Raw genomic sequence first — 144,179 nt, 5'->3', positions numbered from 1 at the left:
AACAGCAAGGAACAATATTTGAAGTTATGGGTGATAAAATCCCACGAATTTGCATCAAATATACTTAGTTACCCCCCCCACACTTAAATCAAACATTGTCCTCAATGTTTTAAGCATAGATTCACGCAAAACATAAGTAAACACACAAAAAGCACTTAAACATACTAAACATGGCAGAATGTAACTAACAAAGAGAAGAGTTTAGGGACGCAAATCTGGTTATGGAGTGTAAATTCCATCTTCTTCTTGGTGATTGCATTGAGGCTTGATCGTGAGTTTTTCCACATGCTAATCTTGAACTGGGCTGGAGGATTCTGACACATGGCAGGCAAGCACGAGGTGATGACCTGTTTCTTTGTTCAATCTTTCCAATTCGTATTGAAGAGGGTAGATCGGAAGACTGACTCCAAGTGCCGGCTGATTGCTCTTTTCACTTTGTCATGCGAGTAATAACAAAGACAAAGGAAAAGACAGGGAAAGAGCATGATATGAGATACCTTTGCTTTCGCTCTTGATGATATGAGATACTTTTTCTTTTGAAGAAGCAGCGAATGAATCAGCACATATATTTGTTGCGCATGTCTCCACATACTTCGATCCACCGTTTCCTCTTGCCTCATCTGTACTCCAGGCATCTGGTATCTTCTTTGGGTGATACATCAATGGTTGAATATATTTTCTCAAGGGAAGAAGAAAACTGAGCATGTTTGAGAGGGTTGGTTGCAGCTACATTCTCGACCGAGAAGGAAAGTCATGCGTTTTTGGGTGTATGCCTTGCCATGAATGTTGATGTATATAGGAATTGTAATGGCAAGTGGCAGTGCGGATGCGAAAATGACCTCCACGCGTCTTCAGCTTTGTCAGAGAGCTTTTGACAAAGTTGCACGCGTTTTCTGAAAAGCCGGGATTTCGGCTTTGTTACCCACGCTTGTCGGCAAAAGTGTGTAGCTGCTTTCTTGGCCTCTACGCGTCTTCAACTTTGTCAGAAATCTTTTGACAAAGTTGAACGCTTTATCTGAAAAGCCGGGATTGCGTCTGAAGAGCTGGCGAACTTTACGCAGGAAAATCCGGCTTTGAAGAGTGGTGTCTCTTCAATTCTGAATCGGTGATTGTGTCGCCTCTCCTTTTATAGAGGTGATCGATCACCTCTAACATGCACACCTTGAAGATTGCCCATTCGTGAAAATCGTCTCCGGCCCGTTGAGATTTTACTCCATCCAACCCTTCTCTTTTAACTTCTTGAAAAATGGCTAACTCATCTAACCCGTCTAATATTTGCTTAGATTTGAGTCTCAACAGTGATCCGGTTGCGCCGCGCCAGGGTCAGGTATGGTGCCCATCTTTCTTATCTTCTAATGGCCCTCTTACAGGTGAAGACTCTGTGATGACGGATGCAACAACATCTACGATAGTAGCTCGGAACCTCCTCACTCCTAAAGATTGTCAGCTGCTTTCAGGACGGTCTGATGAGTTGGCCGTTCAAGAGTCCCTAGCTCTCAGTGTTCAGTGCGCGGGCTCTGTGTCCAACATGGGCCAACGCCTACTTGCTCGTTCCCTTCAGGTTGAATCATTGATGGCAGAGGTGGAAAATCTCAAGCAAGAGATCAGACAGCTTAAGCACGAGAATAGAAGTTTGCACGTGCTTGCAAATAATTATTCGATAGGCATGAAGAGGAAGCTTGATGAGATGCAAGAATCTTAAGGTCGAATTCAAAATGACCGTCAAAGGCTTGCGTCTTTTTCTAGAGGCACCTTTTTCCTGCGTCATCTAGCGTTCCACCAAGGATTGGGGCCTCGAATGATCTATCTTCGGTGCCTCCCGCTCCTATGCCTCCTGCTCCGATGCCTCCCGCTCCTAGAGTGTTGCCACGTAGTTGGGCTTCACGTACACAACCTTTGTGAAGGCTCCATCTTTCTCTTTCTTTGTTTTTTTTTATTTTTATTTTTATTTTTTTTTATGAACATGCTTTGTTTTATTCAGTGTATTGGGTTGCCTCCCAAGTAACGCTTTCTTTTACGTCTTGCAGCCGGACGAAGAACCCAATCACTCCAGGATATGTTCACGAATCGGATGAGAACTCCGAGTCATAAACTAGTACGCTCAAAATCGTCGTCAAAGTCTAAAATATGTTCGTGAACCGGATTAGAACTCCGAGTCATAAACAAGTACCTAGAACAAGAAACAAAATAACATAAGAATCTGATCTAATAAGAAAACGAAAATAAAACAATCCAAGGGATTAGCAAAGTTTGCTAATCCCCGGCAACGGCGCCAAAATTTGATGCGAGAATTTATACGCACACAAATTAAACCCTATTTTTATCAATTGTAGTAAGTATGTAAGTAGGGATCGTTCTTAACTGAGGATTAGGAGGGATTGCAAATCACTTGGAAACTGACTCAAAAATGTAAAATAAAGTTTAAAACACTAAACTAGACTCAAAGAATGCGAAACTAAACGCTTAAAACACTAAAACAAACCAAAAGACTCAAACATCACCCAAAACACTCAAAACTGCCTTAAAAACACTTTCTGGGCAGTTTTGAGCACCTTGGTGAATTTGGACGAATTTGTGCAACAAATTGAATCAAAACACTTATAAACACAAACTAAGACACTTTCTAACTAATTTGGACAATAAAGTAAAGGGGGATTGGTTTTGGATGAATTTGAAAACAAAACAAACTTTTTGAATTAGAATAGATTGTAAAACGAATTTGATGGAATAGAATGGATGAGATGGCTAGCTAAGGGGTTCATCTCCACACATGTTACACTTGCATATAAAACGATTTCCAATTGCTTTTCAATAAACCATGATGCTCAACACCCCAAGTTAACCGTGATGCACTAATTAACTCTCAAATTTTCCTTATGTTATTGAATTGGATGATGCATGCAACAATTCAAATCATTCTCCAATGGTTCTCAACATGAATCCATAGAAGAGATACAATGAGAGATCACTGTGCTCTATGAAAATTATAAGTGTTGACGAGGCAATTGTAACTATGAATGCATGATACTCTTGCCAAGAATTCATTTAACGCGATTGTTTATAAGCAACCTCCACTACTTGTGAATATAAGTTCATAACTATTAGGTGAAACTCACTTATATTCTAGCGTCATATTCATGCATGAAAATTAAGCGTGCACTCTCAATAAACATACATAAATAAGTTATCAATCAAACAGTTAAACAAATTGAATTCACAACTTATGAAACGTAATTAGAAGTAATCAAATCATATTGCAAGCATAAACATATATTTCGAATCCCCCCCTAGCCAAGGGGGGGTTTAGTTCCTCATACGTACAAAACAAAGAGAATTGAAATTAAACATTGAAATCAAAGGAAAAGAAACACCTAAACATTCTAACAACTCAAACTTGAATTGTATGAACGTTTAGGCCCTCTTCTTTTCCTCTTTGTTGCTGCACAAGGTCTAAAGAATGGTTGTGTGATGGTGTGAAGTGTTTATGAATTTCTGGAATGGTGGAAATGGGCACGGCCAAAGGGGGATGTTTTTGATGGTGTTTGGATTAGTAGGGAATGGTGCCTCAAGGCACGGCACCAAGGGTTCTTTTTGGTGAATTTCTGAATATGGAAGAGTGAATGAGAATCCCCCATTTTGTGGCTGCAATGAATGCTTATTTATAGGTAGATGAATGATTAAAAGAGGGAACATGACAGCTAGGTTGAATGATTAAAGGGGTGTTGCTAGGTTGGAAATGCATGTGGAATTGCAAGGAGGAAAGCTGGAAATGTAGATGGGAGTGCACGGCATGGGTAGGAAAGATGGCAGGTTGTGTATGTGAGTGATTAGGGTGAATGTGCATGTGCTTTGACAGCTAGGTTGGTTATGCATGTGGAATGTGGCTGGAATTGATGGAGTAATGCACGGCAAAGGGGATTGTTGGGTGATGGGTGCATGTGTTGGCTCAATTATATTGTTGGGAAAGCATGTGGATTAGGTGGAATGTAGGGGGTATAATGCACGACACAAAGGAGTGGAATGACAGCTAGGTTATGATGATGAATGCATGTGGAATGGCTGGAATGAAGGTGGGTTATGCACGGCAATGATGGAGAAAGAATGTGTGGATGCATGGTTGTGTTGGTGATGAATGTGAACTCTTTGTTCTTCATTTTCATTTCTTCATCCCTTTATTTATTCCTAGCCTCCTTTGGTCTTCAATTTCGTCCATCTACTTGGCTTTAAGCATATGCAATCCATTTAATGCCCCAAACTACTCCAAAATGCACTTTCTTGCTCCTTTAGCCCTTTGGACCTACAAACACACGAAAATAGCTTAAAGTACTAAAATTACTAAGTACTAGCAACATAAATGCAAGAAAACAAGCAAACTAAGGCGCATAAATATGCTCCTATCACCTTTACCTTACGGTAGATCAAATGTGAGCTAATGCTTCTAGTGTTCATTTGGAAAGCTAGTTCACTATGGTCAATCTTTTGCTTTTCCCGGGCAATGCCTGTCACTTGGCTGTTTGCTTTGCTTTACCCTCACTTCCATTTTCTTGGTGGAGTATGATCTTGCTATATCTTTCTTTCCGAATGGCTAATTATTCCCTCAGTTAATTGGCATAGGGCTTGTGTTTTGTCTTAGTTTTGTTTCTCAGCTTGCTTTGGCTTTGAACTCTAATGTTAAACTTAGCATGACGTTTAAGATATTTTCTCTTGGAATAACATTGGTACTTACTTTCCATGTGTGGGGATTTGTTGAGTAAAATCTTGTCAGGCTTTGAGATATAGGCTTGAGCATCTACTTGTTTCCTGGGCAAGGATGGCTGATTTCGACACCTTGTGTTATGCTGGTGAGTTTCCTTAGGGAAGGTGAGAACACTTAAGCCAATTTCCCTAGGGAAACAGAGCATGGAATGAAGGCTTAATTTGCTTCGTATTGATTTGCATTGATAGGCTTAACATTGATTTGCATCGATAGGCTTAGCATTGATTTGCATTAATAGACTTGGCATCGATTTGCATCAATAGGCTTAGCATTGCCTTGCATCGGTAGGCTTTAGCATTGATTTGCATCCATAGGCTTAACATTGACTTGCATCGATAGGCTTTAGCATTGGTTTACATCGATAGACTTAGCATTGATTTGCATCCATAGCCTTAACATTGACTTGCATCAGTAGGCTTTAGCATTGATTTGCATCGAGAGGCTTAGCATTGATTTGCATCAATAGGCTTTAGCATTGATTTGCATCGATAGACCTTAGCATTGATTTGCATTGATGGGCTTTAGCATTGACTTGCATCGATAGGCTTATCATTGATTTGCATTGATAGACTTTAGCATTAACTTGCATCGATAGGCTTAACTTTGATTTGCATTGATAGGCTTAGTGTAGCATTGATTTGCATCGATAGGCTTAGCATAGCATTGATTTGCATCGATAGGCTTTGGCATATTGCATAAGTATAGCTTTTGGAAAAGCTTTAGTTGCTTCCCTCAATGGTTTTGCATGACGTGTTGGCTTGGCATATTGCATGAGTATAAATTTTTGAAAAGCTTTAGTTACTTGACTCAATGGTTTTACATGGTGTGTTGGCTTGACATATTGCATAAACATTGAACCATTGAGCAGCTTGCTTTGCATTGATAGGCTTTGGCATATTGCATAAGTATAACTTTTGAAAAAGCTTTAGTTGCTTGACTCAATGGTTTTGCATGGCGTGTTGGGTTGGCATGTTGCATGAGCATGAAACCATTGAGTAGCTTGCATAGCATTGATAGGCTTGACATGTTGCATAAGTATAGCTTTAGGAAAAAACTTAAGTTACTTGACTCAATGGTTTTGCATAGCATGTTGGCTTGGCATATTGAATAAGCATTGAAAGATTGAGCAGCTTGCATGGTATTGATAGGCTTGGCTTGTTGCATAAGTATAGCTTTAAGAAAAGCTTAAGTTGCTTGACTCAATGGTTTTGCATGGCGTGTTGGCTTGGCATGTTGCATAAGCATTAAACCATTGAGCAACTTGCATGACATTGATAGGCTTGGCGTGGGCTTTTATTATATCCTTGGCATGATTACTGCTATAGCTTGTTTAGAAGAAATCCTTCTAGTTACCCTTGCCAATGTAAAGAAACGAATGTACCAAAGATTTTGACAAAATGCTCATTCATTTCATTAAAATTTGGGGTACATCAATCGTTGCATGGCTTTACAAGGCCTCATAGAATAAGCAAAATGATCATTGCATAGAAGGAGTTTGTTCTTCTAAAATAGGTATGAGCATTTTAGCAGTAATATGGCTTTAGCCACTTTGCATTAACAAGTTCCATTAGCATACCTTCCTTGACAGAAGTCAAGTAGTAGTAAGCACTTCGATAGGCTTTCTTGACCACAAAGATCTTTCCCAGTGTGGGGCGAACTTTGAAGGTTCAGAGATTTACCTCATTATGTGCTCGGTTGTCATGAAGACGAGATCTCGTTCTTTAAAGTTACGTGGTTTGACTGTACGGTTGTAGGCTTTGGTAACCTATTGGTGATATATGGCTGTTTCCACTATTCTTTCCTTGAGTGACTCAAGATCTCTCCACCTCCATTTTGCACAGGCTGTGGTACTTCTTGGAGATGTGCAGTAGACCCATAGAACATCTAAGAGCTGCATGTTTCAGCCCCTTAGAGTAATTGTGCACAGTATTGCTTAGGATCCTTAATAGTGCCCTACTTGTGGCTTTGGCTTGACCTTTTTCCTAGGGTAGTACAACATAAAGTGGCAGTGCTTCATCCTGCAACATTGAGTATGATACCTACCTGTTTCTTTTCCTTGATGAAGTTGGGTACTGCAGCTCCAGTTGCTTTCCTGAGAGGAATTTATTTCACCCACTTTGTGAAGTACTCAATGGTTACTAGGATCTATATGTGGCCTTTGAAAGCTAGATTGATTGTTCCCATAAAATCAAGTCCCCAAGTATGAAATAGCCATGGGGTGCACATGTCTTATAGTAGCGTTAGAGGCTTGTGGAATAAGTTTCTATGGACTTGGCATGCATGACATCTCTTGACCATGTTGTGCGTGTCTTCCCTCATGGTTGGCCAATAGTATCCTAGACTCAGCAGATGCTTGTGTAGCTTCTTCTTTCCTTTGTGCTCGTTGCATTCTCCAGCATGTACTTCTTATTGGCATTGCTTGACAGTGTTTCTTTGATGAAGAAGGTTAGGTATAGAGAACTCCAGTCATTCGTGATGGAAATTGCAATTGCCTCTCTAGGGAAAGCATTTTGCTGCATTTTGGACATTTGACTTAGATGCATGTAGTTGTTGTTTCATCTCTAACCAGTAATATCATTTCCTTTATAGTCGACAATAGAGACATACTACTTAGTTGACTCCGCATGTGGCTTCATGGATTTCATGTAACCACCTTTGTGCTTCTTTTGGTCTGAGGCATCGAGTTAGCACCTATCCGGGTAGACGCTTGTAAAGTGTCCCAGCAACATTGATGTGCTCCTTAAGGTATTTGATGTTGAGCTTTCCACTTAGCTTAAAAAGTTCTATTTTGACAGTGCCCTTCAGTCGTCATCATTTGACACTTCTTCCGAGAAGGTTGCATCAATGGCTAGAGCCTCCCTTCTGATCACAATAATGTTGGGTTGTTCTTCAATGAAGGTAAGCTTGAAGCTAAGTGTGGCTAAGGCATCGACATATCTATTGGTTGTGATGGGAATGTGCTCCAACACCACATGTTTGAAGCTTACTATGATTTTCCAAGCCATAATATAGTATAGTGCCAAGGTTATTTCTACACTGCGAAGTGATGCGAACTAAGTAAGCACACAAATTAAAACCCTCTTGTGACAATTGTAGTATATAAATAAGTAGGGATCGTTCTTAACCGGGGATTAGGAGGGATTGCAAAACCACTTGGAAACTGACTCAAAAACGTAAAACAAACGTTAAAACACTAAACTAAACTCAATGAATGCAAACTAAACAATAAAAACACTAAAACAAATCAAAAGACTCAAAGAATACAAAACACTTATAAACACAAACTAAGACACTTTCTAACTAAATTAGACACTAAGGTAAAGGGGGATTGAGATTTTGACGAAAATAAATTAAATGCACAATTTGTAATTTAAAGGCAGAATTTAAATATGAATGTGATGAAAATATGGATGAATGCTAGCTAGAAGGTTCTTCTCCACACATGTCACACTTGCATACACTTTGATTTTCAGTTGATCTTTCGATGAATTATGGAACTCGACACTCCAAGTTAATTAGGTCCACTTAAATTAACCTTCAAATTTCCCTAGAATCATTGAATTGGATGAATATGCATCGCAAACAAATTATTCCTAACAAGTTCTTTATATGAACAGCATGATAAAGATACAAGTTAGAATCATTACGTTCTTTGGAAATTATAAGCATCGACAAGGCATTTGTAACTATGAAAAGCATGATACTCTTGCCAGGAATTCAATTAACGCGATTGTTTATAAGCAACCTCCACTACTTGTGAATAAAAGTTCATAACTATTAGGTGAAACTCACTTATATTCTAGCGTCAAATTTATGCATGAACATTAAGCGTGCACTCTCAATAAACATACACAAACAAGTTATCAATCAAATAGTTAAATGAATTGAATCCAACATTCATGAAATTCCAACCAAATATAATCAATTCATATTGCAAGCATAAACATGGTTTCGAATCACCCCCTAGCTAACTAGGGGGATTTAGCCTCTCATGTTCGCAACAAGAAAAATAAAATTGAATTTAAACATAAAGAACAAAGGATGGATTACACCTAGAACGCCCAACGAATCCACTTGAATTTCTGCGCGTCTAAGTCCTCTTTCCTCTTCTCCTTGCTGCGGCAGATTGGGTTTTTTGATGATTTTGGGTGAATTTCTGGGTTATAGATAGGTTTTATGGTGGTTTAATGGCTCGGCAATGGGTGTGGATGGTGTAGGAAGGCTTGTAAGGTAGCTGCAATGGGGGGAATGGCTGCGGCAATCTGGGAAAAGTGTGGAAGTGGCTGGGGCTGGATTAGAAAAATGGGATATGGCACGGCAATAGGTTAAAACAATGTGAATGTGGCTGATCAATATGGGGAAAAGCTGGAATTGGTTTTTATCCAATGCACGGCAGAGAAAAATAAATTATATGGTGCTGCGGCTGTTATGGAATGGTGTTGAATGTGTGACTGCGGACAGGTTTTTTTTTGGGGAAGTCACGGCTTGGAAAGCATGGGAGAAAAAAATGGGATGGTTGCGGCTTATGGAATAAAATATATTAGGGTGTGAATGATGGATTCAAAGTTGCGGCTGTTGGAGAATATATGGAATTAGGGTCCGAATTAGGTTATGGAATCCACGGGTTATGGCAAGGAAATGTGTATGACGGCTTAATAAAAAAAATGGAGAAAAAGGATTGAATGAATAATCGGCTAAGAAGAATAAAATATGAAAAATGGTGGCTGAATATTATATATGGCTTAATGTGTATTAGGGTTGTAAATGGATGCACGGTTTTATGGGAGAATTTAGGGAAGTTGGCTTGCGGCTTAGGGGGGGAAGAATTAGGGTGAATATTAGGTGCGGCTAGGTTGTAAAAAATGTGTAGGGTTTCAGAAAACTAACCCTAGCTTATTTAAAATTAAATCAAAGGCTTACGAAAATAGGAAATTAAAACATAAATATAAAGGTGCGGCTAGGAAGGGAAATAGGGCTAGGGCCTTGGTTTTGTGTCCTAAAGTGCATACGAGGCCTATAAAGTGGCTAGAAAATATGGACGTTTAGAATTAGGAAAGGTTACCAAAACGGGAAACTTAGGGTCAACTTTCCTAAAATAGGAAGCCTTGTTTGAGTAGGATTCTTCGTTTTGGTAAGAATTCATCGTTGGCGTAGGAATTCGTCGTTTCTTCAAGTCTTCAACTCATTCATTCCTCTTTCGCTCCAAAAGACTCCAATTTGCATCTTCTTGCACACTTTGACCTTATAATCTGAAAATACACAAAATTGGCCTTAAACACTAAAACAACTAAGTAAACACAACATAAATGCACGAGAACAAGCTAATTAAGTCGCATGAATATGCTCCTATCACGAAGCTTCGCTAGACCTGGCTCATGACCAAATTTGAGTCCCCTACGACTCGTATCTTCCTTACACCCATTTCCTTGGCTGTGGAAAAGCCCATGATGAAAGCTTCATACTCGGCTACGTTGTTTTTGCATAGAAAGCTTAGCTTGAATGATAGGGCAGTAGCTTGGCCCCCTGGATTGACAAGTACAACGCTAGCTCTTCCCTTTGTAGCTGTGGAAGAATATCAAAATGCATAACCCATGGCTCTTCTTCTATAGCAGTGGTAGCTATCTCTGGCAGCTCACCAATGACTTCCTTAGAAATAGTGGCATTCTTTTTTTTTTTTTAGAAACAATGCTAGCATGTCTATCACAACTTGGCCTTTGATAGCTTTATGGGTCAAACACATATAATATCGAATTTGGAAAGTTGGAGCAACCAAAGAGCCAAACGGTCATATAGTATGGTCTAGTGAGTAAGTACCTTGTGGGGTCAGATTTTACCGTTAAGTGCATCTTGTAGGCTAGGAAATAGTGGCACAGCTATTACGATGCGCAGACAAGAGTTAAGCAAAGACGTTCCATCTTCTCCTTTAGCAAGTTGACCAATTCTTTCTTTTCTTTGACAATTAAGTAAACACTAATATACATCAATTTTTGGCACAGAGGAATCATCACTTAGGTTTACCTCTTCAAGCTTTTCTGCCATTGCAATGGATCCATCTTGCATGTATTTTGGCACATGCATGATCTTCTGCAGGGATCCGTCCTTGGCAGTAGGTGCAGGCGTTTGGGAACTTCACTTGCTTGGTGTGCAATGTCTCCATACTCGAGGCTTTCCCACACAATATGGTAAGACCATTGAACCCGTCACAAACAGTAAACTATGGTATCAACCAAGGCTCGCCTGGTGAATGCGTTGTTGATTTGTCCTTTCAAGTATAGTGGTTTTTGATGATCAAGGAAAACCAGTTCCGTGCCTTCGTAAAAAAAAAATGATGGCATTGTTGTTCTCAAGGAAAGCCTTCTGCGGCTGGACAACGTAGCTTTGAGGGCTATAGTCCTTGGAAACATGCATGAGAGCTTCAGCATCAGCAGTATTTACTTCTGGGCAATATATAAGCTAGTCGAATAAGGATTTAAACTTTAGGTTTTCCTGGAGAACTTGCGCTGCAGTAAGCCCTTGCCCTTGGGAATGGTAACGCTTAACTGTATTGGCTTCCATGTCGGGAAGGTTGTGCAAAGTCACAACCATCATTTATTGGTTGAACAGTTACCTTTCTTGGGTTCTCGAGCTGTATCCTTTCGACATCTTGATAGTGAAGACCTAGTTATGGTGGGTTGGGGAGATATCTATGATGTCTTTACTCCCCTTTTCCCATCCTTCAGCTTGGGATCATGGCATGTCACAGCTTTGTGGCTTTGAGTATTTGCACCAAAAAGTCTCTTCCATGCTTTTGAAAGGTTCCCAAATGGCTTCTGGTGGCTGGGGATTTTTGATCCATGGGTGGTCAAGGTTCGAAAAGACGCTAGTCGGGTGGCGGGCGGTGGGCTTAACACCTAGGCAGGGGCCTAGCGCCTAGGTAAGGGCCTAGGCGGATTTAAGTAAATTTATTATATTTTGTGTAAATAAGTGTGTTTATACTTAAAATATATATATACACACTACAAAATAGAATGGCATATATATATATATATTATGAAGTATTAGAACATAATGAAAATATGAGGAACAAATATATAATGTGTGTTCATTTAAGTATTCAACAAGTCTCTTATAATATATTGAAAAATAATAATATGCAAAATGAAATTTATCTATTGTCTGTCTATGTGAGTCACAACCTAGATGGGTGCCTATACGGATCTGGACGGGTGCCTAGGTGGGTCTGGACGGGTGCCTCAGCAGATCTAGGTGCCCTTTCTTAATTTTGAAACGCCTAGGCATTAATTGGGATGGTGGCAAGTCGCCTAACGCGTAGGCGGAGCCTAGGTAGAGCTAGGTGGAGATTTTTAAAACAGTACAGGTGTTAGGCTTCGTCATCTCTGAAGCATATGATGACAGTTGCCATCCTTTTCTCCCGATGCTTTGGTAGAAGGTCAGTGTCTATGGCTTACGTCTTGCATGGTAGCTCTAGCGTTCCTTTATGGATTTTTGCATGGAGATTTTTTCGCAAAGTTTGGCATACAATAGAGGGATGTCCTACATACTGATGGTAGCTATAGTACCTAAGGTCTTTTCTATCTTCCTTGGATGGGGTTTTGTACGGCCGGGGTAGCTTCATGGCTCCATCTTCGAGCATGGTATCAAGGATGACTTGGAACTCTTTGTCACTGCATGTCAGTGGAAGATAGGTTTCCCTATCGCTCTCTCTTTCTTTCCTTTTTTATGGGTTATAGTCATATCTGTCATCCACAACTAGGGTATGATAAGCTTCATTCTTATCAAATTTCCAAGATCTCCCCGTGGAAGGCTTGATGGACAAGCTAGTCTTCCTCATTGCCTCCAAAAGCCTTGAGAACTGGTTGATACCAATGTACTCCAAGTACACCTTGTAGTCAGCTACAATGTTGCTGATGCAAATCTCCATAAGAGTTTCCTCGTCCTTCTCGTCATAGCAGTCAAAGGCGAGGTCCCGGAAACATTTGACAAAAGTCCCCATGCTTTTGGTGTGTATTATTGAGTTGAGTTGTTGTGACTCTTTCCTTATGCTAAAAATATTTGTTACAGAACTTGCCTGCCAACTTTTCCTAGGCCTGGATGGAACCTAGTGCGAGGGTGGTGCACCAAGTATAGGCATGGTTAGTTAGGCTTTTCAAGAACTCCCTGAGAAGAAGGTTACAATCATCGACATGAGGACCCAAAACATCAATGAAATGGCTTATATATTCCTTAAGGCTACCTTTCTCCTATTGAAGAGAATAACGTTAAAAGTCTCGTATCCCTTAGGATATGGCATGTAGAGAACGCTGGTTGGATATGGTGGCTTAGGAACATATTTCTAGTCTTCCGACCTTTCATGCAACTTCTTTTCTAGTATGGCAATAACATCTTCTTGAGTGACAAAGGGGGACATCTTTTCAGAACCCAGCCTGTAGCTGCAATTGAATCTTCCTGGGAAGTCTTCCCTTGGGCGTGTAGTCTTTGTCACTAGCTTTCTTGGTTGGCTTTGGGGTTGACTTTTTCAACTTATTCACAGATGCAGCAATTTGCTTTTTGGGGTTCACCTAAAGCAAGAAAGGTTGCGATGATGTCTGGTACGACATATTCGTCTAGGTTTTCTTAACTTTCCTGGTGATAGCCTTCACCTTGAGACTCATTGAGTCGGGAAGCAGCCTCACCTGCGTTTGAGGCGTTGCCACTCCTGGTAGTGTATCTTCTGGATCTGGAAGTCATTGAATGAAGATTGCGACTTGTCCCCAACAGAGTCGCCAATTTATGTTGAGGGACTTTTAGGTCGAAGCGGACTTGGGCTTTAAGAACATCCTTTTATTTTCCTTGGTGCGGATTTGTGACAAGTCCCAAGATATCTTGAAAGAGATAGCTTGTCTTAGAAAATACCCCGGTAACATCAACGGCTAGAAGATAGCATGATTGATCAAGATAATGACTTGCTCAAGTAAAGTGTCGTGTAGGAGCTAGAAGATTATCAGTTACATAAAAGAGAAGGGATTTACATGGTTGCATGACATTCTGGGATACCTGATTTGGGCTTTCCTAGGATGACAGCAAGGCTTCTAATGGTTATGATCTTTAATGGAATGATGTAGGATTACTAAAGTTGCATGAATGGTGATGTTTGAGGCTTAGAGTATGCTTTTAGACTAAATGGAACTCTCTAGGCTTATTTCCTGGGAGGTTTTCTCTTCCTACGTTTCTTTTCTATCTTTCTGTGTATTCATTTATGTGTTCTAACTTTTTCTGTTAGTCTGAATCCCTCTCTGTAATGGCTTCTCCCTCTTGATGTAACTGAAGGGTTCTCCTCTGTGCTTCAAAGGAATCTCCCTTTGTGGCTTGGTCTTCCCCTTCTTTCTCGCTAGGCCTCCTATTATTCCGTTTTTAGTATAAGATAGTTGCACTGTTGAAACCTGCAGTTTGCTTATTCTTGAGATACGATTTTCCTATGGTGGCCTTCCACAGACGCTAATTCTGGTAGGGCACCTCACGACTTTCGTGCATTGGTTATTTATGTAGGCTGGGAAGGGAAAGTCAACATTAAATGCCTGACTTGCTGGGCTTAACATACATTTAATGCAAGAATCGAGTGTAGTTGTAACTAAGGGAGTTGGCTTGCTAGGGAAATGGGTAAACTAGGCTAATTTTCTCTCAATGATGTCTGCGTGAAAACAAAGAGTATGGGTTTGGATCTTTGGGCCCCCAAGCAACCCAAAGTCTTCCATAACCCTGATTCCATGTAGGCCCAATAATCTTCCATAACCATCCACACCACAATTCACTTGGCAAACCCCAAATATGTGACTTGAGCTTAGCATGAATAGTGGCTAAGGAAGCATGGCGTGATGAATAGGCATGAGCATGGCGTGAATATCCGACTTAATCACCGTGGCATAGCATGTTTGTAAATATATTCCTCGTCAATCCGGTGCCTTGACAAGTGTTTGGGCTTGAATGTAGGCTTGCATGACAACTGGGCCTTGAGACTTGGTTGGATTGGTGTATGATATTTTTGGGCCCCAACAGTGACTTATGAGCACTTTTAAGATTTTCTATAAAACACAAATGGAAATACTTTTGTTTGTGAGAAAATGATATCAAAAAATGATTTTTGAACAAATAGTATTATCTATACTAAGGGGATGAGGGAGCGGACTAAGTTTCACAATGGGTTAGCAATAATGTGGTGTTGAAAACTTCCCTAGTTTAAGTGTGATTGTGTAAATCCTAGATTAGATTTGATTCTAGCTATCCTTTCCTATTACAACTTGTATTCCTTGGGGATGAAGGAATTTCTTCTCTCGCTTTTACTACTATAAATAAAGGTACTATGTGGGAGGGATAACACACATATTCCCCTACAATTCTACAAACACATCTCTCTTAATCCCTCTACCCTTGCCGCTGGCCCTCCTTAACCTTGTCAGATAAAATAGGCTACAACACGTTATCAACACGCTCCTACCACTACACTTAGGAATTTGACAAGGAGATTTTTTGCATTGAACCTTTAGTTATCATTTCCTATTACAACTTGTATTCCTTGGGGATGAAGGAATTTCTTCTCTCTTTTTTACTACTGTAAATAAAGGCACTATGTATGAGGGATAACACACATTCCTCTACAATTCTGCAAACACATCTCTCTTAATCCCTTTACCCTTGCCACCGGCCCCTTTTAACCTTGTCAGATAAAATAAGCTACAACACGTTATTAGCATGCTCCTACCACTACGCTTAGGAATTTGACAAGGAGATTTTCTGCATCGAACCAGTTTATCCATATCATCACGCAATTAGGTTCTTTCAAAACAACGGTTTTTATCTCGATATTTTTGTAGCCCTAATAGCATGAACATTCACCATAATGCATGATCTAACTTTACATTTTTCGAATTTTAGATTTTACATAAATTGTGTATGCATTATATTCATAATTGTTGAATTATGTAAATTTGATATTTGCCATGAATTGCATCAAATTATGTATGCATTAAAATTATTGAATTGCATATGCATCAAATTGAATTATATATGAATTGAATTGAAAAAAAAAATTGAAATTGGGAAACAATGGGGTTCTTTGAACCCCCGACCTTGCACCGTGCAAGTTGCCAGCACCAGGCCAGCAAGCTACAACGACCTGGTAAGCCAAGCCCAATATCGAAACCTAGGGCGCAAGAACCGAAAACGGTGCGTTTAAAGCACATTGTCCCAACCCACGGCCTGAAGCCTAGGTCCTCCTCGTCGATTTTTTCGACGAAACACGACTGGCAGTAGTGTAAATTGGACAAAACACATCGTTTTCACCAAAAATTTCTCTAAATTCCAAAAAAAAATTCATGGGTTTTTCATTCGAATTCAGTTGAATTCCTTCGGTTCCCCCTCCCCTGACGTTGAGATTTCATCTCTGCCGACAAATGCTTGGTTCTTTAACGAACCATAGCTTGCATTGACCATGGAAACGTCGCCTAAAGCGACGCCGTCGACTGAATCCGGCGGATCCCCACACTTAGCGCTGCTGGGGTAGCCTAGAAATCACACCCGAGCCCTTACGAGCCTCGATTTCCTTTCGGTCAATTCGCACAGCACCCACAACTTTGGGCCTTGCTTGTGCCGTTGGTTTTTTGATCCACATCACCAGGCTTTTGGGCTTTGGTGAAGATTTGGCCCACAGACGCAGTCGAGCCTACTAGGCTCCTACAGTCTCCCATGTGTCACATCATAGGTGAGCCGTGCCCTTTACAAACCGTCCTTTTATTTTTTTTTTTCAGGCTTGCGCATCCAGCCTAATTACCTTTGATGTAAAGGCCTGCATGCTTGCTTAACCCAAGACCAAACCCAGCCCATTCTTGGGCCTGGGATGCACGACACACATTTTAGTAAGCCGCCCGTGGGCTTAGGCCTTCTTTTAGGCCCCGAATTTATTTGCCTAATTATTTTAGGTCCAATGGGTTTTATATTTTTCACCCGTACTTTAAATTTGGCCCGAAGTCCAACTAATTAATTCAATTATAATTGTAGACCTGAAGTTCTATTTGCATATATTCTTGTTGCATATTTTTGTGTATATATTTGTGTTTGCTTGCAGGAGCATATGAACCTAAAGTTCATAATTATTTCGAAACCTGAAGTTTCTTAAAAACATGCCTTGTTTGAAACCTGAAGTTTTCATTTAAAAACATCACCCATGAAAACCGGAAGTTTTTTCATGCAAAATTAAACCAATACATGTTTATTAGAACCTGTATGTTCTACTCCTATGTGAATTGATTGATTTTTTCTCCATTACACTAACCACATCTTGTCCATCTATTTTGTTATAGGAACATGTCGAATTTGAACAAACTCGACTTCACTGCTTTGGAGGTCTCTGGAAAGAACTACCTCAAGTGGGTCCAAGATGTAAAGCTCCACCTCACTGCAAAGAACTTGCATCGCGCCATTAAAGAAGACACGGACAACCCTGTTGGTGAAACTGAAAAATCCACTTTTATGATCTTCATCCAAAGACATATCCATGATGCCTTGCAAACTGAATACCTTGCTAAGGAGGATCCACATGCACTATGGGTTGCTTTTGCTAATCATTTTGACCACCAAAAGGACATATTCTTGCCTGAAGCAAGACATGGCTGGCAGCATTTGCGCTTCCAAGACTTTAAGTCTGTGAATGAATATAATTTTAAAGTTTGTCAAATTCAATCACTTCTCAAGTTTTGTAAGGAAACTTTGACCAAGAGGATCTCCTAGAGAAGACCTATTCGACCTTCTTTGCTTCTAATATTATCTTGCAACAACAATATAGAGCTTAGAAGTTCACTAAGTTCTCGAATTTGATCTCTATTCTACTTTTCGCTGAAAAGCAGAACCAGCTGTTGATGAAGAATCATCAAGCTCGACCTATTGGGGCGACTGTTGTGCCTGAAGCACATTACAGTATAATCAACACCCAAAACGCCAAAAGAGACATGGTAAGGGCGGCCAGAAGCCACCCCACGAAGGTTAACAGAGTCAAGGCCTATCCAATGGAGGAAACAAAGCCCATAAACGCTCAAACCTCACTCCCAAGGCCCTGAACTTCAAGAATAAGGGCAAAGCACCTGAAACCATGGATGCAGACATATGATATCGTTGTTGTGCAAATGACCATTGGTCCCATGTTTGCCGAGCACCCTAAACGGTTGTAGTTGAATATCATTCTTATAGTAAAAAGTTTGAATCAAACTTCGTGCAAGTGGACGAACCGGAGACTACAAAGATGCAAGTTTCTGACTTTCAAGAAGATACCACCCTTAAGGAAGATTAGAATCTTAGACATAAACAATTTTAGTTAGTTTAAATTGCACAATGGGGCCTAACCCTACCTTTGTTTTTGGTTGATTTTTGAACAATTTTCCTTTATGTTTTGATTATTTATTGGTGATTTGTTTTTGGATATTAAGTTTTAATTAATTACCATTCTTGAATAAATGAAATTATTTTGAATTGATATTTGTTTTCAGAACTTTTATGCATATGACCAATTGCTAAGGCACTCTATTCTCCATGTTCCGGAAAAACGTTTTTAAGTTTCAAGGATATTATAGATAACAATTACCATGCTGAAACCCACGTAGAAAATAGAGTTAAATTTCTATTCATAACTTCCTACGAATATGGCCAGAAGCGTATTCTAGAGAAAATGGAGCGTATCCCGAGTGGTCTGTATGCTATGATCATATGCCCCATAGAATGCCACTCCGTGGCCAGCCCTACTACTGGGACCGCACATGAAATTACACTTTGGCATAATTGTTTGGGACATCTTGGACGAATAGCGTTGTATTGAATCCTCAAATCATCACACGGGCATCCATTAACCCAAAGCTAAGGTTCGATCCAAGGAATAACATGTCAAACATGTTCTATAGGAAAGCTTATTACTAAACCTTCTTATGACAAGACTTGTTCGAATCCTCCCATTTTTCTACAACGGATTCACAGGGAAATTTATGGACCGATTCACCCTCCATGCAGACCATTTATATACTTTATGGTTTTGGTTAATGCTTCCACATGTTGGTCACACGTGTGCTTATTGTCCACAAGGAACGATGCATTCTCCAAACTGTTGGCTCAGGTTATCAAGCTCAAGCCTCATCACCCTGATTATCCGATCAAGTCTATTCGATTAGATAATGCTGGAGAATTCACATCTAAAACTTTTGATGACTATTGCATGTCAGTTAGGGTTGAAGTTGAACATCGTGTACCTCATGTTCACACTCAAAACAGTCTGGCAAAGGCTTTCATTTAGCACTTACAAATGATTGTTGGATCATTAATCATACATACCAAGCTCCAAATCATTACTTGGGGCCATGCAATATTGCATGCAGCAAAGTTGGTTCGCCTGAGGCCTATTACAACACAACCATTTAATGCCCTTCAGTTGGTTACCGAATATGAACCTGACATATTACATTTGGGCGCTTTTGGTTGTGCAGGATATGTGATGATTTCACCGCCCTTACGTACAAAAATAGGGCCTCAGCAAAGGATTGGAATCTATGTCGGATATGATTCTTCTTCGATTATTTATTACTTAGAACATTTGACAGGCGATCTGTTTAATACTCATTTCGCGAATTGTCACATCTATAAGACAATCTTCCCGTCATTAGGGGGAAGATAAGAACGTCAACGTTTCTGAAGAATGATGCAAATTATCGTGGACAACTCCCACTTTGTCTTATTTAGATCCACGCACAGCTCAGTCTAAAACTAAAGTGCAGCGCATATTAGATCTCCAAAGCATAGCTCATAGCATGCCAAATACTTTCACCGATCTAGCGCGAGTGACAAGATCACATATTATAGCTGCAAATAGGCCTGCAAAGATGGATGTACCAAATGTACGAAAGACTTCTCTCCTAGAGGCCCGAGACGATAATCTTGGTGATCCACATACATTAATAGCTAGCCAATCATTTACCCCTACACAAAGTGTGGCAGACCCCTTAGTTCAAAGGATTCACACCCTCAGAATAGGAAATCCACGGCACAAGGTCCCGAACAGCTTACCGTTAATCTGACTATCGCTTACTCATTTTATCCAACTCATGAGGAAATTTTAGATTATGGAAACGTCCTTGAAGAGTTGAATCCTCCTCCCAAGAGTCGTGAGATTTCAGTCTATTATGATAGCTTAGATGATGTGTGGTGTAGAAATGAGATGATCGTTGACGATGCATTAGCATATGCAGTAGCTACTGAGATCATGTTGAGCGATGACATTGAACCGCGTTCTGTTGATGAATGCTGACATAGAACTGATTGGTTAAACTGGAAACAAGCAATCTAAGTTGAACTTGATTCGCTTGCGAAACGTAAGCTATTTGGACCTGTAGCTTCTACTCCTCCATATGTGAAGTTCATTGGCTACAAGTGGGTTTTCATTCGAAAGCATAATGAGAAGAATGAAATTATGCATTACAAAGCTCGTCTTGTTGCACAAGGTTTCTCACAACGCCCTGTGATTGACTATGACGAAACTTATTCATCCGTTATAGATATGATTACTTTTCGCTACCTTATCAGTTTGGTAGTTTTCGAAAAACTGAGTATGCAGCTGATGGACGTAGTAACCATGTATCTTTATGGGGATCTTGATACGAAAATTTATATGAAAGTTCCCGAAGGACTTACATTGACTGGTTCAAATATTTCCAAATCCCAAAACACGTTCTTAATTCGGTTGAGACATTCACTCTACGGTTTGAAACAATCTGGAAGAGTGTGGTATAACTGTTTGAGTGGTATAACTATGCCCTTGTGTGTTCGTTAAGAAGTCACACTCCGGATTCGCAATTGTTGTAGTATATGTCGATGACGCGAATCTCATCGAAACTCTTGGAGAGCTCGCAAGAACTGCCGCACACCTGAAGTCAGAATTTGAGATGAAAGATCTAGCTAAGATTCGATATTGTCTCGGTCTTGAGATAGAGCACTGTTCGGATGGAATCCTAGTACATCAATCGAACTACACCCAGAAGGTGTTGCGCCGCTTTAATGAGGATAAAGCCAAGCCTTCGAGTACTCTTATGGTCGTTCGATCGCTAGATGCGAAACGAGATCCCTTCCATCCAAAGGAGGATGATGAAGAGATTTTGGAGCCTGAAGTTCCTTATGTAAGTGCGATAGGCGCTTTATTGTACTTAGGACTAGACCCGACATCTCTTTTGCTGTTAATCTTTTGGCAAGATACAGTAATGCACCTAAACATAGACACCGGACTAGCATGAAAGATATTTTCTGTTACCTTAAGGGTACTATGGATTTGGGCTTGTTCTATCCTTACAGATCCTCGAGTGATGTTGCACACTCTGCTTCTCGAGTCGATTCTCGCCTTGTTGGTTATACCGACACAGGATAGTTGTCTGATTCATACAAGGCGCATTCTCAAACGGGTTATGTCTTTACCGTTGGAAGCACCACAATCTCTTGAATGACAACTAAATAGACCTTAATTGCCACTTCGTCTAACCATGCTGAAATTCTCAGCTTACATGAAGCAACTTGGGAATGCTTTTGGTTGAGAGCAGTAGTAGGCTAATTCGAAGCTCCTGCAATCTTTACCCCGCCATAGATGTCCTTACAATAATCTTTGAAGACAGCAACATGCATCAAATAGCTCAAGAGGGGTTATATCAAAGGAGACAACACCAAGCATATTGCGCCGAAGTTCTTTTCACATCAACAACAAGTGCATCAGAAAATTGAAGTCACGCAAATCCATTCACACGACAATCTAGCCGACCTCTTCACCAAATCACTGCTGAAGATGACGTTTCAAAAGCTTGTTCATGGAATTGGTATGCGTAAACTTTCTGAGTTGTAACATTGCTGTTTCTCTTTAGAATTGTGTCAAACTCAAGGGGACTATCCTGAAGAATACTTGCTCGATCTTAATGTACTCTTTTTCCCTATGATTAGGAGCATTTTTCCAATGGGTTTTTGCTACCTAACTAGGTTTTAATGAGGCACCCACCTTGGAATGGTCATATCCCTGATGACGTCCTGTAGAAGTTTCTTTTGACTTTACATTTCTCACACATTTTTCCTTAGACTATGGATTTTGTCCCTTCTCGGGTTTTTGCCATAGCCTACCTTATTGAGAATAAGCGTTGTTCCTTAGAATCAGTGCTGACGAGTCAACTTCCTCAACTTCTACATGATGCTAAATCTACCTTGAGTATTTACATGCTCAACGGGGGGTGTTGTAAACTTTCCTAGTTTAAGTGTGATTGTGTAAATCCTGTATTAGATTTGAGTCTAGTTATCATTTTCTATTACAACTTGTATTCCGTGGGGATGAATGATTTTCTTCTCTCCTTTTTACTACTATAAATAAAGGCACTATGTAGGAGGGATAACATACAAGTTCCCCTACAATTCTACAAACACATCTCTCTCAATCTCTCTACCCTTGTCGCCGCCCTCCCTTAACCTTGTCAAATAAAATAGTCTACAACAGTTCAAATTCGCTTTTGACGAGAATTAATTGTACGACCGTTCACTTACAAATGAAGAGAAATACCATTAAATCGTAATTCGTAGTTGCGAAAACGATTTTAGCCTTCCCCATGTAGCCCAAAAAAGCCATAAATTTAGTTGGTGGATCGGATGATTTACTTCTAACACGGGATCCGGTGCATTATATCCTTTTGCCTCATAAATTGTCTCGTCCGTATAAGATTCAATACTCACTCAGTTCTCGTCTCCTTCAATGCAAGCATTCAATAGGAGCGCGAGTGCTTGCCATCAAGCAATCAAAGTGCTGATTTTCTTACCCAGCATTTAAGACAACTAATGTTTGCACCATTTTTTTCTCAAGGATGATAAATTTTTTGTCCCATTACAAATCTCGCGCGAGACAATATTGTGTAATCGAGCAAAATCTATCCAAATCAATCGTCGGACCAAAAAAAAAAAAAATTGTGTAATCCAGCAAAGATTAAATTTTTATAGGTACTCGGAATACTAGTTACGTTGCGTACCATTCTACGTGTTATAATAAGGTTGAACAACATAAATCATTTGTTTAACTTCTAAGGAAATTAAGGAAAAATAAATTCACAAGTTATAATTTGAGAGTAATAATAATGTCATGTGACAGGATTTCAGATACATCAAAAAATTACTCACAAGTTAAATGTGTGTATGGGGCTCACATTTCACTCTAAAACTAAGTGGTGATAGAGGATGACACAACTCATTATTAGCTGAACTTTCTAATGTGGAACATTTTCTTCACACACACCTCTCGTGTGATGACATTCACGCTAGAACATGTATAATACATATTAACTAACTTGGAATATATGTGATTATTGAGTTTCACACGTAAACTAACATACTCTAACACCATAAAAAAATTTATATTCTATCATCAAACAAATTGCCAATATGATTAAGTGTCTAAACCTGTAATATGCCCTTACAAGATATTATCCGATGTGGGGGATTATCTTGCATCTTCACAACATCTAGATATCAAGCTAATTACGATATATATCGTCTCTTCATCCATTTGAGTAAAATCCATTTTTTTTTTAATCAAATAAAACTAAATATCCTTAAATACATGCCAGTTAAGAACTTTTTCACTTTACTCAGCAAATACTCTAAATATATTCCAAAAGAAATCTGAATCGTAAGCAGCTGTTTACCACATTAATTGAAAGAGTAGAACTCTTTCATGACAGCATGGGTTCTCAAACTCCTTCAGTTACTAATCTAAAATAGAGAGATGGAGTAAGCTTAGCCTCACAAAAAAAATTCTGAATCTTTTTTAAAACATTCCTTTTTATGAAAACGGTATTTGGATGTGTAGCCCCTCCTTCACCTTTTTATTTTTTTATTTTTTATTTTTTATTTTCTTAACAAACGATATTATTTATACTAAGGGATATGGAGTAGGCTTAACCTCACAATGGGTTAACAATAATGTAGTTCAAATTCGTTTCTGACGAGAATCGAATCTAAGACCTTTCGCTTACAAATGAAGAAGAATACTACTAGAAAAATGAAAAAAAAGTGCGGGAATGCCAAACAAGGACTTCCAGAAGGTCACTTTTAAACTCAGATATTCACTTTATTACTGGTTGGACGGTACATACAACAACAAATATTAGTAAGAAAAGTATATTAAGGACTCCACATTATATGAAAAGAAATTGTGAATCTAATGTCGTTTTTTACTTTTGTTCCAGTCTAATCTAGTTTGGAGTGTGATATTCACATACATTTTTTTGTTTCTCACACATTCATTTTTAATTTTTCTCATTTAATCTTCTTCAATTCATTCGATCTGAAGACTAAAAATTAAGAAAATATATGAGAAGTAAAAAGAGATACGAAGACAATACATCTCATCTCGTTTCTCCTATAACCAATTGTATCCAATTTGACCTTTGCAACATTATTGCCTGAAAAAGTATTTTATTTTCAATGGAAATATACTTTACCTATTGTGCAATCCAACTTTTGTTGTTTATTATATAAGTAACATTAAAAAATGAAAGAGTCAAAACGCATGATTGTGAGTAATGAATGAATGTTCTTCATCAACAGAACTCTAAAAGCGTTGCATAGCCCACGTCGGCTTGATTGTTGGTCGAGTAGTTTGACGCTCACAATTTCATGCATGTGTTTTTTTAAATAAGATAGTGCTAGTGAGATTAAAATTTTTAAATCAAATTTACAAATCAAATAATATGGTTGTTGATTATTGAATTATTACTTAAATGTTGATTAATGTACTTATTTTCTATTAGTGACACATCAATTAGTTTGCAAATTTAGTTTAAATTTTTTATCTTTCTAGCATTACTTTAAAAAAAAAAATATATATATATATATATATGTACTTAGGCTTGATTTTTAATTTATAAGTGTTGGAAAATTAAGGTCTTATTGCTATATTAATCATATATAAAATTCATAAATTATCATCTAAGTGCATATACAATTTAAAGCATGCACATGATCAACCAAATGTTAAATGAATGTGACATAATGAATTGGAAAAATTTGAAATCAGTTGAGCCAAATGTTAGACATTCAATTTTTAAAACAAGTTTACTTTCCACTACGGTGCTCATGGTTGATCAACGTTTGTCTCCCAAGATTGTAATAATAGCACTTCAACTCACATGACTCCAATAAACCACGATTTTGTTGAAAACTCTCTCATATAGGCTCAATAACTCTCTCATATGGACTTAACGACTCTGTATTATTATGTGAATAATAAAAAAGTGATTCATGACTACAAGAGGATTTGCCTATTTACAGAAGTATATGCCTCTTTTGAAAATATGTGACTATTCTTGAGAGTCAAAAGTTGCAACTCTTCATTTAAATTTCATGTCTAAAGAGACATTTGCACCAAAATGCACCACTTCTAATTTTCATTCAATTAATAAATTTAACATAATAGTACTAAAATTAAAATTTTAAAGCCAAAAAGCACCACTTCTAATTTTCATACTATATGCAGTAATGGTTTTATAGTGCAGTTGTCTCAAGAGGGGGCGTTGGGGGTGTGCAAAAGGTGCAATGGCACATGGCCCCGAATTTTTTAGAGGCCCCAAAAAAAATTTACCCTCCTATATATTACATATGTATAAATTTCTAACAAAAAAGCTTTAAACTGAAAAGAAAAATTATCATCATATGATTTAATCTATATTACAATTGATAAGTAGTAAAGCTTATATTTAATATATTAATTTTCTACTTTCCTCTAGCCATAAAAACTTGTGTATTACTTTCACCCACCAATACAAACGTATTTTCGTATCTCCCTTTCAGTTATGCTCTATTTTTTCATAGATGAACCCTAAATCATGATTTTATGTTGGAGATTAGAACATCTCCAATGGAGACGTCAAATTCAAAATATCAAATTTCAATTTGATGGCTGACTTGGCAATTTGACATATTGTCTATATTTTTTTCACCCGATATGCCAAAATTTATTACTTCATTTATGTTTTTTTTTTAAACAAAAATAATAAAAGTTGGGTTGTTGTTGGTTTAAAAATAATAAGAGCGAGATGCTAATTTCAATTAATTTTAAATATTGTTTGTTGAGCTTTGTATGAATATATTGTCCAATTTTTTTTTTTAAATAAGAAGAGCCTTTTTATTAAATTCGCACAAGACCCCCAAAATGTCAGAGACAACCTTGGTTGTGTCTAGCTTCGAACCCGCCTAAGGTGAAACTTAATGTGGATGGCTCTCGGCTCAACACTTTTGGAAGTATAGGTTTTGGAGGAGAATTACGAGATAATAGTGGTGATTGGCTTCGTGGGTTTTCGGTCAACTTGGGCAAATGGCCAGGTGGTTGTTGCTGAAATTTGGGGGCTTTATTTTGATCTATAGTTTGCAATAACCAAAAGTATTTCAAGCCTTTGTGTGAAGATAGACTCGGTTATAGTAGTTAATTTAATTAATACTGTAACTAATATCAGCTCTTATCCTTTTGTCAATATTATTGATAAATGCAGACAATTTATGATACACATAGCAAATTGTGTGTTGATTTATATCAACGGAAAAAAAACGTTGTGGCGGACGGTCTTGCTAATTGAAGTTATAATATGAATTTTGAATAGCACTATTTTGAAAATTCATCTGAACGGATTGGAACATATGTATATGATTGTATAATTAGAGTCTCTAGGACTTGAACTGTTTGTGATAATTTATTAAGTTAGTTTTGTGGTTATCTACCCCCTTATGTTAAAAAAATAAAATAAAATAAAAAAATCAACCGTAAGTTGGGTATTCCTTGTTAATTTGAGTACAGGATCCAACATAAAAATAGCAATGCTATAGTGCATGAAATCTTCTTCCATCTTGCAACATGCATGTGCTTCAAAAACTAAGAGTGGTGATATTCCCACCCCGATGTTTTATTTCCCCACCCACCATTTAATGAAAATGTTAATAACATATTTATTCTTTTATAAAAAGACTCTTAAACCCCTATTTAATTCATTACAAAAATTTTGAAAAAACAAAAAATAATTTAAAATAATAAATAAATAATGGTGGGTGGGTTTGATATCTTTAGTGGAAAGAGGTTGGGAAAAATTTGGGTTAGAATCAATGGAAAAGTTGGAGGAAGGAATGAGCGTGTGCTAGATGAAGGCGAAAAACTTCAATGGAGAAAAAAGAGAATTGGGTGTGAGATTTGCGGTTTTGACAAAAAAGGAGGAAGAATAGTGTTTTGGGGGTCCGAGGTCTCTGCAGGGCGGTAATAGATGTGAAGGAGATGATGACACACCCCGACTGAAATCAAGGCATGTTGGCCGTCACGTGAGGGTGATGTAACCATGTGCACAGTGCGGAAGCTAAGAATAATAATAAAAGTACGAATAAATAAAAACCAAACTACACACAGAGTAGTTAACAAACATGTGCAAGCGTAAGTGTTAAAAACAATATTCAGAGCACAAAAAACCTAGTGCAGTCCAGAGGAACAAACACTAACTAAACACACCCAGAGGTGGTCCTACACTAGTGATAATCCGTCAGATATGCCATGGATTCCTCGTAAGCCACCAAAAAAAGCAATCCAAATAGAACCTGGAGGGGTGCAAAACAAAAAGTGTGAGTGGGCAAAACAAAGCTTTTCAAAATCATTTCATTTTTAAAAGTTCTAACTCCTCGCCGTAAAACCTGTATAGTTTCCCAGAAAATAGAATATACACATATATCGAAAACATGCTCAGAAATATGCCATGTCGAATGGCTCCACATAAAATGTAAGTAACCCAGGTAATGTCAAACAATGCAAATAAAATGTCAGCCGGAGTCACCTAACGTGACTTGTACGGCTGAATTTAGAGCTCAAATCCCCAACTCACTACCTATACTTGTACACAAGTCAGAACCACCTAAAGTGATATGTAGGACAGGACTAGGTGTAAATAAATACACTCAAGTGCTACAATCACATGAAGACTGGGCGAATAATTGCGGGTCACCTTGGAGTTGGAACCACCTATGGTAGTCTGTACGACAGGACTGTGCACCTAACTCCTTAGAGGTCTGCCCGTCCGGCGTCCGTACCTCGCATTTTGTAATTAAGGCGGCACCTCGGTTGGATCCAAGATGAGCGTGTGGTGCGGGAGGTGAACATCACGTGAAGGACTGTGCCCTACTCTAGACGGGAGCATTAACACCGGGGGTGCATGTTATGAGCTTTCTATGCATCTCACATAGCCACTAATTCGTAATCATAAACCATAAACTTACATGGCACTTACCTGTGTAGCTGCAGCACCAAACATACATATATATGCAACCATTAATGCATAACTAAATAGACAAACACTATGCATGGCATTTAAAACATATAAGTATTCCATATCATTTTTTGGGAAAAACCACAAGTATATAGGTATATACGGAAAACCAAAAGCCCACTCACTGGTATGTGGAAGGGTCGCAACCCCTTTGTCTCGAGTGACTGCGCTCGTCCTTGGGATAGGTCTCACTTATATGCGAAACAACTATAAAAACGTTAATTTAAAGCACATAACCAAAACTAGGTAATAGCTTCGCATACAAAGCTCAAATGAGGTGTGTGAATACACCAACGTGATCTACTCAACCTCACGAACATCCCCATATTTTTAAAATAATTTTCTGACGTCACACGTGCCCCCCACATGCTGGCCAAGGTACGTGTAACAACGTTAGGGAATATTCTGTCCAACAGCAAGCATATTCCGTTAAAACTAACCTGACGTTGTTAAGAATATTCCATTAACTTAACGGAATATTCCCTTGTCTTCTCCGGTGAGTCTCACCGGAGCCGCCGCCATCTGTGTCACGGGAAACTGGGAAAATTTTCAAAACTTCATATCTTCTTCATTTCTCAACCAAATTCCATGAGATTGGTACCAAAATGAAGCTTACAACAAGTAGAACAAAACCTTACCACTTTGAAGCCCAAAAACCAACGAAATCTTGACAGAAAAACCCACGATATTCCAGCCAACCTGCAACTCACTGAAACTGGGCTTCTCGACATCCAAATCCTTCCAACTTTCTTCCTCGAGCTTCGTGAGGACCTCCTAAAGCTCCCTGTGATCCTCAAAACTCCTAAAAACGTCACGATCACGTGTGCATGAATAGTGCACAAAATCGGGATTCTCTGGTTCTCGGGTTTTCGAGGGTTTCACGTCCAACAAATGGTTTGGATGAGTTCCTGAGCTTGCTAAGAGTCCAAAACCCACCTTCAAACCTTCGATCCGTGAGTGGAAGATTGAAGTTGAAGTTCGTCCATACACCTTGTAAAGGAAATGGAAGAAGTCCGAGAGAGAAGAAAGAGAGAAAGGTCATGGAAGTGTGGTATGGGTGTGGGTGTGTGTGTCCTGTAGAGTCAACCCCCAAAAACAACAAAACAACACCCCACAACACTAGTTAACTTCCAAGGGCATTTTAGTCTTTTCGCACCTACAGTACAAATAATCCAGGACGGGCTGTCACATGATGAATGTCTAGGTCTTAGGTCTTGCATTTTTTTTCATTTTTTCTATTTTCATTTATTTATTTAAAGATATATTAGAGTTATTTAAAAAAAAAATTATGGTTATTTTGGGAATAATGGTGGGTGTGGAAATAACATTTTACTTTCTTAATTTTTTATGGTGGGTGAGATTATTATGTGGGTGGGAAAATAGGACAATGTGGTTGGTCTAGTAGCACTCACAACTAAAGAGAAACATCTCTAAAGGAGATATCAAATTTTAATCATCAAAATGATAGTTGATAGCTTATGTGGCAATTTGACATTTTGTACAATATTTTGCTCCACCCGATATGTTAAATAATAATATCATTTAATAAACTTTTTATCTTTTTGTGGAGTTCAATGATTAAGGCAATCATTCAAATATTTCAAAAACATAACAACATTTATTCTATATTATATTAATCTATTAAAATATTATTTAATAAATTTGACATCTGTTGCCAAATTTAACATCAAAAGACTTTGCCTTCAAATGATTCAGCGCTACCTAAGAAATTGAAGGCTTGGTTGGAGAGAGTTTGCAACATTTTTTACTGTTGTATGCCTACATGATAATTTTGACATCTCCTTTAAAAATGCTCTAAAATTCTTTTCATTTGGCGGTTAAATTCCTTTCTTTTAATAAAATGCCAAATTGTACAGCTATACGCTCCCCTTGCATGCAATTTTAAATTTCATAAAATCTGCTACAAGACACAGGATAATGTGAACAGCATAAAGAAATTCAAATGACAGCATGAAAACAATAATATTTCTTAAAATAATGTAGATGGGAGCGATCGTATTACTTTAATTACATAATCACCTTTTTGGTATAGCAAAAGATCCATCTTACTTTTTTAACACGGCTTGAGATAAGTCAAGGTGTGAATTGAAGTGTACACTTTCATGAAAATTGCCGGAGATATCACATTTTTGTATCACTTTGGTATATTATTTTATATAATAAGTGATATATACATGTTATATCAATTAATGATTTTATCTCATTAAACGTTGGTTGTATGCATCACTTATCATATAAGATGATATACTACTTAGTATAAAAATGTGATATCTTTAGCATTCCTCTAATTATATACATACTAAAAAATGGTCATATAGTGTTAATATTAATGTATAGTAATTTTTAATTAAATAGTGTCATTTTAGTGGTTTATTAAAATGCCTTGTTTGTCTTTTTTTTTTTATAACTAAAATTGGATGTCTTGCTTATTTTGGATTTGACTAATTTTTTAAAGGATAATTTTTCAACAATGAATTTATTAAAATCAAACTCAAATCATGCTCGCAAAGTGTATTTCAAATAGCGTAATTTCACTATAACACCCTAGGTTTTCATCTAATGATTTAAAATATGCATGTAAAATACTTGACATGAAAGCTGGAACATTCTTGTGTTATGTTATATTGTTTGGTGTATATTTTCGCGTCACATTCAACTTTCAAACAAGTAAAAATTGAGGCAATAGTCATCGTTTAGTTATAATAATTCGATATCAAATTCAATATTCACGAAAGTCGAACATATCATATTGACTACTATTTTTTATAATTGTGAATTAGGGATGGACAAAATCGATACTCGTTTATCGCAAAGTACCTATTAAGCAAGAGATTTCCAAGTAAATTGGTTAGAAATATTCATTCTTACCCTCAAAGTCCAGAGTTTGATTCTCTAATTCTACTAATAGTCCTTGTACAATAATAAAAATTAAACAATTTTTTTTAACAAACGATATTATTTAACTAAGAGGGTGGGGGAGTGGACTAAACCTGACAATGAGTTAGCAATAATGTGGTTCAAATTCTTTTTTGGCAATAATCAAACCTAAGACTTCTCAAACACAAATAAAGAGAAATACCATATATCTTTTGTTATATCTAATTATCAAATTCAGTAAATCAAACGTAAACCAACGATCATAATTAAACAAGAGTGAAAAATGAGAAAGCACGCATTTATCATTTCTCATGATTTAATACGGTAAGTTATTTCCAAGTGACTTGCCTCCAAATTAACAGAGTCATTTTCCAGATATCATATCGTAGGCAAAACATAAAATAAGGACCGTCGATATCTTGGACCCCACGATCTACTTTATACAAAAAGCCGATGGAAATTTTTTTGTTGATTTTTATTTTTGTTATTAAATTCGAAGGATATGTACAAAAAGCCGATGGCAATGCTATTAAATTCAAATGTACTTACTTCTGCAGTTACTTAAAGGATATGCACTCCCCGGTCAAAGTTGATAGCTTTCTTCCCCCCAAAACCCCAAAACCCCAAAACCTTCTTTCTTTGAACAGAACAGGGAATATTTATTCTCGAGATTTTTTTTTTAACAAATAATATTATTTCTATTAAATAATAAAACATTCATTATCAACTAAAACTTTATGAAATTACTAGTTTAACAATCTAATTAAAATAGAACATGAATAAGAAATATGGGGCAGAAATGTAATTTCACACAACTAAATTTTGTTGTATTTTTTTTTTCAAAACCTCACATACATGTAATCCTAACATATCTCTAATTAAATAATAAAAAAATAAAAAAAAATAAAAACTTCTCACTCCCACATTCTTTTTCAATCTCTTCCTTCTATTTCAAAAACAAAATAAAAAATTTTCTCACACACTTTGTGTGTGCCTATATGCTAGTTTATAGTAAGAGAAGATGATTGGTTTAGCTTCACAATGAACTAATAATAATGTGGTTCAAATTCGTTTTGACGAGAATCGAATGTGGTACTAAGTGGTGAGATTATTATTTTAATTTAACCATTTTGTTCTCATTCTCTTCAAACATTTAAATATTCTCTTAAAATAAGGAAGTTTTAACGAAAAGTTCACGGTACTGTTCACTTTAACGAAAAATCACATTTTTACACTAAAAAGTCAATCATGGTACTATTCACTTTACTTTTTATTTTGTCCTTATGATTAAAATTGAAAGTTTTCAAGTATTTTTCATTAGTTTTCTTTTAAAATAAAGCTAACAAATGTATCCTTTCCATAACTTTAATTTAAGATTATTTTTAGCTACGACTCATGAAACTCAAATTTTATTTTACTTTGTCTTTTGTAATAAAAAGTTATTGTTTTACACTTTGAAATTCAAAATTTGGTCCACTTTACTATGTTTCTGTTTCTTATGTTAAATTCGCTCAATTTTGATCATATTTTGTCACCTAAAACTCAAAAGTTGTCATTTTAATTCTGTTAATTTTGTTCAAAAATTGTCAAATATATTGATATGGATTAAAAATACATATATGAAGAAAAATAAGCTATTATATTATTATTTTTACCTATTCACGTCAACAATTTTAATAGCTATTTGACAAAAGATACGAAAATATAGTAGAGCAAAAAAAAAAAAATTTAAGTTTCAAAAAAAAAAAATTGTGACTTTAGAAATAAGTGGTACAGTTTAATATATTTATTACTCTACTATCAATTATACAATTGTACCTCCTGCACCCTGGTGTAAAAAAAAAAAAAAAAAAAATGATGCCCCTGGCCCCTGCCATGTACTCAGAAGTAGGCCAGCCAAGTAAAAAGCACCACCGCTTCCAATTCAAAAACCAGAAACCCAAAAACCAAACCCCAAAAAAATAAAAACCCAAATTTGTTCTGCAGAATAATTTCAGTTTCAATCACAAAAGCTTCAATCTTTACTCTACCCAGCTGGGTAGTTTCCAAAATTATCAAAAACCCATCTCAGAACTCCCAAGAACTGACATGATTTGATCCAAAAAGTGAAAACAGCAGATGGGTTTTCTTTCAAAACCTGTTTCCAATCTCTCCCTCTATCTGCTTCTGTTCTTCCTCTTCAGTTTTGAGCTCATCGCAGCTGCTGAATCTGCCACTGACATCACCTCCTTGGTCTACAAGGGCTGTGCAAAGCAGACATTTTCAGATCCAACAGGGGTCTACTCCCAAGCCCTCTCAGCCCTCTTTGGGTCCCTGGTGCAGCAGTCCTCCAAGGCCAAGTTCTTCAAGACCAACGCAGGCAGTGGCCAAACCACCATCTCAGGGCTCTTCCAATGCAGAGGTGACCTCAGCAACTCTGACTGCTACACCTGCGTGAGCAAATTACCCCAGATGTCTGACAACCTCTGTGGGAAAACCATTGCTGCTAGGGTTCAGCTCATTGGATGCTACATGCTCTATGAAATCTCTGGTTTTGCACAAATTTCAGGCATGGAAATGCTGTACAAAACCTGTGGGGGCACAAATGTGGCAGGGTCGGGGTTTGACGAAAGGAGGGACACTGCCTTCAGTGTTTTGGAGAATGGGGTTGTGAGTGGCCATGGATTTTACACCACAAACTATCAGCAGGTTTATGTTTTGGGGCAGTGCCAGGGCGATGTGGGCGACTCAGATTGTGGGGAGTGTATGAAGAGTGCGGTGCAGAGAGCTCAGGTTGAATGTGGGAGTGCAATTTCTGGCCAAATCTATCTACACAAGTGCTTTCTTAGCTATAGTTATTATCCTAATGGGGTTCCCAGGAGATCATCCTCTTCTTCCTCATCATCCTCCTCATCTTCGTCAGGTAAAACGCTAGTAACATTCTGAAATTTCGGATTTTGGGGCTAAATTTGCTTTCTTTTTTTTACAAACTTGTCCAATTTCTTATTAAGTTGTCACAAAGAGCGGCTTCTTTTGTTTTTGTTTGACAAGACGATGTTCTAAACTACTCTAATTTTGGAACTCGATGCAATGAAATAGCTTTTGCTTAAGTTGGATAACTTTGATTTAGTGTTTCCATCTCCAAGAATGGTTTGATTTCTGTATGTGTAATTTATTGGTATTTAATCTGATTTTTTGGAATGTGGTTGATTGATCTTAGGGTCAGGGAATACAGGGAAGACAGTGGCTATAATTTTAGGAGGAGCAGCAGGAGTTGGATTTCTAGTCATATTTTTGTTGTTTGCCAGAAATTTGTTGAAGAAGCATGATGGTATGTAATGTATATTACACATCCAAGAACATGGAGATATGCGTCTTCTTTCTGCTTTTTTATTTTTTTCAAATCTTAAAACTTTCTGATTCCAAATTCTAACCTGCCATTGTTGGATTATGTTATTCTGTGCAGATTACTGATAGAGAGGGACATATGGGTTCTCAGGATTGCAAGCTTGTTTCAAGGTGGAGATACTTAAGGAACATTTTTTTTGTTAATTTTTATCCTTTTTTTTTTTTTTTTTTTTTTTTTTTTGGTTAAATCTTATTTCTACTTTCAATAGAACAAAATAGGGTTTTGTGGTGGATGGATTTGTCAAACACAAAGTGAGGAAGGAGGATTAATGTGAGAATGATCCTTTTTTTGTTGGAAAAAAGAAGACAATACTTTGGTATCTTATACACCATAAAATTTGGCCATTAAATATTTTGATTAAAACTTAGTAATTAAGAGTTGACGATTAAAAATTTAAGATACATAAGATATACTTGGAGCACGATAAAAATTTCGAGAATGACAAATCACAGAAGAAAGAGACAATGGGGGAGTAACAGATTTTGGATTCTTGCTTTATTTATTGTTTTTCACATGTTTGTTTGTCCCTGATGGGTCATGTGGGTATGTTCGTCTCTTTATTCACACTTCTCCAGCAGCCCAATCTTCACAACTTTTATGCTTTTTAGAAAAGTATGCTACTTGCATCTTCTCTCTCTATCTTTTAGGTCCCTCACAGAGTACAGAGGATTTATTTATTTATTTTCTCAAAATTGTTTAAATTAGAGGTTTATTTTTTTTTTTTACTTTATTTTTTTTTTTTAAATTAGAGATGTTAAAATCACATGTATGTAAACTTTAAACAAAAAAATATGTATATATTTTTTGAAATTAAGTTATTGCCTTTAACTTTTTGTTACGTTATAAAACTAAATAGTATTTTCATCCTTATTTGGTTGACAAATAAGATTATATTAATATGTAGTTTAGATTTGAATTTCATTTTTCATGTTTGTTCGAATCTGTAATGACATACAACACACACGCAAAACAGACTACTTACAAATTTCCTTTTTCATGTTTGTTTTAAGGGAGCTGCTAGACCCATCTTACAATCTTCTTTCCCCACCCCACTCAAAAGGTAAAAAATAAAAACACCATTTTCCCAGATATTCCTAAACTATCCCTTACAAAGAAAATTAGCCACCACTACACATCCACCCACTCAACGGCAAGCAACTCCCTTCTAGTCGTTAGCCAACTCTGTCTCTAATTTAATCAAGACTACAAGGATGAGCAACATCCTCGGTCGACCTTGTAGTCGCTCTCTGCAATTACAACTCAAGTAGAGGACTAATCGTAGAAGAAGGGTATCAAAACCACGTCAATTAGATGAACTGAGCATAGTTCCACATGGATTGTTGAAACTATAAATGGGTATGAGAGAAAAAAAAAGAAAAAGAGTAAGGTTTCTTAAGGTAATTGTAATGGGCCTATGGTGTTTGATGAAGATTTTGAATGGATGGGAAGGAATTGACATAAGAGATGAGGAAAACGGTGGTTTCAACTTGGTTGGTGCTGTGTGCAGTGGTTTCAACTTGTTGGGCTCATGTTTTTGTTCCTTCTATTTTCAGAATTTAATACAAAAACAAAAGAATAAAATAGTTAAAGATAGCCTTATAAGTCATTTTGCAAAAGGTTAGAGTTGTCATTAAAAGTATCATTAAAAAGTGGGTGGAGAAATAGTGTTGGTGGGTGGGTATATCATCTCCTTTGTTTTAAATGGGAGAATTTTAACGCAAAATACAGTGGGGCCGACGATAAGTCTTATCCACTATTTTTTTTATGGAAAATAAAATTAATTAAAGAGAGAAATTTCTAGTACAACCATTTCCAGTACAATCAAATAGAAAAATATTTCTAGCAATAGTGAGTAATGACCTATTCCAACTATAAGTGTCATGTATCGAGTGGCCAACACAAGTAATGACGTTGGCAAGAAAATTCGCCTCGCAAAAGACATGCGACCACGAGATAAAAGAAAAGGAACTGGCAAGAGTTTGATGTCGTCAATGGTTGTCCTCAACCGCCAAGGTGTACTATATTTGTTCAAAATGACATCAATGATAAGCTTGGAATCTCCTTCAACACACACCTCCTTAAAATCTTTGATCTTTGCAAATCTCAAAGCATTACGAAGAACAAGAGCTTCAATAACAGAAACTTATGCTTTCTCCAAGATTACGGGTGCCAGCCACAATAAGTGAACCGTTAGCATCTCTAATGACAAAACCAGCAGCAGCCTTAGGACCCACCACCTAGCCATCAAGATTAATTTTGAGTTTAGGTGCATGAGGTGGCCTCCACTTGATAGTTTGAGATGAATCATGAACATGAGTTACATTCCAGGTTCGAAATGATCTTAAGTTTTTATTGGCAAGGTAATATTGTTTGCCAACTGTAGCAGAAACGATAGGGACCCTAGCAGGATGGGCCTTGCAATCACGGAAAACAAGATTATTTATATCATTCCACACTTGCCAACATGTTGGAAGAGCCTTACTAGATCGAAAAGTTCAATTCATCATTCGCACTTAGCTGGGATAGCCAAGAAATCACATCTGAAATCTTTGATCCTCAATTTGCAACCAGGTGGCCGATATAACAGAGAACTCGCCATTAGCAGTAGGACCTCATATAACTTCATCCCGCCTTCCCTGCAACAGTAGTGAGATACTACAATTTTTTCTTGCAATGTCAATATCCAAACAGCTCATTAATAAGGTTTTGTTCCAACCATTGTTCTCAATAACATCACTAACCCTCATATTCCATCAAGCCTCAATCTACGTGATTCAAGTAAGAGATAAAATAGAGGGAAAGCAAAACCCAAATTATGGATCCAAAACTGAATTGTCATTTCCCACTATCCATCTCATACCTTTTAGAAGAACATCTCTATAACTCAGCACATCCTTCCAAGCCAGAGAGTGGTGTTGCTTTATTTTCGCAGTAAATAGGTTTTCATGTGTTAAATGCTTTTGTTTTACAATTTGAACCAACTAATTTATCTGTATCGGTGATAATCTTCCATGCTAGCTTTGCCAAGGAGGGATTATTAAAGTGCTCAGCTCTACATATCCTAAGGCCCCACATTGACTTAGGAGGCCAATTTAGTTTCTTTACCCCCAAGAAAAGTTCTACATTCCTTGTTCACCGCATCGGTTATGTTATTAGGCATTTAAAACAAGCCATGACATGATTAGATATTTCAAATAAGTTGGACTTAATTAGGGTTAGTCTAACAGTTCATGAGAGGGTATTTACCTTCCAACCTGCAAGCTTCAATTTAATTTTGAGAATAAGCTTTTTGGCGTTAATGGGGTCATTCCAAAAATTTATATTATGGATTCTTAAAAACTTATCGATAGTTGTTTTATGCTGAATTTGCATGATATGAACAATATCATTTCTCAAATTGTTAGTAGCATTACTAGAAAAATAAAGAGATGATTCAGAGGCTGAGGAAAACTTATTGAGAGTATCCATGATGCTCCTAGCTGCCTTATATGAAGTTTTGCTAAAATTAGACAATCATCTACAAAAACAAGATTAGAAATTCTAAACCCAAAGGGGGAAGAGAGAATACCAAGCTGATTTTTAGCATTACTAGCTAGCAGATTGAGTTGTCTAATCATTGGTTCCACACATATAATAAAAATGTAAGGGGACAAAGGATCATCCTGTCTAATTCTACATCACTGATAAAAATAACCATTAGCTTCACCATTAGCAAGTCCTGCAAAAGAGGAAGAAGTGATGCACTCCTAATCAGATTGATCCATCTAGAGTGAAAACCAAACTTCCTAACCGACCAGATTGAGTTGTCTTATCATATGCTTTTTCAAGGTCCAATTTCATTTCCATGGAGCCTAACCAACCTTTTTTATTCTTAAAACTAGTGAAAAGTTCATGAGCAATAAGGATATTATAATGAATTGATTTTCCTGTGGCAAAAGCCCCTTGGTTTTTAGAAATGCACTGCTCAAGAAGAGGTTTCAACCTCATAGTAATAATTTTAGTGATAATTCTCGCATTGCATAAACTAATAGGACTATAATGGTTAACAGTCTCAGAGTTATCTACTTTAGGGATTGAAACAATATTGATATGATTAATCAATTTAAGACTAGAACAATCTTCAAAAAAATCTTGAACCAGTTTAAAAACAGAATGTTTAACAGTGTTCCAACAATTTTGATAAAAAAAAAAAAAAAAATGGCATGCAAACCATCTGGACCAGGAGCTTAAGGCTGCCAATGCTATTCACAGCCGTCCAAACCTCATGTTCAGATACTTCCTTTAACAAATCATTATTTTTTGAATCAGTGTCACAAGGGATTAATGGTATCAAGAAAACTATTTACCTCACTAAGATTGAGAGTATGGGAGGAGGAAAATCTCAATTTAAAATCTTGGACAAAAACCTCCTCCATACCCTCACCTCTATTCCACCAAATAACATTTGCATCTCCTACTCTTTGGATTTCACTTATTTTCCTTCTAATCCAATTGGCTCTAGCCTTTTGGGCCATATAGTTTCTTCATCCCTTAGATTTTGAATAAGTTGTTCTGATATATTCTTTTCCGCCCCAAGAAGTCGAGGGTCAGGGTTATCAACCGTTGTTTTAGGTTGAATATCAACGAGAAAATCCTATAAGTCTCTTATTTTCAAAGTATTCTAAATTGGTCATTAGGGCTGCCATCAAACTGACAAACCCAAGCCCTTTTAACCATCTCTTGAAATTCAGGGTGTTGGAGCCACATAGCCTCAAACTTAAACAAAAATAGAGAAATTATGCAAATTAAATTCATGAAATAAATTCAACCACGTAGTATTTGCTAGGGCTCCATCCAACCTTTGAAAGATAATTGTTTGATCCTTACGACAATTAGACCAGGTATACGAGACAGCAGAAACATGTAAACAAACTAACTTAGCTTAAAATGTCATTTTTTATTTACATTGAAGGTTCTTGAATTCTAAACTGACTAAGCTTAAAATGCCATCTTTCTAAAGAGAACATTGCACAAGTACTATAGGAACTTTTGGGATGTGCTTAAATACCACCCAAAAAATGAAAATCTTGGTCATTTACCACCTTAACTATTATGTAATTTATGTTAACGATTGCGACGCTTATTAAGGGTCAGAGGGGGCACATGCCCTCTCAAGTTTGTGGATTAATTAGGAAGTAGTACATTTAAATCGTAGTCGTCTTAATACAACGTGGAATTGGACTACGGATAATAATACACCTACAAACCCCACCGCAAAGCTTATTACTCGCTTCTCATTTAAAACCACCAGGAGACATATAAACACAATAAGATTTAGTTGCAGAGTTGTTTATGGCAACTCATGATGACGAAGAAGAAACAAGGAAAAAATCTATATGTTTTAAAGGCAAAGCCACCGTTTTGAAAAGAAAAAAAAAAAAAAAGAGTTTAAAGTTAATCAATTTTTTTTAAATAATAAAAAGACCATTAATCCACCCTACTCCTATACGTTTTATAAATTTGACCTATCAGTTCTATAAATATATGATTTATTTCTTTGTTCACTAGAACAATCTTAACTTAAAGCTACAAGTTAAATATGACACAAAAGGTGGGGATGTACGCTAAACACACAATGTGTGTGGGTTTACCAAGTGTTCGACAAAATGCCTCATTTAAAAAATAAAATAAAAACCTGACGCTATGCGTGATTTTTTGTGACACGACAAGGACTTATAATCGCCACTGCTTAGTTGTGCCCGTAAGTGTGAATGTACTATTTTGTCAAAATCTGAAAAAAATTCATGTAAAAGCCGAAAAACATATCACGTGCAACGCATAAGATATTTTTGCTCTTCAAGACACATTTAGAGTAAGAAAAGTTGTAGTGAACAAAATTTTTACGCCAAGTTATCTGGGGGTCATGAAGTGAAGAGCGAATTGAGATTCTCTCCGGATCTCTGTATTCAGAACTGATGGATCCGGAAATCTAGACCACTCAATTCAAATCGTTTTGCCCCTATTAGCCCATTCCACTAAGCCGTTTCACAAAAAACCAAGCCCTTGAACGATCTGGATCTCTATTTCTCTGAATGGTCCAGATTCTTCGGACACAAAAGTTTGATGAGGATCTCAACTAGTGGAGACTAACTCGTATGGCACAAATTCACTGTCACAATGACGTCTCGTGCTAATAATACAAAGATATGTGGAAAAAATAATACCAATACATATTTTTGTATCATTAGTATGGGACGACATGTGATGATGTACATGTGGCATGCAAATTCTTGTAGTGAAGGGGCGCTTAAAGCATTGTCTCGTAGAAAAAGGAAGTGTTCTACCTCCGTAGCTATATATAAACCATAAAAAATACTGGTTTTTCTCTTTGGATCACACATGAAAGCATCGCAATCCTAGAAATCTACCATTGACCCTTGGTAGACACTCATAAAAAATACATATGTTATTGATTTTGGACAAGCAATGAGAGGGCCGAAAAGGAGAAAAATCCAAAGACCCACATGACATGGTACTAAAATTCGCAGAAGATTGCGATCAAGGGTGACGTTTACATGTGAAGATACTTTAGTGAGGAAGGATCCTTTCCGGATTTACTTTGTGAGATTCTAAGGATTCCCACATCCTAGTCGTTTATATTGTGCGGTCAGTTTTCGTCAGGTACTATTTATGTTTAATTTTAAATAAAAAAAAGCTAAATGATTTCTGATCACACGATGTACGATGAATGATTAAGATGTGAGGATCTCTAAGATCCTCACAATTTGAATCCATATGAGATCCAAATCCCTTTGGTGAAGGCAAAAGGGCCGCAACGAGAAGGAGGATTAGATTTCAGATGGGAAATCTTGGATGCATGACTTGTCTTGTTTTGGATTTCAGATGTTAATAGTAATAGTACGGTATGGTAAAAGCTTGGCTAGTGGGATTGTGGGAGTGACCATGAAAAAACGGGTGGTAATTTTCGACACGACACAGAAACAAAACTTTGAATTCAAAATGAAGTTAATAGATAAAGCTAGGTCAACACGAATAATGAACAAGTCGAGTCTATATCAAGAAAAATAACTCGACTTTAATGTACAAAATTAAAGTGATTGGACTTGCATTTCACAAAGAAAGTGATTTATCCTTGATTTTCTTGATAAGACATTATATGAAAACCTTACTGAATTATGTCAACCTTTTCTTTCTTTGTTTTGTGAAAAGAAGCTTAGTACACTCCTCATAAAATAAAAGCTACTTGATCATGATTTTAACAAGGTGAGTCTGTGTAATGTCATCTAAAACGATGAATTAACCATATTGATGGTTAGGAATTAATCCCGACTCAATTGCCATGATCCTATATGAAAGTTTGCACCTAAATTTGCATGACTAGTGACTAAAGATTATGAATATGATAAAACAAATGAATTAAACTCTAAACAAGTAGCTGTTTCGCTTAATTTTCTGCTTAAATACTTATTTAGTTTTAGGTCAAATACTCAACACACGGCGTTCACATATGTAGGTCAAATGGGAGGCTTCTAGGTGGGTGGTGACTGGTTAAGATGAATTTCTATCCCCTAATATATCATTGATATTATGATCACCAACAAACTATATAAACATGTTATAGATACATTATCCACATAATCTCCTTTCACGTAAGAGTTTTGAATAGATACGAAGGTCGTGGCGGGGCGGGGCGGGGGGGGGGGGGGTGCGCTTTTTAGGAGTGCAAGTGCTCTCAAGTGTTTGATATGATACCTACTAGGCATATTTTGACAAACCAATTCTATCGAGATTACTCATCAGATTGCTTCGGTTTATGTTGATATATGTTGACATTTGTGCAACATGTTTTTGCTGACGACAACAAATCCATCAAGTATTGTAGAAATGTCTCAATGAATCGTGTTCTATTTCTATCTAGAAAACTTACACCTTTAACACAAAGGCCACCCAAAATTCAAATCCTAAATTAGTCACTGCCTAAATGTGCACAAGCACTCAAGAAAATAGAAGGCAAAAAGAGGAAAAAACAAAAGCCAATAATCTGTGGACACTCAAAGTCACACTCCATGCTGTCAGATAGGTCATGAAGTATATAATGATGGGAAGAGATCCGGTCTAGATCTCTCCCATCAAAGGCCCAGGATCAAGTGATCCAGGCCTTTGAAATTTGATCCAACGGCTACAATTATTATAACTTTAAGATGGCCCCCTGTTTGTAGTTGTTGGATCAAATTTCAACATCCGAATCACTTGATTCTGGGCCTTTGATGGGAGAGATTCGGATCGGATCTCTTCCCTATAATGACAGGTCAGACATAGGTGATGGGTCCCTCGTTTAACCATCCTCCTCCCCTTCATCCCTTCAATATTACGAAAACAATTTTAGAACTTGCAGGAGTGTAAAATGGGAAGTTTAATTAGGGTTAATGAGTTTGTCCAGGACTTAGGAAAGCAAGCAAAGTTACCAAACTCTGAAACATGTAATTATTCATTTATCTACACCTTAGAGTACTTCTGTAGAGATTGATTTTACTTGGTAATTCTTATGTTTAAAGCACATATATTTCGTGCTTGCTTCACTAGAAAGCATAAAAAAGTGCTTCTACAATCTCAATACACAATTTAAGTTATTGCTTTTCAAACTTTCTAAAACACTCCTAAAACCCTATATCATAAGACAGAGCTTCCTATATATGAAGAAGTAAGTGAAAAGATTACGAATTTGATAAGGTTTTGATACAAAAGTACCAGATAAAAGTATCACGACTTAACATGCAACAAAATAGGAGAGGTTAATTATTTTAATATTCCTTTACCCTTGCTATATTTTTGGTCCCCCTCTAAACTCTTTCATGGTGAATATTTTAGCTGCCAGTTCCGTTACTGTAATGTGTTATAGGCTGCTTAAACCTTCGTCGTCGTTCTGATATACACGACGGAGCTTGCACCTTGAACCCTTAATCCTCGATTCCTCGGTGGTCTCTTCCCATTGAAGCCTACGACACCCAACTATTTCAACCACGAAGATGATGTCGCAGACTACCTTCTATTTCCAAATGAAAAGAATCTTGGAGTACCACATTATCAAGGTTGGCACTTCTCTGCACGTTGAGAACTGAAATGTAGGCACATAAAGCATACTGGTTCTTGCACCAGCTACCATAGTCTTTACACTTTTAGAGGAAGATGAGTAACACTAACTAAAGAGCTTCATGTGTTTCCTCAACAGACAATCCCCGCATTCAAAACTCTTATACTTGATGGAAGTTTTGGCAGTAATTGAAGCTTGCCATAATTAATCAATTGAGAAAGTTGACAGATGCTTTCCAATATGCTCAGAAAACTGTTTCCATTTAAATCTAAATGCTGCAGTGAGCATAAGCAGCCAAGATCATCAGGTATTGCAGACAAATTGCAATCACTTAGATTTAATTTCCCCCAAAGAGCATACTGATGGAAACAAGCAACAACTGAAAAGCAAGCACCGCTAATCAGGCTACTCATACTGTGACTTCGGGCAAGATTAAGCCGTCTCCCAACATCAGTTGTGGCTATGCATCATTGTTTAGGTCACCCTTCTTTTGAATATCTTAGGCATTTATTTCCTTCTTTATGTCGTTCATATGATGAGACTTGTTTTAAGTGTGAAACATGTGTATTAGCCAAAAGCCATTGTACTGTTTTTCCCTTAAGTGATAATAAGGCTATTCAGCCATTTGATTTGGTACATTCCGATGTATGGGGTCCTGCTAAGATTACTTCAAATGGGTTTCGTTGGTTTATCACATTTTTTATGATTGCACACATTTAACTTGGGTCTTTCTGATGAAGCATAGAAGTGATATGACATCTATTGTACAAGAATTTACTGCAATGGTATCTAGCTACTCAGTTTTAGACCAAAGTCAAAGTGCTCCGGTCTGATAACGGAAAGAAATATGTGAATACTACCCTGAGCTTTTTCTTTCATGAAGAATGTATTATTCATCAGACAACTACTCCACTTACAAACCAACAAAATGGTACGTTTGAGTGGAAAAATTGTCATTTACTTGAAGTTGCTAGTGTTTTGCTCTTGGGAATGTTGGTTCCTAGTTACCTTTTGGGGACATGCAGTTTTAGCTGTGTGTTATTTGACCAACCGGACTCCCAGCCAAGTCCATGATTTCCGTACTCCTTTCGAAGTTTTACAAGAACACATCTCACCAGTTTCCTCCAAACTTCCTCTTAAGGTGTTTGGATGCGTTTTATATGTATATATTTATTCCCATCGATAGAGTAAGCTTGATCCATGTGCTTTTCAATGTGTGTTCATTGGTAAGCTTGATCCATGTGCTTTTCAATGTGTGTTCATTGGTTACTCGAATACCCAAAAAGGTTACAAGTGTTATCATCCTCCTACTCAAAAGATTTATGTTTCCATGGATGTCACGTTCTATAAAGAGGTCCCGTATTTTGCCTCATCTTCTCTTGTCTTTCCACTTCAGAGGAAGAGGGTGAGTGAAGTGTTAAGTCAAAGAGAAAAAGAGAGTACAGTAAATTATAGTGATATTGTGAGTTTGCTCAAGCCGACTGGTCCCTGTTCTTCCACTGACCAGTCGCCATATACCAGTGAAGAAGTAACATGCTCTGATAATGAAATTGTGCCTGACAATGTTGACGGAGACGTAAGCAGTAGTATTCCACCACCCCCTCCCCTCTGCCTTACAATTATCTCAATCAACTCGTGAAGAAGAAAGTGAAGCAAATGAGGTAGTTTATACTAATTTTCTTATATCTACTTATGAGTTGCCCCCACGAGTTAATCATGGCAAACTTAAAGTACAATATTCTCCTGATATACATGCAGAGTCCAAATATCTCATTAGTAATCATGTGTCAACTCATCATCTTTCTCACATTAGTCATATGTATATCAATCACTACTATATTTGTATCGACTAAGTTATAGGATGCCTTATCTGACACTAAATGGGTGGAAGCCATGGACATTGAGATGAAGGCTTTGAACAAGAATTCCACCTAGAATTTGGTGCCCTTGCAAAGTGGAAGGAAAACGGTTGGTATCGATGGGTGTTTACCTTAAAGCATAAAGCACATGGTTCAATCGATCGTTACAAAGCCCGATTAGTAGCAAAGGGTTATACACAAACACATGGAGTGGACTACCAAAAGACCATTGCTCCAATTGCTAAGCTTAATATGGTTCGTGTCCTTTTATCTCTTGATGCTAACTGGATTGGCCCTTATGGTAGTTTGATGTTAAAAATACTTTTTGCATGGTGATCTCAAAGAAGAAGTGTATATATATTTACCCATTGGTACTTCTATTGGTTCTCATAAGGGTGTTATGTGCAAGTTACGAACATCTTTGTATGGTTTGAAGCAATCTCCTAAAGCATGGTATGGGAGGTTTACTGTGTCCATGAGAAAATTTGGTTACATCAAAGTCGCTTGGATCATACCTTATTTTTGAAATGCCAGAAAGGTAAAGTGACGACATTGATCATATATGTTGATGATATGATAGTGGCAGGTGATGGTCATGAAGAGATTAGTTCTTTACAGAAATTCATTGCTTTTGAGTTTAAGATGAAAGAGTTGGAAAGTTGTATTTTCTGGGGATTGAAGTTGCTCGATCCAACCATGGTATATGTCTCTCACAACGAAAGTATGTTTTGGACCTGTTAGCCGAAACTGTTATGGCGGACTATAAACATGTTGACACTTCTATGTACCAAAATAATAAATTGGGATTAGATTCTGATTAGGTTCCTAAATGAGCGTTATCAGTGACTAGTAGGATGATTAATCTATTTATCTCATACGCGTACAAATATAGCCCATGTTGTAAGTGCTGTGAGTTGGTTTATGCATTTGCCTAATGAGACTCATATGGATGTTGTTGTCCGTATTCTCAGGTATCTTAAATTGACTCCTGGTAGAGGTTTAATGTTTGCCAAGAATGGTCGTTTGAATGTTGAAGGATACATAGATGCAGATTGTGCTACTCTTGAACTGGGCAGCAGGCTTCCTTTGGCCTCCCCCGAAGGTCTGAGCTTCCTCCTCTTATCTGTTTCTTTGTTCAATCTCTCCAATTCGTATTGAAGAGGGTTAGAGGATAGCTCAACAAAGCTAGGTAAGCAACCAGGGAATAGAGTCCAGATAGACTCCAAGTGCCGGCTGATTGCTTCTTTCACTTTGCCATGCAAGTAATATCAAGGACAAAGGAAAAGACAGGGAAAGAGCATGATATGAGATACCTTTGCTTTTGCCCTTGATGATATGAGATACCTTTGCTTTCGAAGAGGCAGCGAATGAATCCACATGCTTCGATCCACCGTTTCCTCTTCCTCATTCGTACTGCAGGCATTTGGTATCTTCTTTGGGGGATACATCCATGTTTGAAAGTGCGTTCTCAAGAGAAGGAGAAAACTGAACATGTTTGAGAGGGTTGGTTGCAGCTTACATTTTCGGCCGAGAAGGAAAGTTATGCGTTTGTGGGTGTATGCCTTGCCATGTTGGTTGATGTATATAGGAATTGTAATGGCAAATGGCAGTGCGGATGCGGCAATGTCCTCCACGCGTCTTCTGAAAAGCTGGGAGCTTTTGACAAAGTGGCACGCGTCTTCTGAAAAGCCGGGAGCTTTTGACAAAGTTGCACTCGCTTTCTGGAAAGCCGGGAGCTTTCGGCTTTGTCACCCACGTTTGTCGGCTAAAGTGTGCAGCTGATTTCTCGCTTTCCACGCGTCTTCTGAAAAGCTGGGAGCTTTTGATAGGAGCATATTTAGGCGACTTACTTAGCTTGTTTTCGTGCATCTATGTTGTTAATTCATAGTTATTTTAGTCATTTATGCTTCTTTTGTGTGTTTTCAGGTTCTAAGGGCTTAGGGAGCAAGAAAGTGCATTTTGAGGCTATTTGGGGCACTTTTGGGCATGGATTGGATAGCTTAATCATGGAGCAAAGAGGATGGACGAAATTGAAGCCTTGTATACTCTTTGGGGACTTCAAACAAAGGGCCTAGCCCAATCAAACAAATCCTTTGAGCCATGGAAAACCTCTAGCCCAATCAAACATATTATGCCATGCAAACCAACCTATTTTAGGCCCATTCTATGTACTTAAACCCTAGCCCTTTAAACTAGCCTTATTATCACTTACATTCACTTATCACTCACCACATATCATTCATTCATCTCCTTATCATAACCATACACTCATCTACTTATCATAACCATACACCTATCACAACAACAACCTAGCACATGCACTCCCATTCTTTAACCCAATTCCTTTCCAACATCTCACATGCATTTCCACCTTCCTACTTCATCATTTCATCACATTCTCCCTCTTTAATTCCACATGCATTCACTTCATCATTACACCACCATTCATTCTTTATTCCACATACACTCATCATCACACAACCTAGCTAACCCTACATGCATTATTTATTAACTCTTCATCATGCATAAACATTTTAAATCATAAAAAAAACCAACCAAAACCGTGCATTACTACCATCACTTTCCAACATTTCTCATTTCATTATTCATTCACTTTGCATTCATTCAAGTCTTCCACATGCACTTATTCTTTCATCATTGCACCACCAATTCAACACATGCATTCACATATCAACAACATCACCCTTGTGCCATGTTTCCCCCTTTGTTCCCACCCATCACATGCATTTCCACCTTGGTCATGCTTTCCCATTTCATTATTCATTCACTTTGCATTCATTCAATTCCACCCCACATGCACCCTTTATTCTTTCATCATTCACAACACAACACAAACACCTTAAACAAATAGCCATATACATCTCCACTCCTCCTATAAATACCCTTGCATTCATTCATTCACATATCATCTCATTCACAACACAACACACCACAAACACTTCCTTAGCCTTGAATTTCTCTCCCTTAGAATCCAAAAACCATTCTTCCATTTCCACCACTCCTCATCCATTTCCATAATTCCCCAATCCCCCCAACCAACCTATCCTTAAACCTTGTGCTACAACAACGAGGAAGAGAAGAGTGCCTAAACGTTCATACAATTCAAGTTTTGAGTTGTTGGAATGTTTAGGTGTTTCTTTGATTTCAAAGTTTCACTTTAATTCTCTTTGTTTTGTACGTATGAGAAATGGAAGAAAAGAGTGCTTAAACGTTCATACAATTCAAAGTTTTGAGTTGTTGGAATGTTTAGGTGTTTCTTTGATTTCAAAGTTATGAGGAACTAAACCCCCTTTAGCTATGGGGTAATTCGAAACTATGTTTATGTTTGTAATATGATTTGATTACTTTTAATTACGTTTCATAAGTTGTGAATTCAATTTGTTTAACTGTTTGATTGATAACCTATTTATGTATGTTTATTAAGAATGAACGCTTAATTTTCATGCATGAATTTGACGCTAGAATATAAGTGAGTTTCACGTAATAGTTATGAACTTATATTCACAAGTAGTGGAGGTTGCTTATAAACAATCGTGTTAAACATATTCTTGGCATAAGTTTCATGCAATCATAGTAGCGAATGCCTCGTCAACACTTATAGTTTTCATGATGCTTAATGATTCTTGCTTGTATCTCTATTATGCAATTCATGTAGGGAACTTGTGAGGAATGCTTTGGATTGTCGTATGCAATCATCCAATTCATTAACTTAAGGAAAACTTGACGGTTAATTTAAGCGGACCTAATTAACCCGGGGCGTTGAGAATTCATGGTTTATTGAAAAGCAATTAGACATCGTTTTGTATGCAAGTATAACATATGTGGAGATGAACCCCTTAGCTAGCTTCCCATCCATTCATTTCCGTCAAATCCATATTTACAATTTGTTTTGTTTCCAAGTTTCCATTTTTAGTTTAAAGTCGTCCAAATCCAATTCCCCCCTATTTCGTTGAAGTCTTAGTCTTAATCTTTCTTATTTTTAGTTTTGCTTTCTTCGAGCATTAAATAGTGTTTTATATTGTGTTTTTATGTCAATTTAGAAGGTTTTAGCAAGCCCTCCTAATCCCCGGTCTAGAACGATTCCTCACTTATCCATCATACTACAATTGTCAAAAAGAGGGTTTAATTTGTGCGCGTATAATTCTCGCATCAGCTTTTGACAAATTTGCACACGCTTTCTGAAAAGCGTGGATTGCGTCTGAAGAACTGGCGATCTTTACGCCAGAAAATCCGGTTTTTTGAAGAGCGGTGTCTCTTCAATGCTGAATTGGTGATTGTGTCGCCTATCCTTTAATAGAGGCGATCGATCACCTCTATCTGCACACTTTGAAGACTTCCCAAAAATCATCTTCGGCTCGTCGAGATTTTTCCTCCATCCAACCCTTTTCTTTTTAACTTCTTGAACAATGGCTAGCTCATCCAACCCATCGAACATTTGCTTAGATTTGAGTCTAAGCACTGACCCGGTCGCGCCTCGTCAGGGTAAGGTATGGTGCCCATATTTCTTATCTTCTCATGGCCCTCTTACAGATGAGGACTCTGTGATGACGGATCCCACAACGGCTACGATAGTGGCTCGGAACCTCCTCACTCCCAAAGACAGTCAGCTGCTTTCAGGACGGTCCGATGAGTTGGCCGTTCAAGAATCCCTGGCTCTGAGTGTTCAGTGTGCTGGCTCTGTGTCCAACATGGGCCAACGCCTTCTTGCTCGCTCCCGTCAGGTTGAATCCTTGATGGCAGAGGTGGAGAGTCTTAAACAGGAGATCAAACAACTTAAGTACGAGAACCGAAGTTTGCACGTGCTTGCCAACAATTATTCAACAGGCATGAAGAGGAAGCTTGATGAGCTTAATGACCGTCAACGATTTGCAGCTTTCTTCCAGAGGCACCTCTTTCCTGGGTCATCCAGCGTTCCACCAAGGTTTGGGGCCTTGAATGATCTATCTTCGGTGCCTCCTGCTCCTATGCCTCCTGCTCCGATGCCTCCTGCTCCGATGCCTCTTGCTCCAATGCCTCCTGCTCCGATGCCTCTTGCTCCAATGCCTCCTGCTCCGATGCCTCTTGCTCCGAGAGTGTTGCCACGTAGTGGGGCCTCACGTACACAACCTTTGTAAAGGCTCCATCTTTCTGCCATGTTTAGACACAATTGTAATTTATCGAAAAAAAATCAATGAACAAGCAAAAGTTTTATTTACTGTATTGGGTTGCCTCCCAAGTAGCGCTTGCTTTAACGTCGTACAGCCGGACGAAGAACCCAATCACTCCAGGATATGTTCACGAATCGGATAAGAACTCCGAGTCATGAACTAGTACCTAAAACAAGAAACAAAACAAATTTAAGAATCTGGAAAAATAAAAACAAACGAAAATAAAACAATCCAAGGGATTAGCAAAGTTGCTAATCCCCGGCAACGGCGCCAAAATTTGATGTGAGAATTATACGCGCACAAATTAAACCCTCTTTTTGACAATTGTAGTATGGATGTAAGTAGGGATCGTTCTGGACCGGGGATTAGGAGGGATTGTTAACCACTTGGATTTGACTTCAAAAACGTAAAAACAATATAAAACACTAAACTAGACTCAAAGAATGTGAAACTAAACGTTAAAACACTAAGACAAAACAAAAGACTCAAAATGCTTTAAAAACAGAAACTAAAATGATTTCTAACTAAATTGAACAATAAAGTAAAGGGGGATTGAGTTTTGGACGGAATTAAACTAAATGAACAAATTGCAATTAAAACATAATGTAAATATGAAATTAATGAAATGGAATGAATGGATGCTAGCCAAGGGGTTTATCTCCACACATGTTACACTTGCATAATAAAAAGATTTCTAATTGCATTTCAATAAACCATGAATTCTCAACGCCCCGGGTTAATTAGGTCCGCTTAAATTAACTGTCAAGTTTTCCTTAAGTTAATGAATTGGATGATTGCATACGACAATCCAAAGCATTCCTCACAAGTTCCCTACATGAATTGCATAATAGAGATACAAGCAAGAATCATTAAGCATCATGAAAACTATAAGTGTTGACGAGGCATTCGTTACTATGATTGCAAGAAACTTATGCCAAGAATATGTTTAACACGATTGTTTATAAGCAACCTCCACTACTTGTGAATATAAGTTCATAACTATTACGTGAAACTCACTTATATTCTAGCGTCAAATTCATGCATGAAAATTAAGCGTTCATTCTTAATAAACATACATAAATAGGTTATCAATTAAACAGTTAAACAAATTGAATTCACAACTTATGAAACGTAATTAAAAGTAATCAAATCATATTACAAACATAAACATAGTTTCGAATCACCCCCTAGCTAAAGGGGGTTTATTTCCTCATACGTACAAAACAAAGAGAATTGAAATCAAACATTGAAATCAAAGAAACGCCTAAACATTCCAACAACTCAATCTTGAATTGTATGAACATTTAGGTCTTCTTATCTTCCTCTTTATTGTAGCATAAGGTCTAGGGATAGTTGGTTGGGGGGATGGAAGTGTTGGGAAATTATGGAAATGGATGAGGAGTGGTGGAAATGGAAGATGGTTTTTGGATTCTAAGGGAGACTCACGGCTAAGGAAGGTGGATGTGTTTGTGGTGTTGTGTTGTGTTGTGAATGAGATGATTTTTGAATGAATGAATGCAAGGGTATTTATAGGAGGAGTGGAGATGTATATGGCTATTTGTTTAAGGTGTTTATGGCTACAATGATGAAGAATTGCATGTGGAAATAAAAGGGAAAATGTGGTGAAATGATGAAGTAGGAAGGTGGAAATGCATGTGAGATGTTGGAAAGGAAATGGGAATATGAGTAGGCCATGGCATGGGAGTTGTTTTGTTGGTGTAAATGTGCCATGGTTGCAATGATGAAGAATAAAGGGTGCATGTGGGGTGGAATTGAATGAATGCAAAGTGAATGAATAATGAAATGAGTTAAAGAGGGAGAATGTGGTGAAATGATGAAGTAGGAAGGTGGAAATGCATGTGACTTGTTTGTGGAATAAAGAATGAATGGTGGAATGATGAAGTGAATGCATGTGGAATTAAAGAGGGAGAATGTGATGAAATGATGAAGTAGGAAGGTGGAAATGCATGTGAGATGTTGGAAAGGAATTGGGTTAAAGAATGGGAGTGCATGTGCAAGGTTGTTGTTGTGATAAGTGATAAGTGATAGGTGTATGGTTATGATAAGGAGATGAATGAATGATATGTTAAGTGATAAATGAATGATATGTGGTAATGATAAGTGATGATAGGTGGTTTTGATAAGTGATAAGTGAATGGAAGTGAATGACATGATAAGTGAATGATATGTTAAGTGATAAATGAATGATATGTGGTGAGTGATAAGTGAATGGAAGTGATAATAAGGCTAGTTTAAAAGGCTAGGGTTTAAGTACATAGAATGGGTCTAAAATAGGTTGGTTTGCATGGCATAATATGTTTGATTGGGCTAGAGGTTTTCCATGGCTCAAAGGATTTGTTTGATTGGGCTAGGCCCTTTGTTTGATGTCCCCAAAGAGTATACAAGGCTTCAATTTCGTCCATCCTCTTTACTCCATGATTAAGCTATCCAATCCATGCCCAAAAGTGCCCCAAATAGCCTCAAAATGCACTTTCTTGCTCCCTAAGCCCTTAGAACCTGAAAACACACAAAAGAAGCATAAAGGACTAAAATAACTATGAATTACCAACATAGATGCACGAAAACAAGCTAAGTAAGTCGCCTAAATATGCTTCTATCACAAGTGCTCTCAAGTGTTTGATATGATACCTACTAGGCATATTTTGACAAACCAATTCTATCGAGATTACTCATCAGATTGCTTCGGTTTATGTTGATATATGTTGACATTTGTGCAACATGTTTTCGCTGACCACAACAAATCCATCAAGTATTGTAGAAATGTCTCAATGAATCGTGTTCTATTTCTATCTAGAAAACTTACACCTTTAACACAAAGGCCACCCAAAATTCAAATCCTAAATTAGTCACTGCCTAAATGTGCACAAGCACTCAAGAAAATAGAAGGCAAAAAGAGGAAAAAACAAAAGCCAATAATCTGTGGACACTCAAAGTCACACTCCATGCTGTCAGATAGGTCATGAAGTATATAATGATGTGAAGAGATCCGGTCTAGATCTCTCCCATCAAAGGCCCAGGATCAAGTGATCCAGGCCTTTGAAATTTGATCCAACGGCTACAATTATTATAACTTTAAGACGGCCCCCTGTTTGTAGTTGTTGGATCAAGTTTCAACATCCGAATCACTTGATTCTGGGCCTTTGATGGGAGAGATTCGGATCGGATCTCTTCCCTATAATGACAGGTCAGACATAGGTGATGGGTCCCTCGTTTAACCATCCTCCTCCCCTTCATCCCTTCAATATTACGAAAACAATTTTAGAACTTGCAGGAGTGTAAAATGGGAAGTTTAATTAGGGTTAATGAGTTTGTCCAGGACTTAGGAAAGCAAGCAAAGTTACCAAACTCTGAAACATGTAATTATTCATTTATCTACACCTTACAGTACTTCTGTAGAGATTGATTTTACTTGGTAATTCTTATGTTTTAAGCACATATATTTCGTGCTTGCTTCACTAGAAAGCATAAAAAAGTGCTTCTACAATCTCAATACACAATTTAAGTTATTGCTTTTCAAACTTTCTAAAACACTCCTAAAACCCTATATCATAAGACAGAGCTTCTTATATATGAAGAAGTAAGTGAAAAGATTACGAATTTGATAAGGTTTTGATACAAAAGTACCAGATAAAAGTATCACGACTTAACATGCAACAAAATAGGAGAGGTTAATTATTTTAATATTCCTTTACCCTTGCTATATTTTTGGTCCCCCTCTAAACTCTTTCATGGTGAATATTTTAGCTGCCAGTTCCGTTACTGTAATGTGTTATAGGCTGCTTAAACCTTCGTCGTCGTTCTGATATACACGACGGAGCTTGCACCTTGAACCCTTAATCCTCGATTCCTCGGTGGTCTCTTCCCATTGAAGCCTACGACACCCAACTATTTCAACCACGAAGATGATGTCGCAGACTACCTTCTATTTCCAAATGAAAAGAATCTTTGAGTACCACATTATCAGGGTTGGCACTTCTCTGCACGTTGAGAACTGAAATGTAGGCACATAAAGCATACTGGTTCTTGCACCAGCTACCATAGTCTTTACACTTTTAGAGGAAGATGAGTAACACTAACTAAAGAGCTTCATGTGTTTCCTCAACAGACAATCCCCGCATTCAAAACTCTTATACTTGATGGAAGTTTTGGCAGTAATTGAAGCTTGCCATAATTAATCAATTGAGAAAGTTGACAGATGCTTTCCAATATGCTCAGAAAACTGTTTCCATTTAAATCTAAATGCTGCAGTGAGCATAAGCAGCCAAGATCATCAGGTATTGCAGACAAATTGCAATCACTTAGATTTAATTTCCCCCAAAGAGCATACTGATGGAAACAAGCAACAACTGAAAAGCAAGCACCGCTAATCAGGCTACTCATACTGTGACTTCGGGCAAGATTAAGCCGTCTCCCAACATCAGTTGTGGCTATGCATCATTGTTTAGGTCACCCTTCTTTTGAATATCTTAGGCATTTATTTCCTTCTTTATGTCGTTCATATGATGAGACTTGTTTTAAGTGTGAAACATGTGTATTAGCCAAAAGCCATTGTACTGTTTTTCCCTTAAGTGATAATAAGGCTATTCAGCCATTTGATTTGGTACATTCCGATGTATGGGGTCCTGCTAAGATTACTTCAAATGGGTTTCGTTGGTTTATCACATTTTTGATGATTGCACACATTTAACTTGGGTCTTTCTGATGAAGCATAGAAGTGATATGACATCTATTGTACAAGAATTTACTGCAATGGTATCTAGCTACTCAGTTTTAGACCAAAGTCAAAGTGCTCCGGTCTGATAACGGAAAGAAATATGTGAATACTACCCTGAGCTTTTTCTTTCATGAAGAATGTATTATTCATCAGACAACTACTCCACTTACAAACCAACAAAATGGTACGTTTGAGTGGAAAAATTGTCATTTACTTGAAGTTGCTAGTGTTTTGCTCTTGGGAATGTTGGTTCCTAGTTACCTTTTGGGGACATGCAGTTTTAGCTGTGTGTTATTTGACCAACCGGACTCCCAGCCAAGTCCATGATTTCCGTACTCCTTTCGAAGTTTTACAAGAACACATCTCACCAGTTTCCTCCAAACTTCCTCTTAAGGTGTTTGGATGCGTTTTATATGTATATATTTATTCCCATCGATAGAGTAAGCTTGATCCATGTGCTTTTCAATGTGTGTTCATTGGTTACTCGAATACCCAAAAAGGTTACAAGTGTTATCATTCTCCTACTCAAAAGATTTATGTTTCCATGGATGTCACGTTCTATAAAGAGGTCCCGTATTTTGCCTCATCTTCTCTTGTCTTTCCACTTCAGAGGAAGAGGGTGAGTGAAGTGTTAAGTCAAAGAGAAAAAGAGAGTACAGTAAATTATAGTGATATTGTGAGTTTGCTCAAGCCGACTGGTCCCTGTTCTTGCACTGACCAGTCGCCATATACCAGTGAAGAAGTAACATGCTCTGATAATGAAATTGTGCCTGACAATGTTGACGGAGACGTAAGCAGTAGTATTCCACCACCCCCTCCCCTCTGCCTTACAATTATCTCAATCAACTCGTGAAGAAGAAAGTGAAGCAAATGAGGTAGTTTATACTAATTTTCTTATATCTACTTATGAGTTGCCCCCACGAGTTAATCATGGCAAACTTAAAGTACAATATTCTCCTGATATACATGCAGAGTCCAAATATCTCATTAGTAATCATGTGTCAACTCATCATCTTTCTCACATTAGTCATATGTATATCAATCACTACTATATTTGTATCGACTAGGTTATAGGATGCCTTATCTGACACTAAATGGGTGGAAGCCATGGACATTGAGATGAAGGCTTTGAACAAGAATTCCACCTAGAATTTGGTGCCCTTGCAAAGTGGAAGGAAAACGGTTGGTATCGATGGGTGTTTACCTTAAAGCATAAAGCACATGGTTCAATCGATCGTTACAAAGCCCGATTAGTAGCAAAGGGTTATACACAAACACATGGAGTGGACTACCAAAAGACCATTGCTCCAATTGCTAAGCTTAATATGGTTCGTGTCCTTTTATCTCTTGATGCTAACTGGATTGGCCCTTATGGTAGTTTGATGTTAAAAATACTTTTTGCATGGTGATCTCAAAGAAGAAGTGTATATATATTTACCCATTGGTACTTCTATTGGTTCTCATAAGGGTGTTATGTGCAAGTTACGAACATCTTTGTATGGTTTGAAGCAATCTCCTAAAGCATGGTATGGGAGGTTTACTGTGTCCATGAGAAAATTTGGTTACATCAAAGTCGCTTGGATCATACCTTATTTTTGAAATGCCAGAAAGGTAAAGTGACGACATTGATCATATATGTTGATGATATGATAGTGGCAGGTGATGGTCATGAAGAGATTAGTTCTTTACAGAAATTCATTGCTTTTGAGTTTAAGATGAAAGAGTTGGAAAGTTGTATTTTCTGGGGATTGAAGTTGCTCGATCCAACCATGGTATATGTCTCTCACAACGAAAGTATGTTTTGGACCTGTTAGCCGAAACTGTTATGGCGGACTATAAACATGTTGACACTTCTATGTACCAAAATAATAAATTGGGATTAGATTCTGATTAGGTTCCTAAATGAGCGTTATCAGTGACTAGTAGGATGATTAATCTATTTATCTCATACGCGTACAAATATAGCCCATGTTGTAAGTGTTGTGATTTGGTTTATGCATTTGCCTAATGAGACTCATATGGATGTTGTTGTCCGTATTCTCAGGTATCTTAAATTGACTCCTGGTAGAGGTTTAATGTTTGCCAAGAATGGTCGTTTGAATGTTGAAGGATACATAGATGCAGATTGTGCTGGTTCGGTGACAGATCAACGCTCTACTTTTGGCTACTTTACTTATGTTGGTGGTGATCTCGTCACTTGAAAAAGTAAAAAAAAAAAAGGTTGTTGCTCAATCGAGTGCGAAGGCTGAATTCCGTGGAATGGTGCTTAAGCTATGGGAGTTACTTTGGTTATGTAAATTATTGAATGGAATGGGATTCAAATCCAAGAAAGCCATGGGTTTACACTGTGATAATGAATCTGCAATTGAAATTGCTCACAATCATGTACAACATAACTGTACAAAACATGTGGAGGTTGATAAGTTGAATGCTAGAGTTATTGCTTTTCCTTTTGTATCGTCTAAAGAATAGTTAGCCAACGTGTTACTACAACTGCCTTTATTAGTGCTTTCTCCAACTCATTCAACCAATTGGGCATGCAAGATATCTTTGCTCTAACTTGAGGGAGAGTGTAGCGATTGTTCTACTTAGCGATAGTGATTTTATTTGATTAGCATGATATTAGGGATTGGATTTGTTTCTTTGTATAGTTGATTTACTTGTATTTGACTCTTTGTAAACCTATATATACATTCAATTCCAAGAGGAATAATACACAATATTTGCCCATATACAATTTGACTTAAACATTGTCATACTCAAACTTTGTAATATCAATCCTTAAACATACATGTTTAGTTGGTGCCATGGGACGGGTTGGTCAACTGGAAGAGGCAGAAAGTGGTGCACTCACAGTCTAACAATGCTGTAAGGATATTGAAGAACCAGGAAAGCCAATAAGGATTGTGAAGAATTTGAGGATCTGCAGGGATTGCCATAAGGTCCTCAAGTGAGACTATCGTGAGGGATTTAAACAGATACAATAGATTTGTAAATGGTAGTTGTACTTATGGTGATATATGGTAGCTTGGTTAGGCATTTTATATAACTATTTGAACATGAAACACAGATCATGATGTCTAAACTGTTTCCTTTAACTTCTTCATCTTTTCTGTTACAATCACGATTACTGTGCATCATTGTCAATTTTCATACCCAAAAATCTAATTATACTGGAAAAGTAAATCATGATAATTCAACTTGAGAAAATTACCATTCATAAACTACAATTTAACAACAACAAAAGAAATGGAGGAGGCAAGGGAACCAACGGAGAAGCGCAAAAGCCTTCGTGAGTGGTGAACCAAGGCAAAAGTTAAGAGGGAGGGGGAGGGTTACCAAGGATGCTGGCCTACTGCAACTCCAACTCGTTCAACTGCTGCTCCTGATCCATGACTATGATGAGTGGGACCCCCAAAATCAGGAACGTCGTTCCCAAGAACCACACCGTCTTCCCCGTGCTCTACACCAGCTTCTTCGTCACTGACGACACTTCAATCGCCACGCACTTCATCTATTGCATGATTCCCAATTGCGATACCCTTAACAGCATGCCCTACTATTGGCCATTGTTTCAGAGCTACATTCGTTTTCCCTGTGAAAGAACCTAAACAGAAAGGGGCGCTGCAAAAAGGAAATGAATGAGGAAAAAACTAAAACATTCTGATTTCATTGATATCTCCCCCAAATGGTGGAAGTTGATTCATATATAACCCTAATGCAAGAGTGTACACGATTGGAACACATCATCACTCACAGACCGTTGGATGAAACGAACAACGTACAATTCAAAATACTATATCACCCTAAGGATAAACATCTTACTACTATTAAACCAGAGTCCTAACAACCCTCCCCTCTAAGAAACAGCTTATCCTCAAGCGTGGAAGTCTGGGAAGCGTTCGAGGATAGAGTCAGCGTCTTCCCAGGTAGCATTATGGTCGGGTAGGCCCACCCATTTAATCAGCTAACGAGTGATGGCGCAGTTTCCCCATTTGAACATCCTTTACTGCAGTATGGTTTCTGGCATCTAGACTATCAGTTCAGTATCAGTCAGGGGTGGGAGAATGGTGGAGGGAACCACATGAGAGCCCAACTTGGGTTTAAGGAAAGAGACATGGAAAGTTAGGTGGATGCGAGAGGTGGGAGGCAAGTCCAAAAGGTAGGCAACTTTTCCCACACGAGCAAGGATTTTGTACAGCCCATAGAAACAGGGTGCCAATTTAGGGCAGTTAGTGTGGTTGACAAAGGATCGGCGTTAACGTTGTAACCGTAAGAAAACCCAATCTCTTACCTGGAATTCACGTTCTGAGTGCTTCTTGTTGGCGAAGTGACGCATGCATTCTTGAGCAAGGTGGAGATTCTCATGCAGCTGGTAGAGTAAGGCATCACGATCACGGAGAGTAGTGTCGACCAAGTGAACTGGAGAGGAGCCAGGTAAGTACGACGTGACTCGTGGTGGGGGATAAGCATAGATAACTTCGAATGGGGACATCTTAATGGCCGAATGGAAGGTGGAGTTATACCACCATTCAGCCCATGACAGCCAATTAACCCATAACGTGGGTTTGTCGCCTACAAAACTGTGCAGATCATGTTCGAGTGTGCGGTTTAAGACTTATGTTTACCCATCAAATTGAGGGTGGTAAGTCGAGCTGCGGTAGAGTTTAAAACCTTGGATTTTGAAGAACGAGTCCCAAAATTGACTGATAAAAATAGGGTCTCGATCACTATGGCAGGTATGTCATGAAAGCAGAATATCTCTCGGATAAAAATGTAAACAACTTTGGCAGCAGAATATAGGTGTTTAATGGGTATGAAATGGCCATACTTGGAGAGATGGTCGACAACAACCAGGATGTTGTTACAACCATGAGTGGAAGGAGGGCCCTCTATAAAGTACATTGCAATGTCTGTCCAAATTTGAATAAGGATTGGAAGTGGCTATAGTAAGCCTGAAGGTTGGAGAGTTTTATAGTTCGTGCGTTGACAAATGTCACAAGCAGCCATAAATGTCTTGACCTCTTTTTTTAAGTCGAGCAAATTGAAATTGTGAAGAACACGTTTATATGTGCGAAGGTACCTGGAGTGGCCTGCGGTAGGAGAAGAATGAAACTCTGCCAAAATTTGAGGACGCCAAGGAGATGATGAGGCCATGAAGATTCCCTCCTTATAGTACAAGAGATATTCTCGAAGAGAAAAGTGAGAACGGGTAGGTTGATTGTTTTCTAAGGCGTGGACAATCTGTGCAGCCTCTAGGTTCGTTGAGTATTTGGCCTGAATATCAGAGATACTGTCAAAAATCGGCTGGGAGAGGCCTATGAGTGCCAACCTTTCATGTTGCCTAGACAATGCATCTGTTGTGGTATTCGTTGCCCCCGGCCGATACTCCAGCATATAACTGTAGCCCAACAACTTTAAAAGCCATTTCTGTTGAGTAGAGGTTGTGAAGCGTTGGTTGAGGAAGTGTTTCAACGTTTGGTGGTCGGTAAGAATCTTGAAGGAGTTCCCAAAAAGGTAGGGATGCCATTTCTGGACAGTGAAGACAATGGCGAGCATTTCTTTCTCATAAACGGACAGAGCCTTATGTTTGTCAAATAACGACTTGCTCAGGAAAGCAATGAGATGCTAGTCCTGGGAAAACAAAACTCCGATGTCAGCGTCAGAGGCATCGCACTTCACTGTAAAGGGCCTGGAAAAATCCGGAAGTGCTAATACGGGGGTGGAGGAGAAAGCCTATTTAAGAGCCACAAAAGCCTGAGCTGTTGCCGGAGTCCAAATAAAGTTATCGTTTCTCAGGAGATAAGTGAGAAGGCGAGCGAGAAGGCCGAAGTGACGCACAAATTTCTATTAGCAGCCGGCCAGACCTAAGAATCCACGTAAGGCTTTAAGAGTGCGGGGTGGAGGCCATTCCATGATGCAGTGCACCTTCTGAGAATCCACGGCCATACCTTCGGCCGAAATTATGTGACAAGGTAGGCCACCGTGGGTTAGCCAAATGAGCATTTAGACTGCTTGACTCTCAGATCATGTGCTCTTAGAACATCAAAAACAGAGGTTAAATAATGCAAATGAGTAGGTAAGTCCAGGCTAAAGATGAGGATATCATCGACAAAAACCAAGACAAACTTACGTAGAAATGGCTTGAAGATGGAGTTCATAAGTGCTTGAAACGTTGAAGGCGCATTACACCGGCCAAAGGGCATGACCACAAATTCAAAATGTATGTCATAGGTGCGGAAAGTCGTCTTTGGGATATCATGTTCATACATACGGATTTGGTAAAACCCGGACCGAAGATCTAATTTAGAAAAGATCTTAGCCACCCTGAGTTCGTCAAGTAGCTTGTCGATGATGGGGATTGGGAATGGAAATTTGACAGTCACTTGATTCGTAATCCACACAAAAGCACCAATTTGAGTCGGCTTTATGAACCAAGAGTGCGGGAGAAGATAAGAGACTTGAACTGGGGCAAATTAGGCTGGCGGCATGCATTTCATCCACCTGTGTTTCCATTTTTATTTTTTGAACATAGGTGTAGTGGTAAGGTCGAACCTTTACTGGGGGAATGCCTGGCAGCAAGGTGATTCGGTGGTCAAAGTCCCGGTGAGGATGGAGGCCCATTGGAGCAACAAAAAGGTCTAAATAGCTACCCAAAAGGGAGACGATCGGGGGCAGTATAGGGTGGACCACCGTAAGTGGTGCAGAAGGGCTCAAAAGAGAGGCTAGGAAGGAGTCAATGTTAGGCCTGAAAGATGTGGACAGTGATAAAGGCAGAGAGGAAGGAGAATCTGAGGAGTGGAGTCCTACCAAATGATAATTGTGGCCCTTAATTTGGAATTCCATGACTTTGTGCTTGAAATGCCACCCAATGAAACCCAACGTTTCTAACCATTCAGCCTTGAGAACCAAATCGCAGCCCCGTACTGAAAGAAAGAGAATATAAGAAGAAAAGGTATAGTCATGTAGGGTCATTATGAAGTTGTAATTGATGCCTTAGGTATAACAGATACCACTATTAGCGACAGCCACCGGTTCCACCGAAGAATGATCAATGCGCAGGCCAAGACGCAACATGATCGAGGGGTCGAAAAATTTCAGGTTCGTGCTGGAATCCATAAAAACTTAGATAGGCAGTGTGGCACTGAAGCCCATAAGTCGCATGGCACACCCTTAAGTACGTTTAGACGAAACCAGGGTGTTGAGAGTGATGGGGACAGTCTCATCCAATAAGGTCTCATCAGGCGCGGGTGAAAGGTCATCAAGGGTTGAATCCGAGGCAACTTCGGAGACTGCTGCTGTATCCAACAACAATAAATGGTAGGTCAAGACACTGGCCTAGAGAACGGTGCTCATGAGCTTCGGTCGGAGATAGGCAGAGCAGGGGTCAAGGTGGTGAGGTGGAAGGTGGTTTGTTGGGTGGAGCGGCCACCGTCGAAGATGCTGCCAGGAATGCCGAAGAAGGGCGAATAGAGAATAGGCAGAAAGAGGTATGACGCCGTTATTGCTTATTGTTGTAGATGCGGGCAAGTTCGATGGCGTGGGCCAAAGAACGAGGGCCCTGGGCTAAGACATCATCTTGTAACTCCACCTTGAGCCCACTAAGGAAAACGCCCAGAAGCTGTGCACCGGTCCATTATTGGGCTTGGCAAGGCAAACGAATGAAGTCATTCACATAGGCCTCTAAAGAGCCTTTTTAGGCTACATGAGAGAAAGACATATTGAAGTCGAGTTAGTCACCCAGCCCAAAGCGTTGTAAGAGGCATTCCGTGAAAGTGGCCTAAAGAGCTGACCCAAATGCAGTTTGTACCACTTGAACTATAAAGCCGCATCACTAGTGAAATTAAGGCCCACCACCGTGACTCGGTTGTGGGGTTTGACCCCATGGTTGTCTATGTACTACTCGGCCAATGCTAACCAGCTGTATGGGTTGTTACTGGAGAAACGGAAAAGTTCAATTTTCATGAATTTGGGACTAGTGGAAGGGGACGGCGGAGCAGGAAAGATGGGGTGGTGTTGGTGGTGGGGAAAGGTAGGGGGAGGGGATGGCGAAGAGCGGTAGTAGCTGTGGAGAAGTGTGGAGAGGCCTGGGGGTAACCGGTCACCGGGGAAAGTGCGTAAGGGATGTTGGGTGATTTGGGGTAGGGAAAACCCCATGTATGAGGTGGGGCAAAAGCAGGAGGGTGGGTTAGGGGGGTAGATGTAGAGCCAATCGAAATATGAAGATAACCAATTGGGATCTGGGATACCTGAGTAGGTGGGGGTGGTGGTGGGCAGGAGGACCGAAGCTCCTCCATGAGATGGGATTGGCCAAGGATGCCTGAATATCCGTCATGTGGGATTGGGAAGGTCTCCTGACGGGTGGCCAACAAGGACACAGAGTCATGGAACTCGTTGAGTTGCTCAAGAATTTGGTGTTGCTGATACTCGAGTTCGAGATCGACCTCCGTGACGTCGACGGCTACCACGGAGGCTTTGCTCTTGCCCATGGAAAGAACACACCTGGATGTTGATACCAGATGATAGAACCTAAACAGAAAGGGGTGCTACAAAGAGGAAAGGAAGAAGGAAAAAACTAAAACATTCTGATTTCATTCATATCTCCCTCAAATGGTGGAAATTGATTCATATACAACCTTAATGCAAGAGTGTACACAATTGGAACACATCATCACTCACAGATCATCGGATGAAACCAACAACATACAATTCAAAAGACCATATCACCCTAAGGATAAACATCTTACTACTATTAAACCAGAGTCCTAACACCCTGTGAAGCCATTCTTCTGATCTCGAGTTTTGTGTTCGTGAGAGAGAATTGAAAGGGGTTTAGGTTTTAGGGTTTTGGAATGACGGATCAATTTTTACTGGCCTTTATCGGATATATATGGAGTTTGTCAATAATAATTGGCCAAGATCGGCCCATTTCAATTTTATGATTTTGTGATGTTTTTATTTTTTCAAATGAGATTTTGTTAAATTAGATGTTAGATCAGTCACCGACGGGGTTTAAACCCACGTCATCATGTAAAGGCTCAATACCTTTCTACCACTGTGGTAAAAGGCCACTTGCGACTTTGAGATGTTTTGATTTTGGTTTAGTTAACAACTATCTGGTCAAGACTGTTTATGTAGAAAGCAGTATGTCGCATTATAAATATGTAGGAAATTGTATTTAAAATTCTCATGCCTCTTGAAAAAGCACTTGAAACTGTTTATTAAAGCACATTCAAAAACTGTTTATACAGCCACTTACTATGGTCTAGTGATTCTTCTTCACTTATACGCGAGAGGTCTTAGGTTTGATTCTCGCCAAAAGCAAAGGTAAAGGCGAAGTTGAACCATATTATTATGACAAGCCTATTGTGAGACTTAACTCATTCCCCACCCTTACCGTGTGTTCAAAAAAAAAAAAAAATTACATGCTTCCTATGGGCCAGGACAAAAACACCACCCCCTATCCCATCACCCTTGATTTGTTATGCTAATCTCCATTTTTATACGGACCAAGACACAAAAACACCCCGCCACCCCCTCAAAAACACCCCACACACCACCATCCCCATCTCACATGTTCCTAATCCGACTTCCCCACACAAGACCCTCTCCCTTCAAAGTCATCCCCAATAGGCTTGCGTATAACCCAAGAAATCGTTTAGCCATTTTTGAAGTTCATACACAATATTTACAGAGTGGGGTGCAAACTCAAATTCTGCATATTTTCTCTTCGTCAAGGCATTTTTGAATCCGTACATTGAATCTGGTGAGTTATCCCATGTTTAACACCAGCCAAGGCCAAAGTAACGACAAACTGATGAATTTAATCCGGAGGTAAAACTGTGAAGAAACTTAGATAGGTATAAACTTGTCATGAAATTAATCAACAAGTATAAAACCTCTCTTTATATATTCAAAACAGGAGAATGGTAAGTTGAGTACATTTTCCAATTCAAATGATTTGGATATCAGAGCCTCCATGATCACATCCCTGTTGCAATCCCCACCCGTTACCACAAAACCTCTGCACACGACCAGAGAAGAATTGCACACCCACGGAACTGAAACTGTAAAACCCAAACCAGAATCTTTCCCTCCCACTACCACGTCCTTGTATGCCTGGCAAACCCTCGAGACGTACTTTCCCATTGGCAAAGTTTGCTGCAAAACGGATGGTGCAGAACCGTCAGGGTTCAAGATATCAGAATCTGAATGAAGGTTCACGACAACTGTGCCATGATCTGGGTGAAGCCGGCTGCTGAGGGCTTTTAGAAATGGGGAATGTGGATCCCATAACTTGCGTGGGAATATGTCTTCCCCATCATAAGCATCAACGAAGACCATATCATACTGGATGGTGGTGTTGAGAATGAAATCCTCGGCATCGGATTCATGGAGGAACAGCCTCTCGTGGATGCCTTTCCACATAACGGTATCCATGGTATTGGGTGACACGGCACGCTTGCCTGATGGAGTCATAATTGAGAAAGCCGGAAATCCCATGGCTCGAACTGAGGCTGAGATGACGAGAGGGTCGATTTCAACTACATCAACAATAGCACCTGAAAAGAAGCAGAACATTCTAGGTTAGGTTCAATACCCAATTATTCAGCTCAGGACTTCTGATAGGATGGCCGAAAACAGATTGGATTCGGAGATCACCAAGAATCAGTATTTACAAAGCAATTTACCAAAAAGGCACATCCTTCATTCCTTCAATTTCCCACAACCATTCACACTGCCATTAACAGAGAACTAGCAATGCAACCTACCTTGAATTTTACTAGCCAAAAACAACGGTAAGCTTCCGCCACCCTGACCAATGCACAATATACGAATATTTTCGGTCCCAGTCACCGCGTTCATGAGATTGTAATTACAAGATGCTATAGTGGTCAACCCAGCTGCTAACATGCTCTTAAGATCTGAAAAAGCAGAATCCATCACACAACAGCTTTAATCTTTTAGAAAAATGAAAGTAACCAAATGTAATGCAATCACTAGTCATACACTCAGAAACACTAGATATAGAAGTTCAATCACCAAACACCATGATTCAAATTTGATTCAACAGTATGCAAATGCTAATTAGAAATTCAATTGGGTATTAATTAAATTAAAACAAAACCCACATCAAATTTGATAAAATCTGTAATTAAATGTTAGATAGAAATTGAATTGGGAAAAAGGCTTTTGCTTACAAGGAACAGCCAAGCAATGAGGCTGCTGCATAAGGGCGATCGATTCCGGTTCCGATCGCCGATAGGCAGCCAAAACCTTAACGGTGCTCTGGCGGGTGTCGTCGTTAAAGCGGAGAGCGCGCCATTGATATCCGAGCACTCTGAATCTCTCGTTGTTCTGACGGCACTCCTGTATCTCTTCGTACCTTTGCTGCAGCCATCTCTCTGTCGACGCCCAATGGAGCACGCTGGGTTTTGAGGAAGGATAGGCGATGACTGAGACAACGCCATTGCCTTTGTCGGATGTGGAGCGGAGGACGGTGTGGCCTTCGGATTCTTCCCCCCACCACTCCGAGGCGTAGGACCAGTCGCCTTCGTCCTCGATACGACGTCGTACTGCGGTTGAGAGCTTCCGGAGGTTCAGTCCCGAGCTCAATCCAGCTCTGCGCCACATGGCCGTACCCCGCAGGAAGTGAAAAACCCTAACCGGGCCTTTTCCTGGTTTTCTAACGACTCGGGGGTTTTAGAGTAGTTTTCTTTTTTTCTTTTTTTTTTAGAAATTCATCACTTTTGTTAATTATTTTGTTTTTTGTTTTTTTTTTTTTTTTTGCAAGTGAGCTTTTACAAATTTATCACCAAATAAAATTTCAGTTTTCATTTTTTTAAAAATGAAAACAAAAAGCTAAAATCAAAATGATGATCAAACGTCATCTAAATTTAAAAAAAAAAAATTGATATAAATGTACCATATGTAATCCCATGTGAGTTTTTTTTTATGATTATTTTATTTTGTGATGGATGTTGCGTTGTCACTCTTCTTTTGAATTTTGGTGACAAACTTTCTTATTGAGGCATCATCCATTTGATTTTGTAAACTTATTTTTAATTTCAGGTTTTGATAATTATATATGTCTACTGTTTGGGAATTTTCCCGAGGATGATTGAAAATATGGAGCTTTTATATATAGAGACAAAAAATTTCACTATATTTCAATAAACTATACTAGTTTTTAAATATATCAATGAGAGACAAAAAATAATAATAATAATAATAATAAAAAGTAGCTAAAACCCAGTCCAAAAACATGAAAACAATGTTTTAAAATATCAATCATACCCCTAAAGCTTTAGGGCTGTTAATAGAACTCAACCCTCATAACCCCAACAAAATTAATATATGATATAAGCTCAACCCATCATCGACTATTTCAACTCCAACAAAATTAATATGTACATATAGTTTTGAAACTATATGTAGAATCAGTTTGTATTATTTATTACTAGAATCGGTTTAACTCATCATCGACCATTTTTACAGAATTAGTTCAACCCGTTTTCGACCTTTTTGCAAAATCAGTTCAATCAATCTTTGACCATTTTTGCAAAATCAGTTCAACTCCTCATCGACCATTTTTGTTAAATCAGTTCAACCTGTCTGTGACTATTTTTGCAGAATCAGTTCAATCAGTCATCGGTCATTTTTGTAGAATCAGTTCAACCCGTTCTCGATCATTTTTGTAGAATCAGTTCAATCAGTCCTCGATCATTTTTGCAGAATCAGTTCAACCCGTTATCCACCATTTTTGCAGAATCAATTCAACCCATCATTGACTATTTTTGCAGAATCATTTCAATCAATCCTCGATCATTTTTTGTAGAATCAATTCAATCTATTCTCGACCATTTTTGCAGAATCAATTCAATCAGTCATTGCCTATTTTTGCAGACTCAATTCAACCCATTCTCGACCATTTTTGGAATCTAAGTAATAATGCCAATTAGCAGAGTCCTGATGCTTCCTTGTACATCTTTGATTTTTCAATTATTATAATTTCAATCAGAGCAATAAACATGCTCAAGTTTATCTAGTGGATGGACCTGGATTGTCTGCCCTCCCCATTCCGTACCGTTCTCATCCCCTCCAATTTTTATGATCACGGTTAAGCTACGTCAACATTTTATGTTGATTTTTTTTATATATAGAAATAATAAGACAAAAAGCAATGTGAATATAAAATGTTGACGTGGCTTAACCGTGACCACAGAAATAGGATGAGATGGGAAGGGTAGACAATCCAGGTCCCTAGTGGATATGTGTTTTGGTACACGTTTGTCATGGTCGTCTAGATTCTGGATATGGAGGCTAAAGTTTATCTAGTGGAATGATGCTTGCATAATTAGTGCTTAGTTAAGTTTACTTTGTTGCCTGGTTGGTCCTTGGATAAGTTGGTCTTTGTTTTTAGTACTAGCTTGGTTCGTTTTATTTCTAGGCATCTTGATTTGATATTCATTGTACTCAATCTATGCACGTGTTGGCAATTATTAAGTATTATCGATTTTCTTTCACAATATGCATATTAAGGGCTTAACAAACTACACTGGTAAGCTAAAACTTTTAAACAATGCAAGATTCATCATATTTTTCATAAAATATATCTCATTTCATTACACAAAACTCAGATTCACAATACTTACACGCAATTAAAGAATTTGATTCAAAACTGATATTTGACTAGAGTCACCATTCAATAAGAAAACCTCCAACTGGACATGAGGAGAGGCCGGTGACGAACATTTTGGTAACGTTGGCACACTGAAATGCTTGAAGCCTTGGTTGGCTCCCATATGTCAAATATGCGTGACATTGCCACGAATATGATTAGAAATTAAATGTGGGTTTGATCTTAATCACTTGATTCACTTCAAGTACCATCTCATTATTGTAAATATATAAACTATTAAAAAAAGCGTGGATGTCAGACAAAAGGAGATATAGGTCTTGGTAAAAATGGTTAATACCTCCCTCAACAATTCCTTTTCGAAAGTAAGGGGTGAGGGATGCGTTCTCTCTCTCTCTCTCTAGAACCTTCCTTTCCGGCCTTCAGGAAAGGAAAAAAAAATCCTTCTAGCCGCCGCTCCTTACTCCGGTTTGGAGTTGGAGGCAGCTTAACACTCCCACCTCTAACATTCCTTCCCTCTTTCTCTCCCTTCTCCATTCTCTGCATATTCCCTTTCTCCCCATCTTTCCCCCTCCTTCCTTCTTTCCCATCCATCTACACTTTTTGCATCTTCTCTCTTCCCCTTCATTTCTTTCATCATTCCACTTAAAAAGTTTTTTAATTTCTACACTTTTTCTTTTTTGGTCTTTGTTTTGGCTTCCTTGAGCTTTGTTCTTTGAACTTTGTCTCAATTCCCATGAGCTGGTCTCAAATCTGGACCTTCATGGCCCTCTCTTGCTCCAATGCTATTGTACGTCACCCATACTCTACTACCAGCCTCTGCTACTTGGCTCGTGTGCTTCTTCTTGGGTGTTGGGTGGTTGTTAAAGTATTTTTAGCACTATTGGGTAGGATTATGGGAGCGCTAACTGCACGGGTGGCTCGCTCACCCCCATTTGTCGTTGATCATGTTGTTCCATTGGTCTGTTCTCTTGGTAGTGGTGGTGACCTTGCGATGGAGGCGCATCTGGTGATTGCTAGTTTCCATTCCAGTCTTAGGATTTTTTATTGTTGTTCAATTGGCCACTTTTGGGCCTATGTATTTTCTTATTTACAGTTGGGCTTGTATTTAAAAGGCGGGCTGTCTTTTGGGCTGCCTTTTCTTTATACTTGCTTTTTTTATTTAATGGAAGCATTATAGTTTGATTAAAAAAAAAAAAAATCCAATTCCTTTTCGAGGGGCATGAATAGCCAAAACACAAGCACAGTTTCACTCTTCATGGGTTCATGATATCTCAACAATTACCCAATTTGTTTTTTGAATGACAGTTGGTTTATCTACATATTGATTTCTATGTTTTTAAATTTTAAAAGAAAGGGTTATTAGATATAAAGGGTATTTTTGTAACTTACACTCCATAAAAAAAAGTCCATGAGGTCATCTTCTACATGTATTAATTTTTGGGGGTAAATTACACAAAACTACCTCAATTATTGGTCTCACAACACTTTCATACCTAATCTTTTTAAAATGTTGTGCCAATGTCATATCTCTGTCAGTTTTTCTGTTAAGTGTTGACGTGGCTACATGCGGGATCCACTCACTAATTCAACTGGATTTAAAAATTATTAAATATATTTTTAATAATTAAAAATTAAAAAAATAATTTTTTTATTAAATCTCTCTCTCTCTCTCCCCTCCTTGTCTCTCTCTCTTCTCCCCCATCTTCATCTTCATCCCCTACCTGCAACCTAGAAAAAAAAAATTAAAAAAAAAAAAAAGCCCAAACTTCCCCGACCCCTTCCCCTCATCCTCTCCTCTCTTCTCCCCCATCTTCATCTTCTTCCCAGTTTATCTTCTCCCCGCACCCACCCTATTCCCTCCTCTACACACCCCACTCCTTAAATCCACACCCATTCCCCCCATTTTTCCACCCGCAGAATCGCCCTTCGTAGGGGTAGACGGGATCTAAGTTTGTTTTTTTTGGGTTGCAGGTTAGGCTCAAGTGGGGGGAGAAGAGGGGGTGGGGAAGGGGGGAAGACAAATTGGTGACATTGTCATTTTAAAAAGATAAGGTATGAAAGTTTCATAAGACCAATAGATGAGGTAGTTTTGTGTAATTTACCCTAATTTTTGTCTCTCCTTGAAATGTTTAAAAAGTGTTGTCTCGACATACAATTAAGTATTAAAAGTATACTTTATGTGTAATTTTTCCTTGAAAATAACCTTGTATTGGGCGGAACAAATTTTAGATTACAAAGGAATACACAATGATGGAATTTTAATATCTTGTATATGTCAATTTTCTTCTTAATAGAAAAGTGAAATTTAAATATAGAGTTTAAATTATCTAAAGTCATTAATATATAAATAAGAGGATAACAGCTAAGAAATGTGCTAGTGGTGGTGGTCGTGACGACAGTTATGACTTGACTCAACTTAACCTACTTGATTCAATGGTGGTGACTTGACTTGACTCAGCTTAACCTACTTGATTAAGTGGTGATGACTTGAGTCAACTTGACCTTTTACAAACTATTCCACCAAAAAACAATATTTCCCTTTAAATGAAAGCAGCTATATTGATCATCTTCTCCTTTGGAATAGTTATTTCTTTGAAGAGTTGCTCTATAACTAAAACTCAATTAAGAAAATTTTCTCTGTATTCACCAACCTCAAAAAGAGGATTCCCAAGATCAAGCTGACGAGTTTGGCTTAAGGAAAATCCTCCAACGCATTCACCATCAATAAAAGACTGGGTTTGCAACCACCATAGAAGATCTTTGGTGTGCCACAAATAACATTCCTCTCACAATCAGTCTTCAAGAGAGGTTTGTACCTCCCATGATTGATTTTTATTAGAACAAGGAAAATTCCTACTCTGATACCAATTAACTTAGTACAGATTGGAATAGAACCGAAATGTCGTTTGATTATTTCTAAATTGATGCATTACATTGGGAGCCAAATGGCGTAAATAAAATTAAACACAGCCTTAGAAAGGCTCAAGGGTCTTTGGAAATAAAAACGACATAAATTTGGATAGAAATTGAAAAGTCTGAAATTTGTTACAAACTTTATTTTGTGGTTTATGAAGTCTGAACGACCTTAGATGGTTAAAATTCGTCATACATCATAGCAAAGTAGCGAGTTTAAATATGGACATCACACTCTTTTTGAAAAAGTGTCATGGACCCAATTCTCTAAATTTCCGATGTGGCCTTGTGTGTTCCTTGAGTCTATTTCTCAAGTAACCCAAAAATCTCAACAAAATATTTTTCTTCCTTTTAACGCTATATTTAATATTGAAGTGGAGTTTTTTTTCAACTCATGCATCCTTTTTTGTCAATTATTAAGCGCTTACTATTCTTTGCAGTAATTCACACCATTCTTGTCTTACATCAAAATCACTTGTTGATTTTGAGAGAAAGTGGAAGGTTACTACATTTGAGGCATTTTTTTGGCTTATACAGTCGGACAGTCAGAGAAATCTTTCATGTCCTTTCTTTCGCGCTAGGGGTGGGGGTGGGGGTGGGGATAGAAGGGGTGAGAGAGAAGGGGTGATTTTGTCTTTTTGTCTAGAGCAACTAAGCCACAACGTTAAAATTTCTAAAATTTCGTAAGGATGACATTTGCGAATTTGTACGAAGGCACGTCGCTCAGTCACTTGTTGCTAGACGTTTGCAATGGCACATCGAATAACGCATTCAAGAACTATTATTTCTCTTTAATTGAGCTAAGGTTATTGGAAAATGTTAGGGATATCACATTTATGTACCATATAATATGATAAGTGATTGTACATGTCATGTTAGTTAAACAATTTTTCTCATTTAATCTTGTTTATATGCATTATTTGCCTCATTATGTGACACACAAATGACAAAAGTAGCACAAAAATGCGGTCTCACTACCTTTATTCTTTATTAAAACAAAAGGCCAATTACACAGTTAAAGTAAATAACTTGCTTATATGTTCATATAAGGTCATTCTCTTTATTGATGTGGAACTCATTCTCAATACACTCTATCATATGTGTTGAATTTTAAGCCAAATACATGAACAACACAAACAAAATGACGTGAAGCATATGTGACCGTTTAACTTTATAACAACCTCTGGCTCTGGTAATATAAAAAAAAAAATTGAAGTTCCGCTCCAGCACTAATTAGCAATATAACGAGTAAAGGAAGGAAGGAATAGAATCCAAGTCGCATTGTGGCATTGCCCCACCTCTGATTGCCGTCCTTGCTACCGACGCCACGCGTCCATCTTTTTCCTCCATCACAAAATAACGAAAATCGAAACCCCAAAAGAAAAATGTGAGATAAAAAAAAGGCTGAGATTCAAACGCCCGCACGTCTGCTTCCTCACGGTAACAATCACACAATGTTTACATTGAAAGACAAAGTTACACAGAAGCTCTCACGTCTCTTTGCCGATGCACCCAACTCGCCGTCTTCTTCTTCTCTTCCTTCCCCACTCGACGACAACGATCATCCTCCTGAGGTAATTTCCTGATCCAATTTTTTATCTTTTTCGTTTTTGTTTATGTGTTTCGTTGGATTGAATGATTGAGCTTGATGGGTGTGCTTGAATTGTTGATGTGATCCTTGTTGTTCAAGAATTTTGAGATCTGGGTTTCTTAGATAACGTAATTTCGGAGTTGGGTTTTTTGGGTAAATTGGTTCTGCTTATAGTTCAGAACTTGAGATCTCACGAAGCGAATTATATTGATACAATTCAAATTTAACTGCCAAAACAACAGAGTTGGAATCATTCAGTTATTGCAGTTATTCTGATGGTAATCTGCCCAGAAACTTGGGGAGCTGAGTTTTATGGCCTTTTTGTCTTTGTTTTTACCATGAAGTTATTCAATTGCGGCTTACTCGGGCAGAAGTTTAGCTCCATTTTATAAGTTTGTGCCCTTGTTGGTCCGAAAAGTTTATCTTGACCGTGCATGCTTAAATTTACAGTTTTGTTCAGTTGATTTCTTCTTTCATTGTGTATCGTGATTTATCACATTAGGTCTTTCAATGTGTAGGCCAGGCTGTATTCTACAGGGGGTAAATATTTGCCTTCATACTTTTCCTGTCCATCGGTAGGCTTTGGTGGATCCACTTCAAACAAGCATCAATCAACAATTGTTAGTAGCGGCAACTTTGAATCCCAAGATGAATCCGTTCATAGATATGTAGAATGTCGTTCCCCACCAGGTGAGAACAAGGAAACAGAAAACAATTGTGAAAACGATGATGACCGTGCTTCTGGAGGGAGCACCAGTGGTTCTGAGGTATTTGAAGAAGCAGCTGACCAGCAGAGTCTACAGAAGCAACTACCACTTCTCATGGATGACTCGGTCTTTATTTCCTCAGACCTGCATGAATTCTTACTGTCGTCACTTCCTAATATAGTGAAAGGGTGCCAATGGGTTTTGCTGTATAGGTAAGCTTCTTGAGGAGTATTCCCTGCATTAGAAGTACTCTGCTATTGTTGCATTTGGATTTCGATTCAGTATCAATTCTTTTGAATGAAGGGCAGTACGGCGAAACATGGTATATCACTGCGCACACTTATCCGCAAAAGCTCTGAGCTTTCTGGTCCTTGTTTGCTGGTATGTTAATGAATCTGCCAATGACGTTTGAAAATTGATGAATTGATTTGTTTGTAGTTATGTGAAGATAATGTGGACTGTCTTTAAAATTCTAGATTGCTGGAGATAGGCAAGGTGCTGTATTTGGTGGACTTCTAGAGGGGCCCTTGAAACCCACGTCAAAGAGAAAATATCAAGTAAACATGCTTTTACCTTAATCAACATATGTTTTCTTTTTGTTTTTTTTATTGATGTTAATGAATATTGGGAAGTTCTCTTGACTGTGGTTATGTAAATATCTGAACTTTCTCTTTCTTTATCAGTCCAATATAAGCACATTCTTATGCCTGCCTTTTGGTTATAGGGAACAAACCAAACATTTGTTTTCACGACCATATATGGAGAACCAAGGCTGTTTAGGCCAACAGGTAAGCATTTTCTCCTATTTATTTGTGGATGCATGTTTCCTTTTGGTGGATCTGGCAGTCGAATATGGGTGATGTGTAATTTGGGTATAGAGAAGAGATAACTGGTGATGGGCATGCCAAGAACACTGAACACTTGCGTATGTTGCGGAGCTTAAGATAGAGATGCTAAATGATACCTCAGTGGATGACCTTGCTGCGTTGCGTGTCAATTCATCCTTCATATGGACTGGCTCTTTAACATATTTTCTCACAACATATAAAATTGGTACCTTAAATTTGAATGGTAATCGAACAATATGTAACTAAACAGCCTTGTTGATGATTGAAAAGCCATAGATAGATTTTCCAAATTTTGTTTTACCTTTTTTCCAATAAGAGAGAAAAAGCCAACGCTGATCCCGGTCTAATTTGTCTACATAGGAGCCAACCGGTATTATTACATGTGTTTGAATGACTTGCTAGCTCTTGGGGGAGGTGGTAACTATGCTCTATGCCTAGATGGAGATTTGTAAGTTACTCTTACAATGTTATGCTTTGAACATTTTCCCCCTAGTCCAATGGGAAAGTGCTTGCAGATTCTTGTCATAATTGTATACTTTTGTTTGAAAAAGGTTAAGCGGAACAAGCGGATCATGTGAAACATTTGGGAACTTATGCTTGGCGCATAACGGAGAATTTGAGTTGAAGAATGTTGAGGTAATCTATTTGAGCAACCCCTTGGGCTTCAAGCTTGACTGCATACTTGCGTATATTCCTTACTTGACTGCGTACTCACGTATGTTTCGTTCATATATGCAGCTTTGGGGTTTTACACACGTGTCACGGTACCTTACATGATACAAGACGAAGACGATGTTATGCATTTGTATCTGTTGGTGATCACATTCTTTATTCTTGTTATAGTTTGCACCATTCAACACAGGAGAGGTTTGATTAACGTGGGATGAAATACTTTTGGAAAGCTATTAGATTTGAAGCTGTAATTTATGGGGTTTAAATTCAATTTGTGCAACAATCAATGTCTTAAAGATCTAATTTTCCCTTAATTATGTAGTTGTAGGCATGTACTTATTGTTTCAGTAGTGAAATACAACACTAAGAACAGTTCTACATTTGATCTTTGGGAGGTTTTTACTCGTGGTAGGAGAGAGCAACAATGTGTGGAGAATTAGATCATTGGTTCTTGGACTTTTAGGCACTGTTCTGAAAATCTCCGTCTAGCTCGAGGCCTAGGTACTATGGAGCTAATTACTGCCTCGATTAATCTATAAGCATTTGAAAAATAAGAAGGGGTCCGTTTAGGTCGCTACTTTTACTTAGATAGAAAATAGATAACTATCATCATTATGTATCCCACTAAAAACTTCAGTTATAATGTATCTCACTGCAATTATATATCTTTTATAGTTAAGTAGACATTTATTTATAATTTACATAATAAATATAATTATAAAAAAAAAAAAAAAAACCACCTAGAACCCTCCTAGATGCTAGGGCCTTGCCCGCCGCCCAATTAACTCCTTTTAAAACCTTGCTTTTAGGCAACACCATTTAGGGGTTTAACAGACAAGTAAGGTACTTAAGTTCTAAAACGTTGCTCCGTGTTATGACAAGTTTAAAGATCAATACTCATGCATTCTTAATTCGAAGCACAAAGCTCCAACTTAACTATAGTTGAGAGACTAATGCTCTAATTATCTCGGAAAAAGCGTGGAAATAGTTGTTCCAGGGACATTGTTTAGTTGGTTCTGAATTAAATCCCTATAACTTAACAAAACATGCACCGTCTCGCATTGCTGTTTGCTTCAGTAAAAAACTATTTAGCTCAAGAAATAAATCTAAACTAGCATGAAATTTCAAAAACCACTTTTTCTATAAAATAATAGTAAAGAAAAGATAAAATACCAATATGTTGCATTCTTTTTTCAAGTCTTCATCACCAAAGAAGTTAAGACGAGAGATTTTAAGGCAACATATGAAAATAGTACAACTAAAAGTATGATATGCCAAGATATTCAAAAATCGCTTCAGCATTCCTCTATTTTTTTCCTCGAATATGTTTAACGCTCAGCTGATACTGCACATGGAAACATAAAACTACAGAAATACATTCCGAATGGTAGATTTGCTACAAAGCCGCCAACAAGATGCATTCAAGTAAATTTCGAAATTATCTTGATTCAGCAAACTGCAGATTATCACCACTTCAGGACTCCATTGCACCATCTACGCCAGGCAGGCCAAAAATGCGAAGGTTTCGGTCCATTGATCCTACTGCAATATAATTTGCATCTGGTCCAAACTTCACACTTGTTGCTTTACCTAGAACGAAACAAGAAAATAATGAGCATCACAGACTAACCCCAAGTCAAGGCCACATGGTCTACAACCAAATTTACAGGCAAGTGATGATAGGTAACCTGTGCCAGACATGTCAGGGAAAGTCTTTATAGTGTTCCATTCACTTTTGACGCTAGCTGTTTGGATGATTCTGCAAAAACACAACGTCGGTAATCAGTGCTCAAAAGTTTCTGGAAAGCAATACTGGCGGAATATTCGTCAAAACTCTGTAGGGCTGACAAAATATACAATGTCATTTCTCACACATTCATTCATAGCAAACTGTGGATACTTTGGGACAACTTCAGCAGTTGACTATTATTATGGGGGATTTCAGTTTTGCTCGGACCACCACACAATGTCTAGTAAATCTACGCAAGTGATTTCATTTCATTATCTTCATGAATCGAGAAAAAGGGGAGGGAGAAGGCAACAGGACACCCTGAGTATTCCATAATTGTCCTTGGAATATTACATTGTATGGTATATCATTAGACGATTGCAACTTGTATACAGCCTCCACAAATATGTTCAGCTTCATCACATTATTAACATAAAATGAAAATGCATTCTTGTACACCAGATTAGAAAAAGGAAAATACAGCGTTTCGCTTATATAAACTTTTTTTTCTTCTGGGTGCCCAATCAAACAAGGTTTAATTTTCAAACACTGACCTTATATCAGAGCCTGCAGCAGCAAGGTAATTTCCACTGTAGTCAAATTCAACTGCAAGGATCAAAAATAGAGCTTTTCATTATACTCCATTCTACTTTCAAAGACTTCTATCTAGATGTTAAAATTCATTCAAGTACAAAACCTTTTCCAATTTATTATAACTAATTAGAGATTACATAACAATGGAAAATTGTACGCTGGAAGAGAAAATAAATAGGGTAAACTGGATGGAAATATGACTCAAAATCATCTCTCATCTACCAAGAATTAGAATTACATATATGATATGACCCAAGAATCCACCATCTAAACTAAGAACCTGTAAGAAGTTAAGTAATACTTTCAAGCCATTTAACTGACTTTGCAAAGTACCGGTATTGTCACTGAAATGCTTGTCATTTTTGTTCCCTAGAAAGAAATCATGAAAATGCTTGGAGATATACATACCACAGTTTGTTGGTTCAGCATCGTAGGGAGTAAATTTCTTGAAGTTCCTCAATTTTCGTAGATCCCACAACTTAATGCCATCACTAGCTGCAGTCTGTTAAATTCAAATGTAAAATAAGAACATGGTATTATCTAATTCTATCCACTTCACGTTTTTCTTTGTAAAAAGGTTCAAAACCTACCGCAAGAAAGTAACCATTCTCAGAGAAGGAGATTGCAGTTATTGCACCAACATGTCCCTCAAACGTTGCAACATTTGACTGTCAATTAGCAAAAGTAATGAATGTAAGATCAGAAAAACTGAAAAGAGAAGGAAATAAAAACCCACATACCTGACCCTTTACATCCCAAATTTTCACAAGAGCCTCTGAGGTGCCAGTTCCAAGAATGAGACCATCAGGATGAAATGCAACAGATGTATAGCCTTCCGAAGCAGAAGCATCCTCAACCTAAAGAGCCAAATAAACTTCCATTATACCAATATCATCATGAAGCATAAATGTAAATCGAAGTTGAAATAGCTGTTTTAAACCCGCCATCCTCTCCAAAAGATTAAAAACTCATTCTTAAATGCCACAACCCCACAACCCCCTTCCCTCCTTCCTCCAAAAACCAAAGTTCAAAATATCTTTTAAATGAAGAAGATTTTTACAATTATCATTCATTATTGTAGTGAACTCAATAAATATAGAAGCACATATGCACCTATATACATGCATCTATTTAAACAGTTTACAGAAACTTTCAACACAATCAATCAGAAATATTTTCCATACAAAATGCAACGAGATTGTTATTAAACACAGTGAAATTCAAGTTCATGCATTTGTAATGAACTGCCTTGTACTAGAAGATGACTTAAAAAGAATATTACTTAATATAGTATATAGTATATGGCATATGCACATACACATGAGAGAGCGAGATAGACCTGTGTTAGACATAACCCAGAAGCAATATCGTAAAAGCACCATGTACTATCAAGAGAAGCAGTCACAAAGTAGTCACCAGTGGCATGCACAGTAACAGCTTGCACCTGAAAATTTTGAGACGCACTACATAAATTCCAATAGATAGCACATAACTACTATACCAAAAAAATGTTGCATAATAAAGCTCTGTTTCTTAAGCAGTACCGTCAAACAAATATCAAAATAAAGTGAAATTTTCAGATAGCAGTTGTTTTATCATGGACATTGGTATAAAATTTTGGTTACCAGACATCCTATAACATCAACTATGGATTTCGAATCCTGAATACAAAGAAACATTACAGAAGTGGACACAAAAAGTAGACCTGGGGTTTGAAGTACATTAATTACAGTCACATTGCTAAAACAGATTTAAGTCAAATAGATATGTGTGTCTGCAGGAGAAACAAAGAGGAAGATTCACTGCGGTCCTTTTTTGGATTTGCTGCTCATTACATATTTTGTCCAAGGGCTTTAACTTTGAACAAATTTTGGAGAACTCAAGTCCAAACCATTTACCTCAGCAGTATGGTCCTTCAAAATGTGCCTACAGTTATAGTTTCCATCATCAGAGCCTTGCCATATGCGAACTGTCTGCAACATTAAAGGGGAAAAATGATGATACAACATCAAAAGATGGAGTACACTAGGTTGAATATCTGATTAGTTACACCCTTACAACCTATGCAATAACATCTAAATTGCATGCATGTAATGTTCTTTATTGACTTCAATTTATCCTTCCTGATCTCCTTCTTTTTGTGTTTGGGTCAGGGAGGTTGATCACCACCCCAGTTGCATAAAAACTAACTTTAGAATATAAATTTAAATCCGTGTAGGTCCACACAGATGTACATACAAAGTCCCAAGGCTAAACTTGTAACTGTGAGGTAGGCAGAGTTTAGCAGTGGCCAAATTAATAATGAATGACAAACAAAGCTAATGATAACTCCAGTAAATAGAGAAGATAAAATAGTAATGAAGAAATAAATAGATCAATGGAGGTATTAAAATTGTCCATAAAAAAGAAACAAGAAGAAAACAAATTTATTGCGGCTTACCTTGTCTGCTGACCCACTTATGAACACATCATCCCGACCTACAAATTTCACGCTTGTAACCTACCAAAGAAAAACATACACAAACTTTAATATGCATTCATGGAAAGAAATCAAGTAATTGCTTGCTACAGAATTAATAGTTGAAACCTTCTTTGAATGACCACTAAGAGTAGATATTATTTGCCCTGATGGCTGATCAAAGATTACAGCATTTGTATCAACCCCTCCAGTTGCAATGAGATTCTGCGAGAATAAAGCCAAAAAGTAATACTTGATCAGCAAAATGGAAACATAACTGAGTTCAATGACATAAAATACAGAGGACAGACACACAAGGATTTATGACTTTGTCCTTAATCCGTAATCCCGTATATACCATGAAGAGAAAGATCAGTGTAAAGTGTGGATTAAGGTAGGAAAAGCATGCAAAAGATCTAAATTCTCATCATATAGCATTACGCAAAAGAACTCTAAAACAAGAGAGCTTCAAGGCTCAATAAATTCTAGATTTGTTCCTTCTAAATTTGTTTTCTTCATTTCAACACATTTGGTTTAGGATCATCCCCAAACCTAAACCTGTAGATATATGAATATTAAAGATCACAAATGCACTTCTAATAGTACAAAGGCAGTATTGAAGAGCAAAATCATGCAACATCCAGTACGAACCTAAGAGTCTTTCACTGGAGTCAAATACCCATACGGAAGTGATGCTTAAACAAAACGATATAATAACAGAGGTAAACACAATCTCATACCTTGTTAGACTGAATATCAATCGATAAAATTCCTGGTTTGCTTGTTCTATGAAGAGGATGACTAGATATCTGAGTATACCTCTCCAACGCATCAACTGGAGCTAATGTTGGGGATATCTGAACACCAAAGCCCAAAGCAACATAGAGATAAAAGCAATAACCATCAGAACTTATCAAATAAATTTTGTGAAAACAGCTGAACTTCACTAGCAGCTTTTCTCAAGAAAAGATTATGTAAACTACACATGGAAAGTAAACTGTTAAAACTTTGGTATGTGACATCAGACAAATCAGAGAATGCAACACAGCATAAACAGTACCTGCCGCATCTTCCGCTGCTGTGAAAGAGTTACATTACATTCGGTCATTTTCTCTAGGATACTGGCAGATATTCCAGGTCGTATATTGCTCACACCACGTCCCTGCTGGTCATCAGCAACTAGAAGAAAAAAAAATAGAGCTCAAATTAATTAACAAATTAATTTATGAAAATATGTTATATTCTCAGAGAAGCATACAGAGAAAGAACCTGGCGTTCCATTGCTATGGACAGAAGCATTTACTGCAACTGCTGATTGTGCTGCGGGAATTTGTCTCTCAGCCTGAGCAAGTAATGACCTTGCTTCGTCCCTTTCTTTTTTGAGTCTTGCAATAACACGGCATGCAGCATCATGCTGCCAAAATACAGATTACCAAATTAGGTCATTCAACCAAGTCAAATTCCATTTCAATTCACTAAAAATAAGAAAATGAGTATCAAAATGCAAAACACATGTAAGCTATATATGTAGTTTGAATGAAATGAATAAAACAAAAGAAGAAACTCGTAAGAAATATATGTAGTTAGAATATATATTTCCTAGTTACATTACCTGATACAAAGCATGACTCAACTCTTGCCTTGCTGTATGTAGTTGTTTCTCCATTGCAAAGTTGGCTAGCATCAAACTGTCCCATTCCTATAGGTAAGCAAGGGAAAAAAAACCTTAACACTACATATAAAATATACTCACAACAATTAAACAACTTAAAATAAAATAAAATGGTATATCAATCTAAAGAAATTACGCACTATCCAAAAATGTTCTTATTCTCAAGGAAGATTCATAATCAACTTGATATAGAGCCTGAACTGCTATCATGAACAGAATGAATAATAGCTATGTTATGTTGGTAAAATAGTAGGAGTCCATTGACTGGGTGATGGTAATGGACTCATCAAAATCTGAATACAAATGCTGAGAATGCTAACGGATTCCTTTTATCATCGGATGCTCTTGGTTGGCTATATTTAGATCTCTCTATCTCACACACATGTATAATAAAGATGGTTTCTCGTTAAATAATTCATAGAACATGACATATTAATGGCAATCAAAGTCACACACATGTATAATAAAGATGGTTTCTCTTTGGATAATTTACAGACCACGACATGTTAAGGGCAAACAAAGTTGCAACTAATTGCGACAATTGTTGTAGAGTATAAAGCACAGGTATACGACAACATTCAAAGCTACAATTGTAAATTAAAAAAAAAAATGAACAAACTGAATATAATAAATGAGTATAATCAGAAGACATACAAGCTGGAACATTCCGAGCATTCCAGGAATACTAGCAGCTTGTGCAGGTCGGGGCCTCACTATCTGCATAGGAAGCCATAGAACAAATCAACATAAGAAATTATAATAATTACAAGACGCCAACTAGCTTATCTGATAAAGATTCTAGCACAACTCATTGAGACCAATGACTAAGAGGTAATTTTCCAGATACCCATAATTGCGTGCACATAAATACGCTTATATAAAGATATAGAAATATATACCAAAAATTGTAAGAGTAATGAAATAAATTAAGTAAATATATTGAAATTCAGTACCTTCCCCGTTTGAACTGGAACGATATCATCAGCGGTAAGTGGTTCACCGGTTACCGGGCATTTCCCATATTCCTAGTGGAATAATTCAACAAGTACAACTTAGTCTTCTATCATATGTAGCAATGAAATTGCAACTTAATCAACAAAATTAAGATATCATACATATAACAGCAGCAACAAATAGCCCAAACAAAATGCACTAAGAAATTTCCACATGTTTATTATTCTCTTATTTTCCAGGATTTTCCCAGCAACCAAACAGTAAATATTGCTAAAACCCAAAGAAAAACCTAGAATGAAGAGAGGGAGAGAGAAGGAACGCACCGAGATATGTCGCTCGATTAAACGCTTCTCGAAGAGCAATCCGGACTTCTTGGAGACCACAGGCTCTTCCGGCACCTCGCCGGATACTGTACAGGCTAGGAGGAAGAGAAGGAAGAAAATGAGAGATCAGTTAAAACGAGGCCCTAAAGCAGCGAATTCTCTAGAGAGGGAGAGATAGATAAAGAGAGAAAGCGGGAGAGAGGCTTACGTGCGCAGTTCATGGTGGCAGAGAGCTAGGGTTTCGGTCGGAGGTCGGAGTTGCTAGTGACTCGGCCAAGTGAAGAGGGAAGCGCTGTTCACTGAGCAAGAAGAGAGGGAGAAGGAAACGGAATGAGGTCGATGGGTTGGATTTTATGATTTCGGGGTACGATCGACAATCAGGCCCACATCATTTGGGCTTTCTAATAATCTCGCCCAGAAAGTAGATGGACCCGGGCCCATCAATTGCATCATGATAGATTCTCGTTTACATAGTGGATGAGGGGATTCAAGTATCGAGACAGAAGAATTTAAAACGAGTTACATGTTTGGTACAAAATGAAAAACGATTGATTTACTAATGATTTTTTTCAAGTAGACGTCTGCAAATTGTCTTTTTCAATTGTCGATTAGATAAAAAAAATCACTTGGGAAACGTGCGGTAAGGTTACTTATTAACATCTTGGCGCAGAAGTTGAGGGTTTCAATCGACTTGATGCCGACCTCCGTGCATGATTTCTTCGTGAAAATGACAGATTCTCATGATTTCCCATAGGGGAGATATCCATGAGCTACACATGTTTCGTCATAGAGGATTTCCTTTAATTGCATCGTGTTTCTCACTTAAGTCATTTTATCACACTTCTATTTATTTGACTATCTATTTGAGAGGTTAACTCGTTTGTATCAAAATTGTCAAAACATATAGAAAAATTGTTAGAAAGACTTAAGTAAGGAACCTAACACAATTGGAGTCACTAAGAAGAATGCCTTTGGTTTTGGAGTCGGTGACAATCCTTTTTTACCCCTTCATTCTCTTTCCTTTCCAATTTTCAGTAGTGGTCACTCTCTTGCTTTGTTGAAAAAAGCATTTATGGTTGAGGTTGTGGTCACTCCCTCTTTCCGACGACGAAGGAAGAACGACTTAGATTGTGAGCGTTCTTGGTAATTCCAGTTTGGGGTTTCAACTTGCTTATTTGTTCAGCTTGAATTTTTTTCAATTTGATTTGAATTTGTTTTGAAACGCATTTCATGCTTAGAGCATCTCCAGTAGAGTCCCTATATAAGGATAACTATCGTATAAATTGAGTATGAAAGTAATATAGGGACAAAATGAATCTTCAATGCATCGAAAAGTGAGTCCCTAAAGTATAGGGACTCGCCATATACTTGGTGTTTGTACCTACATATAGGGACTCAGGGAAGAAGGTGCGGGTCTCAGTCACTTAAAATTGAAAAAACCTCAAATTTAGGGATTGTACTATAAAGACTCTTCCGTTGGAAGCAATATTCCTTAAGTGACACAAAGATTCCTTTTAAGTCTTTAAATGAGTACTCAAAGGTGGTGGTGGGAATCCCTAAATATGGACTCCCATTAGAGATGCTCTCATTGATGTGGGTTTTATGTGGCTATTTCCTCTCTACTCTCAGTCAAGGTATAAATATTTTCTATGTTGAGTCCCAAGTTTAGCTAATTTTGGTAAATGGTTAGTTTCTAGGTTTAATTTGGTTTTCGTTTGGCTGATAACCTTGTTTGGTGCGATTTGGTGTTCTAAATGCTTTTTGTTTAGGAATCGGTTACCCATCGGTTCCAATTTGCAAGTACAAGGCTTTCAAGGAGGGCTTCTCGCAGTTCAAACTTCAATGCCATTAACCTCAAGTCTTCAAACGACAATTTCCTTGTTATTAGAGGCTTATTTGGAACTTCATGGATAGTTTGGCGTTTAGTACTATTGTGTTTTTCTTGTTTTGATACATGTGTAGTTATCAATATTTCAAATCGTTTGATTGTTGAAATATTGCTTAATTCCTTTACTCTTCAAACATGGTACTAAAAAAATGGGTTTTCCGTCGTCTCTTTGTGTAGATGGGATGATGGTTTTATGCCAAACTATCGTTTGGTGATGCTTCGCACGACGGTTTATTTGGAAAACGTCGTCTTGTACATGACTTTTTAGATTTTAATTAGTGGGACAACGGTTTTCTAGAAAGTATCGTGTGGATGCCTTTGGAATGACAACCTAAATCTGTCCTGAATCAATATCCAAAACTGACCTTGTCAATATGTGTTACACAAACGACGCATCGAACGAACAATTATTTGTACTTGAAACCCCAATTTTCTTGCTTATTTTTGGGTGGTGGGATGACGGTTTTAGCTAAAAGCCATCGTTTGACACTAAACGAGACGTCCCTAGTCATCTAATATAATTAATGGGACGATATTCACATGTATGACGTTTTCAAAACATGAAAGATGACGCTTTTCCACCGTCAGTCTTATACTAGTAATTTTGATTTGATTGATTTTTTTTTTTCAACTGATAGTGGCCTAAAAATTAGAAGATTTTGATCCTCAAACTATATTGCAAAGATAATTATTAAAATAGATGAGAAGATTGAAGGAGAATGTCCAAATAAAGATCCAAAATAAAATTAAATAAAAGATTATGTAGTATCGGTCTAATCATCCAAAATATTGGTGAGAAATTCTGTAAATGGAAATAAAGGAACCTATTGCTTTGGGGAATCAATTGGCTTGTCGGATGATGAAGATGAGTAAGAAGCACTTCAACTGTTCAGGAATGATGTTGTTAAATGGCTAGTATTTTAGATAATCTCAACGCCAAATGAAGAAATTATTGGGTAAGATGTATACAACACTCATCACATAATCAACTGTCGCATGCATGCACTGGTTACAAATGATCAATTATCAAGAGAAAGAAATTAAAATTTTATTTTATTTTATACAAGAATTGGTCTATGTAGAAAGCTCTCTAAGACACGTGCATGTTTCACGACACAAATACGTGATATGGAATCCAAATGTATACGTGAACACCTGCGCACGCTCATGGAACTACTCCATGCACACTCACGACTCAATCGTTTCGAGTCACAGAATCCCAACATATCATGTGGATAATCATTTCATTCCAATTTATGCTACATAGACTGATGCCACTATTGCTAATTGGCCATGGTAGTGGAACCTTAGAATAATTTGCAAAACCATGTGAAAAAGAAGATAGTGTGTTTCAGTGGATATTTAATGCTAGGCTTAGTGAGAGTCGAGGTCCAAGAACACAAAAAGAAAAGAGACAAGTCGACGGCCCAAGAGGAATTAAAAATCATTTTTGCCAAGGAATAGGCAATAGACATATGAGAGAAGTGACACTCAGAAGGGTAGCTCATCCCAACAAAAAGTACTTTTTGAGGGCATGGATAGGTAAATAAGTGGTGACTCGCCATGTTCCGGAGGCCATCACTAAAAGGCAAAGCTTAGACAGTCGGGCTAAAAAGCCTATAAAAGTAGCAAGGGCTACCAAAGATAAGGACACGCAACCAATCAATCAAAAGACATCCCACTTTGCTCTTAGACAAGTCAGAAACCAAAAAGTTTTAGTTGTCCAGACTCTGCTCTTTTAGTCATAGATTCATCGTAGAAAGTCATCTTTTGTCAAGTTTTAGAAGCTCTACTACTTTTTCCCAGTGTTGTAGTATCGAATCCCTTTTGTAAAATCGCTTTACCTTTCATTCCCCAAAGATTACAACCCTTGTAAGACACAAAGAGAAGTGGTCGCAAGAAGTTGAACCTTGCCAGACAAGGTTATAATCTTGCCCGAATCTTTTTTGTTTGTGCTTACATAAAGTAGATCTATTGTTTAATGCATCTTTCTTTGTGTTTTAAACCACTTTCAACTGTTTTTCAAAGTTCATTTGTGATTAATCTAGCTAAACTAATTAACATTGCTTCTTTAGTGTTAACTGTAATCAAAGAAATAGTTGGAAAGGCCTTGAACTCCCTTTATCTGGACATATAATAGTATGAGTAAAAGTCCTTGTTTACGAGGTGAGAAAAGAAGCTTATGCAGACTTAACACATCTGTAACAATCCAGTAAGATCAAGAAGTCCAAGTAACTTATGGCACAAGTAATCAACCCAGTTAATAACCAAAAAAGAATAATCTGTTATACAAAGATAGCAGTGGCACGCTCAGATCCATATTAGTTTTGATTGTGAGCTTCAAGGCCTAACAAGGGCCCCATAAAGGCACCATTCAGACTAATAGCAAACTTATATTGCAGCATACCAAGCAGCAAACCTTGCCTGACAGGAAAGACCCCGAGGAGCTGTACGAGGGACAGATCCATCCTAAACATAGTTTTGGCATACTCGGTGGGATCCATTTTGTGATATTGTATGCCAAGATAAAGGAAGGATCAAACGTTTAGGTGGAAGGTGGAATTTGGGCAACCTCTTTGTCCAATAAAAGCAGGCATGACAAATCACCCAAAGAACTTTCCTTCACTACACGGCCCTACAATCTTAGAGAGCCCGACCTCCTTTGAGAAGTCGGTTGAAAAAGTCACTAATGAAGATTTGCAAGCCACCATAGTGCAAGTACTGAAAAGTATGGAGAAGATCTCTTTGGTGACCATATGAAAGGTTAGTAGGCTATGTTCCTTAACAAGAACTCCACAAAGAAAGTTAGGGTTAGAGTACTCCACACCGAATGATAGTTACACCAGGGAAAGAATCACAGAGCCAAGCCTAGAAAAAGAACCAGTAATTCCTTTGTTCCCCATACTTGAAGAAAAGAAAAATAAAGGGAAAATGAAGGAAGAAGTTAAAACCAGTCAGCGAGAAAATGAAGAGTTTCAAGAAGCAAGCTTGCTCAATCCCCCACCACCACCAGATGTTAGAAGGTAGGTCGGTTATGAAAGGATAAAGATTGGCGCGTCTAGCTCGGTGGGAGAAACAAGCGGAAATGGCTTATCCACAATTGGGGCAAGTATCTTCCTTACAGGCCACCACAATTAGCTAATAAAGGAGGATGATAAGTAAGATGGAGACAGCCAGACCTATAGAGGGAAGCTTTCTCGAGCACCGATCATAGCTCGAAGTGGGGGACTCCCTATCCCTCACACAATAATATGGCTAACCAACAACTCTGGAATGAACCAGCAGAATTGAGAAGGATGGTAGTATATAATGCTTAGCCGCATGCCTACCCAATGTTTAGGATAACATATCAGAAGCCTTATCTTGAGTACATTGATGAGCAGAATCTTTTCCCTCTCAATTTCAAGATGCTCACGTTCCTAACTTTTAGTGGAGAAGACTGTAATGTGTCTTCTAGAGATCACATCTTCAAATTTTCAAATCACTGTGTGGCGTTCGAGGACAACCCCAACTACAAACTAAGATTTTTTGGAAGCTCACTAGTAGGTTTGGCTTCCCAATGGTACTCTATGTTACCTCCCAATTCCATTGCCAACTGGGGTAGATAAAGATGGTCTTTCATAAGCAGTTTTATAGGGTGGAACCTGAAATGACCATTAATGATCTGGTGGAAGTGAAGCAATATGAACATGAGTCTACTGAGTATTTTATGATAAGTTCAGGAAGACCAGGATGAGATGCCAGTTCTCAATCAACCATGCTCAACTTATAGCCATCACCTAAAAAGCTCTGAGACTACCCCTGAGGAAGAAGTTCTATGATGTACACTTTTACGAGCTTCAAGAGCTGGTGATTGCAGCCATTAAGTATAAGAAGTTGGCAGAAGAACAGCAAGTGAAGCACTCATCCAAAGTGCCTCTTTTTTTACAAATGCAAAACTCCAATACATTAATTGGAGTTTGAAAGCCTAGAGGTGGGAGAAAATGATAACAGCCTGAGGGAAAAGATAGACTTATGTGCTGCAGAAATGACCACTTCTTTCAAGCTTTTGATGGTGAAGGGATTGGTTCAACCTATAAAAAACCAGAAGATCGTACCTATGAAGCTTCCAAAGTATCAGTCATATTCCTTTGACTTAACCAAGGTCATAGACATTTACGAGGAACTGGTGAGGGCTCGAATAATCTTGCCCGACAACACCAAGAAGATGCCTAAACTTGAAGAACTTAGAAGGAAGAAGTATTGCAAGCTTCAATCACTCCATTGCTAATTGCGTGCAATTCAAAGATTAGCTCCAAGACCTTATAGTTAAAGGAAAATTATTGCTGGAGAAACCCCAGGCCAACATGATGGTTGACACAGATCCATTCCCTGAAGCCCCAATCGACATGATAAATCTTAATTAGGTTAAGAGGAAAGAGGAGAAAGAAAACAAGCAGGTAGACCAACAGAAGGTGTCAAGATATTCCCGACAAGCCCCAAGCAGTTATGATCAAAGAAGTAGTTTTGTGTAACAAATGTCAATGTGAGTGTGAGCTTGAGGTACCATCATCAAGTGCCATCATTGATCGAGAATTGGTCAAAATGAGATAGATAGAAGAACATGATGCCTGCATGAGTATTCTTCAGGCTGTTGAGACAAACAAGGAAACTACTAAGAATGTGTTCTAGAAGTTGGGAAGAGATTCAAAGCCTAAGGGTTTGTTTGAAGTGTTTAGAAATTTTGAAGCTTCTGAAGAAGTAAAAGATAAGGAGGTGAGGTTGCCATGCTGGGTGGATGTTAAGGCTTCTCAACCAACTAACTACAGCAACATGAGACAAAGAAAGCTTGAAGAACCATGAGCCTGATACCACCAATTACAAAGGTGAATTCAGCCTAACTGGGCCGAAAGCGGTATGTAGTGAGTAGAGACGGAAATGTCTGTTTGAGAAATTGGGGCATCCATGATAAGAAGGGTTTAGAGGCAACACAAAACTCATATGAACTCACTAAAAATGCATGTTGTTTCAGAATCTTGTGAAAATGTTAAGTTTGAGAAGTTTACCCAAGGAAGAGAGACGACTCAGTTGGATAAGCAAGAAAAAAAAAATGGCTAATAACAAGGCTAGGCTAAAGGCGTAAGGGATCATGTTCCTCAAAACCCTCATCTAGGGAAGTACAAAATATTAAGAAGAGCCCAAGAGAGCATAGTGATGGTACCTACACCAGGTTGGAATCCATACCCTATTTGTTTTGAAACCTTTTCTCCTGAAAAAGTGATGCCTCCATTACCACAAGAGGATATTCCATTTGGAACTCCAAGGCAGCTGCATGATTTTAATGCCATAAGAAAGGATGAAGCACTTGAGTTAATATTAACCAAAGATGCTCAAGCATGGATGGATCAGTTTCTGTGCCAGATTGAGGAGAAGAAGGAAGAAACACTTGGACCTAATAACTTTCATGTGAACATGACCTATGTATGGTCAACCATGTTCTGTGCAGAACCAAATCAACCAGAAGTAATGAAGGATGATTATATGGCACAAAAGCCAATGATAGCACTTGTAAACATTGAAGAAGTTAATAAGGAGTAATCAAGCTTGGCAAACTCACCTGATCCCATGCAAAAAGAACCCGAGAGGGTTTATTTTGACAAGATGGTGTTCAAAAAGCCAAGTTTGGCCTTAGCAAGCCATCTAAGGCCTATATATGTGACAGTTTTTCTGGAAGAAGTTCGTTTCAAAAGGGTGTTGATAGATGGGGGAAGTAGTTAATGTGCTGCCACTCAAACAGATAAAGAGACTTTACAGAGGAGAATAATACCTTATACCTGCTAATCTCACAGTGTCTAGTTTTTCTGGAGCCATCACCAACCAAAACTCTTGGGATACTGCCCTTAGAGGTAGACTTGGGATCCAAGAAAATTATGTTGCCATTCTTTATGGTAGATAACAGCTCTACCTATGGGGCATCGCTAGGAAATGATTGGATACACCAGAGTCTATCTGTATCATCTACCTTACACCAACAAGTTGATGTATATCATGAACCCACCACTGCAGAACAAGGATTTTGAGAGATAGTAAAGCCTAAGTCACGACCATGTTTCCCCATAGCTAATGTTGCTGAGGCCAATTTCTACAATCCTAATGTTGGGATCCTACAATGTCTAGGTGCTGATCAAAACGGCCGCCTTACCAAGGTGACGGCCCAAAAGCTCTTAGAACAAAGACTTTCTCTTACCCAGGAAGAATAGGACATGCCTTATATTGTCCCTGCCCGCTGACACCAATGATGACAGACTAGAAGAAAAAGGACCAAGTGATAACAGTCAGGTCCTTAATCAAGAGGTTGTTGGACTATGGGAGAGAATGAAGAGAGATCAAGGAGAGCTTAGCCAAAGAAATGGCAGAGTGGGGAGAAGGAACTTCAGGCACCAAAGATGACCAAGGGAGGGAAATTTTGGAAGAAGAAGTAAAGGCAGCCATTCACATGGTAGAATGTATATATGACTTTAGATTAGCTAGAGAATAAGCCTAAGGCTCTAAAATCAGTAGAATTTTTTTCTACAGAGCCCGATAAACCAACACCCAAAGTTTAAGACCATTTAGAAACCATTAATTTGGGAACTGAGAATGATCCAAGGCCAATACAACTCAGTGGCTTGCTAGAAGCCGAAGATCGGGCAAAGATAGTTGATATTTTGCACGAATTCAAAGACTTTTTTGCATGGTGTTATACAGAAATTCCTGGACCAGACTCTAGTTTAGTGAAGCACATAATGCCTATTAAAGAAGAGTACAGACTTATAAAGCAAGAACCGAGAAAGATGTCGAAAGAGATAGAAGAAAAAGTCAAAGAAGAAATTGACAGGCTAGTAAAGGCAAGCTTTATTAGACCTACAAAATATGTAGAGTGGTTGGCCAACTTTGTACCTATACTGAAAACTGTAACTAATGCCATTAGATGTTGTGTCGATTATAGAAATATTAACGAAGCAACTCTTAAGGACGAATACCCTATGCCTATGGCTGACTTATCCATTGATGTAGTTGCAAAACACAAAATTTTATCTTTCATGGATGGAAATGCTGGATATAATCAGATAAAAATGGCTAAAGAGGATATACAAAAGACAACATTCAGATGCCCAGGACATATATGAGCTTATAAATATGTTGTAATGCCCTTCGGGCTGAAAAATGCTAGTGCTATTTACCAAAAGGCAATAAATGTTATTTTCCATGATTTGATCGGGCATAGCATGGAGGTATACATTGATGACATTGTGGTGAAGTCTAAATTTGTAGATTAACACCTGGAAGACCTCATACAAGCCTTGTTGAGAATGAGAACCCACAAGTTGAAGATGAATCCTAGAAAATGTGCTTTTGGGGTTAGATCGGGCAACTTTATAGGGTTTGTGGTCCATCAAAGAGAGTGTAGAAGTGGACAATAACAAGGCTAGGGCTAGAATGGAATCACCTCCCCCCACTAACAAAGTGTAATTGCAGAGGTTGCTTGGGAAGATTAACTTTTTGAGGAGATTCATTACTAGTCTGGCAGGCAAAATCCAACTGTTAACTCTTTTATTGAGATTGAAAAGTCAAGACAAATTTGAGCGGGGCCCTTAACAGCAAGAGCCCTTTGATAAAGTGAAGACTTGCTTAGCCTCTCCTCCGACGTTCATGCCTCCACATAAGGGGAGCCTTTAAGGCTCTACATCTCAGCATCTGAGAAATCAATAGGGAGTTTATTGGCTCAGAATAATGAAGAGGGAAAAGACCAGACAATATATTACCTCAGTATGATCCTCACCGAGGCAGAAATAAGATATACCCAAATTAAGAAGCTATGTTTAGCCTTGTACTCACTATTAGCAAATTAAGACACTACATGTTGCCCTGCCATATTTATATAATTGCCAAAACTGATATGATCAAGTACATATTGTCTAAGCCAATGCTGACTGGAAGAATTATGAAATGGATTCTAGCACTATCAGAGTTCAGTTTTCAGTATGTACCTCATAGGGTAGTAAAGGGACAAGTAATTGTAGACTTCCTAACATAGCCCCAAGAATCCAAGAAGGACTTTGTCAACATCTCCGGAACTTTGGAAGTGGCTAGCCTCTGGACCCCACCTAGTAAAGCTCATTTGGGCAAGGAGGAATGAATTCCTTAAAAAGTAAAAAGAATAACTAAATTATGAATCATTCCCTGAAGGTTATATTTCGATGGATCTTGGACATAGCATGTTGCAGAAGCTGGACTTGTCATCATTGATCCAAAGAGGATTTAGCATTGCTGTTTATTCTTTCTGGATTATAAGGATACTACTAACAATAAGGTAGAATATGAGGAACTGATTATTGGCTTAGAGATTCTAATAGAGTTGGGGGCAGCTGAAGTAGAAGTGTATGGTGATTCTGAGTTGGTGATTAATCAATTAAATGGAAAGTGCAAGTGTAGACATATCACAATAGTAGGGTATTACTTGGCAGTTACTCAATTATTAGATTATTGGGGTAATGAAATAACAATTAACCATATTTCCAGATAAACAAATGTGATTGCCAATGAATTGGCACAAAAGGCTTCTGGAGCACATGTTCAAGAGAGATGGCTTGAGATGAAAGTAAAGATCCAAAGGAAAAATCTTCCTTCTATCTTTGAGAGAGGATTTAACCTGGATGTATGACTAAAGAGCCTAAGATAGAAGACTGGAGAACATCTATCATTTAGTACTTGAAGGACCCTTCTCTTCCCACCAGTAAGAAGATCAGGCGACAGGCAACTAAGTTTGTTATGTGGGATAAAACTTTGATGAGAAAGACTCCAGATGGACTTTTGTTAAAATGCTTGGGTTTGGAGAAATCAATGATGGTGATGACTAAGGTGCATGAAGGCATTTGTGGAGCACACTAAGTCGAGACAAAGATGCGATGGTTGCTGAGAAGATATGGTAACTTCTGGCCTGACATGGAGGAAGATTGTAAAGCTTATGTTAGAGGATGTGAAGAATGTCAAAGACATGGACCTCTCCAGCACACACCATCAGTGCCCTTGAATCTAGTAATAAAGTTATAGCCTTTCAGGGGTGGGCCATGAACTTTATCGGGTAAATATACCCAGCTTCCAACAAGGGACACACCTTCATTATTGTGACGACTGATTACTCCATTAAATGGGTTGAGGCTTCAACTGTGAGGACCATTAATTCAGCTACTGTGAATAGATTCATTAAGATCAAAATCATACATATGTATGAGGTGCCTGAAACGATTGTTATAGATAGAGGGCCATCATTTATCTCAAAAGAAGTAGAAGAGTTAACAACTAAGTTCAAGATAAAGATGATCAAGTCTAGCCTTTATTATCCCTAGTCTAATGGTCAAGCAGAAGTTAGCAACAAGATATTGGTGAACATCATTAAAAGAATGGTGGCATATAGCCCAGAAAGGTGGCATGAGAAGTTGGGAAATACTCTTTGGGTTTACAGAACCTCAAAAAGAGCAGGAACTAGGACCACTCCTTATACATTGACATTCGGGCAAGATGCAATGCTCCTTATAGGGATCAATGTAAGTTATGTAAGGCTTCACAACCAATTTGGTCTACATAGTGGTGAGTTCATTCAGGCCATGTGTCAAGGAATTGAAGATTTGGATGTTACCTGAATTAAAGCCCTAAACAAGATCCAGGAAAGGAAAAAGGCTGTTGCCTAAGCCTACAATAAGAGGGTAAGGCTAAAGACTTTCAAAGAATGAGAATTGGTATGGAAAACAGTTATGCCCTTGGAAGCTCAAGTTAGAGATTTTGGGTAGTGGAGTCCCACTTGGGAATGCCTATTTACAATTACCAAAGTATTAGATAGAAGGGGTATTACTTGGCAGATTTAGAGAGCGACTTACAGAAACATCCAATCAATACTAAATTTCTAAAGAAATGCCACCCAACTTTTTGGGATGATAGAAATTGTTATATTAGTGAAGTTTAATACTTAGAGAAAAAATGAGGGCTTTTTTTGTATGTTTGAAGCAGTTGTTGATGTTAGAGAAAAATAAATAAGTAAGGAAACTAGTGAAGCAATGAGAAATCTTTTCATTCAATAATTAGGAGAAGTATAGAGGCCCTAGCCTAACAGGTTTACATCTTTAGCTAGTGCAGCTATCCTGGAATGATAAATATGCATGATGGTGAAAATGCGACTCAACTCTTCTAAGGTTATATTGATGTTGGCTAATTGAGCTTCAAACTCATCCATTTCATGGTTGACTCTCTTCACTTCCTTGATTTTCTTGTAGAGCTTGCTGGAAAGGGTCATATGCTCAGCCTTCAAAACAGAGAGTTATTATTCCAGCTTCTGGATCTCCGCAGCTACCACCATTATTCGATCCTTCATGGTCGAGCCTTCTTCCACTAGCTGATGCAGAGTAGTTGAGGTCCTGCTGTGATTCTTCTTGTAGCACTCACTCTGTTCGCTTGTCTCTCGACCTTAAGATGTTGATCCCTCAAAGTCTTCAGATTTTCGAAGAAGGAGATGAAAGACACATACTGCTCCTTTGTCATCTGTTGGGTTTGGTATAAGTCAGTGAGAGTTTGAGGCTGAATGAGGCAGATAAGTCCTTATACATCCATTCTCTAAAGACCCTACGTTTGATCTTGAAGGTGCTGAGACTCAGAAGGGTACCTTGAGGATCTCAGCTTTGTCCTAATTTGCCTGAACTCTTTTACTAGCTCTAGCAAAGAGGCTGTAGCTGAAAGAGAAGCTAGAGGATGAGGCATCACCCCAGCACTATCAAAGGCAGCATCTACAAATATGGAAAGGGATGACTTAACAACAACATTCTTTCTAGGCTGAGGGATTAGGATCCCTGAGATTCCAGAAGCTCACGGAGGCTGAAGAATGATTACCCTACTCACAGCAGGCCAAGAAGACTTGCCCGAGCCTTTACCATAGACCTGTCAAAACACAAAAAAGACAAGTTAATGGGCCAGTATGAACCAAAATGAGGAAAAGACAAGATTACAAGCATGTTTGTACCTGAGATGAGCCTTGTGCTTTGGGAGGAATGATGTGTTGTTACAGCTACCTTGGAGGGAGTTGGTTGGCTTGTCTAAGTAGAGGCAAGAATAGCCTTGGGACTAATCACCTCTGAGATAACTGGTATCTCAGGGACTATAGGCTCTTCAGCGGCTAATATTGGTTGAGTGGTAGTCTTTGGCAAGGGAAAAAATTGGCAAAGACAAAATACAAAGCATAAATTCAAAGTGAAAAGACATTGAGAAAAGCTTAAAAAATGGCTTAAGGAAAGAAGACTTATAGAGGCGCTGTCATCCTCTACGAAGTGAAGCTTTACTCTAGTTACTGGGTTGAAATGAAAGGTAGAAATCACCACTATTGCTGGAAGAATAGAAGAAGAAGAAGTAACTGGTTCTTGCTCGACATAAGGTGCTGGGGCGCTTCCCCTTACTTGGGAAATAGCATAAGTAAAGTTAACACCTAAAGACTTAGAAATATAAGGTTGACAAGTTTTGACAAATAGAATTTTACCTCTGAAGGCTCATCCCAAAAAGGAAAAAGATGCACGGGTGAAGAAGGCTTAGTTTGAAAAGTTTCTCCTACTTTGGAAGCCTATGATAAAAAAGCAACAGAAACTAGTTGAATACAAGAAAGGGACTTCAAAATTAACCAAGTACTCAAAGTTTAAAAATGCTACCTTCAACTTCTCCAAAATCTTGGCAATGACCTCCTTGTCACTTTGCTGCCCTTTCTTACTTGCTGGCATCTCCTGAGGAGAAGGACCAAGCTTTTTGCTGATAACAGGTTCTAATTCCAAGAAAATACAGGATTAGCTCAAAATTTAAGGAGATAAAATTGAATAAAGAAAACCAATTTTAGATCAGTTCTTGGTAGACTTCTGTTTTTTCCTACCTGCTTAAATTAGAAGAGCATGAAGAGATCTGGAGGCTTGAGAGGTTTGAGACCTGTTCTTTTCTTGGTGGGAGTGGCTCTTGGAGTAGGGAGATTAAGTCTAGCTTGGGGCCTTACCTTGGGCTCAGAGTCGAAAGATTCCACAACAGCAGAATTTGCGCAATGAGGAACCCTGGTCTTTGCTTCGGGCCCAGCTTCCGTCTCTAACTCGTTGAACATTACATAAATGTCCCTGGCATTCTTAGGAACATGGCTAGAGCCTGCTTCGAGCTATTTCTGCAGCCGCTTCCTGAAGAATTAAGGCATCAGCGACCTCTTCTTTTGGTCCAACAACCACTTCATCAAGATTACCTTGGGATGTAAGATCAAGAAAAGAATTAGCAATCATAAACTTTGAAAATATAAAGTAAAGAAAGGGGCAGCAATATAGGTTACTTATAAGCAGAAACTGGTTTTTCTAGTTGATGGCTTCCTTCCAACTTTCAAATTCTTCTTTCTTGGGAAGAGACTTAAAGAAGACTTGCTTGAAGATCTTATTATGGGCTTCTCTGAGATCTCCATCATACTTCCTAGACTACTTGGCCTCCCACTAAGTGATGAACAGAGATGTACACTCAAAGTTAAGGGTTGTGGGCTTATGAGCTATCTTGCTCATCACTTCCAAGCTACGCTTGCTTGCCCGAAATGTAGCCTTAGAAAACGAGCCGAGGCAATAGGAAGTTTCACACTGGATAGAGTTGAAGAAACGGACTGAGATCGCATGCCTAAACTCCAATTGACTACCACAGAAATTGGAGTGGTAAACCCCTAGCCTGCTCGGTCGCTTCGGACTCCCCAAGCCAAGTCCCCCTGCTGGATGCAGCTAATAAATTTCTCCTTGCAGAAGCTGTTGGCATTCTCCCAAAAAGAATCCTGGAAGAGTTTGTCTGAGAACCAAGGGAACCTTCTGAGCACAGAGGCACCCTACTTCAAATCAACCTGAGTCCTACAGATTCTGAAGAAGTAGAGGCAGGCTAAGGTAAAGTGATTAGCGGATGGCGTCTCTGCCAAGATTCGGGCAAGAGCTACTCCTTCTGAGAACTCCAAGTTAGCAGCCCGAAACTATAGGAAATACCATTGAAGTTAGAGCCGCACCATCTAGATAGCTCCATTAACATTAACATTGGCCTCGAACGGTTGGTCCCTTGTCATCTCGTAAAGAAGATGATAGAGATATGCTAGGATGAAGGGACCAGTGACGACATCATCGAATAAATGCAGCGCCTCCACCAGAAGGATCCAGTCCAGCTTCACTCATTGGGATTTATTGGGGAACACATGCTTATTCAACTAATAGAGGAGAAATTACATGTGTTTCTGAGCTGGGTCAGCAGTGGGAGAAGGCAGGCTGAACATCTTCTTGGCAAATGGAATGAAGCCTGCGAAGGAGGTCTCATAACTCTTGAAGGTAGTGGGGTTGTACTCCAAGCTAGTGATGGACTGAGAGGCATCTGAGCCTTCAGCAGCAGGACGAAAAAGGGATGACTAGTCATGTGTAATGTCTACACATATGTTCGATGGCCTCAGACCAAAAACATGAGCCATATCCAGAATGATAGGAATCATAAAGCCCACTCTGAAATCGTAAGTGTTCATCCCTGTGTTCTAGAAGAGAAGAGTTGTTGAGAGAAGCTTGCGCTTGATGGGTAATGAGTCGATTTTATACTATATATTTTACCCTATTCTTAGTATTAATTTATTGGTTATTTCGTGAGAATTTTGATACTTTGTTTATATTCTTAATGTAGGACATTCGACTTCCTCTAGATCAAAAAGTAGTCAAACAGATGAATTTTGGAGTGATTCTAATTGGAGGATTTCGTGAGTCTGTTGAATTGGTCATCTCAAAGTTTCATAATTTTATACTGAGCTGTTTATTTATGGCGATGAACTAAAGGAGCAGCGTGCAGTGCTGTCAAAATGACGTTTTGGGATTCTTTGGGCTTTTTGGTATCCAAGATAATATCTTTTGGGTTTGAGGCCTTCTACGATTATGTTCGGGACATCTCAAGCTTTAATTCTAGCCATTTTGGGCCTGTTTTGGAGCCCCAAAGATCCAGAAACGTGGCTATTTTTAAACTATGCAGATTTTGGGCGAATTTTACTAGTCAATTTAGGATTATGTTTCCTAATTTATTTGGTTTCCTAGTTTTATTCTAAGACCTTTTCTAGGTAGGGTTTTATTTTTTAGTAGTATAAATAAGGCATTTTAGCCATTAGGGTTTTTTTAGAGAAGACAGGTGAAAGAAGAGAACGCACGCACACTTTAGAGAGCTTTTGGATTCAAATTTATTTTCAAGGTGTTTTCTATCCTTATTTTTAATAATATTTTGTTTTATGATTGTTAATAACTAATTTCTATTTTTTAGGGCGAGACCATGAGCCTTAGCAAGAATATGCAGTTTCTTTTCAATTTGCTTAGCATGCAAGTTTTTAATTATTAATCACTGATTTAAACTATCTAATTGTCTTAATCCTTAGCTACCATTAGGATCTTTAGAAAAGCAATTGATGCAATTTTGGTCAGAGGTCGGTCCTTGAAATTGACGAAGGCTTCTTGTGATTAATATGTGCATCACGCCTTAAGGGTTGTATGGTTTTTCAAAAGGTTTCACAAAGCTTAATGAGTCATGCATGTTTAGAGTTGATTTGAATACCACAGACGAATTGCATGTTTGATATACGCTCTAAGTAGGAATATATTAATAAAACCTAACCTTCAAAATATGCATGTGTAATTCATACGTAATTGGAAGAACTACATAAGATTATTAAGGTGACGGCGGAACCTTAGGCTTTTACAATTTAATTTTCAAAAACTATTTTCTTTTAGTTTATTTTATTTTATCACTTTATTTAATTATTTTCTATTAAATTCGTTTTTATTATTTGAAATTTAAAACAAAATCAACTTTTTCTCAAACTTTGTTTCAAGTAATTAATTAAGATTTGATTTGCTACAAATTATTCATTCAATCCCTCTGGAGAACGACCTTGTTAGAGCCATCTATACTACAATTACCTTGTACTCTTGCAAGTATTTTAAGTGTTTTATCCCTACTTTTGCAAGTGAAAAAATCTCCATCAATGGGGATAGTGGTTTTAGACATCATAATGAGCTCATAGATTCCATTTGCCATCTATTTCTGCTTCCAGATAGGCTCTAATTCATCCACCTACTTGGACTAGGCTTCATCCTTCAGTAAGGGAAAACCCCTCTTGAAATTGGACCACTTGGAGGCAGAAATTCCAGCTTCTGTAGTGTAAGGATTGGGAGTGAACCAGTTGGCAGTGGGCATGTTATTCTCCATTGTAACAGGGATTTGGGTAGTCCAAGCAGGCCCCAGTGAGTGTATGCCCCCTTCCTCAAAGAAAATAAATAGACAGAGACCAGCCCGAAAGTGATGAAGGCTATTGACCCGATGGCGCAAAGTGACGATTCCTTCTCCAGACTCGTATGCAGGGCGCAATTTAGGGCCATTGTTGAGTTTGAGAGAAAAAAAGTAAAAGAGTGGCTGGAAATTAAGGCAAGGAAGGGCTCAAAATTCAAGAGATTTGGGAAACTTAGAAAGTCAAGTTTACTGAAGAAGGTGACCGAGAAAAGTCAAATGGAAGTTATTTAACGAGTAGGAAGTTAACTTTGGAAATTGTGGGTTAGGGCAAAGGTTTGTTTAAAATTAGTAATTAAGTGGCGTTAATACCCAATTTCAGCATGCAATTTATTTTAATCATTATCAATGTCTTGATTAGCAAACTTGACAATGATTAAATGGGGTACTGTTTGAGTTGATATTTAATACTGGGCTTAGTGAGAGTGAAGGCCCAAGAACACAAAAAGCAAATGGAGAATTGGGCTAAGACAAGTCGACAGCCCATGAGGAATTAAAAATCATTTTTGCCAAGGAATAAGCAATAGGCCTATGAGAAAAGTGACACTCAGAAGGGCAGCTCATCCCAACAAAATAGTACTTTTCGAGGGCATGGATAGGTAAATAAGTGGTGACTCGTCACGTTCCGGAGGCCATCACTAAAAGGCAAAGCTTGGACAGTCGGACTAAAAAGTCTACAAAAGCAGCAAGGGCTACCAAAGACAATGACACTTAACCAATCAACCAAAAGACATCCCACTTTGCTCTTAGAAAAGTCAGAAACCAGAAAGCTTTAGTTTGTCCAAACTCTACTTTTTTAGTCATAGATTCAACATAGAAAGTCATCTTTTGTCAAGTTTTAGAAGCTCTGCTACTTTTCCCTAGCATTGTAGTATCGAATCCCTTTTGTAAACTCATTTTACCTTTCATTCCCTAAATATTACAACCCTTGTAAAACACAAAGAGAAGTGGTCTCAAGAAGTTGAACCTTGCCTAACAAGGTTATAATCTTGCCCGAATCTCTTTTATTTGTGCTTACATAAAGAAGATATGTTGTTTAATGCATCTTTCTTTGTGTTTTAAACCACTTTCAACTGTTTTTCAAAGTTCATTGTTATTAATATAGCTAAACTAATTAACCTTGCTTCTTTAGTGTTAACTATAATCAAAGAAATAGTTGGAAGGGCCCTGAACTCCCCTTATCTAGACATATAATATTATGAGTAAAAGTCCTTGTTTACAAGGCAAGAAAAAGAGCCTTACACAAAATTAACCCATCTGTAACAACCCAGTAAGATCAAAAAGTCCAAGTAACCTATGGTGCAAGTAATCAACCCAGTTAATAACCAAAAAAGAACAATATGTTATACAAAGATAACAGTGGCACGCTTAGATCCATATTAGTTTTGATTGTGAGCCTCAAGGCCTAACAAAGGCCCCACAAAGGCACCATTCAAACTAATAGCAAACTTATATTGTAACACACTAAGCAGCAAACCTTGCTCGACAAGCAAAACCCTCGGGAACTGTGCGAGGGACGAATCTAGCCTGAACAGAGTGCTTATTATACTCCTCCCCACTTATTCAACAGAGAATTTGTTTCAAATATTTTCGATGATGAGTTGTTATAGTACGTAACGCTTCAGTGAAATATTGAAAACAAAATCATAGATTCCGAGGAAAATCTATACGTACACAAAAATATATGACATAATCAAAATCACTTCAAGCTGCATAATTTTTCCAAAACCAGAAAATGGGAAGCTCTAGAAAGATGCAAAAAACCAAAGAACATCATAATTAAGCATTCGTTGTCGACCACATTGACATGATGAAAAGATAAATTGAGGAAGGGGTCGATGCCACTTTTGTTGAACATGTGCATGAGGCATGTTTCTATTTGTATGAAATTTAAAAGAGAAACTTATATATTCAAATTGATAAACTTGGCATACATGAAGACTAATTTTTGGATGCTAGTGGAGTCGGTTTGGCTTTTGCAATGACTTTGGAATAGAAAGACGGAGGTGTGAAGCACTTTTAGTTTCAAGTTTTGTGATAGCTATATTCATTTATAAGCTGGTTAATTTTGTGCTCTACAATGTTGCATTGATATAGGTTTGGTGATGATATATATGATGAGGACATGACCAAAAATGAGATTTTCATGTAAGTTTTCGAAGAATTACATGGACTGGTTCAAATAGTTTCAAACCATGGAATACTCTCTCAATTTAAATGAGGCGTTCACTTTATGGATTGAAACAATCCAAGTAGATCATCTAAGTGATTATTTAATTAGTCATGGATATGTGAATAAACTATGTCCCATGCATGTTAACTAAGAAGTATTTCGAATTTGCTAGAGTTGTAGTCTATGTCAATGACATGAATCTCACTAACACTCGAGAAGAGTTTGATAAACTGTCTCACACATTAAGTAGAAATTTGAGATGAAGTATCTTAGAAAAAATCATTCATGTCTTGACTTGAAGTTTAAGCATTGTTCTGATAGGTATTATGGTTCACCTGTCAAACCACACTTAAAAGGTGTTGCCTTTAGGTATACCATGATCAACCATATGTTAGATGCAAATGAGACCTTGTAGAGGTTTTGGAACCCAAAGTTCCTTATTTAAGTTCAATTTTTTTGTTCTTAGCTCATTACATTAGGCAGAACATCTCCTTCATTGTTGATTTATTGGTAAAGATACAACACTGCGCCTACACGCTCCCACTAAATTGACATTAAATTTGTTATTCTGCTACCTTAAAGGTATTATGGATTTGGCTTATCCTTATTCATCTCCAGCTGATCCAACACACCTGATCCTCAAAATGAAGCTTGCTTTGTTTACTATGTTGGCACCAGTTCCTTGTCAAACCTGCACAAGGCACATTCCCAGATGGTTATGTCTTTACTATTAGGGAATACCATAATATCTTAAAGGTCCACATTCCTAGTTGCAATGTCTTCGATTAATGCCAAGCTCACCGCACTTCACTACGCTACACGTGAGAGACATGGTTGAGAGCTTTTGTTAAGCATATTCAAAGCACTTATGGATTTTCATCTATTGTTGGATTCCAATAACGATCCATGAATTTAATGTCACTTGTAGCAAACAGGCAATCCAAAAAGTCAACACCAAGCATATTACACGCTGAAGTCCTTCACTCATCTGCAAAGCATTAGAAGATTGAAGTCAAGCAGATTCAGTCGACCTTGATGATGTCGCTGTCGATGTTTATTGCCAAAAACTTCCTAAGTTATTGGATCGTATGACCTATCTCATTTGAAATGTTTATAGTTCTTAATGAGAGTTTTGTTAAACTTAGGGAGAGTATCTTAAAGTATACTCGCATGACCTTAATGTACTTTTTTTCCTACAAACAAGAGCACTTTTTCATTGGATATTCGCTAACCTGACACAGTTTTGATAAGCCACCAACATTGGGCTGATTCTACCCTTGTTTATGTTAATGATCATCCTAAAGATGTGAAACATCGACATCCTTAATCAACTCAAAATTTTCTCCCTAGACTACAGGTATGTCCCACTGAGTTTACTGTAGCCAAGTTTTGGTGACAATATATTCCTACATGCATCCGTACTTAGAGCAGTTCCACCGATGACTTTTTAGGCCGGCACCCAGCCCAAGCTGGTCTCCAAGCTAGCCCAGAATCGACAAAGCTATGGCCCGGCCTACATTACGTTAGCCACCTTTTTTTTTTTTTTTTTTGCGCCAGAGAGGGAGTTGTTGTGGGAGCAGAGCTGGTCAAGGCGGGAGAGGGTGTTAGGAAGGAAGGAGCCATGGAAGGACGAAGCGGACAATGAAGAGGTGTGGAGATGCAGAAATTAAAAATATTTGAAGGATATGAGGTGTGGAGCTTGTTGTTAAGGTCACTTAGGATTTGAAGGACAAGAAGGCGACGGCGTCGGAGGATGGGATAAGGAGGTTTGGAGGCGGTAGTGGGAATGGAAGGGAAATGCAGTGGTGGACGGTGGTGGCGACGAGGAACTGATGAAGAGGTGTGGAGATGCAGAAATTTAAGATATTTTAATATTATTATTATTATTATTATTATTATTATTATTATTATTATTATTATTTTATTAAAAAGTTAGAAAATAAAAGTCAAATTATTATTTTATAATAAAAGTTAATAATATTTTAATAAAACTGACTATGCTATTTAGTTTTAGGAGTGGAGATGCATTTGGCCTATTACTGTTCATTGGGGTTTATCACTGTTCACTAAGTGGATTAAATGGGCTGGGTGCTGGCACATTTTTTTAGGGGTGGAACTGCTCTTAGAGACTCACATATACATTGCTTGTGCTTGCCGAGAACTGACGATAACAATTGCCATGTGCTAATCATGAAGACATGATGCGATACTTAAGTTGTACACACCCAAGGGTAAGTGTAGTGGATATGATTTTATAGCTAGTGTGATTGTGTAAACTAGAAGTAGGAATCCTATAGGATCTAGAATATCATTTTCTTCTATAATTTAATTATTTGTAGACAACGAAGCTCATCATAATTAGTATAAATAAATGCACTAGGCACAAGGGATTATACACAAAATTCTTCTAGCCCCTCCACTCTTTCTCTTTTCTCTAGTGGCCATCTTTTTACCGTCTCCTAATAATTAGTTTCACAACAAAAGCAACATGAAAAAGATTTTGGGTTCAAATTTACCAGAGGTAACTATTTTTTTATAGTTAAATTAGAAGAAAAAGGCAAAATTGAAAATAAAGGAGAAAGAATAAGAAGAATTTAATACAACACATGTCTTATGAGGGCACTGGTCAAGTTTGCAACTTGCCGAGAGAGGTGTGGTCGTCATTTGGAATGAAGGAGCTCGTCTGATAGGCATCTTTGTGAGTGGTTAAAGGGTAGTGGACATTAGGCACATAATTCGATCTGGATTGCTGGAAAATGGGTTGGGATCACTAAAAAATGAATCAGAATCGTTGCCAATGGACCAATCGATCCAGTCTGAACCAGAACCGGTCTGGCGATTGCCCAGCAGTTCGGGTAAACATGTCTAATGGTCTGTCTGGGCAGTGGGGCCTGGATCCGGTGCAGGCTTGCGAATACACATCCAGGTTAACTTTACCTTTGTTGACTAGAGGCCGGCATGCTTGGCTTCGCACAATATGAGCTTTATGCACTAAAGGTTGGGCCTGCTAAAGCCGGTGATGGTTGCACTTCTTTGGGCTTCTGGTTGGTTGTATTTCTTTGGGCTTCTGGACCTCGTCTAGGTTGCAAGGTTTGTTGCAGTTGCCAGCGTGAGCTGTTGGATTTGTACCAGCATGGGCTTACAATGACAATGGCCTATATGGGCTTCTGCCTTGGCTCTGGCTGCAGCATTTGCTTGTTGGGCATGGCCAACACAATCGGACTAGATGGTAAGCGCGCCATGGGCGAGCCTTGACTATGGACTAATACTCGTTCATGCCTCCTAGTCATCTTTAGATAATTAGGCCTCATTGGACTGCAGGGTAGGCTGCTGATGTTGTGGCAACCATGCTTTCGTCGATTGGTGAAAACCTAGGTAAGTACGGAGTGTTTTTCGTCGTGCTTTCAGAATATCCTACCATTGTATCCTTTCTCTAGGGACTGATCCAAGAACTTTAATAAAGTTCAATGACTAGGATCATACAAGAAATTTAACGTAACAGAAAATTCTAAAAGGAATTGCGAGAGCTTTCTTCAATAATTAAATCAAGCTCTCAATGAAAGCACTATTTTGTGGTTGCAAAAATTTATCATCTTCAGTCTTGACGAATTTGTACTTACAAAACAAATAAACATCTTTGATCAAAGATTAAAGCCACACGCCAAGAAGTTGGGGGGAGGTGGGTTGGCCACGAATCTCCGATGCATAAGTCAGTTTCTCTAAAAAGAGAGTTTTAGAGCTTAATTGCATAGAAAAAGTTCGCTAAAATTTGATGGAGAATGGAGTATTTATAGGAGCTAGGGCCATCCACATTTGTAGGGTTTTCCATGTTATGCGCCAACATCTGATTAGATGTGTGTCGTCCGTAGGTGGAAGAGAAAGAATTATCCCGAAGATTTATTTACTTAATTAATATCTTGGGATTATCTTGTAATATTCTTGATTAGATGTGATTGTGATTACTTGCTTGATTGAGTTGATCTTCAATTAGGAAAACATAAAGATAAGATCTAGTAATTAATCATTTCTTTAATACCTTTAACTTTTCTCCTCACTATGGGGAGGAGAGATTGATAAGGTAGCAGTCAGCTGCTTAGTTTTTCTTGAAGGTTGAACTACGTGTGGAGCAGATATGGGCCTCGCCACTTTAATGAGCGCATTCTCATCGCTTGTGGATAAAAGTTCATGTGTTAGCTCCACAGTTTATGTATTATGTTTAGCACCACTTTCATGATCTTGTTTTTTTGGTTCGGGGTTGTTATTATTTGTGTTTGTGTTTGTATTTGTATTTGTATTTGTGTTTGAGATGGACTAATTGCAGTATTATTGGATTACGCATTTGCAAACATGTTGTTAGAATGATTAGCTTGATGTTTAGGATTTGGTCGTCTATATTTTTGTTAGACCTTTTACCCTTTTAAATTTCACTCCTCCCTAATAATTCCTGGGTTCACCAACGCTTCTAAGAATCAAAATTAACATGGTTATGGGTTCATCTCTGTCACTCAACAAGTCATATGTTTTGTTAGTAAAAAGAACATGTCGTATGTGGCTCATCTCTTTTGTTATTAACGTCATGTTTTTTTTGTTGCATATATTTGGTTAGTAATAGTACAAATGAGTTTTCAATTATTTCACTCAACGAGAAAAGAAAAAAGTAGAGAAAATGCACCAAATTAAGGGTTTCTAAAAATTAGATTACTTTGTCAGTGAAAAGGATCTCGAATTTTCTGAAGTGCCTCATCTTTCTGGAATTCCTATACCCTAAACTTGTCTTAACCTTAAATTTGACTCCCATCATTGATCATGAACAGTTTGGGCACGACTGCATTATGGAGCATAAGAATTAAATTCAAGATAATGCATGTTGCCATCCGCCCCATATTCTCCCACCTAATCCCATGCAGAAGATGAGATTCAGAAGCATTTCGAAACGATCTAGTCAGTCAATGACTACGACTTAATCAACTATAATTGTTCTTTACTGTTTTGGTTTTATTTCCTTTCAAGCTAGTTCTATATGAGCACTCCTCAGTTTTTCACATATTTTGGAATAATTAACTACATCCTTATCCACTGCGCATAATTCCCAAATTATTATTACTCTTAATTCCAATAATTTACCGTTGATTATATTCCATAATCTACTATGTAATGTAACTGCAAATCAAATCATTAATATTCCTAATCATTTTCATTCTCTTTCATAATTCTTTTGGTCCAAGTTCTCCTCATGATTGACTGGTGTCGAGAATTCCCTTTTATTAATAAACAAGAGGGGAATTTCAGCCATTATATATGAGCTATTATTAACATTTTAAAATCTGAGTTAATCTGAGTAAAATTGCGTAATATTACATTATATATGAGCTGTTATTAACATTTCAAAATCTAAGTTAATCCAATATTATTGTTTTACCAAATCAGCCCTTGGGTCTCATCTAAAACACAACAATTCCATCCATAAAAGGCTATTCAAGGAATTTCAACCATAAAATGTGCCAAAAAGAAAACAGAAAGAAAGCAAAAAGAGAAGCAAAGTTTGCCATTTTTCATGATAGTTTCATTATCTCACCAAAACCTTTCAAAGAATCGGGACTTACCAAATAACAACAAACAGTTCAAAGAATCGGGCAAAAGGCAAGGGCAAAAGGGCTTGGTCAGCCAATTTCTGCTCTGACTCTTGCGAGTTAAGGAAGTTCTCAGAAAACCATAACCTGCTAAAATAAAAAATCCAGTAGGAAGCCAGGTCACTCGCCATTGCTGAATGCTTCACGACCCAGTTGGCCACGTGTCCCGTCTCCTTCAGTTGTGTTCACCCAGAGTGCCACGGCACGTACGGACTCAGAAACTTGCGATCCCCCGCGAAGCTCGGGTTGACCAGTGCCAGCCTTGACGGCTAAGTACGGACACACCCCTATCGTTTTATATTTCAGTATATAACTAAAGTTTCCGGCCACCCCACACCCTCCATTTTCTTAGCTGACTCTCTCTCTCTCTCTCCTCTTTCTCTCTTCATTATAACCTCCTAATCTCTCTCTGTTTCTATCTGTTTTTCTCATCCTTCCTTCCCTATTTATTTTTCTTCTGTCGTTATCCTGTCTGTCTGTCTCTAAATTTTGGTTTGATATTGTTAGCTGCTTAATTAGCTTTTTTTTTTTAATTTAATTTAATTTAATTTTAATAAAACTGTTTTGCGTTTTGCACTTTTTTTTGCATTGGCTCCTCCTTCTGCATATAGTTTCATCCCATCGAGATCACAGAAAATAAAACAGGGGTCCGTGTGAGGAGGAGCAAATTATGCATGTAAATATTGATTAATGCATTATTATTCCTACAATATTTCTCTCATTGATTCTTTTGCTAATTTTTAATTAAGCAACCGAACCAATTCGATTAATCTTTCGAAGCCTAGAGAGAGAGATTTGGAAATCATGTTGCAACATATGATCCAGCAGCAGCAGCAACAGCAGGAGCAGGTTAAGTCCCATTTTTTAATCTCATTCTCCGTTCATGCATGCATGCATTCATATAGTGATTTCTGATTGATAATGGTGTTTATATGCATGTATCTTAGTAATCTGCATATTAGTGTGTTTGTGGAAATGGGTTCTTCAGAATTAGTTTTAAGGTATATGTATACATATATACACACACACACACACACACATGTACATGTGTTTGTGTTTAATCTGCAAATTAGTGTCTTTCGGCAAATGGGTTATTGTGGATTAGTCTAAAGATTAAGTATTTCTTAATTATGTTGACATTTATTTCTGCAAATGTGGTTTTCAGAATTAGTCGCAGATTAAAAGATAATTGCATGCTAATCAATTTGTTCTTTACTTCTTTACATGTTTTTATGCTTTATTGGGTTCAATGTTGATGTTCTTAGTTGGTTTGGGTCAAAATTTCTTGGTCCAATTGGTTGAGGGGTCCAGAAGCAAGGAATTTTCATATCCATTCCCTTTCACTTTCACCTCTTTCTGGGATTTCTGCTATGTGCTGTAACCATCATTATGATCAATCCTTTTCGCATCTCTATCTTCCCCGGTCGCGTGTGCATTTTGGATTATTCAAATTTGAATGTCTTGTTTGATTTCGACATCTCTGACAATCACAAAATTCATCATCTCGTGTACTTCTGAGTTTTGGATCAACTAGTTGGAATAAAATTAAAGCAAATACAAAACTTTGATCCTGTGCATTCATAGTATCGATATGGACCTGCTACTAGAGTTCTGTTCCCAAGGAATTTGTAGGGTTAAGGCATTTTACTGTCAAGAGAAATTGCAAAAGCAAATCTCATCAATTTTGTGCTACCACTCATCGAGCCGGTTATATAGACTTACTAGTTATTTCAACCTTTGATGCAATAACACGCACAAAATTGTCATTGTCTTAGGGTTGCTTACTAGTTATTTCCCACTTTCGTATTGGAGTAGAATGGGAATATTTAGCTTTTTATGCTTCTCCTGTAAGCTTTTCTAATCTTGAATCTTTTTGCATTTAGATGGTTAAAGGAGAGCCCTAGTGTGACAAGCATTTCACATGGATAACATAATTGCTTCTTTTCTTCCAATTGCTAATAAATTCTGATTGTTTGTTCGGACGGAGTTGTTTCTGTAAACTGAACAAAACTTACATACCATGAGCTTCCTTCTTAGTTTACTCCTTTAGTTTCTAGCTGCAGTTGGGCAACTTTCTTCCTACATGTCACATGTAGCACAAATGCACATCATTTTCTACTTTGCACAAAAAAATCCACCACCAAAACCATCCTTGTTTTGAACACTTATGTGCTCAATGAATCATATATATACATGGAAGGTTGGTCCATGGAAACTATATAAAAAAAAATTGGAAAACTGTCCTATTCTTTCTATTTATTTTTAACTTTTTACATGCTTGCTTCATGCATATCGAAAGAAAAAATCCGAGGGAGGGATTGAGGGAAAGTTCTACTGTGAGGCAGGTTGATATATATTTGCGGTACTAAGATGGAGCATGCCTACATCTATATCTCGTCTAATAAGTTAAAAATTAGGATGAATGATGAACTTAACAAAAAGGTTTTATTTTGCAATCTTATAGTTGATGACAAGGGTTTTTTGCATGGATTTTTTTCAGATAATCATATTTTTAATTTTGCACTCTGATGTTTTGCTTGCAGGATGAAATTTCTAGCCAGATTAGCGCTCAAATATTTGAATTTTGTGACCCGGAACTATTCCAAGAGACCCTACAGAATTCCGAGGTCACCACTTCTCCAAACTGCTGCTACGAAGAAAATTCATCCTTTGCAACAAACCTTTCACTACCCCCAGATATAGAAACCAAGTTCTGTATCTACCCAGACAACAATGGTAATACGGACGCAAACATTTCCCAAACCCCCATAACTACTAGCACCAACACCACCACCGCTGCTGCCAGCGTTAATACCACCGCCAATACCACCAACAACAATAGTGGCAACCTTTCCATAATCTTTGATTCCCAAGAGGAAATTGACAATGATATATCAGCTTCCATTGATTTTTCTCCATCCCCACCCTTTTCGGTGCCTTCGTTTCTCATAAACCCGGAAGATCAATTTGATTTCTCTCAAGTGCCACCTCAAATGCCATTAGCAGATCCTGTTGTTGAGGGATTTTCACAGTACCCTGCCGAACCTGTACCAACTCTTATGACAGCTCCATTAGCATCGGTTTTTGAAGAGGATTGCTTGTCTTCAGTGCCTTCTTATGTTCCTTTTAACCCTTCTTCTCCTCCTTGTTCATTTCTGGGTCCTCCTATGGGACCCTACATGCCTACTGGGCCTATAAATCCAGCTGCATTATCAGCTGACGGTACTGGAATTTTCACCAGCAGCATTCTTATGGCTTCTGAACTGCAACAGAAAGACTTGGAATATCAGGGAGACAGTGGTGGAATCTTCTGTCCAGATTCATTATCGAGGGTTTTTAACCCCGAAGAGGTTCAGGTACTAATCGCTGCTTGCAACTTCTAGTACTTGGTAGATACTTGGAGATAATTTAAGAAATAACTATTTTATTTCTCACAAGAAACACATCAAACAGTTTAGTTTGGTTTCAAAGTTTCAAACTAAAATCAAGAATGAAGTTTAATACACCATATAGAACTAACAGAAAAGGTCTATGGAGTCTCTTTACCCTTCTCCTGCTATATCAAGTTGATTTGTTGAGTTTTTAACAATTGTGGTGAATAGTTGTTGAAAATTGAAGAACTTGAAGAACCTGCCCTCTTAGAAAACCTCTCTGCATTTTAGTCCTGTCTCTCTCATGAGCTTTAGTTGGCCATTAAAGTCAACCGATGGTAACTTAGCGTTGTAAACCCTCGTAGGGGCCACTGCTTATCTGTTTTTTCTAAACTGTCATCATCAGCATGTAGACTGGAAAAAGTGGTATCACATTCAAATTAACCGAATAATATCAGCACGCTTAGCATCGAAATAAGGACATATTTTCTTTCTTGTGCACTAGAAGGGACTAATGTTATTTTTCATTGCTACTTTTTCTTTGGGTGTAACTTTCACCTTTAATCTCTACAAAAGGCACTAAGTGCTGAGAGTCAGCAACTGGTGAGTGGGGGTGGGAACTCTACTTCTTTACCAACTGAGATTCCAATAGCCGAAGACCCAAATTTTAAAGTAGGCAAGCTCTCTGTTGAAGAGAGGAAAGAGAAGATCCACAGGTACATGAAGAAAAGGAATGAGAGGAACTTCACCAAGAAAATCAAGGTTCTCTCTCTCTAGAAAAACATGTGTGAAAAGCATATGTCTTTACTCATATTTGCATGTGTGCATGTATGTTACTATGTGCGTTTCAATTAGGGATTAGGGTTAAACTCTCACTAATGTCCAAGCAAATATGCAGTATGCCTGCCGCAAAACACTTGCTGACAGCAGACCTCGAGTCCGAGGAAGATTTGCAAAGAACGATGATTTTGGAGAGACCCACAGATCTGCTGGAAGCAATCATGAAGACGATGAAGATGATGAAGTAATGCCTCGTACACTTTTAACACATACCTTATCTTGAAAGAAACAATTCTCAAAATGTTACGAATTATATTATCCTCGGCGTCTTGATACCTTTCAAAGTCTTGTTATTGTCCATTGCATTCCAGTCATCTGACATTAGTAAATATTCTTACAGGTAGCTGTGAAAGAGGAAGAGGATTTGGCTGATTCCTCGGATATCTTTGCTCATATCAGTGGAGTGAACTCTTTCAAATGCAGCTACCCAATCCAGTCCTGGATTTGAGTAGTATAATAGTACTAGATTAATAACCTACCAATTTTGCAGGACCCCGTTTCCACCAGCGATTTGTATATCCTGGTTTAATAAAAAATATGAATAATTGGGTCATTATATATTATTCATGTAGATAATTGAGTCAGGAGGAAAGTATAGAGAAAGTGCTTAACAATGTAAAGATACTATTTCTTATACAAACTTCAAACCTTGTAAGGTGTACATTTCATGTCATCTTACTTGAATACTAGTGGAACCATTGTATCTAGTTTTTCCTCAGCCTTTAGAGACTTAAATTTTTATGAACCCCGAGAGACTTTTAGGGTGAGTTTGAACGAGGGACTTTGAAGTTCTACCTACAAGGCTCGGGACTTTTAGTAGTAATTTTGTAGTGCTTGAGTATTTCAATGATTGTGTTCTTGTAGTGCTTTTTTTAACAATCGAGTCTAAAGTTTCTTAGAACTTTAAAGCCCATGATTCAAAATAGGGTTAGAGATCGAGAAAGAGTTTGATTCCCACAAGCACAAAATGTGAAAACCAAAAACCAAATGATTATCAAATGAACCCCGAAGTTTTGATCTTATTCCTTTGATTGGTTCAATTTTACATGGAACCATCCTAGCTCTTCCTTTGTTCATAGAAGAATTTTACTCCTCTCACACTGTTAGTGTTTTCATTGTCACTCTCCTTGTTCTTGTGGTCGTGTTTGTTAGACAATCACTAACCTAAAAAGCTTAACTTGTCAAGGAATGAGATAATGTACATCAAGCTTATACTCTGTCGCATGTGCGTGCTTCTCTTGCACATGGAGAGGTAGATAAATGAAGACTACAAACAACAAAGAAGTAGAGAATGCAAACTTGAATTCGGAACATGTTGCAAAAAAGCTCTGATACCATGATAGACAACAAGAAACCCCAAAAGCTTAAGCTATCAAGAAATAAACCAACAATATTTGTCAATTTATCGTGTGTTGATACAAAGTTCTGACATTTAGATTGCATAAGCATCGGCATCGGCATCGCCGTGGACATCGTAATACTATTTGTTAAATTAATGAGTTCCCATTCCCCGTTTAAAGGTCTTGATTTTGATGGATTCCGATCTAGGTTTGCTATTGGGTTTTGTTTTGGTGTAATGAGCCAATAAGCATGAGCTAAGGATTTGGGCTGTGTTTATTGTTTTGGTGTAAAGACCCAATATCTCTTTGTAATCTCGTTGATTTTGTTGTACAACTACATATTGACAGATCTTGAGTTTGAATGACACTTAGTTAGATCATCGTATCATAATTATCAAAAAACAAAAAAACCGTAATAACGAAGAATCGAAAGGGACATGTTTGTTTGTCCTAGGTTCTTCTGCATCAATAATTTTGAAGGTCAAAACCAAAAGCCCACATGCCATGACTTTTGGGAAGTCTAGAGAGATTTGAAACGAGAATGTGTTCCGTTAATTGTTAGTCGTTAGGTATGGAAAAATTACAGACTGCAGGCAAAATGCCTTTAATTTTTCAACAAGATTTGTTATGTTAGACGGCTCCCCTAAATAGACAAAGCCTTTTGTTGTCGTTTATCAACCAAACTTTTTTTTTTCAACAAACGATATCATCTACACTAAAAACGTTTATTGACCAAATTTTAAAAAACAACGTTCAATTGCAAATTTGCCCTAATTTTCTCCCCCTGCACATGCATGAATGCATAATTACATATTTACCCAATTAAGGAATCAGTTGGTCCCCCTCTTTCCACCCTGCCGTACAAAAATTTGGATGTTTGATTATTCACAGTGCGGGGAATATTGGTTTTGGGATAAGAGTAACAAATCATGCACCGGTAAGCACCTAGCAAATGAGTCGTGTTTATCGTGTTTGTGTCGTTTTCGTATCATACATGTTATCATAATGGATCGTGTCATTTCAAAACTATTATATTAACGGGTTCTTAACAGGTGACTCGATAATTACCAGCTCGTTAACAGGTCGAGTCGTTTCGTGTCAAGTTGACGTGTTATGCAAGAAATTGTCATGTCTAATGTCTAAACCTTGCAAACGGGTGATGTTCGTACCATACCCGTTACCTTAAAGGTGACCTAATAACGACCAGATTTGTTAATATATTATTAATGGGTGACTCGATACTGACCTAACTCGTTAATGGATTGACTCGAAATTTATTATTCTCGTGTCATTTCAAATTAAGAGGTCGTGCAAGAAATTGCCAGGATATATAGCAAGTTTAACAAGAGAAAGTAACTAATTCATATATATGTATTAATGGGTTGCCAAATGAGTGGAAGATGTGAATTTGTTAGACAAATATAGTAAATTAGTTAGCATTGATTTATAATTGTAATTGTACTCCTGACTTGTAGAAGGATTTTTTTGTTGTACAAGGATATGTAATTGTAAATGTTTTATTCTTGTATCAATGAAATATTTATTCCAGCCAATTATATTTATTTTACACGGTAACAGAGCAGGTTTCAAATGCTATTTCATTTTTTCATTTTTTTTTCTGGAAGCCATCCATGTCGTCCTGTTTTTTCCTCACCATGGACGATTTTCCTTCCGAATGCACCGACCATTTTTTTCTTCACCATTCCTATCACCCAAATCTTATTCTTTTCTTCAAGAAATTAAATAGAGGCAACTACACGACTTGGGGACGCGGTATGCAAATTTCTTAGAGCGCCAAGAACAAGCTTGGTTTGATCAAATGCGATGTCAAGGAGCCGTCTTCCTCAAAAGATCTCGATGCACATGTTGCCTGGCGGTGCTGCGATGACATGATCCTCTCTTGGATTATTCATTCGATGGAGCTTGATCTCGCACAATTAATCCTTTTTTCCACATCCTATGAGCCGATCTTCAAGAGAGATTTTTGCAAAGCAACGCTGCCGTATTTTCCAACTCAACCATGACCTTGCCACCATTTCCCAAGGCTCCTCCTCCGTCTCTGCCTACTTCACCCGCCTTAAAGACTTCTAGGATGAACTCGCCTCCAATAGCGATACCCGCTCCTGCACTTGTGGCACTCATAAGTCATAATGACCGCCAACGGCTCATGCAATTTCTTATCCGGATATGGACGTTAGGTTGAGTCCTAGCAACTCTGCTAGATGACCATACTTGTTCTGCAAGACATGCGATTTGATCCGGATATGAACACAATTAGATCCTATAAGTCTTGGAGTTTCTACAATCTAGCAATTGACGTGCACCATAAGTAACCACAACTCCTAAGAGGATGCAATATTTACTTCTAGGTATCCTATAGGATTATCCCAACTTAGAACAAGGATTCTATCCTAACAAGGTCTCTCTCCCCACTGTATAAATACATCCATTTAGGGTTCAACTATGATAACGCAAACTAAATGCTTGAATTCTCTTGTCCACTGCTTGAGTCTAAAATCATTCACTAAATTGACCGTTGAAGAGTCTTTAGTTGACACACCCCTCCCCCTTCCCCGACCCTTGCTTACTCACGGTTGTTTTATGCAGGTTGCTCGAATTTGTGCTTCCACCGCTCATGGAGGTGTACGAATTTGGTTCCCACGGTAAGCATCCATACGTTTAAACATTTTGGCCCATCAATGTTCAGTGAACTTGTTCAAAAGACAAACATTTGTATATTCACCATGTGTCCAACAAGCATAACACGAGACCCTGCTAACCTTAATGCAATATACACCGGCCTTTCCGGATATTCAATATCTAGTTAACTTTCCAAATGGTTAGGAATTTTGTTTAAGAGCTAAGTGACTATGGAATACAAGTCTCATTGCCCAAATCTCATTTAGGACATTGCTTACAACCTAAAATCCTGTGGAAACATTCATAATATAATATAATATAAAGCTAAACCTATGAATGAACCCTATTATTAATTAGTTAAAAATGGAGTTGTTACATAATATAATATTACGAAATTGGCCTTTAGGGCACAACTCCAAGAATCTCCAACTCCAACTATTTAGGTGTCGATTAAGTTGCTTTTGTAACATTGTGTTAGTGATTGGGTTCACTACATTTTCTGTAGTGTTAACTCTTTAAACTTGAAACTTCTTCTTCGCAGATTCTCTCATCTTTTAATAATGCTTTTAGATATTTGTTTGGACGACTCATGAAACCATAGTTCCTTGACTTGAGCTAATTCCCCATTCGAATCATCTAATAATGACATTAGTGATCTAATGGTAGGAACATCTAAAAGTACGTTGATAAACTTTTTTATCCAAAACAACCTCCCCATTAGCGTTTGAAGTAGAATCATATTATGTTTCTCAGATGGACAGCCAAACTCAGATCGAGATGTTTTTATATTCTATTTTCATGAGCGAACTCACCAAATGGAGATGGACTGTCATTTAACACGTGATATGATTGTTGATGACACGATAGCTACTAGACATATTGATACGTCTTAGCAGCTAGCAGACTTGTTTACAAAGCTACTCGGAAAGGAGAAATTTCAACTATGTTGCACAAGTTGGGAGCTCTTGATATCACCTCTTCAATGTTAAGACAAATATAGTAAATTAGTTTTAATTGAATTACAATTGTAATTGTAATCCTGAATTGTAGGAGAATTTGTTGCTGTACAAGGTATGTAATGTATATATAAAATTTCCATATCAATGAAAGATTTATTCTAATTATTTTTTTCTACAGTATTTGAGTTTTTAAGGTAGGAATGAAGATTAATGCACGCCAGATGAATTCTATCACAAATTTTTACGATTCCAAGAAACACCAAATATGTCGACATTCTTCTTAGTTTTGGGAATCGGATTGGTAAAACCGGTACATGATTTGAAACTAAAAGATGTTGATATTATTGTGTGTGATCTAAATCTTTATACATTCAATTATTCTTTTCAAATGCTTCTGTAAGTATTCCCGACTCCAGAATGGTGGACTGTTATGATGAAGTCACCAATTAGCTCTTTTTAGAAAAAAAAAATTATTTTTTTTAAATTTAACGTATCATTTACTAAATATCATTATATTTAGACTTATAAAAACACTTGTTATAAGTTACATATGCATGATCATTAATAATTTGTTTAGTTTCCATGATCAATTATACAAACAGACAACCACATTAAATCGATTCCAGTTAAAACAAAGTATCATCATATATTAGAGGGAAATTTGTAACCCAATTTCCTAGTGGTGGAACCCTTAGGTCAAATTGCCATCATATATCAAGAAAAGCATATCTACATGGAAAGCTTTTTTTATGCAAATAGGATAGTGGATAGATGCCATCCCAAATGCTTTGTGTTAGTGGGGATGCCATTAAAACTATTTTATTTTGAGAAATGTTAAGGAGATTCTTTCAAAAGAGGGATTATTTATAGACTTTATGTCACATCATATTTTTAGTACAATGTTTTATAATGTTGGCATCAAAATTAATGTTAAACTATGAAATGTCAAAGAGTTTCTGAAGAATCCCACTTTAAGAGAGTCTCCTTTGCAGTTATCTTTTATTTATTATAAGTCACTAGTTCCCCTTGGGAAATTAGGCATAGAGACCAACAACCACCATGTTCAATTTCAAACAGCCTATGTTCAATTTGTTACACATGTAATTATAGATATTCAATTTTTCTTTGGCTGTTATGTGAACCAGCTTTTTCTTTGTCTAGTTGGTAGTTACTAACTCATTATTGAGCACGGGGAAAACAGAGATTCAAAAGAGGGTGGTCAGAAAAATTGTGGACTCAAATTGTTTTAGTAAAATTAACTTTATTTACTTGTTTAATTCCCTTAACTTGCCTTGAAAAATATTGTTTTATTTTATTCCAACCTAATATTCTATACTAAACGAGGCCTTAAGGTTGCGTTTAAACGTGAGGTGGAACGAAACACAATAAGATAGAACTAGTTCGTCCCACTTTTGATGCGACAAATAAAGTAGGACGCGCCTGTCTCTAGAACCGATTTTAAACTCCAATGCAGATGATAAAGCACAATATTCTCTATAACTTGACTAAGCTTACGTACTGTTGCATGATGGTCGGGCACAATATTCTCTGCAACTTGACTAAGCTTACGTACTGTTGCATAAAATTAGAGTGTACAGACGTCTGACAATAGAAATAGGTTAATGACATTTCTTTTCAAAATGTTGAAAAAAATATTATAAGTGTGAACTCGTCTCATGTTTGGAAAAATACCAAAAACATATTAATGTGTGTTAGAACAAGTTTGACCTTCCTCCACCACCTTCGTCGCTTGCATGGCCGGAATGATGCAGGTGACTGCCATGATGGTGGCTGATGAGAGAGAGAGGAACAATTAAGATTGTGGACGGTGGATGTAGGTGTTTAGTTTTTTAAATCTTAATTGGGTATATATCCATAAGATTGTCGGGGTACAACAAGAAGTGCATATAAATTAAAAAAGTGCGTGTATTTATAAAATTATAGGAAGTCAATAAAATAATAATTTTTGAGAATTAAGTAGCCATAATTTATATTTATGATTGCAACATCATAACCATTGAATGATGGAAATAAATCTATTGAGGTGATAGCCGATCTAATCCTCCGGCTGAGATCAAGAATTAGATTAGTAAATATTATCCACCGCTTGAATAATAAATAAGTAGGGAAGGATAATATGAACACATTAAATAAACTAATATGAGTAATAAATACACAAATATATAAAAATAGAAACAAAAAAAATAATATAATGGCAAAGATTGTAGTGATGTAAAGGTCGGTAGTCACTGGGAAGTTGAACCCATAGGTATGTATGTACTTGACCATCTCCTACGTTATCCCCATTTTGTACTCTTGTCAATTATATTGTTTATTTGTGTTATAACACGATGTGATGGTATTTTTTATACGAATACTCTTACAACAAATTTATTATCTCAGTGGCACAACTGATTATATAGATGATTGTCTGTTAAATAGTTATCATATAATGTCATTGATTGAAAAAAGAATTCCTTCTCTCATACAGATAACAATTTTCATGGCACGAATATACCATCACTCAACATTTTGTGTTAATTAATTGGGTAATGCTAGAGAGACTAAATTTATAGACAAAGTTTTGGAAACTAAAGAACATGGAAGTTGATGATTGGTTAATTACTTAAACGTTAATAAATATGTTTATCATTATTGGTGACATATCCTTTAATTTGCAAACTTAGTTTTTAAACTTAATCTCTCTAGCATTATCTATAAAATAAAAACATGTGAATAAAAAGTATACACACATATTTATCTTGTTATTACAAAACATCAGCATGACAAAGCATTCGTAGAGTGTACACATAAATTTCTCTGCTTCACACGTCGACGTTCAATGCATAAAAAATCATAGCCAAAATTTGAAGCAACGAAATGAAAAACAAACAAAATTTTGTCTCAACTCGACCCAATTGCCATATGAGAAAAAACAGAGGCAACTTGCTGATGTGGCGTCTTCTTAGTTGGTTAGGAGTAGTTGGCCCACCATGACCGACGCAGCAGATTAGGATCCTCTCCTAATCTAAGAATGAGGATCCTCATGATCAAGGGATATGGACCGTTAGATAAAAAACCAACGATTATAATTATTATAATTTTAAAAGAATATCCTGTTTATAACTGTTGAATTTTTATCTAACAGCCTACATCCTTTGATCATGAGGATCCTCATCCTTAGATTAGAAAAGGATCCTGGTTCCTACGCAGCGGGGTTCTTTGGCTTTCTCAGTATCATGCGCACCAGCTCACCCACTAAACGCCCTTTTGCCTCTCTCTATCCAACTCTCTCTTTATTTATTATTCTGGCTTTCTAATATTAAATACTTATTTCCAAGAAACTCGCCTCCCTATTTTTGAACCATACCAAACAGTAAAGGGATAAGCTCGTACAATATTATAAATTCAAATTGTAATGTACCAAATTCAGAATCCCACAAAATATAATATTTCAATTGACTCGTTACTTGTGACGTTGGGTAATTGCGAAGTGTAATTTTGTTTGTTGGGTATCACATAAGTGTAAATGTAATTATTCAATCGATCACATAATGATTTGTTTTAATATACGTAAATAAGAGAGTATAAAATATTTAAGATAATTGTTTATAAAGTGAAATTATCAAACCAGATTAGTCACTAAACCAAATGCTTTACTAAACGGGCTAATTTTGTTTTGTTATACCACTCTCTAATTCTTAATCTGAACAAATCAAAATCGTAATATTACATTGGTTAGGTGAGTGATTTGACAATAACCCTCTCTTAGTTTGGAATTTGTTTAATCATGGAGCCGTATATTCACAATCTAACAAGAATAGTTGACAAATTTCAACCCTAGAGCATAACAATATGATATGCTCCTCTTCAACAAAAACTCATCCGTGAACACTTAAGCAATATTCTTCCTAAGATAGAATCAACCAAGACACACAAAACTCATAAGCATTTTGTTATTTTTTGAACAAACGATATTATTTACACTAAAAAGAAAAAATGTGAGCCTATCCCATAATAACTAGTAATAATGTTATTCAAATTCGTTTTTAACAAAAATCTAATTTAAAACTTTTTACTTACAAATGAAAAATGAATACATTAACCCAGGTCATAAACATTTTCTTAAGCAGCTATTTTTGTCAATGTAGTGGCTTAGAAAATGCAAAAATATGAAGTGGGTCCCCGCCCACATTGATGAAACCCGGGACTTTGGGCAGAACTCAAACAAGCAACAAAATTCAACCCAGAAAACGTGGCTTACATGCGAAACCCATTTCAGACCCCAAAACAAGAATATAGAAGTTCTGTTTTTTCCACCCACGCCCGCCATTTCCTTCTTCTTTCTTCAATGGCTGCCTAGAACTGTTGCGCCATTTTCTTGACAAAAAACCAGAGAATTCGGAACCTAGTATTGTGAGACGTGTGAGAGCATTAGTGGCGGTGGAGGTGGAGGTGGTGGTGGTGGTGGTGGCGGCGGCCATGTTGGTTGTCTCTGCTTTTCCATGTGCTTGGTTGGTTATTCTTTCACCTTTTTTCTTTCCCTTCCTTTATTGACCTTTCTTTCAGTCTTCTTGGTGCTTAAAGTTTGCGGTTGGGAGAATAAGCTCAAAGTTTGAAGAGCAAAACGGTGTTTAATGTGTGGCAAATAAGCTGCTTTTTTTTTTATCAGTGCTTGTGGGTGTTTGCTAATCTGTGAGCATTTGATTTCTGTGCTGCTTGCTTCTCCTCGGATCCAATTCATCAGGTAAGAGAAAACAATTGGTCCTCTAGTATTTTTTTTTTATTGTATATTTTATAGATGGGTTGAACTGTTTTTCAGGGTGTCAGGACTCAGTGTTCCATGTTTTATGGCCACTTTGTGGCTTTTTTATTTTAATAATAGGCAACTTTGAGGCTTTAATTGTGAGTTTTATAAATATTATTTTGAATTTCCTTTCTGGGTTTTGTTTGTATGGAGGTAAGATGTGTAAAGATTGAATCTTTAGTCTTTCCGTCATCTTCCTCCTCAGTTGTTAGAGAAATTGTACTGTTCTGGGCAGAGAAAAAGAGAACTTGTAAGATGAACAGCTACAAATTAGGAGTTATGTATTTTTGTTTTTATTGAATTAGAAGGTAAACTGTTACGTTGGTGAATCTTTAGAGCTTTTGAAGATATTTTGAATTTGGTGTTGATTGGATAACAAATAATAAATAAATAAATAAAAATCTCCAAACTTATTTTTTAAGATTGTGCTGGAGCCTTATGCTTCAAACTTCAGATTGTGCAAACAGTCTCAGAAGCATGGTATTTGGCAACCCTCTTCAATTTCTGGATTTATTTCCAAAGTTTCTGAGTTGATAGATAGTTTCATTGATATTTGGATATATTCGCTTAAGAAAAACTACCAAATTCCCAATTGATATCTACTTACTTCTGCAAATTGATAGCTTACACTTATCGCTTGGAGTATGTGTTTATGTTCAGGTTACTTGTAAGATAAGACTTGGACGGAGGGAAGTTATATAAGGCGGTCTACCAACCAATCTATGTAATTCAGTTTGAGGCCGAACATAGATAAAAAAATTATCTGTCATTGATGTGTGCTATTTGGTTGGGGTCAGCAGATGGATGATAAGTTTGTTGATGCTCAGAAAGACCACCAGGGGCAAGATGATTCGTTGCGTAGATTGAGCGAGGAGCGGGAATTATCAGGAGAAGGTACTTTAAGTTCTTCTGGCTCAAAATTGAAAAGGTTGGTCACATGGTCAAATCCACAGCATGCACTAATTTCAAATGTTAAGCGTTTGCAAATTAGTAAATGTTGCATAAAAGGTTCCTTGTCTCAAAGTGGTATTGGCTTGGACAGTAGTATTCCAAAGCACATACTGAGCTTAGATGAAAAATTTCGTCAAAAATGCATGGAATTGATTCATATTAGTGCATCCAAAGTAGCTCGTTGTAATACAGCTGTGAAATTGAGCTCTTCAAAGATCAGTGCTTTGCCCGAGCGCTTGAATGTGGCTGAAAGTAGAAGTGGAGATACGTGTAGTTCTGCTAGATTCGTGATTGAATGTCCATTGGCAGCTGGAGGTGGGAGTGTAGTAATAAGCCCTGCTGGACGGTGGATTGTGGGTAGAGTTATGAGGAGCAAGAGTATTACGAATACATTAAAGAGCCCTTTGTTTCACCAATTTTGGCCTTTGGGTGGCAATACAGACTTGCGAAGAATAGACTGCAATAATGACAGAGGCTCGATATGCTATGATTTCACAGACTCACCTGGCGGATTTAGTTTCTCTTCTTCACCGATGCTAGAAAAGGAAACACCAATTCAGGGAAGCCATAAAAGTGAATCTAATGCTGGCCACAAAAGACTTATTTCTATCTGCAGCACAAACTCAGCATTGTCTGATCAATCTTCTGCTTCCACCCTTGCCACTGTTTCTCGGGGAATGCTTCAATGCACGTGGAAGGGAGGGAATCCTCATTTTGTTTTCTCCACAGATGAACAAAGGGAGGTCTATGTAGCCAACATGTGGAAGGTCGAGTCTGAAGAGGATAAGACTCTGGACTATATATATTTGTTTCATTCAGGAAAGGGTGGGCAAAAGGACCATGAGATTCGTGATAGTGAGTCACACCTTGTCGGTAAGATGAAGGTCAATAATTTGGTCTCCCTCTGCCCAAGCAATTCAAAGATCATGGAGACTGAATTTAATTTGTTTGGTGGTGGTATTGAGATGCACACTTCTAGCCATAACCTCAGGAAGAGCAAGGGGTTATCAAAAAAAGTGGTCGAAGCATTCAGGACAACTCACTCATCCAAACAAAGAACCATCTCCAAATTGAGTGGACCATGTTTCATAGTTGAAAATCCTTCTCGGGAGCCATGCCTTGATACAGGCAACAATCAAGATGCCCTACGTGTGCCCAATTTGGTAGAAGATCATCTCCCTCCAAATTTCGAATTGGCTTCCATTGTTGTGAAAGACCATCTCCCTGATGATCGAAAGGAGGAAGCTGGAGGTTGGGGTTTGAAATTTCTAAAGAAAGTTGGGAATAAGAAAATCAGTAACTCAGTGGAGGCTTCAGTACCTGTTGAATGTTGTCGAAATAATGGTGACTGCTCTACCAGTACGGATGTTCTAATCCCAGCAGGAATTCACGGTGGGCCAAGGACCAGAAATGGTGGTCCTTCAAGTCTTACTGAAAGATGGAGATCTGGTGGACAATGTGACTGTGGAGGTTGGGATCTGGGGTGCCCACTCACGGTACTCAAAACCAAATCAAGCAGAGAAGACATTTTGCCTCAATCCGACACTCAGGGGGAGTGCAAGTCATTTGAATTAAATAGAATGGTACGCCAATCTCCTACCTCCTCACCTCCCCCTCTTCCCCTCTTTTTGTTTATTACAACGTGACATAGATCATTTATTGAGCACGTATTAAAATTGACTTCATCCACACATATTGATAATTTTTGTGAAGCCGGTGTTTGATATGATAAGTTACTTTTCCGGTTCTAGTTGTCGAAAACTTCTCATGAGTCATGATAGACCTATTAATTTGAAAAGGTTATGTAATTCCTGAAAGAGATATTGTTTTGGACGTAAAATAGATCCTGCGGTATTGTATTCTGAGTTGAAAGAGAAGAATGAAATGCTTTTACGACTTACATGACGGGAACTGAAACTTGGTATTTAACTTTTGAGCAACTAAGTAATAATCTGAATTTGTCTTTCATTTCAATTCTTCAGGGTTCAGAGCATGGTCCTCCTGCATGGAGGATGTTGAATGTCCACGATGATTTGTATTTTGTTCATTTTCAACCATCTCTGTCAGTTCTGCAGTCTTTTGCAATTGCAGTAGCGATTATCCATACACAGAGTCCAGCCCTCCGCCCCAACTCCACCCCAAATGTACAGGCATTTTAAGTACCAAAGTCCAGGGTTTGAAAATTATGTAGTTTTTGTAACTTTTACTTTATACAGCAGTTGGTAATTTACAGTACATATGTTTTTATACCTTGGAATTGAGATGATTTCTGTCGAGTTATATGGTTTTCAGTTACCATGATATAGTGATATCACAGTTTTCTGATACTAGGTTCCTAGGCTATAAACCCTTGTAACCTGCTCCCTTCTATTGAATGTACGAGATTGTGATATTAGATTAAGTGATGGCAAAACATCAAGCCAATTGAACAAAATTTTCATCTTATGTATACCTCCCTTCTTAACCTGCTTGCTGTGGTCACCATTAGTTCGTTGAAGACCATCTTCTTACATGGAATGCATCATTAGTTCGTTGAAGCAGGTCAAGAGTTGTGGATTGCTGTGATATGTCTGGATTGTTGATCTACTACGAGTTTAATATCGTGGATGTTAATTAATCTAGCATATGCGTTTAAAGTGTGGTTTTATGGTTGGAAATTTCCTTGAGACATTTTTCCTCTTTGAGGTATTGTAACACTTAATTACTGAGAAAATTCATGTTCGGCAGTACTAGTGAGAAGTCAATAACAGGCATGATAAATTGTCCTTGTTGCTTATGGCTTATGGCTTTCCTTTTCGATTTAATGAGAAAGGGAGACGAAAAAGAGTGATGATGGTGTCGCACAAGTGCATTGAAACCACTGTTGGAAAGGTATGCTTTTTTCTTTTTCATTGCACAATTTTAGACCATCTTTGTTAACATCTGAGGTTTTCACATACCATTATTCGACCATCTTTGTCCAAAATGAACATCAAGTTTCTTCTGGTGATGTGCAAGTACGGCTACATATGTTCATGATCACGGGGCTGGTGAAATTGTAGGAGTTGGGTGTTTTAGTTTTTGTGAATCGTGACACAAGTTGTGGAAGAGAAGATAGAATTCGAAGATAAGGAAGGAATGAGTGAAGTAGACACAGAATCATTTAGAATAGCTTTCAATGTAGAAAGCACCGTTCCTCATTTTGTTAGAATCACATTTAACATCTTTCTACCAAACACTGCCAAAATCAAACAAAATTGAACAACCCCAAAATTTAATTTGTAGCCTAAAAAACCAGAGGAACAGTATTCGTGACATTTGATGAGTACCTATTTGAAAACTGTACCTGAAGATTGAAACTTACGTCAAATAAATCATAAAAAAGCAGAAAATTAGTAAACCCAAAATTATAAATTGCATAAAATTACATCATCCACTTCAGTCATGCGTAAATACACCATCACACATAACAAATTTTGCCTATATGACAGTGATACACAAAGTAATTGTTCAGATTCATGCGTAAATACCTGTATCACGTTCTGATGTTTGCTTGTTGAATTTGCCCCTGGAGTCCTGACTAATGTGATCTTCTTCAGCGGCGCATGAGCTCTTTTCTCCAAAGTTGCTTCCTTAAGCATCCCTCTTTCCTTAAAAAATAACCCAAAACATATCATATAAAGCATCAACTCTATTACTGCTCAGTAAAGAAATTAGTCACAACAGGTATCACATACATAAGTTCTAAACCTAAAAGGCTTCGGATTTGTAGGCTTTGGTTTCCTATACTTCTCCCATTAAGCATTGCTGGCAACATATGTGGGGTTTTCTTTCTGAATCTTATCTGCTTGATAGACCTGCATCATTGTTCAAGCGTTAAAAGGCATAAAAAACTATAAGGGAGAAATGAACAAACGTTAACACTCCAAAGACAACAATTTTTTTTTTTTTTTTCAATTATTCTAGTTCCTTGTGGTTCAATGGGACTCTAAGCTTCAGAGTTTCGAAAAACCTCAGAGCCAGCACCAATGAGCTTAAACGTAACAGATAAGAGCTAATGAGATCGAGCTAAGCTACTTCACCTCTTCCATAATTCCACGTCTCCACCCAAGCCTAGACGTCCAGACATTGCCCAGATAGGTGTCCCATCTTGACCTGCAAGATTTACACAGAATTGCAAAATTGGAAGAGGTTTAAGCATGAACGGATTGTAAAACGCAAAACTTTATAGCACCAAATTGGGTTGCAAGCAAACACCAACCAAAAACATTACACCCAGTAGCATCTGGTTGAAAAAATTCAGATCTTTAAATAACTGAAAATTCAGTTTTATGGAATAAGATGGGAAAAACAGAAATCTCCACGGATAATGACCACTTTATTCTCTGCTGTTTGGTGAAATCTACAGAACAGAGAAAAATATATAAAAATAAATAAAAAACCCGAGAGGATTTATGGAGCTACCCTGAATTTAAGTGACTGCCCCGATCTCATTCAACTCTCAGAAGGAATAAAAAATGGTGAAAAGTTATTGAGCAAGGGAATGAGAGAAATGTGAAGAGAACGTTATAGCTTCTATTAATTATCGTCATGCAAAAGAAAGCTTATGAGTCATCTCAATTACTCGGCTAGTCTCTCACATACCGTAGTGCAAGGTCCCATCTAAAAGAAACCCTGTTTCCTTTTATATGCCATATATTACAGGGATAATACTATGATAAAACATACATGTTTGATTAGTGAATTATCGATTGCTTAGTATTTCCGTAATTTTTAAATTTCAGTGAAACATAGTTCCTAATAATTGTGGCATAAATTAAATTTAAATTTTCCATCGCTCGTAAATTGTAATTAAATAAAACGAATACATAGTAATCATATTTCAATCACAGAATTAAGAATTTTCAAATGTCATAATATTTAACAACTACCATGCATAGTTCCTAAATATATATATATATATAAAACAAACCTGTAAGTACAACAGCTATGAGTATAAACTAATGAACATTTCCTTTAAAGACATAGTGCAGTATAAATTCTGTCACATAACATCACTTCGGAATGGGATTTAGTTTAGAAGCAGACCTTCCCATATCAAATCCATTCATACTAATCACATGACGTTAAGAAAGTTTGACATTAAGAGTATATAATTCAGTCAATTATATATGATATGTCAGTTCTATTCATGAAATACATGATACAGAAACCCACTTTGCTCAGTTCTATTCATGAAATACATGATACAGAAACCCACTTTGGTTAGATCAATGATTCCAACCACCATTAAATCTTCATAGTTTCCCAGTGTCAACCAAATTTGCAATCACTTGAAAGTTATTTTTTTTTGTGTGTAAAGTATGATGGCTTACCCAACTTCAGTGTCTTGAATACCTAAATCTGCGCAGAAATGATCTCAAAGTCAGAGTTGAAACTCAGTTTAGTGTTCAGCCCAGTAGCTCATGCTGCAAACCAGCATGACTAATAATCTGAAGAAAAAAAATTTATTATTATTAGTAGTGACATGCCGATATAAGGGTAAAACAAAAGATGGAAGACGAAATTTTGGGTGGCAAAACAATAGCAAATATGATGAACATACAAAAAAAAGCAAGTGAAAGGTAGTTTGAAAGCAGCAGCTCATTCCCTTCTGATGGATATGTTCTCAATTCCATATATGCTCATAATATCAGCGAGTTTCAAAACAAGTGCATCATTCAGTGGTTTCAAAGCACTAGTTGACATCTCACGAAGAGCCTGCACAACATAGTTCCTTGAGCTATCATCCAATGGTACAACAGCGTCATCAAGCAACTGAACCTTAGTGCTTTTCTCAAGCAAATTCTCTACAGCACCCTTCACTAGCAATGACTTCTTTCCTGAAACAGAGTTAACCATTACAACTTTCCACTACCTTGCACCAGGATCATTCGGTTCGCGAGCACGTGGGCGTGAGGTTTAAGCGGTCTCTTAGTAAGAGTTGGATGAAGGTCTCAGTACAGAAGGTTAGCGGATTGTATCACCATCTTACTATAATTCATAGGCATCACATCGGTTCTTTTCCAACGATATGTGCTCGTCTCAACTCATCTTCCACTACTTCACTTCCGAACCTTATTATTGTGAGTATGTGGATGTCGAAACGTTTCTAGCAGATCTATTTGGTTCACTCTGGAATGGCACCACAGCGCGGTCAAGGCAAGAATCGGAAGATCTTTACATTTCTCTTGAATGGTGTGTGTTCTCATAGGGTGTTTAGGTTGATCACTTGCGAGTCCTTCTTCTTTCCACTAACTTTGGCCTTGTTTGACTAGAAATCTGCAACTAAGCAAAAATGGAAGGGTGGATTGAGCATTGCAACAATTCCCAAGAGATACTGCTTGTTGGGAAAGGTGATTTCTCGTTTTCTGCTTGCTTGGCTTGAGCTTTTGAGTTTGCTATTAACATGGTAGCCACTTCTCTTGAATCCCAAAATACTATTTTCAAATGGGTTCTTTACTGGTGAAACTTTAGAGTAGTTGGTCACATTTAAAAGAATTGAGGAGGATGTGATGTTTGGTGCTGAATAAAGTTTTTATGATGGCAGTTTCTATGTTGTCCAGTTTAAGTATGGCGCTTTTTGTGACGTGGTACGAGAGTTTCTACAGGCAACACTGGTTGTTAGAGGAGTTATGCGAGCTTGTTTTCGGAGGATTGAATTTACGTGTGAATTGGTGCACCATCAGAAAATTTATGCTTGCTTATCGAGACAACAAATGTGTGATCGATATCGCTGGCGGCCTACTGTGGCATCGATAACTTATTCATTGGGTTCGTTAAGCAAGTGGGTAGGAAGATTCGTCTTCAGCAGTTGTTACGAATTCGCTATTGTTGGGGCTCAACCCAAAGACACATCTATTCTCGGAGTACGTGACGTTTCTTATGCTTGGGCGAGACCCACTCTCATTTTCCAATTTTGAATTTTCAGTATAGGTATTTTAACTTCCATCTTTTAGTTATTTGTTTTTGGCGTTACAAATGTTTTGGGGAAAGTATCTTCTTTTTCAGTTTTAAGTTACGCACGAGTTTTCGACCTATATGTTAGTACATATCTATTTTGATGCTTTAGTATTTTGCGTACTTATTTTTTACCTTAAGTCCATATATGTTTTCGACTTTATATCTTATTAAAGTATGTTTCTACTTATACACTGATGGGGAAGAAAGTAAGAGCTTGGAGGCATGATAGAGGATTTTGCAACTCGCTTGCGACAGTGTGGCATATTCTCTTTGATGCACCCACTCCGACTTGATTTCTCTTTATACATATATTCTTCTTCCTATTTTCGAGTATTTCAGTGTAGTAAGTGATTTAAATTTTGAGACGAAATTCTTTTAAGGGGGGTAGATTGTAACAACCGGTCCCGGGATTTACAGAACAAAAAGGGTATTTTTGTATTTTCACTAAGTTTGGGGATATTTTCCTTTTAAAGATGGTTTTTGGGTCTTAAATGTGCCCAAGGGGGCCCACCCTTGATTTGTCCCCCGGTTCCTTTCCTTTTTTCTTTCCTTTTCCGATTTTTATAACTCTCTCTCTCCTCTCTTTTCTTCCCGTAACGTCATCTTTCTTTCCCTCTTCTTCTTCTCTCTTTCTTTCTCCCGTGTGACTCCTGGACCTTTCTCTTCCTCTGTGATCTCTCCCTCTTTCTCAAGTTTGTCACTCACATAAGCAACAACCCCAAACCAACACCACTGGACATAGGAACCTCGGGAAAACTCAAGCAAACCTTCATGGAACCCCAACAATGACGACGTCATTGTTCATCATCTTCTCCGATGTGTTTCGTGTTTTTCTGACATTGGTAAGCTTCCAGAAACCCTTGGGTTGTGTTTTAGGGTTAGATCGAAGGTTGTTTTAAGTGGTGTATATGTGTGAATTGCAGAAAATAGCTCGAAGTAGCTTTTCCAAATTTTTTCCAACGAGCACCACCACTTTCGTCTCGTTGAGTACTACAACTTTTCTTTTTGAATCACCCAATTTCGTTAAGTATCGAAGAAGTTATGGGCGTTTGAAGTTTGCCCAGAAACCGGCCAAAACCTTGGCTTGAAAATGGGTCAACCCGACCCATTAACCCAAGGTCCAACCCAATTACCCAAGCCCAAGTTAAAATCCAAACCCAGGCCTTTAGGCCGGAACACTAAACCTAAACCCTTTAAGACCCAACCCTGTTTCCTTTTATTTAATTTTTGTTTATTTTTATTTTCAAACCCAAAACTCCCAAGCCCAAAACTTAGGCCCAACCCGGATCCAAGCCCAAACCTGATTGACCCGCTCCAACCTGGACCCGTGACCCATTGACTTTGAACCGGTTTGACTGTTGACCTGGTAAACGGTCAGCATTGACTTTAACTGTTGACTTTGTGGGTTTTCGTGCGGGATCCCTCATAGGCTAATTTAGACGTCCTAAACCCGTTTCCAATGTCCGTTTTCCCAAATTCAATCGATTAAGTAGAGTTTGACTAAATTTACCCTTTATGTGCTTAGGGGCAATTATTTGTGGCGTTTCTGTTTTTGCTAGTTGTGTGGCACTTCGGCAACGGAGTACTGTGAGTGGACCTCTTCTAAAAATGCAAGTTTTGATAGTAGAAATGCATACATGAAAAGCATGATTTGATGACTATGTTTTATGAAACGTTTTGTGAGATAACATGCTTACTGAGGCTAGTTTGAATTATTACTATTTTTCCTATAACCCGTGTTCTTGTAGAATATCTGATGGATGACGATATGATATTTAGAACATGTTTAGAATACCTCTTTATAGTATAGATGATGGATGACTTTATACTATGAAGTTGCTTTTCAACATATGTATGTTCAATGGTTTTGTACTTACCTAATGGTCCTTATTCTGCTACGGGACGTAGGGATACATTCTGGTCCGTCCTGGGCGACGGTTTGGTGTTGGCATAGGGCCTGGAGTGTGTTTCCTCTGGCTATTAGCATAGGGACGGGGAGCCGGCATGGGGCCTGGGGGTTATCAGACATTGCACAACATGCTAGGTTTTGAAAAACCTATGTTTATCATAATATATGTGCTCAACCAAAAGTGCTCAAAAAGTGCTCAACCAAAGGCCCCTTCTCCCAAACCTCCAACCACTAGAGTGTTAAACGTGAAGGCCCTAACGTGTAATTGCTTTTATTTTAAATGAATTGAACTTATTAAGGCATTAAGTCGAACTTTGCTATTACATTTGGGTTGTATTATTGCCATAAGGCTTTGACATAAACGTTGATTTTTCATTTGGGTTTGTACTAATTCCATAAGGCTTTGACATAAACTTTGATTTTTCATATGGGTTTGTACTAATTCCATAAGGCATTTACTTGAACTTTGTTGTTGGATTGAATTTGTATATGGTTGATGTTGTTACAAAAATTTGAACTTGACACTAGCAAGAGTCATGAAATTGGATGTTTGAATTTTGATGTCCGTTGGATTGAGAAATAGGATACTCGTGCTGTGCACTGTGCATTTGGAGCAATCATACAGGACCTTTTGTTTGATGTTTGCAAACAAGGACTCGTGCTGTGCTTTGTGCATTTGGACCAACCAAAACTGATTTGGTCCTATTTTTTTTAATTTGTAATAATTTGGGCCAAAACTGATTTGGGCCTTTTTGTTTTTTCAAAAACAGGCCTTGTTCGGAACAAATTGTTCCTTAAAGGCCCAGAACCGAATTCGATCTGCATTTGGAACGGTACCAAATTTTTGTTACGAGTTTGGTTTTGGTACCACCTTGTACCGAACCGAACCGTTCCTATGCCTAAGTCGGCCCAATATAATGAATGTACTAAACCCAAGTAAAAGCTGAAAAATGGAACATTGGGCTTCTGTGGATATCTTCGACAAGGATGAAGAAAGAAGGCCTTCTCAAAAGCCCACTACTCAGCGAGGCCACAATGTTGAAGAGGCCCACGATCTATTTGGTATTTTAAGAAAAGAGAATAGAAAACCCTACGCCGCTCTCCCTCTATATATACACATTTGCTAAACCCTACCGTTCCCTCAGTCTCCTTTTCGCAGCAGCCAAGATGTCGAAGCGAGGTCGGTTCTTGGCCGCCCCACCTTCGTTGATATTCGCTGTGCTTAATATGCTGCTTGGTTCCTAGGATTTTCTTGTTGATGCATGCCAATCAACAATTTTTATCTCTTTTTGTTTGTCATTGATCAATTTTAGCTTCTTAGTTGCTGATTCCTTTGATTTCTCTAGGAAAATGAAATGTTTATTGGTTCGATTGAACATTTTCCATGTTGATTTAACAAATCAGATATTAGCCATGAAAATGTTATAAACTCCCATCTGTGCATTTTGTCTAATAAGATTTAGATTGTGGGGTATGATTATTTGAAATCAAATTTTGAATTTTGGGTCTTTGATTTCTTTCCATATGGCAAAACATATGAATCTGAGGTTAAAAATTGTGGGTGTTTGATTTTATAGTATGATATGGTTCTGATGTTGGTTTTCTGGCCCAGGGCGTGGAGGGTCCGCTGGAAACAAGTTTAGGATGTCACTGGGTCTTCCAGTGGCAGCCACTGTGAACTGTGCCGATAACACCGGAGCTAAGAATCTTTACATCATATCCGTGAAGGGAATCAAGGGTCGTTTGAATAGGTTGCCATCTGCTTGCGTTGGTGACATGGTCATGGCCACTGTCAAGAAGGGAAAGCCTGACCTCAGGAAGAAGGTCCTACCTGCTGTCATCGTGAGGCAGCGCAAGCCATGGCGCCGAAAGGATGGTGTCTTCATGTACTTTGAAGGTCAATATTATTACCCTTGTTCATTAATGTGTCATAATGTTTTTGATTATGTTATTATCCAATAGGTGTTTCAGTCTAATTGTCTTGTTGGTTTGTTCTCTTGTTTAGATGATATGATAAGTATCTTGGGATGTGTACTCTGTTTTCTGAGCGGATCATCTTGCGTAACTGTTGATCTTGATATTGAGTTGACTAATTGTAATTTTGATGACTATGGAATGAGAAACAGAATGCTGGTTAAGCAGTGTCATGATGGGCACATAACTCCATCAGTGGAGTTATGTGTGCACAATGATTTGGTACATCCTAATACCAGCTACACTAATGAAACTTATCTGTCGAATAATTTTCGATTGGATTCTATTCTGTATGGAATCTCATCTTTCGCCATTCGATACATGTCTTTTATTTTGTTCAAATGCACCTTTAGGACTACCAGACATAAGTCAAGTGTCCTCTTTTTTAGTAGTTGATGCCGTTACACGTCTGGAAAATCAATAGTGCCCATCGTTACAGGTGTGCTTGCATTTATGCTCACATCTGCTCCATTTGGGGACTACATTTTTGTTTTGGAATTGATATGGATTAATGTTTGTAGAATTTGTCTGGTTATAGTGTAGTAAGACTGTCATACATATTGTATTGTGTTGGGCATTGTTCGTTTATTTCCAATAGTGTTTTAAACATAACTGTAAGGTAACCACACAGAAGTCGAGCATTCCCTTTATTTGGCAGTTGATGCTGTTACATTTCTGGCCTTGTATTTAGTTCCAATGCATCTTTAGGATGACCAGACATAAGTCAAGTGTCCTCTTTAACCAATGGTTGATGCTGTTACACGTCTGGGAAATCAATAGTGCCCATCGTTACAGGCGTGCTTGCACTTATGCTCACATCTGCTCCATTTGGTCACTACATACTTGTTTTGACATTGAAATTGATTAATATTTGTAGAATTTGACCGGTTATAGTGTAGTATAATTATTCTTACATATTGTGAGTGGTATTATTTGATTAGTTCCAAGTGTTTTAAACATAACTGTAAGATAACCAGACAGAAGTCAAGTATCCTCTTTATTTAATAGTTGATGCTGTTACACGTCTGGAAAATTGACAGTGCCCATCGTTACAGGCGTACCTTGCTTTACATGCTCACATCTGTTACATCTGGTCCCTACATATTTGTTATTGCTAATACACATTTTATTGATTTCATTTGTTCTGAGATTTTTAATACATACTGTGTCACAAAACATCGTCTTGTTTGCATTTCATTGTTAATCACTGTATCTTACTGAGACTGTTTGCTTTATCTGCAGATAATGCTGGTGTTATTGTGAACCCGAAGGGAGAAATGAAAGGTACATCCCACATCATAACCATACTGTTTCCTCAGCTGTAAAGTTTGGTAACACTTTGATAGGTTAATTTAGTCACCCTTTCTTATCGGTTGCTCTGCGTGTTTGTTTAGGGTCTGCTATTACTGGTCCAATCGGGAAGGAGTGCGCTGATCTCTGGCCTAGGATTGCAAGTGCTGCTAATGCCATCGTCTAAATGTTACTCGCCGCGCTGTTGAATAGGACAGATATATGATTGAGTTATGTTTGTTTTTGTTATTAGAAGGGAGGTCGTTCCTGAAATATGACTAAATTTTGTTTCATCTTGTTGATGTGTTGTGCAAACTTAAATGGATGTTGTTTTGTTCTAGATATAACTATTATGCTTATTTTTCAGAGTTTAGAAATTGCATTTTGTTAATCTCCTTAAATATTACCATCCTATTGATCTATAAAAGGGTGCAAAATCGATTTGTGTCGAGGTTGGAGGGATGCTTTCTTGCACATCAAAACACTTCCCAAGAGAAAATTGTAGCAATGGTCTTTTAATTTGAACTCAATTGGAGCAATGGTTATTGAACTAAAAATTCAAGATTGGTGATCTTTTTTGCAACTATTGTCCATTTCGTCAACTCTGTTGAAATTATGTCGACGTGAGTCATGTTAAAAAGACTATTGTTATAATTGGGTTGGAGAAGTATTGTTTTAATTGGGTTAAAGTTGAGAAATCATTTCACAATTGGGTTAAAGTTAAGGGACATTGCTACAATTTTTCTCATTGGTTTTTCATATTAGCCCCTTGATTCACTCTCACGTGCGTGGCATGTGGCTCATTTTGATGGAAGTTCTAACAAAGTTGATGAAAAAGACCATAGCTACAAGTTTTGATGAGTTAAGAATCAATAGTCATAGATTTTTAGTTGAGGAACTATTACTCAAATTTAGTTAAAGTTGATAGACCATTATTACAATTTCCTCAATTCCTAATTGGTTAAAATTCCAACCGCTAGCTTGTGAAAACAATGTGCAAGGAAGAATTTCCTATCGAGACGACGTGAATGATTAGTGCATTTTGGCTTTAATCTAGTGCAAATTGTTGTTGATATAATGAAGGTTTCTTTTTTTAATCTGAAGCAAAGATTTCTAGCGAATCGTAATGTATGCGCTGACAGAATAATCAAAATAATTGTGTATAAAATTTCAAAACAAACAACGAAAGCATGGAATATAAAATAAAAATTATATCAAACATAAAGCATTTGTCAGCCTGACCACCATGTGATTTGTACAACATGCCAAACAAACCACAAATACTTGTTCCAAAACCCATGTTACCATGTCACATTTTCTTGCTCCAATTTCCCCATACAATTCCTACTTAAACCCACTTTCCATCTCCCTCTCCTTGTACTCAAGCCAGTGAAAATGGATAGAAATCAAAGCTTCTTCTTTTGTTTTTTGATTCTTTCTGTTACGATTGCAGCCACCGAGTCGCGGTGGAACATATTGGATCACAGAACCAAGAATGGACGGGACATCAGCTTGAGAAACTACTGCGAGAGTTGGAGGATGAATGTCGAGCTCCACAACATCAGAGAGTTCGAAACCGTGCCTCAAGAGTGCATTGGATACGTTGGAAAATACATTACTTCAACTCAGTACAAGGTGGACTCTGAGAGGGCGGTCGAGGAGGCGCTTGTGTACCTAAGCACTAGCTGCAATCTGAAGAAAGATGGTAGAGATGCATGGATTTTCGACATTGATGATACGCTCCTTTCGACCGTGCCTTACTACAAGAAACGAAATTTCGGGTAAGACATTATATATGTTTGATTCGAAAGTATGAGATGGCATACGAAATTTCGAGTGTGGTAATTTTGTAAAGCAATTTGTATGTAGGGGTGAGAAGTTGAACCTGACTTCTCTGGAGGAATGGATGAGCTGTGGAAAGGCACCTGCTTTAGAGAACTCACTCAAACTCTTCAATGAGATGAAAGGCAGAGGGTTGCAGATCATTTTGGTTTCTTCAAGGAGGGAGCTTCTAAGATCACCCACAATTGATAACCTTGTCAATGTTGGCTATTATGGTTGGACAAGCCTTATACTGAGGTTCTCTCTCTCTCTCTCTCTCTCTCTCTCTCACATTATGGACAGAGACTTCCGTGCCACGTTATTAGTCTGCTCAAGACACAAACAAAAGTGACATCCTGCATTCGGGTCCATTTTGATGGACTCGGGGCCGGAAACCCAAATTCAGGGTCACCCTTTTATGTGTCTATCGTCTTGGGCGGACAATTTAACGTGGCATGAGAATCCACATCTTTGTCACTCTCTTCATGTACATCGTGCATCTAATTTGTTTTAACTTGTATTTGGTTTCAGTGGTACTGACGATGAACTGGGAGGAGTGCAGAATTACAAGAGTAGAGTGAGAAAGCAATTGATTGCCGATGGTTACACCATTTGGGGCATTGCGGGAGACCAATACAGCAGCATCAATGGACTTCCTACCGCCAAAAGGACATTCAAACTCCCAAACCCAATGTACTACACTTTCTGAAGATTTACCACATTTTACTTTATATCCCTTCAATTTTATCAGAATTTCATGCAACTAAATAGACTTTGAATGAAGAATTATGAATGAAAAGGTGAAATTATGATCATTTCATCATGTACGAAACAGTGAAGGACCATCCCTCAATTTATTACAGTTCCAACGTCTCAAACAAAAGCTAAATCGTTACACGCGTACATATACTGCATTTTGGTACATAGCTTCCATATTGTTCTAGCCCATCTTCGCTCTACCGACGGTATTCATCCTAGCGCAATACTCGAACAAGCTTCCATCGAAGCAGCGTCTAACGGCTTCTTTTGACAGCATACCCTCTTCATCCCTAGCAAGCACATACAATAGCCCCCATTCCAACTTATTCGCGATCCTGCCCGAACCACACTCTGTAAGTTAGCCAAGTGAAGAACAAAAACTAATTTGTACCAAAGTGTAGCGTCTTAGGGACCCGAAAGGGCTTACCATCCAAAGAAGTCATATCCAAGTCTGTTCCCCTCGGTCATTTTCCAAAGCTCCCCCAGCGTGAACCTGTCAGGCACGGTATGGGCATACTTGCTAAACATGTTCTCCAAGTTGACTGGGCTAAACCTGCAAAATGATTGAACATGAATTCTAGTGATTTCTTTACGAGCCATTATCGAAGATCGTTACTTTGTCGCATTTAATTTATAATTACATACCTTCCTTCTGTGTCATAAGTCCCGGAATCACTACCATGCTTTGCCTTGTGAATGTTGTATATGTGTATGGGAAAGAAAAGAGAAGGAATCCGCCCCTGTGTAAATTAGAAATTCAAGAGATACAAAGCATCTTTGATTAGTCACGCTTTTCAGTCAAGTAGCTTTTCTTCTCTACCACATTTACTCACTTTCGCCGCCCTTTGAGACACACTGATCATCGCATAATGCAGGTAAACGGATTGCAGTAACTAAGCACATGATATGGCAGTTAACATCATCTGGTGTGTGACGGTATCAGAGCAGCGAGTTTATACTTTAGGATATAGTAGTGAGATTAGCGGCACAAGTTAATTACTCATAGAATGCCTATTAGTAATTAAATAATTAACATCTGCTTTCTTATAAAGAAGTTTGGAAATCAATATGGAACTTACAGGCAGAGTGGGATAACTCAAAGCCCCATTGATAAGAACAGTCATAACAACGGAGGCGATAAGATTGAAACCGATGGCTCGCAATCCTGATTATTTAAGGGAAAGGAATAAAGAATACATTAGAACCAATTAAATCCACTACAAGGGTGCTTAATGTACAATTAAGGAAAGATTGAAGCCAGTAGACAAAATGTTGTAAACTAAATGACATGGAAGTCGATGATTAGATTATCACTTTAGTGTTAATAAATGTGCTCATTTGCTATTGGTGACACATCATTTGGTTTGCAAATTTTGTCTACAAATTTACTATCTCTAGCATTACTCGTAAGGAAAGGTAAGTTGAAGGCAGCAGGCACATAACATGAAGATTTACCAGCAAAAGTTTCCCAAGGATAGACAATGCCATCGTAGTCCTGGTCGAAGAAAGCGACATGCTGCTGAAGAACACTCATGTCACGGTGCTGATGGCCGACTGTTCCCGTTGGATGGTCTGTGTCTGGAGCAACCAATGCTCTGGGCATATCTGCAGTTGGGTATGTGTTAAAGATGATTAAATATGAATTAGCGGGCTGGGGGGCTGTATTAGCATTTTATTTCCCAACCTACCAGAACATGTCACAATTACCATCATTTTTGTCATGGAAAGTTTCGAATAATAAGAAATTAAAAATTTATCAAAGTAGAAAAAAATAAATAAATAAAACACACTTTTACTTCAGCATCCACACCTCTGTTAAATTTTATTCTTTGTTTTCGTTTCATTAATTTATTCAATTCAATTACTAAAAATAAAGAGCGGTGCATAAAAGCTTAAAAATAAATAAAAAAAATGGTGTGCAGTTATCATTTCCCAATCAACTAGTTCTCTCATCGAGATCATTGATTCCTGTTATGGAATCTCCGTGTGCATATTGATATTGGAAGAAGAATAAAGAGTAATAAGCTTATAAATATATACAAAAGTGAAAGGGAGAGATATATATTTATATGTATAGCAAGAAAGAAAATGAAATTGGTCTCACATACATGGTTTAGGAAGTTTGGTTTCCAAGTCACTCCTGACTCTCCTCTCAATAGTGACAGGTGCATATGGAGCTTGTGTGGCCAGTGCTTCATTCTCCGTCACAGCACTCGCAGCCATACTCGATACGGTTTTCTGCGATCTTCTCTGACCTTCTTGCTCTCTCTCTCTCTCTCTCTCTCTCTCTAGCATATGGAGGAGCTGCAGAAATATAGAAGACTAGCTACGTGATGAATATTTTGGTTATAAAGAGCGGTGGTAGAGAGAGAAAATTACTATGGGAAAGGCAAATAAGGAGGAAAAGTCGTCATCCCCAGTCAGCAGCAAGTAATACACTATGCGTGGCAAGAAATGCAAACACCACCTGATTTTGGAGGGTAAGTTGTGGCTCAATGTGAGAAGTGCATGCAAATCTTGTTTCATTCCCTTCTTACACTTGGACACCATGCACGTATCTCTTTCTCTTTTTGCGATTATCTTATGCTTAACTACATCAGCCATGCCTGCCTTTCTCTCACAAATCATGTGTGAGAGAAGGTTTTCGGTTAACATTTCAAAGTTTGAATCTAACATATTTTTATACTAATAATGCTTGAGAGACAAAAAAATTCAAACTAAATTTGTAAACTAAATGATGTGGTTGTTGATAATTAAATAATTACTTAAACGTTGATTAACATGCTTATTTTATATTGATGACACATCATTTGATTTGTTAACCTGGTTTAAAATTTTGATCTCCCTCATTACCCATTCTCATACACCCTCACCATTAGTGACAAAGCCAAAAATTATAAAAGAAATGGGCAAAACGTTTAGGTTTTATTGTCATTTTAAATACGTTGGACAATTCAGAAAAAAGTTAAAAAATAGACAGTGTAGTCAATGAAGAGATTGAAACAAGAATGGCTCAAGTGAACAGAAGGTACAAAAATTGAACACGAAATCACAAGCATAAGTATCACTTCTAATGCAAGATTCACATTGCTCAGCATAAAATCTCGATGCACATTGCTCTTAGTAGAACTAAACAGTATAAAACCTATCTATCCACCATAAAGCACATTAGAAGATATTAAAAAACTTCAAAAAATTAAAAATAAAATCTATGATAACTAAAAGAAAATCTATTGTTATTAAATATTTTTAACCTCATGTTTAAGAGTTTTAACATTTCAAAAGTAGTCTCAAAACACGCGTCCAATCTAAAGACGATAAATTTAGCCAAAGTTATACAATTAGGTATAATTATATTATTTGGTACAAAGCTTGATAAAAGAATAGAAATGGCCTGGTCTTAAAAAGATAAAAAAAAAAAAAAACTATTACAACATCACTCAAAAATGAAAAAACAAAAGTCAGAAGATTGGTTAAGAGAAAAAAAAAAGTAATATAAAAGTGAGGAAAGAAAAGACAGTGGGACCATTTTAAATAGGAAAAAGGGATACCAGGATTAGTTAAAGATAAAAGGGAAAATTAACCAAAACACCCAAAAAAACTTTCATTTTAATCATAAGGACAAATTTTTTTGATAATACCCAAATTGGGCATGAGAAAGGTGACAAAGGAGGGCTTCAGAAGAAGAAACCATGCAGAAGGATTCACATGGGTTCACATGGCCTTTATCAAAGCAAAAGAAAGACAAGACAAGATCCCGTCAGAATTAGAAACAGTGTTTACAGATTCAGAAACAGTGTTTACATATTCAGAAACAGTGCCAAAAAAGAAAAGATAAGGCACACCATTCAATTAGAATTTTGTATGTTAGTATCCTCATTTAGTGTATATAAGGAGAAATTCCTTTCATTGTAACAACTACCTTTCAACTCTCAACTCTCAACATAAAAGAACACCCTACTCTCACCATATGCACACATCATCTTCAAGCATCCATAACCTTCATAGCATCCTTGTAAACACTTTCTTGTAAACAATTATATTTGTAAACATTCTATATATCAATAAAAGTTCAAGTGTACATATTCAAGCAATCTCCAAGTTTTAAGTAAGCTTTATTTTCTTTCTTTACTGTGTTTGTTTATTTAGACTTCTAGTCTAAAACAGGGAAACAATATTGTAGTTGTATTATTAACCTGCTAAAATGACAATCATACTTTGTTCAAGCACTCTGTTATAGTTGAATATCTGCCATACAAATAACTGGGCATTAACCAGGGTACCTCTGAGTTCTTCGTACCTCTGAGTTCAGCCTTTAAGGCCTTATACTTGTACTGTGAGTGGTCGTCATGCTGAAACATGTCGAGTTCCATGTGCAAGGTTTTATGTCTAGTTGTTATAATGGTCATCCGACTATTTAAACAGGCCTGCTTTCAGAATCTGGTATCAGAGCCAAGTTTAGCATTTTAATAGTACAATTATAATAGTAAAGTAGCTTGAGGATGGAAGTCATTGATACAACTGATATCACACTTGTTTATTTTGTATGAACAGCAGATATTATTGTCCTTGTAAACCTTGTCAACCACAGCCACCAGGTATTTATTGTCCTAAACATCCAACTATAACTAGCATAAAGAGAAGATTAGCATACATATCCAAAAGAATTAGCAGGACTTTGAAGAAACAAAAGTTTTATCTTGGTTATCTTGAACATCTTTCATTTATTCATAAATATAATAACACAGAAGTGCAGCATAAAGTTTTAGAAGCAAAAAGAGCAACAGATCAAACTTTAGAGACCTTAAGAGAAGAAAGAGAGTTTCTAAGAAACCAGTTAACAGTAATTTTAGAAAAATGCGGACTATAGTTTATGATAGATTACCTTAATTTAGAAATTAGTGAACTTCAAAAAAGAAAAATAACATTAGACCAAAATAGTTTAGTTTGTTATTTTCCATTAAGAAAGCATAATCATATTTTGCATAGTGAAGAAAATCCACAAGCCAATAATATTGTAGATTTTATTATTAATCAAGCAAAAAATATAAAATTAGAAAATGATAAGCATAATCATTTGTTAAATCAGTCGTTAGAGTATTTTCAGAAAAATTCCATAAAAACAATTAGACAAAATTTAGACTATATTACATCTCAATTAGAAGATAATAATAAAAATATTCAAAAGTTTCCTAGCAAAAGAGAGATAAAAGAGCTTGTTGACCTCATAGATAATAAGCTTAAGCAAGTAGAACTTAGATCATTAGAAGTAGTTAAGCAGTTAAAATTAAAAGTCCAAAAAAATCAATTAGTGCAAAAAGAGTTAAGTGAACAAGTAGATAAGTTGCATAATAAAATAGATAAATATTAGTTTAATGACCGATTCTAGAACTAGCAGAAAATATATTCAAGTTTTGAAAGAAATTAGTAAGCTAGACAAAGAACCAGTAGGTTTAACAGATTTTTCAACACAAGTAGCCAGTAGTAATATTCCCATTAGGCAAAATTATTTAATTATTCAATTAGTTTTAAGTTTGGCTGAAAAATTGGATCAAGTTGAAGAACAAATAGTAGAAATAAACCAAGTTTTACATAACGCATCTCTATCACTTCCACCATCTTTGATAGATAAATTAGAAAATTTAACTTTAAGTGCAAATAATAATAGAAGACCTAAGCTAAATCATTTTGATAACAGAAAATGGAACTCTTTAGGGAAAAAGGAAGAGAAGTAGTTAGAGCCGAAGATATTTATCTAAATGAAGAAGAAGCACAAAAATTTATTAGAAGAGGTTTTGAAAGAACACAGAAAAATAAATATAATTTGTACCAATTAGGTTTATTTGAAAATAGAAGCAAAATTTTAGTAGCATCAATCAATATGAAGTTAGTTGTATTGATAAAGAAGTTACATTTAATTTAATTAGTAAGGAAGTAGTTACTCATTTGAGAAAATCACAATTTAATCAGATTCACATAAGAACAATATTAATTGGAATAGCAGGATTAACTAAAGCACAAGTCAGCACAAAAGCTTTAGTATACATATATGATGATAGATGGGATAATCACCAACAAGCAGCAATAGCAACAGCTGAAGTAGACTTAAGTTCAAACTTAGCAGTCATAGG

The 144,179-nt window shown here is 37.7% G+C and overlaps 9 protein-coding genes and 1 long non-coding RNA gene across 13 annotated transcripts; 7 read left to right on the top strand and 3 right to left on the bottom strand.

Annotated features, from left to right (window-relative positions):
• The first annotated feature begins 32,956 nt into the window (after positions 1-32,956).
• Positions 32,957-34,760, top strand: LOC103948657 (plasmodesmata-located protein 2). Its single transcript, XM_009359698.3, has 3 exons — positions 32,957-33,925; positions 34,223-34,333; positions 34,469-34,760. Exons 1-3 carry the CDS (start codon positions 33,142-33,144, stop codon positions 34,474-34,476), a joined length of 903 nt encoding a protein of 300 aa, XP_009357973.2. The 5' UTR covers positions 32,957-33,141; the 3' UTR covers positions 34,477-34,760.
• A 30,361-nt stretch (positions 34,761-65,121) lies between these two features.
• On the bottom strand, positions 65,122-66,964 carry LOC103948658. The gene is made up of 3 exons (XM_009359699.3): positions 66,466-66,964; positions 66,037-66,189; positions 65,122-65,826 (listed from the first exon to the last, which is right to left on the bottom strand). The coding sequence occupies exons 1-3, from the start codon at positions 66,896-66,898 to the stop codon at positions 65,144-65,146; spliced, it is 1,269 nt and encodes a 422-aa protein (XP_009357974.2). The 5' UTR covers positions 66,899-66,964; the 3' UTR covers positions 65,122-65,143.
• Positions 66,965-73,198: 6,234 nt separating this feature from the next.
• LOC103948659 (TLD domain-containing protein 2) lies at positions 73,199-75,951 on the top strand. Of its 2 annotated transcripts, none has more exons than XM_009359701.3 (8): positions 73,199-73,393; positions 73,934-74,329; positions 74,426-74,498; positions 74,594-74,674; positions 74,842-74,905; positions 75,326-75,413; positions 75,517-75,601; positions 75,704-75,951. In XM_009359701.3, exons 1-8 carry the CDS (start codon positions 73,326-73,328, stop codon positions 75,740-75,742), a joined length of 894 nt encoding a protein of 297 aa, XP_009357976.2. In that variant the 5' UTR covers positions 73,199-73,325; the 3' UTR covers positions 75,743-75,951. The 2 variants fall into 2 exon arrangements, with proteins under 2 accessions (XP_009357976.2, XP_009357975.2); XM_009359700.3 differs by having other exon boundaries at positions 73,202-73,393; positions 73,929-74,329.
• Positions 75,952-76,804: 853 nt separating this feature from the next.
• On the bottom strand, positions 76,805-83,720 carry LOC103948660 (pre-mRNA-processing factor 19-like). Its single transcript, XM_048592032.1, has 18 exons — positions 83,576-83,720; positions 83,368-83,453; positions 83,044-83,115; positions 82,745-82,807; positions 82,031-82,117; positions 81,688-81,832; positions 81,479-81,597; positions 81,159-81,275; positions 80,548-80,643; positions 80,401-80,460; positions 79,859-79,933; positions 79,300-79,404; positions 78,701-78,817; positions 78,551-78,628; positions 78,369-78,462; positions 77,921-77,972; positions 77,326-77,396; positions 76,805-77,227 (listed from the first exon to the last, which is right to left on the bottom strand). The coding sequence occupies exons 1-18, from the start codon at positions 83,586-83,588 to the stop codon at positions 77,112-77,114; spliced, it is 1,566 nt and encodes a 521-aa protein (XP_048447989.1). The 5' UTR covers positions 83,589-83,720; the 3' UTR covers positions 76,805-77,111.
• Positions 83,721-108,589: 24,869 nt separating this feature from the next.
• On the top strand, positions 108,590-113,501 carry LOC103948662. Of its 3 annotated transcripts, none has more exons than XM_009359704.3 (5): positions 108,590-109,255; positions 110,950-111,762; positions 112,354-112,539; positions 112,676-112,801; positions 112,958-113,501. In XM_009359704.3, exons 1-5 carry the CDS (start codon positions 109,211-109,213, stop codon positions 113,063-113,065), a joined length of 1,278 nt encoding a protein of 425 aa, XP_009357979.2. In that variant the 5' UTR covers positions 108,590-109,210; the 3' UTR covers positions 113,066-113,501. The 3 variants fall into 3 exon arrangements, with proteins under 3 accessions (XP_009357979.2, XP_018503336.2, XP_048447997.1); XM_018647820.2 differs by lacking the exon at positions 108,590-109,255 and adding an exon at positions 110,231-110,606; XM_048592040.1 differs by lacking the exon at positions 108,590-109,255 and adding an exon at positions 110,686-110,848.
• A 9,662-nt stretch (positions 113,502-123,163) lies between these two features.
• Positions 123,164-124,688, top strand: LOC125468122. The gene is made up of 2 exons (XM_048591923.1): positions 123,164-124,565; positions 124,675-124,688. The coding sequence occupies exons 1-2, from the start codon at positions 123,164-123,166 to the stop codon at positions 124,686-124,688; spliced, it is 1,416 nt and encodes a 471-aa protein (XP_048447880.1).
• Positions 124,689-124,719: 31 nt separating this feature from the next.
• LOC103948663 lies at positions 124,720-126,090 on the top strand. The gene is made up of 2 exons (XR_007261065.1): positions 124,720-124,897; positions 125,297-126,090. It is a non-coding gene; the product is annotated as an uncharacterized LOC103948663 (long non-coding RNA).
• Positions 126,091-133,292: 7,202 nt separating this feature from the next.
• LOC103948665 (60S ribosomal protein L23) lies at positions 133,293-135,834 on the top strand. Its single transcript, XM_009359709.2, has 4 exons — positions 133,293-133,384; positions 133,817-134,101; positions 135,421-135,462; positions 135,573-135,834. Exons 1-4 carry the CDS (start codon positions 133,372-133,374, stop codon positions 135,653-135,655), a joined length of 423 nt encoding a protein of 140 aa, XP_009357984.1. The 5' UTR covers positions 133,293-133,371; the 3' UTR covers positions 135,656-135,834.
• A 961-nt stretch (positions 135,835-136,795) lies between these two features.
• Positions 136,796-138,104, top strand: LOC103948667 (acid phosphatase 1). The gene is made up of 3 exons (XM_009359711.3): positions 136,796-137,249; positions 137,338-137,547; positions 137,821-138,104. Exons 1-3 carry the CDS (start codon positions 136,864-136,866, stop codon positions 137,996-137,998), a joined length of 774 nt encoding a protein of 257 aa, XP_009357986.2. The 5' UTR covers positions 136,796-136,863; the 3' UTR covers positions 137,999-138,104.
• On the bottom strand, positions 138,062-140,352 carry LOC103948666 (peroxygenase). The gene is made up of 6 exons (XM_009359710.3): positions 140,157-140,352; positions 139,504-139,653; positions 139,128-139,213; positions 138,694-138,788; positions 138,476-138,601; positions 138,062-138,383 (listed from the first exon to the last, which is right to left on the bottom strand). Exons 1-6 carry the CDS (start codon positions 140,341-140,343, stop codon positions 138,230-138,232), a joined length of 798 nt encoding a protein of 265 aa, XP_009357985.2. The 5' UTR covers positions 140,344-140,352; the 3' UTR covers positions 138,062-138,229.
• Positions 140,353-144,179: the final 3,827 nt, after the last annotated feature.

This window comes from the organism of the source record quoted next, unplaced genomic scaffold (genome assembly GCF_019419815.1).
Source record: "Pyrus x bretschneideri cultivar Hongxiangsu unplaced genomic scaffold, Pyrus_bretschneideri_v1 Contig36, whole genome shotgun sequence".
NCBI lineage: Eukaryota > Viridiplantae > Streptophyta > Magnoliopsida > Rosales > Rosaceae > Pyrus > Pyrus x bretschneideri.
Note: the sequence above shows the minus strand (reverse complement) of the source record. Positions and strands in the feature narration are given on the sequence as shown.

What these genes read in the sequence shown, in the direction of transcription:
- LOC103948662 (XM_048592040.1), top strand. Translation starts at nt 110,777, where the DNA reads ATGGAGCATGCCTACATCTATATCTCGTCTAATAAGTTAAAAATTAGG. An exon ending in ATGATGAACTTAACAAAAAG is followed by an intron (nt 110,849 to 110,949) that starts GTTTTATTTTGC and finishes TTTTGCTTGCAG; the next exon opens with GATGAAATTTCTAGCCAGAT. An exon ending in ACTTCACCAAGAAAATCAAG is followed by an intron (nt 112,540 to 112,675) that starts GTTCTCTCTCTC and finishes GCAAATATGCAG; the next exon opens with TATGCCTGCCGCAAAACACT.
- LOC125468122 (XM_048591923.1), top strand. Translation starts at nt 123,164, where the DNA reads ATGGATGATAAGTTTGTTGATGCTCAGAAAGACCACCAGGGGCAAGAT.
- LOC103948658 (XM_009359699.3), bottom strand. Translation starts at nt 66,898, where the DNA reads ATGTGGCGCAGAGCTGGATTGAGCTCGGGACTGAACCTCCGGAAGCTC. An exon ending in TCATTGCTTGGCTGTTCCTT is followed by an intron (nt 66,190 to 66,465) that starts GTAAGCAAAAGC and finishes CTGCTTTTTCAG; the next exon opens with ATCTTAAGAGCATGTTAGCA. An exon ending in TTTGGCTAGTAAAATTCAAG is followed by an intron (nt 65,827 to 66,036) that starts GTAGGTTGCATT and finishes GCTTCTTTTCAG; the next exon opens with GTGCTATTGTTGATGTAGTT.
- LOC103948665 (XM_009359709.2), top strand. An exon ending in TGTCTTCATGTACTTTGAAG is followed by an intron (nt 134,102 to 135,420) that starts GTCAATATTATT and finishes CTTTATCTGCAG; the next exon opens with ATAATGCTGGTGTTATTGTG. An exon ending in CCCGAAGGGAGAAATGAAAG is followed by an intron (nt 135,463 to 135,572) that starts GTACATCCCACA and finishes GTGTTTGTTTAG; the next exon opens with GGTCTGCTATTACTGGTCCA.
- LOC103948667 (XM_009359711.3), top strand. Translation starts at nt 136,864, where the DNA reads ATGGATAGAAATCAAAGCTTCTTCTTTTGTTTTTTGATTCTTTCTGTT. An exon ending in TACAAGAAACGAAATTTCGG is followed by an intron (nt 137,250 to 137,337) that starts GTAAGACATTAT and finishes ATTTGTATGTAG; the next exon opens with GGGTGAGAAGTTGAACCTGA. An exon ending in TGGACAAGCCTTATACTGAG is followed by an intron (nt 137,548 to 137,820) that starts GTTCTCTCTCTC and finishes ATTTGGTTTCAG; the next exon opens with TGGTACTGACGATGAACTGG.
- LOC103948659 (XM_009359700.3), top strand. Translation starts at nt 73,274, where the DNA reads ATGTTTACATTGAAAGACAAAGTTACACAGAAGCTCTCACGTCTCTTT. An exon ending in ACAACGATCATCCTCCTGAG is followed by an intron (nt 73,394 to 73,928) that starts GTAATTTCCTGA and finishes TTCAATGTGTAG; the next exon opens with GCCAGGCTGTATTCTACAGG. An exon ending in TTGAGTTGAAGAATGTTGAG is followed by an intron (nt 75,602 to 75,703) that starts GTAATCTATTTG and finishes TCATATATGCAG; the next exon opens with CTTTGGGGTTTTACACACGT.
- LOC103948666 (XM_009359710.3), bottom strand. Translation starts at nt 140,343, where the DNA reads ATGCTAGAGAGAGAGAGAGAGAGAGAGAGAGAGCAAGAAGGTCAGAGA. An exon ending in AACCAAACTTCCTAAACCAT is followed by an intron (nt 139,654 to 140,156) that starts GTATGTGAGACC and finishes ACCCAACTGCAG; the next exon opens with ATATGCCCAGAGCATTGGTT. An exon ending in ACTTATGACACAGAAGGAAG is followed by an intron (nt 138,602 to 138,693) that starts GTATGTAATTAT and finishes ATCATTTTGCAG; the next exon opens with GTTTAGCCCAGTCAACTTGG.
- LOC103948660 (XM_048592032.1), bottom strand. An exon ending in TTTGGGATGTAAAGGGTCAG is followed by an intron (nt 78,629 to 78,700) that starts GTATGTGGGTTT and finishes GCTAATTGACAG; the next exon opens with TCAAATGTTGCAACGTTTGA. An exon ending in GCTGCAGGCTCTGATATAAG is followed by an intron (nt 77,397 to 77,920) that starts GTCAGTGTTTGA and finishes GTGTTTTTGCAG; the next exon opens with AATCATCCAAACAGCTAGCG.
- LOC103948657 (XM_009359698.3), top strand. Translation starts at nt 33,142, where the DNA reads ATGGGTTTTCTTTCAAAACCTGTTTCCAATCTCTCCCTCTATCTGCTT. An exon ending in ATCCTCCTCATCTTCGTCAG is followed by an intron (nt 33,926 to 34,222) that starts GTAAAACGCTAG and finishes GATTGATCTTAG; the next exon opens with GGTCAGGGAATACAGGGAAG.